General features: G+C 35.7%; 1 pseudogene; it reads left to right on the top strand.

The window, feature by feature from the left end:
* Nucleotides 1-58,971: 58,971 nt before the first annotated feature.
* Nucleotides 58,972-132,383, top strand: LOC113928530 (annotated as a pseudogene).
* The last annotated feature ends 11,796 nt before the right edge of the window (nucleotides 132,384-144,179 follow it).

Genomic DNA, 144,179 nt, shown 5'->3' with positions numbered 1-144,179 from the left:
TAAGAACTTTATCAGAAAATAACTACAAAAATGAATGCTTTTCAGAGAAACTGGGTTGTGTTTCTTCTTTGGAGCCAAGCCAGGATTTGTTAACACTAAGGAAATGAGACAATATTTCTGTTGTTCACACATAACCACATTTGCCACAAGCAGTAAAGTAAAGCTTCACATTGGCAACAACGGAATTTGGCCTGGCATTTTCAGCCCTGATGCTTTCAGCTGCATGGTACAGCCCCAAAAGAAATGAGCAGCTATTGTTGTCTCTTGCCAAGACCAGAATTTTGAACTGTAACCAGGAAGAGGTATTTTCCCCATTTATATGCACACTGATAATTAGGCTCAAGGAAATGAAGTTCATAGAATGGAAATTGAGATTATGATTTTTAATGTGATTTTGTTTGATACCAGCTTCCACTCTTCTGACAGATGGATTCTTTTTAGCAGATGATTATGCAAACTGTTCGTTTCGTGCCTGTCTACATGAAGTGTATTCTATAAACACATTGAAGCATCGTGTTCCTCAGAGTCCTCAGTGCTTGGGAATGTATTAGCACCATGATGATTTGGATGACAGGACTCAAAAGTGTCTGAGAGTAGAAGCTGGAGGAATACTAGTGTGATTGCTTTGGTTCTATCAAGAGCCCTAGTAGATAATAATGTGGTTCCCTTGAAATTTTACATCAAGGATTTTCATGTCAAAAGAAAAGAAATGAACTCACAGGTCATAGAGGAGAAAGAGGAAAATCCAAACAAGCAAATTGTAAATAGTTTTTAGTAAGTGTTGTAACAGCAGAAAACTAACACTTTGGAAAGCAGTGCTCAGACATATTTAAAATACATATCAAGTACTCATAAGAATTATCCTGCCTATCATGATCTAATTATCAGGGTCATATTTCCTCATGATTTAACAGTTTTGTAATGATTGCTCTAATATTTCAGTAACAAAGAGACCTTCTTCTTTGTATTTTTGCAATCAAGGATGTAAGACCCAAATCAGGAGTATTTTTACAACCCAAATTTTAGTGGGAGTTTTCTACAGTAGCTAACAACAGACACACACACACACACACACACACACACACACACACACACACACACACACATCCATATTTTAGGAGAAAAAAACAGATAGCCAGAAAATCAATAGATAACATGGGCCGTATAGGGATGCTTTATCATATATTCAGCAGGTCAGTGGGATACTAACTCGAGGTCTGGTCTGCTGCTGTACTTAAAATCCTGAATGTTAGTCTACTTAAGGACATTATAAGAACTTTAATATTTCATTGTTATTAACTGAAGTTTTACTGGGTTTTGTAGAGGACAAAAGGGAAGGGTGTGAAGATGAAAGACTTCCTGATGTCCATTCAGTAAAGGTTTGGTAAAGACACATAGGACACTAAGGGAAAGTAAAGCGAGTAAAGGACTATGTCCTCTGGATTCCACCTGCATGATTTACTGTCTAAAAGTTAGATTTTTTCTTTGAAATAGAATATAACCTTTTATCTTCCACTAATGAAAACCATACATCACAAAAGGAGGACACATGGTTATAGATGTTTCTGAGCGAGTGTGATGGTGACAGCAACAGTGCTTTAAATTATGTGGAAAAGAGTAGAAGAAAGTGTGTGTGTGTGTGTGTGTGTGTGTGTGTGTGTGTGTGTAAAACTATTATCTAACTCAAAATGTGTGAGACCAACTTTCATGTAAAGCACACAGAGAGGCAGCCGATCCATGAGAGATGTTCAAAACACAACTGTGGCCACATATTGGACACTTTCTTGTGATTGAATTAGGGATTTTGATGTTGTTTCTAATTAACCACTACATATTTAAGCAGGCCAATTCAAACTGCATTGGTTTCTAATGAGCTAAGCTGACATTACAGCCATCTGGACATTTGAATTTTAAGTAAAAATGTCACTGTGATTGACCATTTATTGAAATCTGATTCAGTTAGAATCTAGTTTCTTAATTTGGTGGCTCAGTATTTGAGAAACAATGAGAATAGCATTTGGGGATGTAGAGCATGCACCTACAAGCTTCTAGTATTCTCTGTCTCCATTACCACGTAATCATATCCTCTTAGATAGTGATGAAGCTAGTGGAACAGAATTAATAATTAATTTATTCAAAAAATGTTGAATGTTAAGAACATGTATGTTGAGCTATTGCTTTAGGTAAAAGAGATATAGCAAAGAACAAGGCAAACATTTCCTTATTTTATGTAACTTGTATTCTAATTTAGGATGGAGTGGATATAAACAGATAATAAACACTTAAACAAACAATGAAAGAGCAATGTGTTGGGTTTGAGAGTGTAAAGATAAACTTAAGACTGGGTATGCATTTAAGTGAGTGAGTACTTAATGCTGAACAGAAACTAATCCTGCAAAGATTTGTATGAAGAGGATTCCACGTGGAGAGAACAGAAACATGTTACTGAGAATACTCTGCAGTTCCAGTCGTCTATTCCTATGTAACAAATAATGCCAAAACTTAGTGGCTTGAAATGTGAACTTCATTTTGCTCATGACTTTTTGGATGAAGAATGTACGATGGGTTCTGTAGTGTGTACATCTCTGCTTTATGTATTTTCAGCTATGGTGACTCTATAGGGCTGGGAGATCTACTCACATCTCTGATAAATGTGTGCTGGCTGATAGATAGGAGCTTAACTGGGATTATTGGCTTGGGGCCTCACTCTTCCTCATGTGGATCTCTCCAAGGATTTGCTTCAGCTTCCTTCCAGCATGGTGGCTGTCATCTAAGAGTTAGTGTTCCAAGAGACAGGAAGTGGAAATTTCTAGTCTTTTAATGTGTCTCTTCTGCCATACTTCAAAGTGGTCACAGAAAATCACAGATGCAAGGAAAGTGGGTACAGACTACAAATGTTAATAGGTAGAGTGTAAAGAACTTACGACCATCTTTAACCTGTCAGTTAGCCTTCTGTCCAAAAATTATTTATGTTTCTCCCACATGCAATGTATACTCACCCCCCTGAAACCCAAATTTTCATCCCAGTACAGCATCAGTTTCAAGATCGGGATACAAGATTTCATAATCTAAATCAGGTTTAGGTGTTGAGGAGTCTCCTCACATGGAATAGAAAGTTGGCGCTGTCTGCTTGTTGGGAGCTCAGCCAGGCCAGTCCCCTCCATGAGGCAGCTTTGGCTTTCTCAAAGCATGGTCGCTGACTTCCAAGAGCAAGCATTCCAAGAAAAATGAAGTGGAGGCTGCCAGTCTCTACAGGCCTGGAGCCAGAAACAGGCATAGCAAAACTTCTAGTATATTCTATTAGTCAAAACAGTCACAAAGCCCACCTACTTGATGAAAGGGGCATCAAGGAATTTGTGGCTTTCTTTAATTTGCACATCTGGTGTTTTCAAAGGGCAGAAAGATGATTACTTAGGCAATATCCCATACTGTTTTTTGTGTGCTTCTAATTTAAAATCAAATCCTTTCAAGAACTCAGAAAATACGGATAGTGCTCTAAATGGTATCTTTGAATACATACTAAATAGATACCTCTGGAAGCTATAAAATCACTTTACTACTACGATAAATCCATCTGAGTGTCAGCCAAACTAACGGGCACAGAGGTCTTACTTTTAGAGTAAAAAAAGGAGAGGCAAGTGCATAAACCCCAAGTAGTCAGGAGCAGAAGGTGCAACAGAGCAAACAGGAACTCAGTACTGAACTGAGAGTGAAATCAGAGGGAGTCAGCTTAAAAGTCCATTGGATGGACAGTGAAGAATAGGTCACAAATTGAGCAGGTTAGGTTCAACTGGGACATAACAGAAAGTGAGAACAAGGGGAGGAGAAAAGAGAACTATTATTCATTGTCATAAACAGGTACCAGCTTCCTTATATTGCTGCCTAGTTACACTATGAATGATTAATAAGACCTATTTTAAAATTTTAGTCAGGGCAGAATGAAACAAGGAATGATTTTCTAACTTTGGACATAAAAGTAGATAATTATATATTGCTTACAATAAAACATTCAAATATCACACAGAAAAGGTAGATTACCAAACTCCAGAATATGTACCTGTGCTCTCTGGTATCTAATGGGGACCCGATTTGTTATTTTGGCAGATACTCTAAACTGCTTGTAGGATCTCCTGATAATTGTTTTCTTGTGCACAGGAGTCTAAGGCTGGAAGGAAGAAACACAAACACCAACCACAGCGAATAGAACAATTTATTTTTGTAAATGGGTGTGGCCACAATCATTATAATTTGTTTCCTTGGCAAGTGCAGGAAAGGATCTACTTGCCTCTAAAGCCTATTCATCCTTCGAGACAACTGCTTTTATCTTTTCTCTTAAAAACTTCCCTTGATGGTTCCCCATTTCTTCTAATATGAGTTTCTGTGTTCCTTTAGTCACCCTATGTCTGATATTATACCTTTCATACTATACTTATTATACTTAATTGTTTTCTCCTAACATTGTGAAAATGGGAATACAGTATAACTATTTCTTACTGCCATAGATCTGCTTTGTCCAATATGATAGCCTTAAGACACAAGTGGCTATTACTTAGATTTAAATATAAAGTGTTTAAAAATATATTAAATTAAAATTCGATCACCCAGCCGTACCAGCCAAATCTCTGGTGCACAATGGCCAGGTGTAGCTAGTGGCTACCACATTGGAAGGCATAAAGAAATGCCAATTTTTTCTTAACAATTCTATCGGACAGTGTTGCTCAAAATTTTTAATAATTTTTATGGAACAAAGGAAAAATATCTAGGACTTGACATTATTATAGTCATTTGACTTCATTTAGGAAATTGTGAAAATAAACGTATTATACATCTATATTAAACTTCAGTTTTCTTGGCATGGTATAGGTAGCTATTCATGAAATATGTATTGAAACTTGGTCATGCCAAATAGAAGCATTTTAATTCCCAGAGATAGGTAATGATCAAATATAGCTATAAATTCTACTTATTCTGAAAAATATTTGGACAACCTGGCTTGGTTAGTCACTGAGATAAAATCTTGAACTCTTTAATGGCCCATATTGAGGATCTATACTGAGGACATTGAAGTAAGAAGGTGGATCTGTATAAATCATCATACCAAACCTGAATTTAAGTCACACTGAACGGTGCCTGGCTGTTTATTTAAATCTATTATAACCATTAACTTAAGATATAAAATGCTTTACAGAAAGAGACAGTGATACAATGAAAGCTGTGCTTAGAGTTAGAAAAGTTCTTTTCAGACACAGAGAAATCTAAGTCATATTAAACAGATAAAAATCAGTAAGTGAGGTAAGAGAATTTTCTAATGGTCTCATTTTTAACTCTTTGGAAATTACAGAAATGATCTCATAAGTCACTGTTCTCTTCATTGACCCACATAAATAAGATAGTAATGATAAAACAGTTGAAAGAATGTGTTCATTAGTCCTCATTGGGACCTGTGCTCCTGCTTAGTGACTGTCCAGATTTATATATTTTGCTTATTCAACCGGAAAACAACATACCAAAACCTCAATTCTAAATGAAGACTGGAGAGAAAATCCCTAGGTTTTGGAAAATATGAGAGAAAGAAAATTAAATATTGACTAAAGAGGAAAATTTCTAATTGAATGGGAAAAGTTAATTCACGTGGAATAAAAAATGAGACCATATCTCAAAACGGCCACAGATACATGAGCATTTACTAGTTGTATTTTTCCACTGTGGATTGCCACGGATGGCGTGATAAAATTTCATTGCTGTTCCAATGTTGCATGCTTTCTTATCTCCACTATTTTTCTAAAAAGAGACTAAAGAGCATATTCCTGGTTAAATACATACAAATTAACTGTCTGTAATTGTAATAATTATGCAAGAGAGTCTATTGCTTTTGCTTTCACTTGACTGAAATTCATATATCCAAATCTTTGTTTTACATTATATATGCTTAATCCTTATTGTCTTTTAATTTCACATTTTATTCCACCTGCTTCCTTACCCAGTTATCTTTCATATATATCACTATGGACTTTAGGCCCTCCCTCCTGAGCTAAAGTAGTCTTTAGTCATATTGAAGTTTTTTACTTCTTACTAAACTGATTTTATTTGGGTGCCGGAATAAAAATCTGAAGGACTTCCAGTATATATATAAAATCCCTGCATGTAGCTTATCCTAACATAAAATCCAAGTCCTATCCTTTGGGAAAAACAATATGCAGAATGTGAATAAAGACAGGAGCTTTTTTCTGTTCTTTGTAGCAAGATTATAGTATATTAAAACTTTTTATGTTAAAAATTTTAATCTATCTCAGCTTATTAAGATATTTACTTTGTCATTACTTTTACTCAATTTGCATGATTGCTTGTATAATTTACTCCATTATTAGGTCCAGAATTCTGGAATTCAACCTGATTTGGTTCCTTCCTACTTAGTGCTATAAGCACAATCAGAGTATGCATTCATCCTAGATGTCATAAAAATTTTAATTGGTTTTAGCCACCAAATCTGATTTTGAAAGTAGATGGAATGGCTCTATCATAAACCCTTCTTGGCTATAACAGTAGATTTCCTCTACATGCTGGCCTCATCAAAAATTTTTCAAGGTCATTTTCTATTACAGCAAATTTGGAAGCAGAGGTAATTGGACATTTGGATGGTGAACAGTTATTTTCAGAAATGCAGGACAGCTTTTTACTGGAGAAGGATCCTATGAAGTTGTCGACATTGAGGAGAGAAGAGTAGCTGTTTGAATCTGTTTTCAAACTACAGTTTCAGTGGATCTTTCTGAAACACAAAACGTGAGCATACTCTAATTAAAAATGTCCTTGGACTCCTAGCATAAGTTTGAATTCTACAGCATGGCTTACAAGTTTAAAAGGTGTTCTCAAATTATTTCTCCAGTCGTATCTCACACTATTCCCTGCCTTTCCTATGCAGCTCATTCTATAATATACAGCTGGTAATTCTCCAAGACACCATATTCTTTCATTTTTAGGCCTCTGCATGTGTGCCTTTTCCACTGCCTTAACAACTCACCCACTCACTCACTCTCCCATTGTGAGCTATGTACCTAGCTTTTGATCTTCTGTTTGGATTTTCAAATATCTGCTCAGTCATTTTTCCCCCTCAGTTAGGAACTCTGTGATCACCCTCTCCTATATACACAACTAAATAACTGCAGTGGCCCCATCTTGAACCTGGAATGGGTAGAGAGGGGAGAAAAAGGTAATTTTTCATCAAAATATAGAATAAAATCTATCATTATTGCATCTACATAATCTGTGATTCCTGCCAAATAATTTGATCATGGGAAATCTATGAGGTGTGTTTAAAAATCTCCTCAAATATTTCAGGTTTTCTGCTAGGGAAGCTGCTGTCACATTATATTTGTAGTAGATACAGAGTTGTACTGCCCACATCCTTGAATGAAGAGCTTGTTGTCAGGCCTCAGGGAGTGTGGTCAGCACGTGGCCTCCATTTATGAGCTTCTTCAAGATATGCCTTAGCGCAGAAAGTCATCTTGCCTGAGGTCACACCTTTTCCTGGGGCAGCCTATCTGGTGACTGGCTGAGGTATGCTATAAAGTCCCACCCATTTATTCAGATAACTGCACCAAGGAAAGGAAGATAACCAACTTAGGAGACTGAGGACAAGATATGGAGTAGAGGCATGTGAATGGACCTATGAGAATGGACACAATGTGAGATCTTTGTATTACATGTTCATGACCACCAGGAAGCATCTTCCACAGAAGAGACTCTGAACATTCAAGTGGACAAAATAGACCAGTCAGATGACATCAGTTTGTGTCTATCAGTTGCTCTCCCAGCACAATGAACGTGTGAACGATTGCTACAGTGGTGTGAAACAAACTGCACACACTCCATTAAGTTTGGTCTACCAAGTGTCAGCATCAGATACCAATGCTGAGTTCTTGATAGGGACCATTTCCTGAGGAGACAAATGGCATGAGGTGTCAACAACATTGTTCCCCTTACAACCTGGAAGGGCCAGTGTTTCACCAGAAAAAAAGACACATATTCTAAGTACAGGTTTGCCTTTCTTGCCCACAAGATCTCAGGCAGCAGTATTACACAAGAGACTTACAAAGTGTTTTAATGACTGGCACTGGAACCCATATAATGTTATGTCAGATCAGGTAACTCATTATACAAAGGAGAGCAGACACGGGTCTTTCATTTCCACATCACCCAAGCTTCCAGCATGATAGAGTATTAAAAAGATTTACTTAAAACACAGCTGGAGGGGCAGCCCAGGGGCAATGTACTTCAGTGACAAGATTTCATATATCAGGATGCAGTATATGCATTGAATTAAAGAATTTTATCTGGCTCTGCCCTGCAATAGGAAGAATACACAGCCTCAGGAACTGGGGATGAAAATAAGAATGGTCCCTTAACCTTCAAGCCCAGTAATTCACCGAATGGTTTTATGATGGAGTATGGTACATATGGAGATGTGTCGCCCACATCCCCCTTTAATTAAAGACTTGCGGTCCAGATATTGGGAGTACCTTCAGAGACAGTTTCTGTCAGACCCTCAAGGGCTGCCTGGCTACAGAAAGCACCCCCTGTTCAAGGTTATATGCTTTCTTATGCAGCCTGCATCTGGTGACTAACTGATGCTGAGGTACAAAGGCCTGGTTCTATCACTTCTAGGACACTTTGATGTCAATACTTGCTTCGAAGCTCTCTACTGAGTTGACCATGGCTTTGATAGTCCTTATTATATAGTTCAGCTTTCTCCACTGACAATTCTGTTATCCATCCACTCTTCATTTCACATATGTTGATCCCTAATAAACATCTTGCACCTCAAACTCTGTCTTAGCATCTATATCTGGAGAACCCAACTTATGACAATATCATAATAGCTTTTTACCATTTGTAGAAAGGGTACAGTTGTGAAGTAGGAGTTGTGTCTTTACTGTTTTATTTACAGAAACTGTCACATTGTTGGGTACATCACATGTCTAATTACCTGAAAAAATGAAACAAAATAAAATATGCATTGAAGTTAGGAAACATGCATTCTACAGAATAATGCTTAAATTAGAATTCTAAGAAAATTACATCATATTGGTTAAAATAGCAAATAACTTTTAAAATGACAAGATAACATATTACATAATTTATTTTGTATGTAGATGTGGCTTACTCCATAATTTTCTTGAATCCATAATAGAATTGGAAAAACAATAGATCTCTCTAAAATTTCATGATGCTTTAGGGATAACTGCTATTTTCTTTAAGATCATTTATATCTCTAAGTAATTAGGGGAAGGGAATGTTTAACATGAATCTACAATTGGAAGAGTATATGAGATCATTTTAAGGTTCTGCTTTAAGTTCTTGTTAACTTTCCTTGTTTTGAAAAAATTTAACTTTTGGGTGCATTATATAGCAAAGAAAACAGCATCTTCTGTCACTGTCAACAAACATGAATTTTTGTATTGGATTTGAATTTGTTTTTAATGTGATTCTGGATAATATAGCTTAGTATAGCAAAATCTCTCCATGGTAAAGAGAGGCAGGTACTGTGACACTTTGATAATTTATGATAAATTTCCAATAAGACTAGGGGTTCATACATATATTTCCCCAACACAATCTGTTGAAAAAAAATTTTTATGAACAGATGCAAGAAATATTCATTATTGAAATATCCTGCTATGTTTAAAAAATAAAAGAGGTGGGATGCCTGGGTGTCTCAGTCAGTTAAGCATCTGACTCTTGGTTTTGGCTCAGGTCATGATCTCAGGGTCCTGAGATCAGGTCCCAAGTCAGGCTCCCTGCTCAGAAGGGAGTCTGCTTCCCTTCTCTCTCTCCCTCTGCCCCTCCCCCCTGGTAGTGCACTCTCTCTCTCTCTCTCTCTAAAATAAAGAAATACATTTTAAAAAAATAGAAGAGGGCCCATTTGATTTCATGAGTGGACAGTTAAATTATTCATATATTATAATTTTGTAATAAAAGTTTTGTTTTGGGCGCCTGGGTGGCTCAGTTGGTTAAGCGACTGCTTTCAGCTCAGGTCATGATCCTGGAGTCTCTGGATCGAGTCCCGCATCAGGCTCCCTGCTCGGCAGGAGTCTATTTCTCCCTCTGACCCTCCCGCCATCTCATGTGCTTTCTCTCTCTTTCATTCTCTCTCTCTCTCAAATAAATAAATAAAATCTTAAAAAAAAAAGTTTTGTTTTGGAATAAAGAAACTTATTATTAATTAATATGATAAATAATAATACCCCAATGTATTATATAATGTATATATTAGATATACTATATAAATATAATTAGATTTGTATTTGATCACTTAATTAAATTTGCTTGTATAATACATAGATTTTTTTTAAACTATACTATCAATATCAAAATGCTAATATGAAAAAAATTACCAAAAATAGCAACATAACTAACAGATACCTCTGGTTAACATTATAGGAAAGGACAATTATCTTAATTCATTATAGCTTTTATTTAGAATGAAGTGTTTCTTTAAAGCATGTATTATTTGTTCACATTATAGGGATATTTTGGAAGTAGAAGACATTTTTACTATAATAACATTATAGTTTGGCATGGTAATTTCCTAATAGAGTAGAAAGAACACATTTTTGGAGTCAAAAATACTAGAGATCGAATCTTGGCTCAGACAAAACAAGATTTGGGGCAAGTTGCATTTTTCTGAGGCTCAGAGTTTTTACTTGAAAAAAATCAGGATAAAATTACTTTTCAGGATGGTTGCTGTATTTTTTCTCAGCCTCTTTTATACGTTTTCCTGTGTTGACCTATAATCCAAACAAAAGAGTTTATTCCTTAGATGTCTATTTGTGGTCAGTCTTTTTCTTTATCTTTACATTTGTGCTGGATGATACCATCCACTTGATATTTAACCTGGCCCTTGGACTCTTTGAGTGGTAGAAATTGACAAGAGGCCAAACAGGAGTTTCAGGCAAGGCTTTATTGGGACTTAATACTAGAGCACAAGGGAAGCCTCACAAAGGAAACAATCTCAGGATGACTTCCCAAGGAGAGGTCAGGGAGAGTTTTTTAAAGGAAGTGAGGTGGGAAAAAGGTAGTATCTAAGCATGTAGAAGAGGGGACTTATTACCACCTGCACACTTCAAGGTCATGCTTCTTCATGTGTCACCTAATTAGAATGTTAAATCTACAGACCCGAGCATGCATTTTAGTATTATAATGAGGGGAAAAGTCATGAAAAGTTCAGCACTGAGGTTCACCTTGGTGCAGACTGGTTCAGTCTGGTCTCTGCCAGTGTTTGTAGTAAGCATCCTCTTTTCTGTAAGCATCCTCCTTCCACATTCCTGCAGGATATGCTGCTCAGGAAGCATAGAGTTTTAGTTTTTTTTTTTTCTTTTCTTTATTTTTAGGGAGGCAGCCAAAGAGCTCTGGGTTTTGCAGTCAGGGTAGGGAGGACTTGAATTCAGTCCCTGCTCTCTCTGATACTTACAAAGTGTTTACTTTTCTTCGTATTTACTGATAAATCCCAAGGTTAATTTATTAGGCTGGAAGTCTCCTCCGAGTTGGAACCTTCTTTCCCACTGGACATGTTCACTTGGTTGATCCCACACCCACCTGACAGTGAATCTGCAGAGTTCAGTTTCTTGTCTCTGCTACAATTCACTTCCCCAATTTTTCTCCATATTATCAACACCTTCATCGTCCCTTTACCAGGAAAATCTCTCCAAATCAAATTTTATCTCTGACAGTTTCAATACCCCAAATTCCTCCTTTACTCTTCTCATCTAGCTTGCTTTCATGAAATGATCAAATACCATCCATCAGTATAGTCACCCGCGTGAGCTAGGACTCAGACCATCACATGCCAGGTGAAGACTTCCACAATGTCTTGCTTCCTGGAATATCCTTATTATCACTTACTTTGGCATGTAAGACCTATGAGCTTGTCCCTACGTATATCAATAGCTCTAGACATTTTTTTTTCCTTTCTCTTCTGTAATCTAGTAACATCAAATTTATAGAATTACTTGGTTTCTTATCACAAGCCGTACTGTTTTGGACTTGTGCCTGTGCTTTTTCTCTTACTTGGGATATCTTCTTGAGGATTCTTTGACTAATCCTTTGGGATTCAATTAAAGCATCCTCTCATTCAGAAGGCTTTCTCCCAATCACCATGTTGAACTTAGCTCTCCTCTTCTTACCACCTATTACATTTTTAATGAAATTATTCACTTACATACCTACTCTCACTAACACCCTCCATACATGGTTATGGTGTTTGAAAATCAATTATCTGTCTCTTTTATTTTATGTTCACTCAGCATCTAGCAAACGGCCCAATGGTAATTGGTAGCACTAGGGTGCTCAGTAATTGGTAGCACGGGGACTCTAGAAATAAGAGAATGAGAAGTGGCTGGGTTGTGGGGATTTATTTAACCCTATCTCCATTAATTTCTCTCAGAAGTCACCCCAATGAATATATAAACCAGGTAAAAAACAGTTGTTTAGTATACAGTAATAGATTATAGATAAATGCCTAAGTCTTCAACTTCCAACCAGAATGTTACCCACTCCCTTTGGATATAGGAATTGTGGAGATATCATTGAATATTGATACAGTTAATTAAAATAATGCTTTAGTAACTTTTAAAAAAAAAGTTAGCCACCTTTACTGCAGTTAATATTGTAATGAGATTTACCATTATTTACAATCACAAGATATTTCTAGTCACAAATTTTTGAAGGCAAAGGAACAAACACTATAAAAATTGTAAGAATTTCTCCACTCACAACACTACTGTATTTCAGAACAACTTATTTCTAAAGATAGTTTCTCTTTGTTATTTAAATAATGCTCCACCACCAACAAAATGCTCTATCATTTATATATAAGTTAATAAGATCAAAATGGAAGAAAAATGAGTTTAACAGCCTTATAACTCTGAACTTATTTTCTGCTAATCTTGCTATTTATTTATTTATTTATATTTTTGTGCAATTAAACTTTATTCTAGAAAAATATTAATAAACATCTGTTGCTATTATTTAAATAAAATGTTTAAATTAATAATGTTTGAATCAAAATCTATTTTCAATATAGTGGGGTATAAATAAGAATAAAAATAGCTTCTAGGTTTTTTTTTTTTTTTTTGGTTAGTTTTTCATGTCTCATTAAAGAAAACTTTTCAAAGCCTCAGTACTTTAGGGACGCCTGGGTGGCTTAGTCGGTTAAGCGGCTGCCTTGGGCTCAGGTCATGATCCCAGGGTCTTGGGATCGAGCCCCACATCAGGCTCCCTGCTCAGTGGATAGCATGCTTCTTCCTCTCCCTCTCCCTGCTGTTCTGCCTACTTGTGCTCTCTCCCTCTCTGTGAAATAAATAAATAAAATCTTTAAAAAAAAAAAACCTCAGTATTTCTAATAGGTTATTTACTCTGCTAAGTAAGAGTGTCGTTATGCCTGCTGCAATTTTTAAAATAGCCCAAAATGGACTCACAACTTCCACTGAACCTATCTTCGTTATTGTTAGGGGAGATACCTATTTGCAAAAGGACAGGGCTCAACCAAGGATGTGATTTCATGCACCTCAAGACTCCAATTATAAGATGTCAAATACAATTGCCAAACCAATTACTCAGAAATAAGGAACAGAATAATTTTAACAGCAGGAAAGAACAAAGGGGGCAGTAATTATTATGGTCCTATAGTACTTATCTTGATTGTAAAGAACAATTTGTTAGCTGCTATGAGACAATGTGACTTGTTTATCTCACTCTTAATGGGAACATATTAATATATCTGAATTGTTGCCAAAAAATCCAGTCCTCATAAGGCCATCTATTGACATTAAAGATTCTATTGAAGGTATAATTATTTGATTTCAACAAACAAATCATTAGAGTTGATCAGAAAAATCATAAAGTGCTTACTCATGTAAGTAATTTTGATCATTTCTTATTGAAAATATTAGTTCCTAAAAACTTTTTGACATAACATTCAATAGTTATGCTTTTGAAATGTAGGATTATTCTTTAAGATTTATTTATTTATTTTAGAGAGAGAATGTGTATGATCAGAGGGAGAGGCAGAGGGAGGAAATCTTCAAACAGACTCCCTGCTGAGCATGGAGCCTGATGTGATGCAGTACTGGATTCCAAGACCCATGAGATAATGAGACCCATGAGATTGTGAACTGAGCAGAAACCAGGAGTTGGGTGCTTAACCGACTGAGCCACCCAGGCACTCCAAAAATGTAGGCTTATATTAAAAATGAGGATGAGACCATTTGTTAAAAAAAAAGACTTTATATTATGTATCACAGTAAGATTTCTAACCTTACTTCATTTCTGAAAGATGAAAACGTGTGATTTAACATGTCATTCTTTAGATGTATGAACAAGCTTTCCATAATCCATCCTCCAAAATAAATACATTATTTAGGAACTTTGTAAAGACAGACAAGCTAAAATCATGTTTCATAAATGAAAGGGTTTATACTAAAGTGTTAATCTGTCGTGAACTCAAAATGATTTTTAAAGACGCCTATGTGGGCTGTTGCTTCTTGTTTAGTGCTACCAAAGTGGCTTCATATTTTCCAAATTTCCTCCCAAAGCTTGCTTCGGTTTTAGGTAAAATCACATGGCCAGTTAAATAAATTGATGGGAATCTGTATAAACCATATTGAAGTAGGAGGAAAGTTACTGAGCAGTATATACAGGGTTAGCCTACGTGGAGGGATGTGGTAAACACTATACATACAAAACCTGAATTTAAGGAGACTCTCAGTTTTATGTTACACATGTCCACAGTGTTTGAATTTTTTTTTAGAGAATCAACCTACGTTACTTCTGAAATTAGGAGGAAAACATTTTTTAGAAAAAGAAAGGCTCCATGTAAATGCTAGAATTCACCATTTCTCTGTGAGCTTTTCTTGATACCATTTCTAAAATTCACTTTCTACATATCCCTACTTCCTTACTTCATATTCTTCTCCTTAGCACTGTACACTACCTGAAATGACTTTTTATCCTGTTTGTTTTCTAGCTTCTCATTAAGAATAACTACAGGAGGGGGCGGAGCAAGATGGCGGAGTAGGAGACCTGGATTTCGTCTGGTCTCAGGAACTCAGCTGAATAGGGATCAAACCATTCTGAACACCTACGAACTCAACAGAAGATCGACGATAAGAAGAGTAACACCACTCTGAACAGAAAAGCAACCACTTTCTGGAAGGTAGGACGTGCAGAGAAGTGAATCCGAGGCGATATTCGGGAGGATAGATGGCGGGGGAGGGGCCTCCGTCGGCCGCTTCTGGCAAGTGATAGAGCCGCGGAGCACAAAATCGGAAATTTTAGAAGTCGGCTCCGCTGAGGGACGTCGGTCCAGTGGCTAAGAGGGGGTGGAACCCTCGCAGGACAGTGTGTTCTCAGGACCCTCGGGGTCACAGAAAGACCGGGGGTGCCTGAGTGCGGCAGAGCTCCCAGGTATCGGAGCGGGGAAGCTGGCTGCAGAGACGGAGCCGAGGCATGGGCTCTCAGCTCAGGGTGGCCATAAACTGTGATCCGCGGCCCAGTCGGGCCACTGCTCCTCCAGCAGGGACCTAACATGCGGCAGAGCCGGGGAGACTCCCCTTCTTCCCCCAGGAGGAGCAGCACGGGAGCACACTGCAGGGATCTGCTGGGTTTGGAGACTCCACACGGGGTCGGGTGGCAGACAAAGAAACGCTCGGTCACAGGCCGGGTGAGCATGGAGTGCGGCCGGAGACCAGGGAGACGGGAGTGACTGCTTTTCTCTGGGGGCGCACTGAGGAGCGGGGCCCTGAGTTCTCAGGTCCTCCGGGTGGAGACTGGGAGGCCACCATTTTCACCCTGGTCCTCCAAAGCTGTACCGAGAGCTTGCAGGGAACAAAAGCTCCTGAGAGCAAACCGGAGCAGGTTGCTTAGCCCGGACTCACAAGGGCGGGGCAATTCCGCCTCCAGCAAAGACATTTGGGAACCACGGCAACAGGCCCCTCCCCCAGAAGATCAGCACGAACAGCCAGCAAGCCAAGACCAAGTTTACTGATCAAGGAGAACGGGAGAACTCCAGCGCTAGGGGAATACTGCACATAGAATTCATGGCTTTTTTACCATAATTCATTAGTTTTTCAAAGTTAATTTTTTTAACTGTTTTTTTTTGAATTTTTCTTTTTCCCTTCTTCAAACATCTTATCAATCTCTTTTTTTAAAAAAAAACTATTTTTCATTTTTAGAGTCATATTTTTATTCCTTCATAGTAGTTACCCTTATTTTTGGCATATATATATAAGTTGTTCTCGCTTTAAAATTTTGAGATACAGTTTCTTCTAACAGATCAAAATATACCCTAAATCACTAGTGTATGGCTTTATTCTATACTCCTGCCTGATCACATTCTCTCCCTATTTTTTTCTTTTTTTTCTTTTTTCTTTTTCTTTTTAAAAATTCTTCTTTCTTTTAAAAACAACTTCTTATCAATTCCTTTTATAAAATCTTTTATAATTTTCTTCTTTACAGTCATCTGCCATCCCTTCATTGTATCAAACCTTATTTTGTACGTATATGTCTTTCTTCCTTTAAAATTTTAGCAGGCACTTTCTTCTAACAGACCAAAATATGCCCCAAAACTAGTGAGTGGCACTGATCTATGCACTAGCCTGATTATATTTGATCATATTCTGTTTTTTTTTGTTTTGTTCTGTTTTTGTTTGTTTTTATCTTTTTTTTTTCCTTTTTTTTATTCTCTTCTTTCTTTCCCTTTCTTGTCCCCTGGTTTCAGGTCTTTTCTGATTTGTATAGAGTATATTTGCTGGAGACGTTGTTAACCTGTTAGCATTCTGTTCTCTCATTCATCTGTTCTCCTCTGGACAAAATGACAAGACGAAAAAAATCACCTCAGCAAAAAGAACAAGAGATAGTACCGTCTGCCAGGGACCTACTCAATACTGACATTAGTATTCTGTCGGACCTAGAGTTCAGAATCATGACTATAAAGATACTAGCTGGGCTTGAAAAAAGTGTGGAAGTTATTAAGAAACCCTTTCTGGAGAAATAAAAGAACTAAAATCTAACCAAGTCGAAATCAAAAAGGCTATTCATGAGGTGCAATAAAAAATGGGGGCACTAACTGGTAGGATAAATGAGGCAGAAGAGAGAATCAGCGATATAGAAGACCAAATGATGGAAAATAAAGAGGCTGAGAAAAAGAGAGAGAAACAACTACAGGATCACGAGGGCAGAATACGAGAGGTAAGCGATACAATAAGATGAAACAACATTAGAATACTTGGGATCCCAGAAGAAGAAGAAAGAGAGAGAGGGGCATAATGTATATTGGAGCAAATAATAGCAGAGAACTTCCCTAATGTGGGGAATGAAACAGGCATCAAAATCCAGGAGGCACAGAGAACCCCTCACAAAATCAATAAAAATAGGTCAACACCCCGACATCTAATAGTAAAACTTATGAGTCTCAGAGACAAAGAGAAAATCTTGAAAGCAGCTCAGGAGAAGAGATATGTAACCTACAATGGTAGAAACATTAGATTGGCAACAGACCTATCCACAGAGACCTGGCAGGCCAGAAAGGACTGGCATGATATCTTCAGAGCAATAAACGGGAAAAATATGCAGCCAAGAATACTATATCCAGTGAGGCTCTCATTGAAAATAGAAGGAGAGTTAAAACCTTCCAGGACAAACAAAAACTAAAGGAATTTGCAAACACAAAACCAGCCCTACAAGAAATATTGAGAGAGGTCCTCTAAGCAAAAAGAGAGCCTGAAAGAAGCGTAGATCATAAAGGAACACAGACAATATACAGTCACAGTCACCTTACAGGCAATACAATGGCACTAAATTCATACCTTTCAATAGTTACCCTGAATGTAAATGGGCTCATGCCCCAATCAAAAGACATGGGCTATCAGATTGGATTAAATAACAAGACCCATCAATATGCTGTCTGCAAGAGACTCATTTTAGACCCAAAGACACCCCCAGATTGAAAGTGAGGGGGTGGAAAACGATTTACTATGCTAATGGATACCAAAAGAAAGCTGGGGTGGCCATCCTTATATCAGACAAATTAGATTTTAAAACAAAGACTTTAATAAGAGATGAAGAAGGACACTATATCCTACTTAAAGGGTCTACCCAACAAGAAGAACTAACAATTTAAATATCTATGCCCCTAACGTGGGAGCAGCCAATTACATAAGGCAATTAATAACAAATCGAAGAAACACATCGACAACAATACAATAATAGTGGGGGACTTTAACACCCCCCTGACTGAAATGGACAGATCATCTAAGGAAAAGACCAACAAGGAAATAAAGACTTTAATGAAACACTGGACCAAATGGACTTTACAGACATATTCAGAACATTCCATCCGAAAGCAACAGAATACACATTCTTCTCTAGTGCCCATGGAACATTCTCCAGAATTGATCACATCCTAGGTCACAAATCAGGTCTCAACCGGTACCAAAAGATTGGGATCATTCCCTGCATATTTTCAGAGCACAAGGCTTTGAAACTAGAACTCAATCACAAGAGGAAAGTTGGAAAGAACTCAAATACATGGAGGCTAAAGAGCATCCTACTAAAGAATGAATGGGTCAACCAGGAAATTAAAGAATTAAAAAAATTCATGGAAACCAATGAAAATGAAAACACAACTGTTCAAAATCTTTGGGATACAGCAAAGGCAGTCCTGAGAGGAAAGTATATAGCAATACAAACCTTTCTCATGAAACAAGAAAGGTCTCAAATACACAACCTAACCCTACACCTAAAGGAGCTAGAGAAAGAACAGCAAATAAATAAAGCCTAAACCCAGCAGGAGAAGAGAAATAATAAAGATCAGAGCAGAAATCAATGAAATAGAAACCAAATAACAGTAGAACAGATCAACGAAACTAGGAGCTGGTTCTTTGAAAGAATTAACAAGATTGATAAACCCCTGGCCAGACTTATCAAAAAGAAAAGAGAAATGACCCAAATCAACAAAATCATGAATGAAAGAGGAGAGATCACAACCAACACCAAAGAAATACAAACAATTATAAGAACATATTATGAGCAACTCTATGCCAGCAAATTAGATAACCTGGAAGAAATGGGTGCATTCCTAGAGATGTATCCACTACCAAAATTGAACCAGGAGGAAATAGAAAACCTGAACAGACCTATAACCACTAAGGAAATTGAAGCAGTCATCACAAATCTCCCAACAAACTAAAGCCCAGGGCCAGATGGCTTCCCAGGGGAATTCTATCAGACATTTAAAGAAGAATTAATACCTAGTCTCCTGAAACTGTCCCAAAAAATAGAAATGGAAGGAAAACTTCCAAACTCCTTTTATGAGGCCACCATTACCTTGATCCCAAAACCAGACAAAGTCCCCATCAAAAAGGAGAATTACAGACCAATATTTTTGATGAACATCGATGCCAAAATTCTCACCCAAATACTAGCCAATAGGATCCAACAGTACATTAAAAGGATTATTCACCATGACCAAGTGGGATTTATCCCTGGGCTGCAAGGCTGGTTCAACATCCGCAAATCAATCAACGTGATACGATACATTAACAAAAGAAAAACAAGAATCATATGATCCTTTCAATAGATGCAGAAAAAGCATTTGACAAACTACAGCATTCTTTCTTGATCAAAACTCTTCAGAGTATAGGGATAGAGGGTACATACCTCAATATCATAAAAGCCATCTATGAAAAACCTACAGCGAATACTATTCTCAGTGGGGAAAAGCTGAGAGCTTTTCCCCTAAGGTCAGGAACGCAGCAGGGATGTCCACTCTCACCACTGCTATTCAACATAGTATTAGAAGTCCTAGCCACAGCAATCAGACACCAAAAAGAAATCAAGGCATCCAAATCGGCAAAGAGGAAGTCAAACTCTCACTCTTTGCAGATGATATGCTACTGTATGTGGAAAACCCAAAAGACTCCACCACAAAACTGCTAGAACTCATACAGGAATTCATTAAAGTAGCAGGATATAAAATCAATGCACAGAAATCAGTGGCATTCCTATACACCAACAAGACAGAAGAGAGACAAATCAAGGAGTTGATCCCATTTACAATGGCACGCCAAACCATAAGATACCTAGGAATAAATTTAACCAAAGAGGCAAAGGATCTGTACTCAGAAAACTATAAAATACTCATGAAAGAAATTGAGGAAGACATAAAGAAATGGAAAAACTTTCCATGCTCATGGATTGGAAGAACAAACATTGTGAAGATGTCAGTGCTACCTAGAGCAAACTACACATTCAGTGCAATCCCCATCAAAATACCATCCACCTTTTTCAAAGAAATGGAACAAATAATCCTAAAATTTGTATGGAACCAGAAGAGACCCCGAATAGCCAGAGGAATGTTGATCAAGAAAAGCAAAGCTGGCAGCATCACAATTCTGGACTTCCAGCTCTATTACAAAGCTGTAATCATCAAGACAGTATGGTACTGGCACAAAAACAGACACATAGATCCATGGAACAGAATAGAGAGCCCAGAAATGGACCCTCAACTCTATGGTCAACTCATCTTTGACAAAGCAGGAAAGAATGTCCAATGGAAAAGTGACAGTCTCTTCAACAAATGGTGTTGGGAAAATTGGACAGCCACATGCAGAAGAATGAAACTGGACCATTTCCTTACACCACACACAAAAATAGACTCCAAGTGGTTGAATGACCTAAACGTGAGACAGGAGTCCATCAAAATCCTAAAGGAGAACACAGGCAGCAACCTCTTCCACCTCAGCCACAGCAACTTCTTCCTAGAAACATCGCCAAAGGCTAGGGAACCCAGGGCAAAAATGAACTATTGGGATTACATCAAGATAAAAAGCTTTTGCACAGCTAAAGAAACAGTCCACAAAACCAAAAGACAACCGACAGAATGGGAGAAAATATTTGCAAATGACATATCAGATAAAGGGCTAGTATCCAAAATCTATAAAGAACTTATCAAACTCAACACTCAAAGAACAAATAATCCAATCAAGAAATGGGCAGAAGACGTGAACAGACATTTTTCCAAAGAAGACATCCAAATGGCCAACAGACACATGAAAAAGTGCTCAACATCGCTCGGCATCAGGGAAATCCGAATCAAAACCTCAATGAGACACCACCTCACACCAGTCAGAATTGCTAAAATGAACAAGTCAGGAAACGACAGATGTTGGCGGGGATGTGGAGAAAGGGGAACGCTCCTACACTTTTGGTGGGAATGCAAGCTAGTGCAACCCCTCTGGAAAACAGTATGGAGGTTCCTCAAACAGTTGAAAATAGAGCTACCATACAATCCAGCAATTGCACTACTGGGTATTAACCCCAAAGATACAAATGTAGAGATCCGAAGGGGTACGTGCACCCCAATGTTTATAGCAGCAATGTCCATAATAGCGAAACTGTGGAAAGAGCCAAGATGTCTATCGACAGATGAATAGATAAAGAAGAAGTGGTATATATACACAATAGAATATTATGCAGCCATCAAAAGGAATGAGATGTTGCCATTTGCAACGACGTGGATGGAACTGGAGGGTGTTATGCTGAGTGAAATAAGTCATTTAGAGAAAGACATGTATCATATGACCTCACTGATATGAGGAATTCTTAATCTCAGGAAACAAACTGAATTTTGCTGGAGTGGTGGCGGGTGAGAGGGATTGGGTGGCTGGCTGATAGACATTGCGGAGGGTATGTGCTATGGTGAGCACTGTGAATTGTACAAGACTGATGAATCATGGATCTGTACTTCTGAAACAAATAATGCAATATATGTTAAGAAAAAAAAGAAGAAAAAGATAGCATGAGGGGAAGAATGAAGTGGAGTAAGTCGGAGGGGGAGACGAACCATTAGAGACGATGGACTCTGAAAAACAAACTGAGGGTTCTAGAGGGGTGGGGGGGTAGGTTGATGGGTTAGTCTGGTGATGGGTATTAAAGAGGGCACATTCTGCGTGGAGCACTGGGTGTTATGCACAAACAATGAATCATGGAACACTACATCAAAAACTAATGATGTAATGTATGGTGATTAACTTAACAATAAAAATTATTTAAAAAAATAAAATTAAATTAAAAAAAAAGAATAACTCCAGGAATGTAGAGATTTTTACCTACTTGTTTACTACTAAATCTCTATTGCCAAAATACTGACATATAATGGTGGGTGTTAATGAATTAGTACATATAGTTTTATTCATTAATTTATTCAAAATGCGTGTATATGCATATCAGTATATATATTAAATATAATCTCCATATAGTAACATATAACTTTATAGTAATATATAGTTTTATGTATATGTGTGTATATATGTGTATGTATATTACATAGAAAGAGTCATGGTCTCATACTTTTGTCCAAGCCCCTGCCTTTTAAAGAAAGAGAAAAAGATATAGAAAACCCAGAAACTTTCACACCTCATGAAGAATGCTTCTATTTATGTAAATATCTGCTATTTTTAGAACATAAGACAAAGTTGAAAGAATGCTCTATGAGAACATTTGAAAAGTAATCATTGAAACAACACAAGAACAAATGAGGCATTTGATATATTTATGATTGTAGGCATAATTGTTGCTGCCAAGTATGCATATATCTGAGTTTTCAAAATTCATTTTATTTCTATTACAGTCTTTGAAAATAAAGCAATTTTCCATGATGCACTGTTTGCATCCTGCTGAGAATGAGTGTGTATTGAGAATGAAAAATACGCTAAACATCAGGAAAGTTGCCCTTTGTCAGAATCTTGAGCCTTTTGAAATTAAACTATGAAATTAATTGATTTGCAAATACTTCTTATGTGCCAACCGAATTAAAAGGTTGTGATGAATTTCTTGAAGTCAGAATCACATATTGACTTATATATATATATATATATATATATATATATATATATGAAGAAGATGCTACCTGCTTATCCTTCTTTTCTAGAGCATATAATTTGAACAGTTTAATGAAAAGTAATTGAGAACCAACCATATACACCCCTGTTTACTGCATATTATTTACAGTAGCCAAGATATAGAAGCAACCTAAGTGTCCATCAGTAGACTAATGGATAAGAAAACTGTAGTGTAAACAAGCACGTACACACACACACACACACGAAATTTATACAGCCATAAAAGGGGATGGGATTTTTCCATTTGCTACATTATGGGTGGACCTAAAGGGTATTATGGTAAGTAAAGTAATTAAGACTGAGAAAGACAAGTACCATATGATTTCACTCATATGTGGAATCTAGAAAACAAAACAGGTAAATAAGCAAATGAGCAAAAAGCAGAATCAGACCTATAAATACAGAGAATAAACTGAAAATTGCTGGAGGGGAAGAGGGTGGGGGATGGGCAAAATGGATGAAGTGGAGTGGGAAAGACAAGATTCCAGTAATGGAATAAAGGTCATGGCATAGGGATAAGGCCAATGATACTGTATAGCATTGTATGGTGACAGATGGTAGCTACACTTCTGGTGGTCATAACATAAATGTGCATAGAAGTTGAATCATTATGTTGTACACCTGAAGCTAGCTTTTGTCATTAGTTGTATGTCAACTATACTCAAAAAAGTTTTTTTTTTTAAATACCCCAGTGAAAGGGTCTATTAGGTGATTGTTAAATAATGCCAATTAAACAACTAAATAATACATAGGAGAAAAAAAAGAAGAACCAACTCTACATAGAGATAGCATGGTGAATCCTAGAGAGGAATACACAGATGTGCACCATATGATCTCTTCCCAAAATACCACCACCACTATCCAAACAGCTGCCATTTACTGAGCACCTCGCATATACCAGGCACTATATGAGGAATGTTATTTTTACCTATGATAACTGTTTTTTGAAATACTCTTTTTGAACAGTGTTCTATAATCATCATTTCACAGAAGAAATTGAGATTCAAAGGAGTTAAGTAATTTGTTTTAAAATTACGTGATATTAGTCACCACTAGGATGATGTGCCTATTTTATGAGAACTACGTTATCACCCATAACAGATATGAGTTATGCTTGACAAGTTATAGTCCTTTCTCAGGTACAGTTTGTTAGATCAGGAATCGACACTGGAATCCTTCTAGGCTATTCATACTGTTTTAGGAATTTGAAACTGGGATGGAGAGATTGCAGTTCATTTGCCCAGAATAAATTAAGCTCACCTGAAATAAAGTCGGGATCTGTTGGATGACACTGCATCTGCAAGCAGAAGCAGAAAGAGCTAATCTGTAAGAAGAATGAAGCAAGCATGTAAAACAAAGGAGATGTGCACTTCCTTTTGAGAGTATTTTAATTTCCTTGTTCAGGGTAAGGTACATTTGATTACTTGGTTACTTTCTTGTTTTGAGAAAGATACAAGAAAACTATTGTGCAATTCAAAAAACATCTGCAACCATGTGTTGGTAATTTCCTAGAATACAAACCAAGCATCCAGTCTAGTGTGCTAGTGCTTTCATATCTAATTACTGATCATTTTAATAAGGAATTAATTCATTTAGCAGGCTCACTCATTTTTCTCTATGTGGATACATATTCGTCATGATTGATAGTTTTTGTTTGTTTTTAAGTAGGCTCCACCCAGTGTGGAGCCCAGTGTGGGGCCTGAAGTCATGACCCTGAGATCAAGACCTGAGCTGAGATCAAGAGTCAGATGCTCAACTGACTGAGCCCCCAGGTGCCTCACTAGTTTTCCTTTTTTTAATTTACCACATAAAGGCATTCATTGGCACTGACCAGATCATTGTATTTCAAATTTGGATCCTTTTTATGGCATATAATTTTAATATTATGTCATCTTTAATTGAACAGTGTCATATGGGTAACTTACCTGTTTTCTTATGAAATAGATATATTTTTTATAATGCTGAACCTAAGCATCTATTAGAAATTAGTGGCTAAAAGATATATTAAGAATGGTAGACTTGGAAAGAAATAAGTAGCCGTGTATTTCTGTTGAATGGAAAATTTAACATGTAACAAAAATGCTTCTAAATTACACTTCTATTGCAGATATATTCTCACAATAGATATGGGGAAAGTGGTACAGTTGAAACACAACCACCAGGACCTAATGTTTACCATTACTATTAATACTACTACTGCTGCTGAAACTATTACCACCACCACCACTACTACTACTATTACTGCCACAACCATTACGACCACTACCGAAAATACTACTACAACTATGGCGAACACTTATTTACCAAAAAAATATTCACCATGTATCAGCACTGTTAAAAAAACTAACACAGAGCTCTGGATGCAAAACCAGATTGTTAGTTCATGTAGCTCATATTTATACCTGGTACTTTATTATCTTTGATTCGGACAAGTCATTGATATTTGAGAGAAATTTCCTTATCAGTATATTTGGAAGTTTTATAACAATAAAATGAAATAAAGCTCATGAAAGTGCTTTCTGATGTATACAACATTATGCACATTTAGTTATTTATACTAAGCTATAAAGAAACGCCTGCCATTGGGATTTTTTTTTTAAGATTTTATTTATTTATTTGACAGAAAAAGAGAGAGACAGCGAGAGAGGGAACACAAGCAGGGGGAGTGGGAGAGGGAGAAGCAGGCTGCCCACTGAGCAGGGAGCCCGATGCAGGGCTTGATTCCAGGACCCTGGGATCATGACCTGAGCCGAAGGCGGACGCTTAATGACTGAGCCACCCAGGTGCCCTGCCATTGGGATTATTAACTATAATTAATAGTATAGATATTTACACTCATGATAAGTATGAAATCAAACCCTAACCATATAAATTACCCTCCAGTAATCAATTATGAATATCTCTACTATTTCTATCTTCTGGTATATTTATTTTCCATTCACAAAAGACATCAGACAATTATGCTGGCCATATTTTGAATAATTATTGTTATTTTAATGTCTATTTTATATGTGTTAGTACATTTGAATCCCTGTCTCTACCAATATACTCAAAGTTGACATTTGGTGTAACAGATCCCCAAGTTTCTTCAATATGTTTCACATCTATCCACATGAATTGAGAAGCTCTGTTCCATAATTAATGATGCAATATACTCTTTTTAAATAAGGATTTTATCAGCCTATATAACTAATGATAGAGTTACCCCAATGACCAGTTGGCATCATTAAATTTACCAACTACTGTGCTATCATCAATTCCAATTAAATCCTAAGTATGTCTCTCACCAACATGTAAACACATTTTCTAATTGGGAAGTACCATCATGAGTAAATTTAATGGTGCCAAGTTGGCCATTTAAGTGATTTAATAGTTTAGTGGGAAATCATTTGGCTTTGAAGGTATTCCTTTTCCTATCCCTCCCATTTATTGCAGTTGGGAATATCCATGTGACAAACATTGCTAGAGAACTGATGCTAGCCTTGTATAAGCAAGTTTATTACAGTTAGCAGTGATCATAGGTATTTTCTGGGAGGGTTTATTAGCCCAGCAGCTGAACTGAAGTTATGAAACCCCAAAGGGAGATACTGGATAGCCAATAGGAGTATGTGGTACAAGTAAAATTATCAGGAGTTTGACTGGCAGCTGATGCTGAAGAAATTATTTTTCCCCATGAAGTATCAAAAAAAGTTTGGGCAGCCATCTGGTTTCTCTTATTTCCTTGTATATCCTCAGCACTTAGGATACTGTCAAATGCATGAACTGCAGAAATAGCTCAGTGACAGTGTCGTTTTCTGTGTTTGAGCATCTAAAGTAAAGGGCTGTCAATAAAAATAATAGCCTCTAATATTTATTGAGCTAATTACATTCTGAGGACCGGAAGAAGAATGTTCCACACATTCTATACTTCGATGTTCACAAAAACCAAAAACAGAATCAGCCAGGATTTGGGGGCAGAAACCAGAACCATTCTAGATATTTGCAGTAAAAAAGAGGTAAATGTAAGGAAATATGTTTTCAAAACATTGTGGATGTTGAGATGTGGACTCCAGGGTGGCCTCCAGGAATGAGGCCAGGCCCATAGCAGAACAGGGCTACCAAAGCAGTTACTGCTCTGCCGTAGCCGCCTTCAACATCCCCGAAGCTCAGACTTAATGCAGACATCTCCACATCTTTACTTGCCAACAGAAAACAGCCAAAGCTGCTGGATGATAGCCTCTGCTACATTTATGCTTTCCAAAACTCAGAGAAGTGTACTTAATTTACAGTGAGTCATTTTTTTTTCCATTCAGAACTTCAACTGCAAGGAAGAAAAATTGTTTTTAACTTTTTAGCCTTTTCTGTATAGGAAGGAATGAGGGGTAGGTAGAAAAAGATTAATAGTGCCACCAAATACATTTATCACATACTTTCCTATTCTCATATCCAGATATGGAAATTATAAGTCAAGTAGTTTAAGTAACTTGCTCATGATCCCAGAACTAGCTATGCAGTGAAGCAAGGATTCAAATTCAGATGTATTCGTTAGCACGTGCTAAGCTGGAGAAAGAACAACATGAACATTTCACAGGTTCAAAGGCTTATATTAACAGTGTACATTGTCTTCCTTACTCTGGAATGACCACAGCTGTAGTATTTGGGTCATAGGGTCAGAAGAAAAGAAAATGTGATGAACACAATATTGTCTCTTAAGCTTCTGCCCAGAAGTGACACACATTATTTCCTCTTATATTTCATTGACCAAAGCAAATCCCAAGGCCATGTCTCAGTTCACTAGCATAGGGTTAGGGGTATATAACTTTCTGTCAGCGAGGGAAACCAAACATTTGTGAGTAAAATAATCTATCATGGCCGATCTGTTTTACTATAAACTCTATGCTCGTATCTGCTGGAAGTCTTTTCTTATTCCCTAAGACATTATGAAAAAAGATCCAGATAAGTGGAAGTCCTGGCTTCATAGAGGGAGATCCAGGTTGCTATTTGGAACTCCATTCTGGGCTTAAACTCTGCAGTGAGGTGCTGTGAGCAGCTAAATTCCTTCTTCCTGCGGCCAGCTCTTTTTTCATGAGACTCCCTTGGGACAATCAGGGCAAGAGATGTTTTTAGAAAAGACTGTGTTGGGTTCAGAGAAATGAAGGTTCTCATCTTCTGAGGACTTACATATCCTATCCATTTGGACCATTACCTTTGATCACCTGAGGGTTGACTAGCACAGCCATTCTAAAGCTCTTTCACATATTTAATTATCATAATTTATGAGGTAGGTACTACTGTCAATCTCAAGTTTAGAGATAAGAAAACTGAGGCACAGAAAAATTAGGCAACTTGCCTAAAGTCACCCAAAGCAGAGACAGAACTTGTATTTTTTTTTAAAGAATTTGGGTTTTATTTTTATTTTTTTTAAAGATTTTATTTATTTGAGAGAGAGAGAATGAGAGACAGCACAAGAGGGAAGAGGTTCAGAGGGAGAAGCAGACTCCCCACTGAGCAGGGAGTCCAATGCGGGACTCGATCCCTGGACTCCAGGATCATGACCTGAGCCGAAGGCAGTCGCTTAACCAACTGAGCCACCCAGGCACCCAGAGACAGAACTTGTATTTGAACGCTATAGATCTTACTCCTAAACTCACAATCTTAACAACTATGTTATTGCTCCCCCCCCTCTTTTTTTTGCCAGGCCTATTCTAGGTCTAGGTTCTGGGATACAATGATGGTCAAATAAACATAACCTATGCCCTCATAGAACTAGTCTAGAAAGGAAAATGTGTGTGTGTGTGCGTGTGTGCTGTGCATATATGTATGTATGTATGTGTATATGTTGCAGAATCGCAAAATCATATAATTATCAACTTGTGCTTTGAAGGAAAATATAGAGTATCTGAGAATATAAAACAGAATACATAGGACTTAAAACTTTGTGTGAGTCATTGAAGTCTTCTCTATGAAGATAAGTTTGAGCTGAGTGTTAAATGATAAGTTTACTAAGTAAACAATGTCTGGAGAATAATGTTTCACCAGTGGAAACAGCAATTGCAAAGGCTCAGAAACTGGGAAAGATGATAAATTTTAGATAGTGAATAAAGGCCAACATCAATGGGATGGACAGGAGATGAAGCTAGAAATAGGACATGGTTCATATTATCTTGCGGGTGCCTGTAGGGCAAAGCAATGATTTTGGTCTATTTTAGTAGTAACGGAAATCTGCTGAAGGACTTTGAACTGGGAATGTCATCATTTTAGATTGCATTTCAGGTTCATTATGTTTTTTAAAATACTGATTTATTTACCTGCCTCGTTTCATGTGTGTCAGAACTGACAAATCATTTTTACCCAGAATATTGAGCTATATAAGTAGAAATCACTGCATGGCTGTGAGTGGTGGGGAAGAGTATGATGTATTCAAAATACAATATCACAACATGGAAGCCTGCTGAAAAATTATGCAGACACTTGCAGATCAAGAAGCAATGAACATGTGTGAGGTCCACCATGTCACAGAGATAATTACCCAGAAGAATTTCACATTAAACCTGGTGTAGCTCTCCTGGAATTGTAAATAGGGCAGCAAGGGAAATAGAAAAGTGAAATTGTGATTAGATTTAACCAATAGGAATTGACCAAAGCAAGCATTAATTTTTCTTGAGTAACACAAATAAGAAAGAAACTATTTGGTGGGGAGGAATCAAAGTCAAAACTTCTTAGCTAAAAATGGAGACGTATGTCTTCTTCACAGAAAGAAGTATTGAGTGATTGTTAGAAGGCCTCAAATGTTAAATTAGGATTAGAGATTACCTTATTTTGATATTTGTGAACCCACCAAGCCCATCTTTGCCTACAGTTCTTGGCAGAAACTCTGAATTTTGGTTGCCAATAAAATAAAATAACTTGTTTTATGTTTTTAGCTGAGGGAAAATGATGAAGTTTTTAGAAAAGAGAATTTAAGGAATAATTATGAAGCTAAGACACAAAAAAGTCATGAAAAGACTTAAGTCTTAGGAACACATGTAAGCTAGGAATCAAACACCACCAGGATTTAGCTGTTTCTTCTTTTTTTTTTTTAGATTTTATTTATTTATTTGAGAGAGAGAATGAGAGAGAGAGAGCACAAGAGGGAAGAGGGTCAGAGGGAGAGGCAGACTCCCCGCTGAGCAGGGAGCCCGATGCGGGACTTGATCCCCGGACTCCAGGATCATGACCTGAGCCGAAGGCAGTTGCTTAACCAACTGAGCTACACAGGCGCCCATGTTTCTTCTTTTTTTTAACCACCTGTCTCTGCTCTACTGACTGGATTTCTTAACCTGGCAGGAAATATGGCCAACAGTCATGTTATGTTATGTACGTTATATTATATTATATCATATTAATTATATTATACTCTATTATATTTCCATACTGTTCCAACCACTGGAGAGATACTATCTTTCACTGCTTATTGATGGCAAATCTCAAAATTTGGGGGAAAAATTCATAAAAGTTTGGGTCACATGCTACCAAGTGTGACCACAGGATCGCACTCACAGAAATTATGATGTGGGTCATAAATGCCCGTGTAAATGATACTTTTGGTGAGGGATACTTCGTTAAAGGAAAAGGAGGTGTTCCTGGTCAGAAAAATACATGATTTTCCATTTGACCAAGATGACTATTTTTCATCCTTCATATATTTGCTAAGACATAATTTCTTGACCATCAAGATGAGAATTACACATTTCTTCTATTGTTCCTGTAGTTATCCCCAACATGGTGAACACAAAAATATATTTGATTTGCTTATTTCTTCTTCTGTTCCCCCTTCAGAATGATAAGTTCTTCGAGGACAGAGACTTCACTTGGATAATATAATAACACAAAAACTGGCACATAATGTAATGATGATAGAAATTGATCTTTATTCTGACTTGGTACATTTTTGTAGGCCCTGTCCTGATAAATTTTATGTGGATCATCACATTTATTCCTGACAATAACCCTATTAATCAGTTAACATTATTATCTCCATTTTACATAATGGGAAATTTAGACTTTGAAAGGGCATGAAGCTCAAGGTCATGACTAAAGTGTGTTAGAGCTGGCATTTAAATCCAAGCAGTATGACATGAGAGTGCTTATTTTTAATCATGAGGCTAAAACTGCATTCTTTCTGCTTTAAGAAACATGAAAATCATATGACATAAACCAGAATCATTTCATTTTGTTTCATGAAGTTTTAATCATGAAAATTTATTATTTATTTAAAGAAAACTTGGTTAGCTCTAAAAATCGATGGATAATTACATCTGTGTAGACAGAGTGAAGAAAGAAAACGATTGTTTGCATAATATAGGAAAAGAAAACAAAGTAATATTGAAAGCAGTTTTTTTTTCAAAGTTTAACTATGTCAATCACTATGCTAGAAATTTAATCATAGCATTTCCCCTGATCTTTTCAATAAAACTGTTGACCAAATAATTGTTAAATTGATGCTGAGACAGACACTATATGAGTCTGAAAGAACAAAGCTTTTAAAAGATGGCATTGGGATTATATCCACATTTTGCCATATGATGATAATTTATAATTAGTTGAGTATACCATACTAACTATGGAAGTATAAGATACATTTACATGAAGAGCTCAAATGGACTAGATAATTTCATTTGGTAACCAGAATGTTACATAACAAATGCATATCATAAGTCTTACTGTGTTTTGGCCAAAAGGTTTTATAGATAATATCTATATTTCCAGGTTCATGTATTTAAAAGCTGTATTAATTACAGAAGTTAGAGTAGATATATTTGCAGTACCAATGATCATTCATCTTAAGGAATAGGCATAGCAAAAGTCTTAACATTTTTAAATCACTTTTTTTTTAAGATTTTATTTATTTATTTGACAGAGAGAGACAAAGAAAGCACACAAGCTGGGGGAGAGGCAGAGGGAGAGGGAGAAGCAGGCTCCCTGCTGAGCAGAGAGCCAGATGCAGGGGCTCGATCCCAGGACCCTGGGATCATGACCTGAGCTGACGGCAGATGCTTAACCAACTGAGCCACCCAGGTGTCCCTTTAAATAACCTTAATTGTAAACATATAAGATAGTTATCTTAGTATAGTATTGATACAAGTAACCCTTATGTTATAATAATGCAATCTAAAAGGTATATACATTTTTGAAGCATAAAAGTAGTAAGTTCCCCAAAAGATAATAATCTCTGTGGTTGGAGGACAAAATAATTTGGATTAATAACGTGTACATCATGAAATATACCAACACTGTTTGATTCATAAATAAATTTCTCTCTTGAATGTTCCATAGCATTGCCATAAATTTATAACTTCTTCTGAACTCATAGTTTATCAGGTAATTAAATCAAACTAACTGGATCTTTGGGTTATTCTGGTAGCATTTTACCAAAATGATGTCAAACATTTATAGAAGCTTTTTAAATTGAATTAATTGGAGATATTAAAATTAGAATTCTGGTTATGATAAGGTATATATGGAAATAGAAATACAGAAAGATTTGTGGGTTTTTTTTAAGATTTTATTTATTTATTTAATTGACAGAGAGAGACAGCAAGAGAGGGAACACAAGCAGGGGGAGTGGGAGAAGAGAAGCAAGCTTCCCGCTGAGCAGGAAGCCCGATGTGGGGCTTGATCCCAGAACCCTGGGATCATGACCTGAGCTGAAGGCAGTCACTTAACCAACTGAGCCACCCAGGCACCCCAAGATTTGTGTTGTTTTTAAAAAACATACGTCTAGCCCACAATTTTAGAATTAAAAAGGGAGATAAGTCATATTTCTACTAGAAATATTATGAAAAAATATATTGGTCATATTTAGATGCAGGGACATAAATTGATCATTCACATAAAATATGTCTAATCAGATGTTTTGTGGCTCATTTGAAAATTGTACAAGTATTCATTTTCTTAGTCTTTAAAAAAATTCAGAATGTTTTAAAACTATCAGTGGTAGAATCATCAGAAGCTTTCTATAACTTTTCAAAATAAAATGTCATGAATTTTATACTTTTATACATGCCCTATTTACATCTACAAACTGTCTGATTATTGGCATAACACAAAATATATTATTAGCTACTTCTTGGCAAATGCTAAGCCTGAGAAATATTTTTCTACCCATTGTTGATATCACAAGGCCATATACACTCAAAGTTTCATTCAGACCAAATATTGTCACTGTTCTAATTTATAAAAATAAAACATAGTGCCAAGTACGAACAACTATTTTTAGGGTTAAGTCTTTCTCATAACAATATAACACTGTGATGTTTCTTTTTAAAAATGACTGTCATGCAGTATGGTACTGGCACAAAAACAGACACACTGATCAATGGAACAGAATCGAGAGCCCAGAAATGGACCCTCAACTCTATGGTCAACTAATCTTCGACAAAGCAGGAAAGAATGTCCAATGGAAAAAAGACAGTCTCTTCAACAAATGGTGTTGGGAAAATTGGACAACCACATGCAGAAGAATGAAACTGGACCATTTCCTTACACCACACACAAAAATAGACTCCAAATGGTTGAAAGACCTAAATGTGAGATAGGAATCCATCAAAATCCTAAAGGAGAACACAGGCAGAAACCTCTTCAACCTCAGCCACAGCAACTTCTTCCTAGAAACATCACCAAAGGCAAGGGAAGTAAGGGCAAAAATGAACTATTGAAACTTCATCAAGATAAAAAGCTTTTGCACAGCAAAGGAAATAGTCAACAAAACCAAAAGACAACCGACAGAATGGGAGAAGATATTTGTAAATGACATATCAGATAAAGGGCTAGTATCCAAAATCTATAAAGAACTTATCAAACTCAACACTCAAAGAACAAATAATCCAATCAAGAAATGGGCAGAAGACATGAACAGACATTTCTGCAAAGAAGACATCCAAATGGCCGACAGACACATGAAAAAGTGCTCAATATCTCCCAGCATCAGGGAAATCCAAATCAAAACCTCAATGAGATACCACCTCACACCAGTCAGAATGGCTAAAATGAACAAGTCAGGAAATGACAGATGTTGGCGGGGATGCGGAGAAAGGGGAACCCTCCTACACTGTTGGTGGGAATGCAAGCTGGTGCAACCACTCTGGAAAACAGTATGGAGGTTCCTCAAAAAGTTGAAAATAGAGCTACCATATTGGGTATTTATCCCAAAGATACAAATATAGTGATCTGAAGGGGTACTTGCACCCCAAAGTTTATAACAGCAATGTCCACAATAGCCATACTATGGAAAGAGCCAAGATGCCCATCAACAGATGAATGGATAAAGATGTGGTGTGTGTGTGGGGGAATATTATGCAGCCATCAAAAAAACCCACAAAATCTTGCCATTTGCGATGATGTGGATAGAACTAGAGGGTATTATGCTAAGTGAAATAAGTCAATCAGAGAAAGACAAATATCATATGATCTCACTAATAGGAGGAATTCTTAATCTTAGGAAACAAACTGAGGGTTGTTGGAGTGGGGGTGGGGTGAGAGGGATGGGGTGGCTGGGTGATGGACATTGGGAAGGAAATGTGCTATGGTGAGCGCTGTGAATTGTGTAAGACTGTTGAATCACAGACCTGTGCCTCTGAAACAAATAATACATTATATGTTAAAAAAAAAGTAGTAGAAAGGGAAAAATGAAGGGGGGGAATCGGAGGGGGAGACAAACCTTGAGAAACTATGGACTCTGAGAAACAGACTGAGGGTTTTAGAGGGGAGGGGGTGGGGGGATGGGTTAGCCCAGTGATGGGTATTAAGGAGGTCACGTATTGATGGAGCACTGGGTGTTATACGCAAACAATGAATCATGGAACATTACATCAAACCTAATGATGTAATATATGGTGACTAACAACATAATAAAATAAAATTAAAAAAAATGGCTGTCATGGATATAGAAAACTCTGTGCCTCCCTTTCTAAACAGACTCTGGGTGATTAATGGGCTAACCTGGTTTATATAGACTTTCACTTTCAAATGCTTCCATAATATTGGCAAGTAATGATAATGCAAATATGTGAAATAGCCAGGTGTTAGAGAACCTGGGGAAAGGGAAGTACATGTGGGTGGGTGACCATAGCAATAAAGAGTTAATTGTTTATTGAAAGGAGGGTGCCAACTTATTCCAGTCAGTTTTGTTACTGAGATAATTTGGAAATCCCCATTATATGTGGACTTTTTTGACTTTTCTAATACTGAGTGGAACTCATAAACCTACCTTTGGGCCACTAGTTTGTAAACCTTGGCTTATATGTCATCTGTTATAAAAAGAATAAAAACAGTGAGATGCTCAGAGTTTTCCTCAAATTGAATCCACAGTTTGGAAACTAGGGACAAAGGAGAAGGTGGAAGGGGCAGAAGGAGACAATTTCTTGTTTCACCACCTAGCATTGTGTGGTATTTTATTGAACTCTCTGCAATAAATTAAAATCTCAAAGAATGTGCTTTAAAAAAATAATGTTTGGGCATCTTCCAATGATTAGTCATTTTAATTCTTTCAAAGGGATTTTGGTTCACATCATTGAATTCCATTGTCCATTTCCTCAAGCAGTGAGTCACCAGTTTAGGGGCAATTAAGAAAATAGCCTCTGGGAGGACTCCTAACATAGAGTTGGGTTTAGGATGGTCCTTTTATAAATAGAAACCAAATAGAATATAACCTCCCTGCAGACTTTTGTCTAATTAAAATGCAGCCTCAGTTTACCATTTGCAGCCTTAGTGACAAACAAGAGTTATCCAGATATAGGGTGAATATATTTATTTATCCAGTGTGATAAAGGGATGTAACTTCTAGGTTGTATGGTTTCTCTGCACATAAAGTTGATTGTAACACATTTGACCAATTCTGCAAAACCATAAAAAACTATGAAGTATTAAATATCCTCAAATGTACTCATAGCAACATAGACAATAAAAGATTTAAAGTAATGCTCCAGAGACAACCATGCTTCTTCAACCATTTTAATGGCAATTTTCCTAATACTGACACTTAGATTGCAACATTTAGTTAGGCTTTTCAGATTTGCTTTTTCTTAATACATGATATATTGAGTCAAAAAAACGACAAAAAGAAAGAAAGAGGGAACTAAAGAGAGGGAAAGAAAGAGATAAAGGAAAGAATACAAGAGAAAGAAGGAAAGGATTGGTAGGTAGAAGGAATGCGAACTGAATAATCCATCACATCATTTTATTGAGCTGATATTTATTAAGAACCTATTCTTTATAAAGCACTTTGTTAGGCATGATTAAATGTTATCCTGTAGGATTCCCGGTTATGAAATGACTATAGCCTAAGTTACAGGATAAACTTTTAGCGATAAATATTTTAATTTGGGTTAAGCTCTTAGATTATGTGGGGACTCCTCTTCTGAAAGTAATGCATATATATGTAGAACCTGTCATAGGTATGTATTTCTATGGAAAGGAAAGCATATATAATCCTGTATTAATAGGGGTGGAAATTTATTATACTGCCACAAAGAAAAACTTACTAGTAGTGAAGACTACTAAATAAAAATATTAGACATAATTCCACGGACCCAAAATATTCTTTCCATAAATGCCTTATCATGGAAATTGATTCTATACTCATTTTTCCAGACCTATAAAAACAAGCACAAAAATCCCTAAAATATATATACACTGAATTTTTTTCTTCACACATTTAGATGTGATAAGTATACATGGTGTCAAAAATAATGTGCAGTATCAATGTTTAATACCAGAGTCTCCTTTGCTGATAATGCATTGAAGATATGTGAATGGTATATACCTTGTGATTGCTATAAGGTAATCTGGTTTTGGCCTAATACTTAGCTGCCATGGTGATGTGTTAAAACAGTTTGGGGATAAAGCAACAAACAGACTTGAAATCTTCAAAACACAGTTGAAATTTTATATTTATGAAAGCTTCATTTTATAAGTTTAGCAGTAATTGCATGCTGTTAGGACTAGAATGTTAATGCAGCATTTATTAGAATTAGATTTGAGTGCATTACCCTTTAATGTTATTAAAAGATGAAACATAATTCAGAAATTGCTGGTCAAATAATAAAATTCCTTTTTTTTTTCAGTTTCTTTCCAAGTCTTGACACATGATCAAATGCTTTATGTAGCTATCTGAAAAACAATATAACATTATCAACTTCTAAACACATCTTACCTCTGGGATCATAAAACAAGCACACATACATATTTCAAGGTGCATTGGCTATGAAGTTGAACATATTTTTTTACTACTCCGATATAAACTGATATCAAGCATCCCTGCTAGAGCATATATGTTTATCAGGCTGTATACTGCTGTTTCAAAACATGAGCTATGGAGCTTGGGACAACAATTAGCATGTGTAGAACCTAAAACAGAGTGGTCTGAAAATTTTTTACTTATGTATTACTATTATTAAATTGTTTGAGCACACTCACACACACAAACATGCATATCACTTTCATATACTGACCACTATATCACTATATAAATTACATGTATCTACCACTATATAAAATGGGCATTGTAAACCATATATAAAGTTAGGAATAAAAATTAAGCCAAAAATGAAATAAAATTTTCTTGAATTAATTTAATTATGGTAAAAAAATTATTTCTACATCTGAATTTAGTGGCTGTCATAACTAGTAAGAACACTTCACAAAAATTAAAAATCCAAATGGAAGAAATGTATCCTAAATTGTGCATAATCAAACACAGTACTAATTTTTTAATTTCATACTTCAGTTTTGCAAAATTTTTTGTGAAAATTCAGTTAGTACTTTTTTGAAACTCAATTATAGGCCTTATAATTTAATTTCAAGGTAATGAATTTAACATTTAATAAGTTTAATACTTACCTTCATCCTTTTAAGGCATGAGTAATTTGACATATTTTGTTTCTATTTTTCTGTCTGAAGGTTGTAGAGCTTTTACAATTAATACAAAGTATTTTCAAGAATTAAATGATTGTGTAATGATCAAAATAAGTCCAAATAATTTTTTTCCTGAAATTTCCCTTATATCTCTTACTAAGTACAATTTAAACCCATGGGCATTACATATAAAATAAATTTAAGACTTGTTTGGTCTGGCTGGGTACCTCAATACTGAGAAACAAAACAGTAGAGCAGAGGTAGCAATGTAATTAGCAGACAAGAAAATAACGAGAGCCAGAGTGGGACATGATAATGAGCCAAGAAGACGTAGCAATCTATATGTGTGAGTTCCAAACAACAGAGATGCAAAATATGTGAAGCAGAAATGATAGAATTGAAAAAAAAATAAACAAATCCACAAGTACAGTTGGAGGCTTCAACACCCCTTTCACAACAAGTCATAGAATAATTAGAAAACTGTCTAGGTTATAAAACTCATTAACACCATCAAGCCAATAAGATCTAACGGATGTTTGTAGAACACTGCAACCAACAACACAAGAATAAGTTCTTTACTTTTTTGTTTGTTTCTGGTTTTTATTTAAATTCCAGTTAGCTAGCATATAGTATAATATTAGTTTCAGGAGTAGAATTTAGTGATTCATCACTTACATGTAACACCCAGTGCTCATCACAACAGGTGTCCTCCTTAATACACATCACCTCTTTAACCCATCGCCCCACCCACCTCCCTCCACCAACCCTCAGTTTGTTCTCTGTTGTTCAGATTCTGTTTATTGGTTTGCCTCTCTCTTTTCCCCCCTATGATCATCTGTTTCATTTCTTAAATTCCACATATGAGTGAAATCATATGGTATTTGTCTTTCTCTGATTTATTTTCACTTAGCATAATACACTCTAGCTCCATCCACATTGTTGCAAATGGCAAGATTTCATTCTTTTGGATGGCTGAGTAATATCCAATTGTATAGATAGATCGATCGATAGATATATATGATTAATTAAATATTATTAAAATAATAATAAAGTAGATATTATATACATATATAATATATACTTATCCATTCATCAGTTGATGAAAATTTAGGCTCTTCCCATAATTTGGCTATTTTTGATAATGCTGCTATAAACATCAGGGTGCATGTGCCCCCCTTCTTCAAAGCTGTATTTTTGTAACCTCTGGGTAACTACCTAGTAGTGCAATTGCTGGATCATAGGGTAGTTCTATTTTTAACTTTTGGAGGAACCTCCATACTGTTTTCCAGAGTAGCTAAACCAGTTTGCAGTCCCACCAACAGTGTAAGAGGGTTCCCTTTTCTCTGCCTCCTTGCCAACATCTGTTGTTTCCTGAGTTGTTAATTTTAGCCATTCTGAGAGGTGTGAGGTGGTATCTCATCGTGGTTTGATTTGTATTTCCCTGATGATGAGTGATGTTGAGCATCTTTTCATGTGTCTGTTGGTCTAGATGTCCTTTTTGGAAAAATGTCTGTTCATGTCTTCTGCCCATATCTTAACTGGATTATTTGATTTTTTGGGTGTTGAGTTTGAGAAGTTCTTTATAGATGTTGGATACTAACCCTTTATCAGGTATGTCATATGCAAATATCTTTCCCATTCCATAGGCTGCCTTTTAGTTTTGTTGATTTTTTCCTTCGCTGTGCAGAAGCTTTTTATCTTGATGAGGTCCCAATAGTTCATTTTTGCTGTTGTTTCCCTTGCCTCCAGTGATGTATCTAATAAGAATTCACTGCAGCCAAGGTCAAAGATGATGCTGCCTGTGGTTTCCTCTAGAATTTTGATTTTTTTTCCTTTCTCACATTTAGGTCTTTCATCTATTTTGAGTTTATTTTTGTGTATGGTGTAAGAAAGTGGTCCAGTTTCATTCTTCTGCATGTGGCTGTCCAGTTTTCCCAACACCATTTATTGAAGAGACTTTTTTCCATTGGATATTCATTCCTACTTTATGGAAGATTAGTTGACCTTACAGTCATGAGTCCATTTCTGGGTTTTCTATTCTGTTTCATTGATCTATCTTATTGTTTCCATAAATTTTTATGTAACTAAAGATTATTCTCTTACCATTTTCAATTCATTTCTTTTCTGTCATTTCTCTGTATGTATATTTAAGTGTATTTTTTAAAGCAAAACTGCCTCAGAGGACCAATTATGTATTTTTTAAAGGAGAGCATTTAAAACCATCTTTTTTTTAATTTTTATTATTCGCATATTTATAAGATAATTATATGTTTACCCTGAATTATTTTTATCTTAAATCAAAATATTAAATTAAAGTATCAGTTAAATATTCATGTTGAAGAATTAGGTTGCACACATTATCCTTACTATCATTACAAATCTTTATTAATAAAGCCAATTAAGTTATCGCAATGAAACCCAGATAAAGAGCAATTTATTTTATCTCAGTTATATAAAGTATTTAATGGTCTGTTTATTATGCTGAGCAATAAGCTAAATCATTTCTGGTATAAAGGAATCATTACAAAAAGTCAGTCATCATCATTTAAGCCAGTGTCTTTCATTTGAGCAAAAATGTTTATACTGTACATAAATTTTATGTTAATATACTCATTTGAGCTAAAGGATAGGTGAATTATATGATTGTCATATCTATTGATATTGAACACAAAATGAAAGAATGGTGGGCTGGTAGTCCAGAAAGTTCATTTCAACCATGACCCCAGAAGTAAATCAATGTTTGATTTTGGAAAAGGCTGACTGTTGACTCAGTTTTTTCATATATAAAGTAGGTATCTCCTTTACCTACCTTACAGATTGGTTGTTGTAAAATAACAATGAATAGCTTCAGTCAGGATCCTTGACTGCAACGTGAAATATTTAGTGCTTACAAGATCTTTCTTCAGCATTAGGGGCTAGGCAGTTCTCCTCTGAAACAATATGCACCGGGTTTTCTCAGAACTCGGGTACAAGTATTTACACTTTGCATTAAATACTTTCAGGTTAGATACTTGCTTAGCTTCTACTCTGCCTGCTAGCTCTCACTTAGCTCAAAACTTAACATTAACATAGTGGTAAATCCAATCACATGGGTGACAAAACAACTAATCAATCTAATTGTTGGACTTAACTTTATCCTCATATTTAAACATTAGCGTTCACTTTTTTTTAATCTTACAGAAGTAGGGGAAAATCATTGTAGAATCTAGAATATCTTTACCTACCAGCTCCAGTTTAGATACTAAGAGCATCTCCAAAAACTTAAAATGTAGTAGAATAAGTTATGAAAAATTAGTTTTATTTTACAGTTATGATAATGGCATTGAAAAAGACTTTAATGGTTAAGCAGAGTAATTATTATATAAAAAGTATCTTTTGGGTTTCTTAAATCCTTTCTGAAATATGTGTATTCCTTTTAGAATTATCTTGATATGCTGTTTGTGTATGTTTGGTTATTCTTATTTTGATATTTTATTTGCTTTCTATCATTCCCATTACAATATAAAATATGTAATGGTACAAATTTATTCTAACAAATTGTTTTTCATATGATAAAACAAAATAGAATATATTAAGAAGACTTGAGCATTAATTTAAGGAAATCTTTTGATGATCCTGTTTATACTTTTTCATTTAAACTAGCCAATTTTGTGTGAAAATATTTCTACTTAAGAAATTATCTATTCTCAATTATCTATTCCCAACTATTAGAAGAAACCATTAAGATTTATATAATCTTGTAGTTTAGTATGTCATCATTTTGTGAACTACTCTTTATTGATGCTGTTAGATTTAGAATATTATTTTCCTCAACTTTTGTTGACAAGTTTCTTTATCCATTTTAAGCCCCTTTTGTATCAGTAATTTGTAAGTAAAGAGAAACTAGAAAATATCACAATATTTATTATGCTTTTATTCTTATACATATTAGTAGAATACTTAAGATACTTTGTGAGAAACCACCAGGTTTTCTTAAGCTTTTTTTTTAAGATTTATTTATTTTAGAGAAAGAGAGAGAGAGCACGGTGTGAGAGGCAGGGGCAGAGGGAGAGAGAGTCTCAAGCAGACTCTGTGCTGAGCGCAGAACCCAATGTGGGGCGGGGGTGAAGTGGGGTAGGGGTGCTCAATCCCAGGACCTTGAGATCATGACCTGAGCAGAAACCCAGAGTCCGACTCTTAACTGACTGTGCCACCCAGATGCCCCACTGAAGCTGGTTTTTATGGAAAGAAATGACAGATTACTAAACTTGGATGAGAAAAATATTACAATATTATTTTCCCTAACCTTTAATTGAAATTTAGCATTTCCTTTCATTATAAACATAGACAAAAAACCACGGTAATGCTAGTATATCTGTTTTTCATATCACATATTTGTGACAGATACCTTGAAGTATTATTTATGATCACCATATATTCATTACTGTTTACCTAATTGCAGTCTTCTACCTTCAGACTCATGAAAGGTCCAGTGCAGCCGGGAAGCTACTGAACAATTCTGCATCAAGATCATCTTCCAGTATTTCAGGTTCTCACATTAAAGATCCAGACATCTTTCCTGTATTCTATATCTTCCTCTATTGATATGTGGAAAGAGGCAGGTCCTTGTCTTTGCATTCAATTTTTTTCAAGCCTGGATAATGAGAATTACTCCTATTGTTTGTAGGAAATTTTGTAACATGGAAAGGTGTGGCTGCTACAAATATAACTTATAGACTGGGAAAATTCAAATATGTCCACCTGTTGAGAAAACTCTTTTTTTATTTTTTATTTTTTTTTCATTTATTTATTTGAGAGAGTGAGAATGAGAGACAGAGAGAAAGCACATGATGGGGGAGGGTCAGAGGGAGAAGCAGACTCCCTGCTGAGCAGGGAGCCCGTTGTGGGACTCGATCCTGCGACTCCAGGATCATGACCTGAGCTGAAGGCAGTCGCTTAACCAACTGAGCCACCCAGGCGCCCCGAAAACTCTTTTTTTAAATCAATATTCAATTCATTTGTTTATTTTTGCTGCTTTATTGACACATTATTGACAAATAATCATTGTATTTATGTAAGATGTACAACATGATGTTTTGATATACATATACATTGTGAAGTGGTGCCCCCAATCAAGCTAATTTACCTATCTATCACCACACATATTTACCTTCTGCGTGCGTGTGTATGTGTGTGTGTGTGTCTCTGTTGGGAATTAGAGTTAGCAATGATGTATTGTATCTTGAAATTTTCTAAGAGTATATCTTGAGAAAACTATGAGTTTTATTTAAAGTAACTTTAAAAATTGCTAATACATTGTACCATTATATGAATTATTTGCCATGCTGGAAATTCTAAGGGTTCTTTCTGTTTTTTAGTTCTTGGCTCCCTGTTTTGTTCACCATCTGTGTTATGAAATAAAGGATTTCCTATTCAGCATAATATGCTAATAGTGCGTTTGTATTATAATTTTTTGAAAATATTACACATTTAAAAATAACTTTGCAAAATAATCTACAAAGGATATCAGATATTAAAATTATTGTTTATAGAAAAGCTCAGACACATGTTTCCCTGCCCAGTCCTTCCATCCCAACAATTTAATTTCATCTATACTGAGCCATATGTGTCCTTTTGTTAGTGTTACATAGTTTTGGAAAGAATAATGTAACTGAATTAAGATTATTTGATCTAAATATCACCTACCTGTATGCTTAACAACTTAAATTTTAAGGAAACAAGAATAATGACAAATGCATTAGAATGATAAAAACTAACTTGATGTATAACATTATTAAAAGATGGATTGATGATTTGAATGAGTTAATCATTTTGAAGTCTTAATGTAATGTGGCTGATACAATAAAAACAAAAGAAAGAACATGATACAGTGAAAAATGATAATATGTTGGGAATTCTAAAAGACACAAGGAAGTAACAAGATTTTTCCAAAGTTTGAATTTTAGCAGTGTATAGGCTTTATTGGGTATGTTTAAAATATATTGAACTATTATTCTGATATAATGGTCTGCTATTTACTTTAAGACAGCTTTTTTTTTTAAGACAGCTTTTTAAGAGTAAGAAGCATAAGGTTGATATCTAATAACCATTCATCAAATTCTAATGTGACTATCATTAAAACAGACTTACTTTTTGGTATATGTAGGCTAATGATTCAATTAGTTTCAATTACCAAAGCCTGTCAGGCAACTAATCAAACATGTGGAAAGGACAGTTTTATTTTATCCCTAACAATTTTGCCTAGGAGTCAGAGTTGAAAGGAAGATATTTATTTTTTTCAGATCCTAAGTAAACAAAATGCTACAACACATATTTAAATACTAAAGACAGTATAATTTCCTATCATTATTTGGTATATCTGATAATGCCCTAGTAGAGTACTTACCATAATGCAAAATTGATGCTTTCAAAATATTGAAAAGAGATGAAAGACCATTGATTTAATGGAAATGAGAGTTGGACTGGAAAACAGAAGAATGCAGTTTTAGTCCCAGCTCTGTTTAATCATGTAACAAGGACAAGCCTGTTTAGGACAAGTCCACTTACCTCTCTGGACTTTTGTTTAACTCAAAGAGAGAAATAGATTGAAAGAGAGAAAGAAAGAGAGAGAGGGAGGGAGGAAGACAGAGAATATGTGGACGTTATGTAATAAATGTGTTGGGTTTTGTTGTTGTTTGGATCAAGATCTTCTTGAAGGGTCTGATGAAAATCTATAGGCTATCTACCTGGTAAATGCACCTATGTACATCTTTGCCTAGAATTTTAGTAGTTCAAGGACACCCAGAAGACAACTGTCATGGTTTCCAAATTAAAAAGAAAAAAATCCCTGAACCAATCACTTCCAATTGGAGATTCATAGTTCTTCTTTGTCAAGTTCTAATGAAAATTTATTAATGACAACTCACAGATAATTTCAGTCAGATATGTCAGATCCAGGATTGACCTGAGTCTATTCTATATACAGCAGACTTTAATTACTGACTTGATCTATAATTATAATTCCACTACAGAGCTAATAATACTGAGATTCTTCTCTCAGGACCCAAGAATGACATTTGAAAAACTAAGTTATAGAAAGTATGTAGACTGGCTTCCATTAAAAAAAAAATCAACATTTTTAAAAGTACTTGGTGGAATCTATATCTATTGAGAATTACTAAAAGCTCAGTGTATTTCTTCAAGTGTTAGACTTCTTATTTTTTTATTTTTTATTTTTTAAAGATTTTATTTATTTGACAGAGATAGGCACAGCAAGAGAGGGAACACAAGCAGGGGGAGTGGGAGAGGGAGAAGCAGGCTTCCTGCTGAGCAGGGAGCCCGATGTGGGACTCGATCCCAGGACCCTGGGATCATGACCTGAGCCGAAGGCAGATGCTTAACGACTGAGCCACCCAGGCGCCTAAGTGTTAGACTTTTTAAACACATCAATTTATAATTATAATACTCAGTTTACACAAGGTCATCAGTTAGAATCCAATACAATAATCTTTAATCCCTGTGATGTATCAGCTATTTTGAACATGATAGTGATTAAGATGATGTAGAATGTTTCTTGAATTATAATAGTCAACACTTCTATTCCTTATATGTGTCTCTACTTATGTACAAGAAAATCAGCTTTATTTCCCCCGTCATATCCCATAAATTATATTAGAATTGAGTGTTGCCATAATTTGTTGAATAATAAATTCCAAAGGAAGGTGTTTTCTTTTTAAGAAAAGGAGAATATGCATGCACAAAATCAAAACCTAACAATATTAGACAGTGATGAATTATTCTTCCACATTGTCTCATCTCTCACTTACAGTCTTAATAACCAACACTTCTCTTACTCATTTCTTTGATGGAGAACATTAATTTTCTGAATCTGATCTGGAGAGTTATAAAACACTTTCAAATCTTTCCTTTACCAGTGATTTGGTCTCTTCTCTAGAATTTCTGTAGCTCTATTTGTAAAATTATTAAAATTTTATCAAAGTTTTCTGCATCCAAATTTTATCAATAGCTTTCAAAATATAAACATTTAAATATACTATTATTCTGAAAATTTTATTGCAGACACGTTGGTGAAATTCTTCAAGTAGCAGCCAAATAGCAAAATGTTGTCTAGAGACAATGTGTCAGTGAATAGTGCTGGAGAAAGTATGCAAAGAACTTATGTTTCCGCATGTAAAAATAGCAGCTGTAGCATTCAAAATCCTCTTTATGCCTCTTACCCAATAATATATCAAGAAGACCAGTTAAGGGTGTTATAAACAAATGATGAGTAACTGAACTCTGCATCTGAAACTAATGAGGTACTATATGTTGGCTAATTGAATTTAAATGAAAAAAAGAAATCGTAAACAATCATATAAAAAAATAAAAAAGAAGAAAAGAAGACCAGTTAATATATACTTATAGTAATCTAGAAAGTTTCTAAAGGAGGGATTACTAAAGCAGGGAGCAGGTAGAAAAAATAGAAAGAAAATATAATTCAGCAAATCATTAATAATTGCCTTTTTTATATGTGTATACTCCCAAAATAAGTTGGACTAGGATGGAAAGCCCTGCATCATATTAAACACTGTTTTTAGATATACTTTCATCCATTAAACAGGAAAGGAAAAAGAAATGAGCTCCAGGTTAGGGAGTAAAAATTTTCATTAAGCAACCACTATGTTGTTGTTATTTTGTTTTTGTTGTTATTTTTGACAGTCATGAAATTCATGTAGAAAATTCCTCAGTTCATATTCATTTTCAGCACTGGCCCATGCACAATTTTTATTGCTTTATTTTATATCTCTCCTCTTTCTACCACACTCAATTTGATTTTTATATCCCATTCTTCTTGACTCCAAATAAACAATTAATTAGAAACTGATAGTATTATTTTCATGCCTATTTTACATTGATGGTATTGGCTGTAAGTTTCTTTCTTTGTTTTTTGTCCTAAATATGTTTTTGCAAATTATTCATATTGCTCTATGTAGGTAGATTCATTTCTTTTTACCACTGCAGAGTAACCCATCATTGCATATGTCACATTTCAGCTAAGCCTTCTTCTAACAGATACAATAGTTTCTTATCTCAAGCTTCCAAAAAGCAGAATTTGGGATAAAAATTTGTGTGTAAAACATTTCTTGAGGGACTGCTCCAAGGAGAAACTTGCAAGAGAGTGAGGAAAGCAGTAAAGAAGTGGTCTCAGGACTTATCTAGCCTCAGCCTGATCCAAGAGGCTCTTGATTGTGAATTACACTTCAGAGACTGCCCCATCCAGAGGCCAAGAGTCTGGGTGATTTATTTCTACATCAATCAGCCATCTGTAGGCTAATGGATGGCTTTTTATTTTTATTATGTTATATTAATCACCATACATTACACCATTAGTTTTTGATGTAGTGTTTCTTGATTCATTGTTTGCGTATAACACCCAGTGCTCCATTCAGTATGTGCCCTCTTCAATACCCATCACCGGGCTAACCCATTCCCCCACCCCCTCCCTTCTAGAACCCTCAGATAGTTTGTTTCTCAGAGTCCATAGTCTCTCATGGTTCATTTCCCCCTCCGATCTCCCCCCCTTCACTGTGAATTGTGTAAGACTGTTGAATCACAGACCTGTACCTCTGAAACAAATAATGCATTATATGTTAAAAAATGAAGAAGAAGAAGAAGATAGCAGGAAGGGGAAAAATGGATGGCTTTGGGACAGAACTAGGTAGAGGAAAATGAGTGGAAAGGTGGGTTTGGAAAAGTTGTGGGCATCTTCTGAGTTGGAAGCTTCTGTCAACCAAGGTTGGTCTCTGGAGAAAGGTGCAGGTGTGAAGATTTTAGTGACCAATACCCATGATAGTTGTGGGACAGGTACACAAAAAGCCTTATAAAGGGGAGATGGTCAGGGCATCAGCATCAGCTGCTGCGATTAAGGTTGCTTATAGCTCTTTATTATCAAAACAATAATAGGATGGGTATTCTTGTTCATGTTCCATTTTGCACTGTTGCAAGTGTTCCTGGATTGCAAAACTACAAAACAAACTACAACACTACTAGAAGTGGAATTGCAACACTCCATTTCACTGAAATCTGCTAAATAACACATTGTTGAATCATTTACACTACATTTTGACCATTTTTTTAATTTTCTTCCTCATTTGTAGGAATTCTTTGCACAAATTTCAGATATTGAAGACAAGATAGGAAGTATCTAATTATTATGTCTTCACTCAAAGTGTGTCTTCATTCAAATATTCAAATATTTGAATATTTACATAGCCATCAGTCAGCATACAATATTTAAATAACAATATCAGCACCATTGTTGATTTCCTTTAACTTCCTTTTTGTGGTATTTGTATTGCTATTTTTCAAAGGAGAAACTGTATCTTAGTATCCCAAACTGACTGAACTTGGATTGTATCTTTTCATTTCAAAGGACTATATCCATTTTGTTGATAGAAATTTAAAAAAGATTAATGACCTATTTTTCTTTGATGACAACAGCAGCTTGCATTAATATAGAGATCTTCAATCAGTCTAAAAATGACAGTCTTTGGTCAAAAAATATTTGAGATCTCTGTAAGTGTATGGACCAAGCATTTAAAATATATTTGTTGACAATGTAGCAAAATTCAGTTCTTTTAAGAATTACCTGATGGATAACTTTTACATCAACTATTAGGTGGAGACATAGTATTCTTGGATTTTTTAAAAAACATAGCAAAAGGGGGCACCTTGGACTAGGTTGGGTGACTGCCTTCGGCTCAGGTCAGTATCCTGGAGTCCCAGGATTTGGTCCCACATTGGGCTCCTGCTCAGTGGGGAGTCTGCCTCTCCTTCTGACCCTCCTCCTTCTCATACTTTCTCTCTCAAAAAAATAAATAAAATCTTAAAAAAAAATAACAAAAGAGCAAAATGTTTTCTCTCCAAAACTCTCACTCATCTTTGATGTAAGGTACTATTTGAATATAAATTGAATATAAATGTATACTACAAAGTATTTTTATTCTATTTCACATAGAGAGAACTGAGGTTTAGAAAGGTAAAACCAGGTTTTTAAGATCAAACCTGGTATTCAAACCTAAATGTATCTGGTTCCAAAGACGGTCCTTAACCACTACGCTGCCTTGCTGTTCCTTTTCTTTCAGAGGACGGAAATGTGTGGATCTGGCCTGGGTGGAAGCATGGTTGAAGAATGTGATTCAAGGGAAAAAATATCCAGTTCATCACTGTATGCCCTTTGGGTTTCATACTACTGAATCTTTATTGCTTGAGCAAAGATTCTTTGCCCAGAGAACCTAAGAGGTGAGTTTTTATTTTATAACTTTTAAGGCACCACTTTTTCTTGTCATGAATTCTCTGCTAAAACAGAAAAAATATGAACACTTTTAGTTCTTTCCATGATGCTTGCATAACTCTGAACCAAAATCTGAAAAAGAAAACATGGGAAATAAAAATATTGATCTATCTTATTACTTCATATTAAAAAAATAATCACCCCCAATTCACAGAAATTTTGAGTCTAATACACTGTGGTGGAATAGAATGAAAGAATGGGCGAATATAAAGAAATCTGTTATAAATTTCATCTCATCTTTGTAAATGTTTCAAAAACTATTTCCAAAATCTAAAAATATCAGAATAGAAGCTCAACATAAGCTAAAAATAAAAAAAGTTACATGAGAAATAATATGTGTATAGAATAATAATAAAGATATTACTTATTTTTGAAAACTGAAGGCAAAACTAAAGGCATCTCCATTAAACTGCACAAAAAAGAGCCCCTCACTAACAGTATTCTAAATATTCTGAAATTTATAAACAATAAAATATGAGGAGATCTAGAAATACTGACATGAATTTAACTAAAATATTAATAGTATACAAGATAAATTTCAGTTCATTTCATATTAATAGCCTTTAAAGAAAGGGTACATTGTTCTGTACACGGAGAAGCAGTGATTGTTTTTCCAAAGTGATAAAATTTGCCATTTGCAATGATGTGGATGGTGCTAGAGAGTATTATGCTAAGGGAAATAAGTCAGTCAGAGAAAAACAAATACCATGTGATTTTACTCAAATGTGGAGTATAAGAAAAAAAACAAATGAGCAAATGGAAAAAAAGAGAGAGGCAAACCAAGAAACAGGCTCTTAACTGTAGAGAACGAACCGATGGTTATCATCAGGGAGGGGTTGGAGGGATGGGTAAAACAGGCAATGAGGTTTAAGGAGTACACTTGTGATGAGCACCAGGTGTTGTATGGAAGTGTTGAATCACTATATTGTACACCTGGAACTAATATTACACTGTGTGAACTAACTAGGATTTAAATAAAAACTTAAAAAAAAAAAAAACTCCAAGATCTCATAGCAAAATTTGAAGAATGATAAAATTCTAAATTTATACAAAATATATTTTAGATATATTTAATGTTAAAACAGAAAAGAATAAAATAATTGCAAAACAGTTTAATGATTCTTATCTTTGAATGGAACTATCATCTCTAAGCATAAATATTATAAACAAAATTACAATGCAAGTGATAGCCTTGCCTCTAAGTTACCCAAGAGCTCCCTTTGACTTGAGTACTCTGGCTAGCAAACCAGGCCTGAGAGGCATCCACAAAGCAACACAGGCAAGGTGAAGGGGCCTGATTTATTATGAGATGATTGCTTTTGACACTGCTAATGCAGTTGCTCTCAAAATTTATGTTTACCATTCCCATAGTGAGTACGTTCCTTCTGTTACCCAACAGCCAAAATTCTTGGAAGGAGAAAAGTCAATGGCCAGATATTTATCCTGCTAATTGGAGAATCAGATCAATTAACAACAGCTACAATTCCCTAATCCAGCTTTCAAATTCCCATCGAAATGGCTGTGCCTAGAAATGCAATGTGGACAGTTAAATTTACTTCTTTACTAGATGTACTGAATTCTACTCTCTAATTTCAATAATAAAAATTGAATCCAAAACATGTTAAAAATTGCCAAATTGTCGAGCCTGAAAAACATCAGAAGGATCTGACTTGGCAGCGGGAACAAATGTTAAATCTCTACAAAGTCAAGTGAAAAACAAAGTGAGACAGACATCCAAAATTATGTAATCAAAATCTTTTTTTTTAAAGATTTTATTTATTTATTTGAAAGAAAGAGAAAGAAAGAGAGAGCACAAGCAGGGTCGGGGCAGAGGGAGAGGAAGAGAGAGAAGACTGACGTGGGGTTCCATCCCAGGACCCTGAGATCAGGACCTGAGTTAAAGGCAGATGCTTAACCAATGAGCCATCCAGGCGTCCCTCTAATCAAAACATTGATACATTAAATGTGGCTTAGGATATATGAAGACCTAAAGCTTTATCTTGGAAATAAAAATTATAAAACTTGTCTTTAGAATTAAAAATGGAAAGGCATATAGAATGAGAATTAAGTTTCCATTTCGGTTCATTAAAATTTAAAAGGTCATAACTGATTAGATGATGTGAAAAATTCTATATTTCTTTGCTATCTATATTTTGAAAGGAAGCTCCAGATTCTAATGTAAGTTTTGTAAGAATTGTTTCAGCATTGCTAATTTAATGCTGATATACTCTAGACAAGTTTTAGTATCTCAAGGGTTCTCTGTTCTTCTGGGACCTGAAATCTAGAGGTTTTGAATTTGACACTTCAGTTGACTTGCTGTATAATAATTGACCTGTGCTAGAACAGTGATTGATTGGAATCTTCTACAGATTCAAGTATGATTAATAAATCTGTCTTAAACACTATAATGTCAAAAGGGAAACAGTTTCCATCTAATGAAAACATGTCAGACTCATTGAGCTACCATGTTTTAATGTAACTCCAAGAATTAATCTAACTCAAATTAACTCCAAATGCTGCTTTTTAAAATTTCAGCATATGTAGCATAATTGTAGCAATTTAAAGATGGTGCATTTGAAAGTATATTTGAGTCTCTTAGAAGGAGACAATATCGGGGGAAGCTAAAATAAGGCAAAACTTTTACTAATTAGAATGTCTGCAATTTGAAGATTTACTCTATTAGTCAATATTTATTGGATATTTGAAACTAAAAATGTAGATTAAAATCAAGTGGATTCTGGAAAGTAAACCTTGCTTATGCTTCTATGCACAGGACACTTAAAAACTACATGCTCCATGAAGACATTGGTTCATGGAGTTTCAAATGGATGTTCACATGTTCCAATGGACAATGTATCCAGACTGATTTTAAATTCCCAAAGAAAGGAAATATTTTCCATCCATAAATCCAGTCCCGAAGTAAGTCAGTCATATGAATTTCAAGTTCTTGTTTATAAGGAACATTCCTTTATGCTTCATAATTTGTGTACTTTGTATGTTGTGGATTATACATTGTATTTGTCTACTGTAAGTATGATTCTTTGAAATTTTCACATTATATAGTTTACTTGCATTAATCACAAAATATTATTTATTTTTATTATGTTGTGTTAATCACCATACATTACATCATTAGTTTTTTTTTTTGCCAGTTTGAATGCCTTTTATTTCTTTTTTTTTAATTTTATTGTTATGTTAATCACCATATATTACATCATTTGTTTTGGTGTAGTGTTCCATGATTCATTGTTTGTTCATAACACCCAGTGCTCCACGCAGAATGTGCCCTTTTTAATACCCATCACCAGGCTAACCATCCCCCCCCCGAACCCTCAGTTTGTTTCTGAGTCCATAGGTTCTCATGGTTCGTCTCCCCCACCGATCTGCCCCCCTTCATTTTTCCCTTCCTGCTATCTTCTTCTTCTTCTTTTTTTTACATATAATGTATTATTTGTTTCAGAGGTACAGGTCTGTGATTCAACAGTCTTACACAATTCACAGCGCTCACCATAGCACATACCCTCCCCAGTGTCTATCACCCAGCCACCCCACCCCTCCCACCTCCCACCCACACCAGCAACCCTCAGTTTGTTTCCTGAGATTAAGAATTCCTCATATTAGTGAGGTCATATGATACATGTCTTTCTCTGACTGACTTATTTCACTCAGCATAATGCCCTCCAGTCCCATCCACATCGTTGCAAATGGCAAGATCTCACCTTTTGTTGGCTGCATAATATTCCATTGTGTATATATACCACTTCTTCTTTATCCATTCATCTGTCGATGGACATCTTGGCTCTTTCCACAGTTTGGCTATTGTGGACACTGCTGCTATAAACATCGGGGTGCACATACCCCTTCGGACCTCTACATTTGTATCTTTGTGGTAAATACCCAGTAGTACAAATGCTGGGTTGTAGGGTAGCTCTATTTTCAACTTTTTGAGGAAACTCCATACTGTTTTCCAGAATGGCTGCACCAGCTTGCATTCCCACCAACAGTGTAGGAGGGTTCCCCTTTCTCCGCATCCCCACCAACATCTGTCGTTTCCTGACTTGTTAATTTTAGCCATTCTGACTGGTGTGAGGTGGTATCTCATTGAGGTTTTGATTTGGATATCCCTGATGCCAAGCGATGATGAGCACTTTTTCATGTGTCTGTTGGCCATTTGGATGTCTTCTTTGGAAAAATGTCTGTTCACGTCTTCTGCCCATTTCTTGATTGGATCATTTGTACTTTGGGTGTTGAGTTTGATAAGCTCTTTATAGATTTTAGATACTAGCCCTTTATCGATAAGTCATTTGCAAATATTTTCTCCCATTCTGTTGGTTGTCTTTCGGTTTTGTTGACTCTTTTGCTGTGCAAAAGCTTTTTATCTTGATGAAGTCCCAATAGTTCATTTTTGCCCTTGCTTCCCTTGCCTTTGGCAATGTTTCTAGGATGAAGTTGCTGTGGCTGAGGTTGAAGAGGTTGCTGCCTGTGTTCTCTTTTACGATTTTGGACTCCAGTCTCACATCTAGGTCTTTCAACCATTTTGAGTCTGTTTTTGTGGGTGGTGTAAGGAAATGGTCCAGTTTCATTCTTCTGAATATGGCTGTCCAATTTTCCCAACACCATTCACTGAAGAGACTTTTTTCCATTGAACATTCTTTCCTGCTTTGTTGAAGCTTAGTTGACCATAGAGTTGAGGGTTCATTTCTGGGCTCTCGATTCTGTTCCATTGATCTATGTGTCTGTTTTTGTGCCAGTACCGTACTGTCTTGGTGATTACAGCTTTGTAATAGCGCTTGAAGTCCAGAATTGTGATGCCACCAGCTCTGCTTTTCTTTTTCAACATTCCTCTGGCTATTCGGGGTCTCTTCTGGTTCCATACAAATTTTAGGATTATTTGCTCCATTTCTTTGAAAAAAGTGAATGGTATTTTGATAGGGATTGCACTGAATGTGTAGGTTGCTCTAGGTAGCATTGACATCTTCACAATATTTGTTCTTCCAATCCATGAGCATGGAACCTTGTTCCATTTCTTTGTGTCTTTTGCATGTGTCTTTATTTCTTTCATGAGTATTTTATAGTTTTCTGAGTACAGATCCTTTGCCTCTTTGGTTAGATTTATTCCTAGCTATCTTATGGTTTTGGGTGCAATTTGAAATGTGATTGACTCCTTAAATTCTCTGTCTTCTGTCTTGTTATTGCATTGACTTTATATCCTGCCACTTTACTGAATTCCTGTATGAGTTCTAGCAGTTTTGGGGTAGAATCTTTTGGGTTTTCCACATAATGTATCACATCATCTGCAAACAGTGAGAGTTTGACTTCTTCTTTGCTAATTTGGATGCCTTTGATTTCTTTTTGTTGTCTGATTGCTGTGGTTAGGACTTCTAATACTATGTTGAATAACAGTGGTGATAGTGGACATCCCTGCCATTTCCTGACCTTAGGGTGAAAGCTCTCAGTTTTTCCCCATTGAGAATGATATTCACTGTAGGATTTTCATAGATGGCTTTTATGATGTTGAGGTATGTACCCTCTATCCCTATACTCTGAAGAGTTTTGATCAAGAAAGGATGCTGTACTTTGTCAAATGCTTTTTCTGCATCTATTGAGAGGATCATATGGTTCTTGTTCTTTCTTTTATTAATGTATTGTATCACATTGTTTGATTTGCGTATGTTGAACCAGCCTTGCAGCCCAGGGATAAATCCCACTTGGTCATGGTGAATAATCCTTTTAATGTACTGTTGGATCCTATTGGCTAGTATTTTGGTGAGAATTTTGGCATCCATGTACATCAAGGATATTGGTTTGTAATTCTCCTTTTTGATGGGGTCTTTGTCTGGTTTTGGGATCAAGGTAATGGTGGCCTCATAAAATGAGTTTGGAAGTTTTCCTTCCATTTCTATTTCTTGGAACAGTTTCAGGAGAATAGGTATTAATTCTTCTTTAAATGTTTGGTAGAATTCCCCTGGGAAGCCATCTGGCCCTGGGCTTTTGTTTGTTGGGAGATTTTTGATGACTGCTTCAGTTTCCTTAGTGGTTGTAGGTTTGCTCAGGTTTTCTATTTCTTCCTGGTTCAGTTTTGGTAGTTGATATATCTCTAGGAATGCGTCCATTTAATCCAGGTTATCTAATTTGCTGGCATAGAGTTGATTATAATATGTTCTTATAATTGTTTATATTTCTTTGGTGTTGGTTGTGATCTCTCCTCTTTCATTCATGATTTTGTTGATTTGGGTCCTTTCTCTTTTCTTTTTGATAAGTCTGGCCAGGGGTTTATCAATCTTGTTAATTCTTTCAAAGAACCAGCTCCTAGTTTTGTTGATCTGTTCTACTGTTCCTTTGGTTTCTATTTCATTGATTTCTCTTCTGATCTTTATATTTCTCTTCTCCTGCTGGGTTTAGGCTTTATTTGCTGTTCTTTCTCCAACTCCTTTAGGTGTAGGGTTAGGTTGTGTATTTGAGACCTTTCTTGCTCCTTGGGAAAGGCTTGTATTGCTATATACTTTCCTTTTAGGACTGCCTTTGCTGCATCCCAAAGATTTTGAACAGTTGTGTTTTCATTTTCATTTGTTCCCATGAATTTTTTTAATTCTTCTTTAATTTCCTGGTTGGCCCCTTCATTCTTTAGTAGGATGCTCTTTAGCCTCCATGTAATTGAGTTCTTTCCAACTTTCCTCTTGTGATTGAGTTCTAGTTTCAAAGCACTGTAGTCTGAAAATATGTAGGGAATTATCCCAGTCTTTTGGTACCAGTTGAGACCTGATTTGTGACCTAGGATGTGATCTATTCTGGAGAATGTTCCATGGGCACTAGAGAAGAATATGTATTCTGTTGCTTTGGAATGGAATGTTCTGAATATATCTGTGAAGTCCATTTGGTCCAGTGTGTCATTTAAAGATTTATTTCTTTGTTGATCTTTTGCTTAAATGATCTGTCCATTTCAGTTAGGGGGGTGTTAAAGTCCCCCACTATTATTGTATTGTTTTGATGTGTTTCTTTTCCTTTGTTATTAATTGGCTTATATAATTGGCTGCTCCCATGTTAGGGGCATAGATTTTAATTGTTAGCTATTTTTGTTGGATAGACCCTTTAAATATTATATAGTGTCCTTCCTCATCTCTTATTATAGTCTTTGGTTTAAAATCTAATTCATCTGATATAAGGATTGCCACCCCAGCTTTCTTTTTGTGTCCATTAGCATGGTAAATTGTCTTCCACCCTCTCACTTTCAATCTGGGGGTGTCTTGGGGTCCAAAATCAGTCTCTTGCAGACAGCATATCGATAGGGCTTGTTTTTTATCCAATCTGATACTCTGTGTCTTTTGATTGGGGCATTTAGCCCATTCACATTCATGGTAACTATTGAAAGGTATGAATTTAGTGCCATTGTATTGCCTGTAAGGTGACAGTTACTATATATTGTCTCTGTTCCTTTCTGGCCTATGTTAGTTTTAGGCTCTCTCTTTGCTTACTGGACCTCTTTGACTATTTCTTGCAGGGCTGGTTTCATGTTTGCAAATTCCTTTAGTTTTTGTTTGTCCTGGAAGCTTTTTATCTCTCCTTCTATTTTCAATGACAGCCTAGCTGGGTATAGTATTCTTGGCTGCATATTTTTCTCATTTAATGTTCTGAATATATCATGCCAGTCCTTTCTGGCTGCCAGGTCCTGTGGATAGGTATGTTGCTAATCTAATGTTTCTACCATTGTAGGTTACAGATCTCTTGTCCCGAGCTGCTTTCAGGATTTTCTTTGTCTCTGAGACTTGTAAGTTTTATATTAGATGTCGGGGTGTTGACCTATTTTTATTGATTTTGAGGGGGTTTCTCTGTGCCTCCTGGATTTTGATGCCTGTTTCCTTCCCCACATTAGGGAAGTTCTCTGCTATTTTGCTCCAACATACTTTCTGCCTCTCTCTCTCTTTCTTCTTCTTCTGGGATCTCAATTATTCTAATATTGTTTCATCTTATGGTATCACTTATCTCTTGAATTCTGCCCTTGTGATCCAGTAGTTGTTTATCTCTCTTTTTCTCAGCTTCTTTATTTTCCATCATTTGGTCTTCTATATCACTAATTCTTCTGCCTCATTTATCTTAGCAGTTCGAGCCTCCATTTTAGATTGCACCTCATTAATAGCCTTTTTGATTTCAACTTGGTTAGATTTTAGTTCTTTTATTTCTCCAGAAAGGGTTTTTCTAATAATCCATGTTTTTCTCAAGCCCAGCTAATATCTTTAAAATTTTCATTCTTAACTCTAGTTCTGACATCTTACTAATGTCTGTATTGATTAGGTCCCTGGCAGTCAGTACTGCCTCTTGTTCTTTTTTATGAGGTGATTTTTTCCATCTTGTCATTTTGTCCAGAGAATAGATGAATGAGAGAACAAAATGCTAAAAGGGTAACAACGACCCCAGAAAAATATACATTGAACAAATCAGAAGAGACCTGAAACCAGGGGAAAAGAATGGGAAAGAAAGAAAAAAGAAAAATATAAACAAAAGAAAAAGATTAAAAAAAAAAAAAACACCTAACAAACAAACAAAAAAACACCTAACAAACAAACAAAAAAACAGAATATGATCAAATATGATCAGGCTGGTGCATAGATCAGTGCCACACACTAGATTGTGGGCGTATTTTGGTCTGTTAGAAGAAAGTGCCTCCCAAAATTTTAAAGAAAGAAAAACTTATATATGTACAAAAATAAGGGTAAATACAATGAAGGGATGGAATATGACTGTAAAGATGAAAATTATAAAAGATTTTATAAAAGGAATTGATAAGAAGTTGGTTTAAAAAAAAAGAAGAGGTTTAAAAAAAAAAAAAGGGGAGAGAATGTGATCAGGCAGGAGACTAGAAAAAAGCCATACACTAGAGATTTAGGGTATATTTTAGTATGTTAGAAGAAACTATATCCCAAAATTTTAAAGAGAGAACAACTTATGTATATATATACCAAAAATAAGGTTAACTACTATGAAGGGATAGAATGACTCTAAAAATGACAAATAAAAAAGATTTTTTAGGAAAAGGATTGATAAGATATTTGTTGAGAAGGGAAAAAGAAAAATTCAAAAAAAGAAAAAGAAAATTAAAAAAATTAAAAAAAATTAACTTTGAAAGACTAAAGAATCATGGGAAGAAAGCCATGAATTCTATGTGCAGTATTCCCCTAGCGCTGGAGTTCTCCCTAACTATGACTCATAACTCAGAAGAAATAAAAAAATGATTGGAAGTTAGGTCCAGAGAAATGAAAAAAAAAATAAGAAAAGAAACCTTTGGGTAGGCAAAGCAAATGACAAAATGAGAAAAATATTTGTAACTCTCCTCAGAGACAAAATGTTGCATCAAATAATGCAACATATGTTAAGAAAGAAGAAAGAGAAGAAGATAGCAGGAGGGGAAGAATGAAGGGGAGTAAATCAGAGGGGAGACGAACCATGAGAGAAGATGGACTCTGAAAAACAAACTGAGGTTTCTAGAGGGGAGGAGGGTGGGGGAATGGTTAGCCTGGTGATGGGTATTAAAGAGGGCACATTCTGCATGGAGCACTGGGTGTTATGCACAAACAATGAATCATGGAACACATCAAAAACTAATGATGTAATGTATGATGATTAACATAACAATAAAAATTATAAAAAAAAAAGAGGCAGTGGGATCGTGTCTGATTTACAGTGAAGAAATGAAAGGCCAGAGGCTGTGTCTAGAGCCACAGGCTCTGATGGCAAAACAAGAGGTAGTTCTGCTTGCACTTAGAATATGTTGGAACGCATAGTGAGACCTCAGCAAAAAGAGTCTGGATGGGGTTGTATCAAATGCCCAACAGAGGAGGGAAGAAATATAAATTATTTTCTACTGATGATGATTACCCGGGATCAAAAGAATTTCTGGAATGTTTCCCAGTGTTGAGGGTAAGTGGAGGAGACTTCAAAATTACTATGAAAGCCCAAAACTTGATAGAGCATCAGCTTAAAACTTTAACTCAATGTTAATATATATAATATTTATACATATATATACATATGTATATGTATGTATATATAGTCATGTAGCCACCACTATAATTAAGATATGGAAACTTTCCATCTTCCCCAAATTTCCTTCACTTCCGTTTACAATCAATCCTTCCCGCACTCTGGCCTTGATCTGCTAAAGATCTGGCTTCTGTAACCATAGATTGTTTCTGCCTATTCTAAAGTTTCATGTACTAAAAGTCAGCTAGACACTTAGCCAAATAAAATAAAATGTATAGCAAATCATTGTCTCAAAGACTTGAGAGTTATATGGGAAAAACGAAAGAACAAAGATTCTATGAGTCTAGGCTTTGTCAGAGAATGAACTATAAATGTGTGCAAATCCTTTATACATAATAACTTGCCAGGAATATTGAGTCACAACAGCCCCAAATTACTGAGCAGAAGATATGTTTCAACATTGTAGTTAAACACATGTTTGTTGTTGTTGTTGTTGTTGTTTTTACCTACTTGTAAGTCACAGAAGATTAAAAATATCCATTTTCTGGACTTCTTCCTGAAGTTCACCTCCCAGTGCACTCATATAAAAATAGTACTTTTGTATCAACCATGATCTAATTAGCTGATTAAATTCAACAAAGATTATAATACACTATAAAAAGATAAAAATACAAGGGGCTAAATTTATGCATATATTTTGAGATATGAGTCCTTGGTTAGATACAAGGTTCGCAAGTATTTTCACCAAGGCTACTTTACCTTTTCATCTCTTGTTTTTTCTTAAAGAAAAAAAGTTTTTAAGTTTGATGATGTCCAATTATTGATTTTTTTTTCTTTTATGGATCATTTCTTTGGTGTTCTGTTTAGGAACTCTTCATCGAGTACCAGATCCAGGAAATATTCTAGTACTTTTACAGTTCAATGTTACATATTTGAATCTATGATTATTTTGAGGTACATTTATTTATTTTGTCTGTGGTTCTCTCATTGCTCTATCATCATTTGTTGAAAGGACTTATTTTTTCCCATTAAATGGCTTGTATATCTTTATAAAAAATTAACTGACTATACTTATGTGGGACTATTTCTAGGTTCTTTATTCTGTTCTACTGATCCATGTGTCTATCCCTTCTCTGTGAGTATAATGGTCTTGATTATTGTGGTTCTATAGTAAGTCTTGAATTCAGGTAGAATTATCTTCCTAATTCATACTTTTTTTTTCAAAATTGTTTTGATATTCTAGTTCCCTTACCTTTCCATATGAATTTTAGAATCATCTTGTCTTTATCTATAAAAGAACTTGATGAAATTTTGAGAATTTCATTAAAATTGTATATAAATTGAGAATTGATTATTTTTACTATGGTGAGTCCTTCAATCCATTTATAGTGTTTCAATTTATTTAGATCTCATTTCATTACTATTTTATAATTTTCAAAATGCAAGTCCTGTGTCCATGTTTTATTGAATTTACACAAAAGTACTCATATTTTTTGTTACTGTACTCTCTTTGTTTCCTGGGGGGGAGCTGTGATATTAGCATGGTCAAGAGTACTCAGCTCCACTTTGGCCCACACAGCTCCTCCATGAAGGGTCTCCACCTGGCTGTCCAGGTGAGGCCTCTTCCAGACACCGGCCGGTGGGGTCTCGCGATCAGGTGCGGGATCTGCGGCTTACATGTACTGGAAAACCTCATGGTCAGGCGCAGGCGCTTTCAGAGGGTCCACAAGGTGCCGCGATCACGCTTGGGGTGAAGTCTCCGGGAAGCAGCCTTCTGGAACGTTTGGTGTGCGGACAATCGACTTTCTATGTTGATGATGCCTCAGTTTGCTCCTTTTCAACCCCCTTGCACTTAGCAACAGTGGTATTTTTTAATTTTAGTTTTCAAGTATTTGTTTCTAAGATATAGAAGTTCAATAGCTTCTTGTATGTTAGTCTTGTATCCTGTGACTTTGCTGAATTTATTTGTTCTGCAAGTTTGTTTAGATTTTATGTGGAATTTTCTACACGGATGATATATGCAAAAAGAGATGTTTATTTCAACTTCTCTAATTTGTGTGTGTTTGATTTCCTTTTCTTCCCTTATTGTACTGATTAGAACATGAAGAACATCTTGAAGAGCAGTGGGCACCCTTGCCTTGTTCCTGACCTGTGGTGGAAAAATTACTTTCACAAGTAAGTGTGATTATTTGTTTTATGCTTTTTGTAGATGTTCCTTATCAACTCGTGAACCTCTCTCTATATCTCTATTTTTTCAGTGAGTTTTTTTGTTTGTTTTATCATGAGTAGTTGTTGATTTTTTTAAATGTTTTGTCTGCCTCAATTGATATTGTTTTCTTTTTTAGCCTGTTGATATAATGGATTGCATTAATTATCTTTCCATTTTTGAGTTAGCTTTGTATTCCTGGAAATAACACCACTTGATCATAATTCATATTTTTTTATTTATTGCTGAATTATATTTACTAATAATTTAAGATTTTTTACATCCAGAGTCATGAGGGATATGGTCTGTACTTTTCTCTTTATGTATTGTCTCTCTCTGGTTTTGATAAATGATATGGACTTCATAAAATCAGTAGGAAAATGTTCCTTCTAATTTTTGGAAGAGATTGTGCAGAATTGATGTTAATTTTTCTTTAAGTATTTGGTGGAATTTGTGAGTGAAACCATCTGGGCCTGGAGATTGCCTTTTTTTAAATTAAAATTTCAATTTCCTGAATAGTCACGGTGCTTTTCAAATGATCTGTTTCATATTTGGTGCATTGTGGCAGTTTGTCCTTTTCCAGGACTTGGTCCATGGCTTGTAGTTATTACCTTATCATGCTTTGGTTGTGTTTGTGTAGGGTCTGTAGTGGTATCCTTGGTTTTATTGATTTTTCTTTATTGCCTTTTTCTTTTCAGTTCTATTGCTCTTTGCCCTTATTGTTATTATTTCCTTCCTTCTGATTGCTTTGTATTTTTAATTTGTTATTCTTTTTCTAGTTCATTAAGTGGTTTGAATTTTTTGAGACTTTCCTCTTTTCTACTATAAACATTTAATGCTCTACGTTTCCCTCTGGGATTACTTTAGCTGCCTCCAACAGTTACTGATATGTTTGTTTTCTTTTTTATTAAGTTCAATGTATTTTTGAAAAAAATTCTTTAGACTTCATCTTTGATCCCTGGTTTATTTAGGGGTATGTTGTTTAGTTTCCAAGCAATTGGAGATTTTCCTGTTATCTTTGTGTTATTGATTTCTAGTTTGATTCCATTGTGATCAGAGAACACACTCTATATGATTTTAATTCTTTAACATTTGTTGAAGTTTGTTTTCTGGCCCAGCATATCTTGGTATTTGTTTATTGCAAAAAATAGACTGTTCATATGAGTGTTCTATAAATGTGATTAGATCCTGTTTGTAGCTGGTCTTGTTGGTTTATTCTATATCCTTGCTGATTATCTGTCTAAATGTTCTATCAATTGTGGAGATAAAGGTTTTTAAATCTCTAAATATAACTGTGGAATTGTTTATTTCTCCTTTCATTTCTGTCATATTTTGCTTCATATATTTTTCAGTACTGTCACTTGGTGCATACACATTTAGGTTTGCTAGATATGGACTAGTTCTTTTACCTTTATGTAATGTCCCTCTCTGTCCCAGTAAATTTCTGTGTCTGGAAATCTACTTTATTTGATAAAAATATGCTCATTCCTGCTTTATTTGATTAATGTTTTTTTTCTACCCTGTGTTCAGCCAACCCCTATCATTATATCTGAAGAGAACTTCTTGTAGACATCATATTGTCAGATCCTTTTTTAAAAATCAGTGTTGTCATTCTCTTTTACATGGTTTATTTAAATGTCATTTTTGATGGGTTAGGGCTTAAATCTGCCACTTCTTTTCTCTTAGTTCTTTCTCTTTTAGGGTAGGGCATTTTTTTTGTTTGTTTGTTTATATTTTACTACATACATGCTGGTTAGTGGAACATTTGTAAGGATTTCATTTTATTTTTTTCATTTTAATCTATAGGGATTTATGTGTGTCTCTCTCTTCCTTTCTGTACATAAGTTTCCCTCCCCCCACCCCATGGTTTCTCTTGGTATTATACTTTATGTTCAAAATATATCACATTTTAATGGAGTCAACATTTTGAATATTCAGTTAAGTATAGAACCTTACCTTCCTTTTGTCCTTTTGTCTTCCTCCACCTATAATTTAATTGTCTTAAAATTTTCTTTGAAATATATGTTAGAGACCATTGTAATCTTTACAGAAAACTCAAAAGAAAGAGAAATATCTTTTGTATTTTCCCATATTTTGCTCTTTTCCTTATCTTTCTTGTTTTTTTATTGCTCCACACCTCCTATTTTTTTTCCTGTCTGTTCACTAAATTTCTTTCAGGCATTCTTTTATTTTTATTTTTTTTTTGAAGATTTTATTTATTTATTTGAGAGAGAGAGAATGAGAGACAGACAGCACAAGAGGGAAGAGGGTCAGAGGGAGAAGCAGACTCCCCGCTGAGCGGGGAGCCCGATGCGGGACTCGATCCTGGGAATCCAGGATCATGACCCGAGCCGAAGGCAGTCGCTCAACCGACTGAGCCACCCAGGCGCCCTCAGGCATTCTTTTAGGATAGATCTACTGGAGGACATTTCTCTTAGGTTTCCTACACCTGAGAATGTTTTAATTTACCCTTTTTTGTTTGTTTGTCTGTGTGAAGCCTTTGACCAACCTCTCCCTATTTCCTCCAGTCCCCAGCCCCTGATAATCACCATTCTAGTCTCTGTTTCCATGAGTTTGGCTTTGTAGATTCCATATATAAATGATATACAGTATTTGTCTTTGTCTGACTTATTTCACTTAATCAGCATAGTGCCCTCAAGGTCCATCCATGTTGTGAATGATAGGATTTCCTCCTTTCTCACGGCTGAATAATGTTCCATTATATATATATATGTGTACACACACACACACACACCACATACACACACATGCACGCACCACATTTTCTTCATCTGTTGATGGGTTCTTAGGTTGTTTCCATATCTTGGCTATTGTGAATAATGCTGCAATGAACATGGAAGTTCTAGTATCTCTTTCGGATCCTGTTTTCATTTCCTTTGACTGTATACCCAGAGTGGCACTACTGCATCATATCATAGCCCTATTTTTAAATTTTTTGAGAATCCTCCATTCTGTTTCCCCCTTTACTTCTGAAGTATATTTTCACTTGATAGAGAATTCCTGTTTGACAGTTTCTTTTCTCAGCACTTTTTTTTCCCCTCAGCACTTTATTTCTGAAGTATATTGTCACTTGATACAGAATTCTTGTTTGACAGGGTTTTTTTCTTTTCCTTTTTTTTCCTCAGCACTTGAAAAATATGCCACTTCTTTCTGGCTTCAGTGGATTCTCATGAGAAACCCTCTGTTATTCAAATCCTTTATTCAAATTCTTTTTCCCCTCTAGGTAGTAAGGTGTTTTTTTTTTTTTTCTTTTTCTTTTCCTCATTTTATTTTTCTGACCACTTTCAAGAATTTTTCCTGATCTTTACTTTTTAGAAGTATGACTGATATGAAATGGCTTGCATTTATTTTGTATTATCCTGTTCAGGGTTCTTGCAACTGTTGAATCTGAGCTTTATGTCATTTGCCAAATATGGGAAATATTTAGCCATTATTTCTTCAAATGCCTTTTCAGGCCCAGTATCTTTCTTCTACCCTCTGAGACTCTAATAACACAAATGTTAGATCTTTTGTTATATTCCCACATGTTTCAGAGTATCTATTCATCTTTTTTTTTTTTTTCCTTCAGTCTGGTTTCTCTCTTATTCAGATTGGGTATTTTTTTTTTTTTTTTGTATCATCTCAAGGTCACTGTTTCTTTTGTCTTCTCCATTCTGCTGCTGAGCCTTATTCCTTGAGTTTTTAAAACTGACATCCAGGGTTGAATAGGGAAGAATGCTCCTCACAGCTGGGCAGGTGGCTGGTAGGCTGCTGAAACAGCTTTACTAGTTCATGCTCCCTACTAGACCTCTGTTGCTAGTGTCCTATGTGAGAGGAGGAAGTCATCATATCACTGCTAGCAGTGGTGGAAATCCTGATTTTCCCGAGGCCTCCTCTGAAACTATCCCTTTGGAGAGAGGAGGGACATATCACTGACACGTGGGGAAAAAAGTATAGGCCTCCCATGTGATCTCTACTGACCTCACACTAGGGGCTCACTGGCACTCATTTTGCATGAAAGTCTTAGTTGCATACTCTGACAACACCCTTATGGAAATTTGGTGAGCCATCGCATTCTGATGAATATGGACATCTAGGCTTTGCCCTTGGACTTAGGGAGAGGGCTGGTGGTGGAACCCTTTCCCCACCCCTGTTTTTTTCTTTGGCACTTGCCTGAAGAAGAGTGGTAATCATTGAAAGTTTTCTGTCTTGCTAGCCTGCACTTTTACTGGTCATTTTATTAGAGAGAAAAGCTTTTCTTTTCTATTATTTTCTTTACTTTTCTTTCTTTTTTTTTTTTTTTGGACCCATTGACATTTCTAGGTGGGTGCCTTCACCAGCACTCATCCATTCAGTCTGATATATATGAGGCCAAAAAACAAGTCTAGAGAAATCACCCCTGTTTGGGTCCTTGGGACCCGATCCATGCTTTTCTCTATTAAGGACCAAACAAACAAAACACACACACACACACACAAAAATAAAAAATACCAAAAACCCAAGTCAATTCAATTAGCTAATGGGCAAAGAACATAAAGAGACATGTTAATGAAGATGATACACAGATGGGAAGTAAGCACATGGAAGGGTGTTCAACCTCACTAGCCATTAGGGAATTGCATCTATTACATCAATAAGATGAAACATATATAAAATGGTATAGTCACTTTGAAAAATAATCTATCAGTTTCTTTTAAAAAATAGGTAAACAGACACTTACTGTATGACCCAACAATCAGACTCCTGGACACTAAACTTTTGAGAAATTAAAGCACATTAAAATCTGTCTATGAATGTTCATAGCAGCTCTATTTATAGTAGCCAAAACCTGGGAGCATTCAAAATGTTCCCGGAGAGAGGAATGATTAAACAGTCTCTGCTACAGCTACCCTGTGGAATACTACTCCGTGATAAAAGGGATGAACTATTGATACATGCCGTAACTTGGGTGGATCTCAAGGATGTTATTCTGAGTGAAGAAGCCATTTCAAAAGGTCACATACTGTTTGATTCCATTTATATAACATTCTCTAAATGATAAAATTATAAAGATGGAGAACATATTATGTGTAGTCAGGATTTAAGAATGGTCTATTTAGTTTCCTAGGACTCCTATAACAAAGTGTAGGTTTCCCAGCTATCCAAAAGTAGAGTGTTCCTATGAAACCTTTCATAAGCCCAAATGGTGGAAAGTGAAGAAACAGTTACCATTAATATACATGGGGAAACTTTTTGAGCATTTCCAGACCCCTCTCCAAAAACCTCTCTTAGGCTTTTCTGATACCTTAGGACACATCTTACTAATTGATGTATAAAATCAATCTAGATAAAGCACAGATGCTCACAGACACAGTTCACAGCTGTGGTAGCTTGATGCTGAGTGTAGTGACAAGGAAGGAGGTTAGTAACACTCTTGCTGCTCAAGGGTGTGCTGCCTCTATAAGGACTCACTCCAAAACAAATGCTGAATACTATCTTCCTTTTTTTTTTTTTAAGAGAAAACTCTCTTTGGATTTCTTTCAGTTAGCAAAAATAGGTACTAATGTATATCGTTTAGGAAAGTGTAGTGGTGTACAGAGAGGAGGTGGGTGGGTGGATGGGTGAAATGGGTGAAGTGGATTAAGAGTACACTTATGATGAGAACAGTATCATATAGAATTGCTGAATCATTATATTGTACACATGAAACTAATGAACACTCTTAGGTTAACTATACTGGAATTGAAAAAAATGAATGAATGAATAAATAAGTAAATAAATAAATAAAATAAAGACAAAGTGGCATAAATTGAACTTTCAGAAAGCAGGGAGGGCGCCTGGGTTGCTCAGTTGGTTAAGCGACTGCCTTCGGCTCAGGTCATGATCCTGGAGTCCCGGGATCGAGTCCCGCGTCGGGCTCCCCGCTCAGCAGGGAGTCTGCTTCTCCCTCTGACCTTCCTCCCTCTCATGCTCTCTCTCTACCATTCTTTCTTTCTCTCAATAAATAAATAAAAATCTTAAAAAAAAAAAAAAGCAGGGATATCTGTACCACAAACTAGGCAGCTTAAAACAACAGAAATTTATCCACACGGTTCTGGAGGGTAGCAGCCTGAAATCCAGGTGTCATCACCATTCCCTCTGGAGTCACTGAGAAAGAAATTTTTCCATGCCTTTCCTAGCTTCTGGTGGCTGCTGACAATTCTTGGCATTCCTTGGCTTGTTGTATTAACTCCAGTGTCAGTCTGTCTTCGTGTGACTTTTTCCCTGTGTTTTTGTGTATCCTTTTCCTCTTCGCATAAGGGCACAAGTCATTGGACTTAGGTTCCACCCTAAATATAGCATTTTTTCATCTAAAAATCCTTAACTAATTCTTTCTGCAAAAACCTATATCAAATAAGGACACATTCTTTAGGTTCTGGGAGGAAATGAATTTTTGAGGTATGTTAGTCAACGCATTACAGATGGTGAGGGAGGAACAGAGTCAATGAGCTATAAAAGGGTAGAATGTGGAAGATCTTTGTGGTGATAAAGTAGAGCTGTATCTTGATTATATTAAGGGTTACATGAGTCTACACATAAGATAAATGACATAAAACTTTTAAACATTTATTGGACGAATACCAATTTTCTGGTTTTGATATTCTCTTATAATTGTGGAAGACCTAACCTTGGGGAAAAAAAATGGTATAGGATGCATGGGACCTCTATGTATTCTCTTTGTAACTTTTTGTTATTTCAAAAATGAAAGTTACAAAAGAGGGCCTGGTAGTTTTCTTATGGATGACAACTTTTCCCATAATTATATGTAAATATTCTTTGCTTTTTTTTCTGTTTAATATAAGAAAGAGATGATCTCTGCCTCTTGAGGTAGGAAAAAAAACACATTAATAATTGCTAAAGTGTATCATGAGTCATATGTTTAATCCTATAATAGATTGCTTATGTTATCATAGAGTTTATACATTTGCTCAGAGTACTTAGGGATGAGATCCAATAATTACCTTACTGGCTGCTCCTGAATTGAATATCAGGTCTAGAGTGTCATTGTCTATATAATGAAGCTAAATTAAAACCCAAATTAACTGTAGAATGTCATAATGCATCTTATGTAGTCAAAACTCTTTTCTACCCTCATACTGATTTATTTAAATTTAATGGGTTTAGTTGAAAAGAGGATGATAGAACAATTACAGAGTTTTAAAAGCACAGAAGCTTCTCCCTAAAGGTAAAAGGGGAACATATGCAATCTCTGTATTTGCATAAGCCTTTTACAAAATAGATGAAATAGAATGTTGTCTAGGGAAAATTATTAGCACTGGAAATTTACAAAAAAAAAGAAAGAAGGAAGGAAAAACCTTTAATGGTAAGTGTGTCATTTAAAGTGATTTAAATGTTATTACTGAAATAATTATTTGAAAGCCATTTTTCTTACTAATTTTTTTTGAATTTCTAAAATACACAGGACTTTCTATGGCTTAAAACCATGTGATAGCTATATTTAGGTAACTGACTGCCAGGTGTCTGTTCTGTTAAAATGAGATTCCTCTTCCTCTGTCCACCTCAGATTTAACACAAAATATGTTACCAAAGGGAATTTAGACCTGATTAAGATTGACACTTCTTTTCACAGAAAACTTCTGTAGGTAGAATCAAAATGTCATATGGGAAATAGAGTTGTAAGAGAACAGAACTGGGGGAGGGGAAAAATGAGTCACAACTCAGGTTATGGATCATTTGTGAGAATGATGATGCCATTTTCTAATTAGATTTAACTTTCAAATTTTGTATTGACAGACAGAAATGATCCATGAATTATTATTTTGAACTATCATTCTTTTTCTCAATGATAGCAGGCTTACATTGAATTTTTTAAGTGATACTTTTTCCCACTTAGTATGATAGCATAAATATTAATATCAAGAATAGTATCCTACAGTTATCTCGTGTTCTCAATGTCAAAACATCAAAAGATATTTTACAGATTAACCGCTTTTTAAAAGCAGTTACAGTACATTGCAAACTGAGATGAATTATATATTTTTCAAAATTAAATTGAGTTAAAATGGCCAAGATAAAATAATTAAATAAGGAAAAGTTTTAAATATATCTTATGGATGAATATTGAACCATATATTATAACCATTGCATTAGATAAGCCGTTTCAAATTTTTAGAACGTTATTTAGGATCCAAATGTTTCAGCACCTTTATTATGCCAGTTTATTGACTGTGTTATTCAACTCAGGTTGCTATAACAAAATACCATAGACTGCTCTGTGGCTTGAACAACAGACATTTGTTTCTCACAGTTCTGTAAGAACAAAGTGCTGACAAATTCAGTTCTTGGTAAGGACCCTTTTCCTAGCATGTAGAGAGCTACCTTCTTGCTGTGTGCTCATACAGCCTTTCCTCAGTGTTTGGTTGTGGAGAGAGAAATATCTATGCTTTCCTTTTCTTATATGGGCACTAATCCTTTCATGACGTTCCCATTCTCATGAGCTAATCTAAACCTAATCCCATCTCCAAATACCATCCCATGGGTGTTAGGTCTTCAACATATATATTTAGGAGAGACACAAACATTTCGTCTATAATATTGCTTACTACACAGTACAATGCAGCAACAGTGTTTGGTGGTGAATTAGAAATGAGATCTTGCAGTGTCCAAGATTTTGTATGCAGTGTTTTCCTTTGTGAATTACATTGTGATACAATAAACTAGCAGGGCAAATTCATTTTTTAAAAAAAGTGTTCTTAAAATGCTGGTGCATGTTCACTTAAAATTCAGGCTGCTCTGAGCCCTAGAGCTAATGACCGAATCCAGACTATATTAAAACCAAGTTCTTTGCATTGTGTCATCTCGGTCCCCTTGTTTCTTATTAGTTACTTCTACTTTATTCCTAACCCTCAGCCCAAAGTGTTCCCTGTCTCAAATCTTCTCTGACTTTCCATGTCAAGATAAATCTCTTAATTCATAATACTCTGTTTAACACTTATTTTATAGTAAAATTATTTAGGTATTGGTCTCCATCACTAGTCAGCTCCTTAAAACTAAAGACTGAATTATTCATATCCATTCTCTCAACTGTCTAGCGCAATGTCTGGTACATCTGACAGCCTTTTGTTCCAGACTGCCTCCTCACAGATATTTTTATAGCAAACAACTTTGGAAAATAAAGATTGTGTCTTCTTCCAGAGCAAGGGCATATTTTTTGTACTGTCCAGGCTAATAAAGATAATGTCTGCCTCCCAGGCAAAGGACAGATTTGCTTGCAGTCCACTATAAAAGATTTAACTCCCCTAAATGCAGGGTTCCTCAGCTATGATTCAAACTCATTGCATGCTCGGTGTCTATCTGGACCACTTCATGTCTCCCCATGGGATTTGGGTTGAAATAAGGTATGTAAGTTTGTAATTCATGGATTTCTCTGTGCCCATGTGTAATTAAGATTTTTGGCTCCATCCTCGGAATCCCAAGTCATTCAGCATCCATAAAACTATGGCAGGCTAACTTACCAACATTCAAGTAAAGTAAAATCTTAGACCCTACACATTTATTGATGTTAGTTACTCAACAGATGTATATTAAATGTGTTTTATTGAATTATGGATGGTAAAAAGAAAAATAATAAAAGCCTACTCAATCATGAAGTCCACACTTCCTTTCATACACTTAACACATGAGGAATCTGATGTTCAGAAAAGTTAAGTGACTCATTATCTGAGTGATGACTAAAGCATATTTTTGTGATTACTTAATTCATGGGTAATTCTTAAATTTTGTCATTTTTGTTTTATTCAAAATATTCAATGAATTTTATGATCACATAGAAAACAACTATAAATGCATTTTGACACACGATGTCAGTTCTGATGTTTGTTATTTGCATTTACAATTACACTGGCACCATGATGTGCATCTTTGATTGTTCAGGATAATACAAAATGAAAAAAGAAGATTCAATATACACATAATGAATTCATGGTAAGACAAGGCCAAGTTTTTTAGTAGTTTAATGAGAAAAAAAGGTGAAATAATGAATTTTTCAAATGGTCCATGATAGGATAGGATAAGCATATACTTTGGGTGAATCTGTATTAACCAATACACTAATGTTATTGATTTAAATTTTATTGATTTTTAAATTATGACTATATTCAATTGGTAATTTTTTAAAGTTTGTATGAGGTATGGACTTGAGATATCTATACTTATTTTTTTAAATGTAGGTAATATTACATTCTAAGAATCTAAATTAACCGGGAACATTCACAAGAAAATAATTGTCTCAAGAAGTCTATATATATGTACATTAACTTAAATTTCACAAACTCTGCTCTAAGCCATAAAGCTAAACACATAACAAAGATTTTTTAAATCAAGGTTTTTCCAAGATCTTTCTTTTGTGTCATTTGGATCCTTTTATTGTTTACTATTTCTAGAATAATAGAAAAATAATAGAAGAATGATAGAAAAATATCCTCATTGTCTATTAAATATTGATGTAGTGAAACTTAATTTCAGAATCTAAAGCTATTTTGGTTCTGAAAACTAGTAAATGGTCTGGTAACTGTGATTCACATGTTTAAAGTTCCACTGACAAAAGGATATGGCAATAATATAAGTCACTGCCTTATTATCATTGATTCTACATTGCAGTGTTCTTGAATGCAGATCTGTGAAAATCAACATATAGATACATTTTATACAATCCCTGTATTTTCTCATAAGATCATAAATTAATCACATAATTAATATTCTCCCCTCAAACATTCAAAATATTTAAAGTTAAAAGTGGTGGTTTTGGATATAATCCCACCTTTTAGTAAAGTTAGTACATTTTTTCTTTGATTTATTCATTGAAATTATTGTTTATCCATGCGCCTTCTTAGTGTTAAAGTTTTTATCCCCAGACTTCTTCCCACCTATCTCTTTGTGTTCTTCTTACTTTTTGTTGTTACTATAATTATGAAATGGCAAAAGAAATTAAAACATCCTTAGGGCTGAGTGTAAATTTATATAAAAATGGATACAAGTATATTTTCAAGTTCTGGTATTTTAAATTGATTTTACATTTTGAGATTTAATCCACGACTTCAGTTAATATGACTTACCCCACAACAGTGATGACTCTTTCCGGTGGCAGAGCCAGAAAGAATTGATCTTTTTAGGTCAAATGTTAAACTTTAAGATTTATTTTCTTTAAAAAGGACATTTCATCACTAGTAATTGAAATGCTGTTGCCTTTTAAATAGTATACATCTTAACAACAGAACCCTGTCAAGGAAGCCTGCATTGGCTTAAAAATGTGTGGAGAATTTCTAATACTTCTTATATTGGACTAAAGCTTGCTTTTTAAGCCAAATTCTTATGTATTGAAAAGAATCAGAAGTCATTTAAGAGGAAACAAAAACCTAACTACACCTTTGTTTGAACAACAACAACAACAATAATAATAATATAATAAATTAGCAGCAATGGATTCTGATTTTTGGCATTCAGAATCAATTGATTGCTTATTGATTGTAGAAATCCCTGCAACTTAATGTTAACAAAAGTGATGGAAATAATATTTAACTATCCTTAAGTCCTGGAAGGTGGCCGAGGAATGGTCTGAATGGCCTTGGTGCTTCATTTACTTACTCATTTTGAGAGTTTAGAAGAGAACCTGCTTAGCAGATCTGTTTAGTTCAAGAGAATAGGCTGGTGCTAGCAGCTGTGTTCTAGAGGCTGATGCATTCTAAGGTGGCTGACTTCCTTGACAGGAAGACTTCCATTGTCACGATTCACATAGATTTCCTCCTCTGCCTTGTTCCTATAGATATGTAAAGCAGTGTGGAGACAGTATTCTTCTCCATTGGGGCATTGGCCATGATGTAAGTGGATTATTTTTGCTTAGCTTAAGGAGATAATTGGGTTCCCTAAATATATACAATACACTTCTCTACTGTTTATTTTAATCTCATAAAACTCTTTCACACATGTACCATACACACATACTACCACCAACAACAAAAACAATGACAAATGCTAATTGATGTCAGAATAGGAAAAAGCTATAAATGTAATCTTAATACACGTGAATAAAATTATGTATCGGTTTTATCTAACTATTTAAGAAAAGCATAGCAATTGATATATAACTCATGATGTTCAGGGAGAAATCATGAGGTTAAATCCTGTAAACATACTAATCAGACCTTCAGATAGTATTAATTAGTGGAAATATTACTTTATCCTTGGAATTCTTTTTGTGGAGTATGTGTAGGTTGCTCAGGGTAAATAAATTTTGAGTTAATTTATGAAGCGTGGCCTACTGGAAAATGTCAGTGTCTATTCCATAATTTTTTAGGTAAAAAGTATTAATCTTCAATAATTAAAATAGTTCTCTTAGTATAATTGATGCCCTGCTATGCATTACTTAGAGTCCCCAAATATTGTGTCTTGGCCAGAGCTTATCCTTATCCTGCAAGGAAGAATCTGACAGTTCTAGGTTTCTGCATGCTTTTCTGTACCTCATGATATTCTATATTCTTAATTTTAGTCAAGTTTGATACCAGAAAGGATATGATTCTTATGAGTATGGTTTGACAATCAGACCCTTTGCATTATTTTAGTTACATTTTGAAAGAGGCTGTCTCAAAGAAGAATTGTTCTTTGTTCAGAGAAATGATTAATGTTGGTATTCTAGCTACCTATGGCAGCCTAAGGGGAAGACTTCCTAAGGGGAAATGTGTTTAATGTAGAGGGATCACAGTTTCTTACTGGTGTGATCCTAGGTGTCTTAAAAATCTTCCAACTTGCTGAAAGAATGTATGTACAGTTTATTGGATACATGGTATAGGCCACATCTTTTGCAAATGTAATGCCATTCATTCATAATAACAAACACAAGAGTTTAATATCCCCTTTTGAGATTTAAGAAAACAGATGCTCAGAGAGGCAAACAAAATTTTATTTGGGAATATTGGTTATTGTCAATGAATGGGAGATCCTCCTATTCAGTGATATTTAATATTATATATGGTGATTTACATAACATAATAAAATAAAAAAATTATGTGTCAACTTGACTGAGTCGTGGTATGCTCAGATATTTGGTTAGATGTTATTTTGGGATGTGTCTATGATGGTGTTTCTGGATGAGAATAGCATTTGAATCAGCAGACTGAGTAGAGCAGGTTGCCCTCCCTAATGTGAGTGGGCATCATCCAATCTATTGAGGGCCTGAATACAACAAAGATGTGGAGGAAGAGAGAATTTGCGTGGTTTAAACCATTTTAGCACTAGCTAAATTACAACACAAGTTAAACTCACAGTCTCACCGTGTGTCTACTGGTAAGGTGATGGCATTGATTAGGAAAGAATGGGACCTGGTAAGCAGTGATAGGGTTGTGTAGGAGGACCTTGATGAAGTTATAGATGTTGAGCCTCTAAATTCTAATGAGTTTTCTTTACCATTGGAAGAGGCCTCCCAATCACCAGTGACACCAGCCTCTTCATGCCTGTCATCTGAGCCTGAGAGAATTAACATTACATTTTCTGAGGAAACTATAATGGCCTCCCCTGAGTTGCCAAGCAAGACTCCCACCACCCTTCTTTACTTCTAGACCTATTACTAGACTCAAGTCCTAGCAAGCGCTTAAGTGTGAAGTACAAAGTATGACCCATGAGAAGGTTCATTGCACTCCAAAATAACTACTTGTGTTTTCGAATTTATACAGACAGAAAGTAAGGAAACATGTATGGGAATGGATACTAAAGGTGTGGGATAATGGTAGAAGAATATAAAGTTGAATCAGTCCAAATTTATTGATATGGGCTCAGTAAGCAGTGATTCTGCATTTTATATTGCAACTTGGGGAATTAGGAACGGCTTTGAAGTTTGTTTGGTTAGTTGGCTGAAAGGTGGCCCATGTCAGTAATTGGAAGTATGGGATCTGTTTTTTCGCTTAATGTAAAGGAAAGGATTCAAAAGTTTAGGATTATTGAATATTAGAGTAGATTTGTCATTTAAGACCTGTTCACCCATACTGAATGTCCAGAAGACATAGCTTTTACTAATGCTGGAGAAATAAATTTATGAGGGGATTCCTGGCATCCTTGAATAGCTCTGTGATTGTTTTTCTCTGTATGCCAGACCTCACAGTGAGAACTGTAGTCATGAGTTAGGAAACCTAAATGTAATGGAAATAATTGGATCCCAGGATGGTGGGGGCCAAATGGGGGCACCCAGTTACCCAAGGCAAGGTAAGTGTTGTTACCATAATAGACAGCAGAGTCAAAGCAGCAATCAGCATAGACTGGCTCACGCAGACCTGTTGTGTTGGCTAGTTGATTATGGTGTTCCTAGAAGTGAAATAGAGAGGAGATCTGCTAAATTCTTACTTGATCTTTATAAGCAGAAAAATTCTAGGATAAGTGAACAAAAGTCTAACCTGAACCATAAAAACAGAGAGTCGTAGCCCCTTAATCAATTCCCAGACTTGATGCAGGTTGCAGACCCAGAATCCCTTGAATGAAGGGGAGGTTGGGGTCTCCTTGAGGATGGACTTTTGTAAACTACCAAGCACTTATACTGTTAATTTTTCTCCTAGTTCCCTTTGGGGACTACTAGACACTAGCTCTAAACTGACACTAATTCTAGAAGACCTAAAACGTTAACTGTGCCCCATAGTCAGGGTAGGAGCTTATGCAAGTCAAGCAACCAATGGAGTTTTAGCTCACGTTCTTCTCACATTGGCATACTACTCATCTTATAGTTATTTCTCCAGTCCCAGAATGCATAATTGTTAACAGATACATCTCCACAATTGGCTCCCTGATCTGTGCAGCAAAGAACTATTATGGTGGGAGAGGCCAAGAGGAAGCCACTATAAATGCCTCTACTTTGAAAAATAGACAAAAAGCAGTACTCCGTTTGTGGGGGGATTACAGAGATTCGTGGCACTATCAAGTACTTGAAGGATGCATGGGTGGTGATTCCCATCACATCCCATTCAATTCAGCCTGTACAGAAGACAGAGAGATCTTGAAGAATAACAGTAGATTATCATAAGTTTTATCAGGTGGTGATTCCAATTGCAGCTGCTGTACCAAATGTGATTTCATTATTGAAGAAATATGCTCATACCCTGGTACCTGGTATGCAACTATTGATTTTCTCTCTGTCTCCTTTACCTTTACAAAGAGCACTTCATTTCTGACACTCTAGTCACCAAATGCATGGAGATTTTTGCCTCACAGAAAGCAATCTCTGTGACACCAGATGGGTGTCGTAGAATTTATCTCCGTTCTGACACTATGTACCTGGAAATAGCATCAGTTCCCCACTTCAGATGCCAGTTGCAACTAGTAGGCTTCCAGGTAACCCATAACTTCTGTCTGATTTGGCTACACATCTGAGGCTTCCAGAAACCCCTCCTCAAGATCAGTTAATTTGCTAGAGCTGCTTACAGAATCAGGGAAACACTTACCTTTCCCAATTTAGTAAAGAATATGATAAAAGATATAGATAAGCTTCCAATGAAGACATACAGTGTAGTGAGGTCTGGGAGGGTCCCAAGCACAGGACCTCTGTCCCCATGGAGTTTGGGTGTGTCACTCTCCTGGTGTGGATGTGTTTATCAACATGGAAGCTCTCTGAACCCAGTACTTTGGGGATTTTATGGAGGCTTCATCATGTAGGCATGATAGATCATTGACTCTATTTCTAGACCTTCCACTTTTGAAGAGAGTGGGAAGCAGGGCTGAAAATTCCAAGCTTCTAATTATGGCTTGGTCTTTCCAGTAACCTACCCTCATCCAGGAGCCATTCAGGAGCCCATTCAGGCTTGCTTTATTAGCACAAAAGACACTCTTGTCACCAGTAAATTGAGGGGTTTCAGGAGCCCTGTCTCAGAACAAGGGTCAAAAACCAAGTATTAGGGGGCGCCTGGGTGGCTCAGTCGTTAAGCGTCTGCCTTCGGCTCAGGTCGTGATCCCAGGGTCCTGGGATCGAGCCCCGCATCGGGCTCCCTGCTCGACGGGAGGCCTGCTTCTCCCTCTCCCACTCCCCCTGCTTGTGTTCCTGCTCTCGCTATCTCTCTCTCTCTGTCAAATAAACAAATAAAATCTTTAAAAAAAAAACAAGTATTAGAACAAAAGATCCTGCTACTGCTCTTATCACTTAGGGAATTTCAAGAGTTTTAGGAGCTCTGTGCCTGAATCTGGGGGCAGAGACCTATATATATATTTTTTTCTATTATTTCACACTTCTTGATATATCTACAAGGATAAAACTGGTCCCACTAGCCTTGGAGTATGCCCAAAAATTTATTCCTACTGACTTGGGGGTCTGCCTTCTTTTCTAGTCATTGAGGCCCCACCCTTGGCAGCTGCTTGGCCAGATCATTGGCACATGAGTTTCTTGGACTTTCAACTCTTTTTTCCTCCCTGAAAAACATTTCCCTTTCATGTATCTTCTTTATTTCTTGGGGCAGTATTCCTTGGTCAACTTTAAATAGTGGGGTGGGGGGAGAAAGCAAGTTCATTGATTAAAAGCAAGGCAAACACACACACACATTCACTGGGAGGTATTTAGAAATATTATTACCTTTACATATAAAAGATAGTTTCATAAAATGTGAACTTGATTTATAACATAAATTTAAGCCCAAGAAGTTGTTACTATAATTTCCCATTAGTACCTCTCTTCTCCACAATTATTTCTAGCTTGGATTAAGGTAGCAGCTTATAGTTATTGTTCGTACAATTCCAATCAATACCAAAATCCTACAATGAAAGGGAGAAAACAGTACATTTTTTTTAAAGGATAAGATGCAGTCATGACACTTTTAACATTACTAGGAAACCAATAAAGAATTCCCACCATAAATTATACTGAAACATTTTATTTATAACTACTACAAGCAGGATGGTCATAAATTTTCACAGAACTAGAAAACTATGAATGATTCATCTGGCCAAGAAGAATGTCAAATGCTTTAACAATTCTTTCTAAAATTAAAAAAAAAACACAGAGTTTCAAATTGTTTCTTTTTAAGTTCCACTAAAAATGAAATATTTGCATTTTAGCTATTGTTTTTTCCTTTGTCTAATAAAGAAGTTTAAATTCAGTCATTAATTTCAACCTCTCACTTCTAAGGGTAGAGCAAACACTGTTGAATTAGGGAAGAATTACTAATACTCTGAAGAAACCATGAGAAATACATGTTTTCTTCTCCCTGAAAATGCAAAATCTCAGTAGCTTTTGTAGCTGTTACTTTAAAACAAACTATATGTGTTCAGGGAAAACAGGGAACTGCATTATTAGACATGCATGAATAGTAGTCTGCTTGTTATATTGTATGCAAGGTAAACCTTAAAAACAACTGAAAAAATGGGTGTACCATCAAGCAATACTTATGAAACTCAAACATATTTTGAAATCACCTGAGGGGGGGAAATAAAAGCCCCTGGGAGTTCATTTAATTGGTCTTGGGTGTGATCTAAGCATAGGATATATAAAAGCCTTCCAGGTTATTCTACTTTACATCCAAGGTTATGAGAACGAATGAAGCTATGTGTAATTTTGATGATTTCAATTTCAATTGAAACATTTTAGAGGAAAGATAAGTAGTTATAATTGTAAGTAGAACATATCTCATTTTCACATGTGATTCAGCTTCAACTTGGATCTAAAAAATGATTAAAAATGAAGCCCAAAATGAACATACAGTGGCGTGCCTGTTTAAATAGAATGCATTACGCAAACAATGAATCATGGAACAGTACATCAAAAACTAATGATGTAATGTATGGTGATTAACATAACATAATAAAATAAGAAAAAAAAGAAAGTCAACTGGAATAAATAAATAAACAAATAAATAAAATGCATTTAATATAACTTCACAGATCCTCAAATTTTTCAAATATAAATTTCTACATGAAAATACATATCCTGTTTGAGATTGTTTCCTAAGTATTGAAAAATGAGAGTTATTAATTCATAATTCTTTAGGTTGAAAGATATTTGTGGAGCACAGTAGAAAAAAGAGAATGTAAAACAAAAGAAAAAAATGTTAAATTGGTATTGGTAAGCATGTTCACAGGAGAAATTCTTTGTAGTTTTGTTTAAGCAGTGAAACTTAAACCTTCTGTCAGAGGTTGGTAAATTGCAATACATTTTAATTTTGACTTTATTAAAATAAATTGGTATATTTTCTTATTTTTTTCTCTCTATGCGTAGACTATTTTACATGATTTCAATTATACTCCATATACAATTTGCAGCCTGATAAAATAATATATATTATACAGTGCAATTAACAATAATTCTTCAGAGAAATACAGCAACTTTTTGAATTAATTGAAAAGGTTGTATATGTAATCAATTTAGCTATAATTTACTTTTGGTTAGACTTGTAGATAATTTTAAATATAAAATAATTTTAAGGATTTTTTTAAAAGTTCTTTTTCTATTGCTTTTCATGTATTTGCTATTATTTTCTGTATCTTTGGAGCAGAAGTAAGAGGTCAACAGAAAGGAAATAAAGAGAAGTTAAGGAAATAATAAATATATTTAGTCATTAATGATCCATGAGCCATGCCAAGTGACTTGGGTGTCTATATTAGGAATATGTTTTCCATGAAGATTTGCTTTCCACCACCTTTCCTCTGGTAGAAATGCAAAAGATAAATGTGTGAGTAAATGAGTATATATTTTGATTTTTGTATCTTGTCTTAAAAAATATGAGTAACATAATATAGAGATGATACATTGATGGAAGTTACACTTACAATTTTTTAAATAGGGTGTGAAGGAAAAGGAAACTTTATGTACTATTGGTGGGGATGCAAACTGGTACAGCCACTGTGGAAGACAGTATGGAGGTTCCTCAAAAATTTAAAAATAGAACTACTCTACAATCCAGTAATCACACTACTAGGTATTTACCCCAAGAATACAAAAACACCATTTTGAAGGGATACATGCACCCCTGTGTTTATTGCAGCATTATTTACTGTAGACAAACTATGGAAGCAGCCTATGTCCATTGATAGGTGAATGGATAAAGAAAAAGTGCCATACACACACACACACACACACACACACACACATATACACACAATGGAATATTATTCAGTTATAAAAAAGAATGGAATCTTGCCATTTGCAACAACATGGATGGAGCTAGAGAGTATATTGCTAAGCAAAATAAGCCAGTCAGAGAGAGACACATACCATATGATTTCACTCATATGTGGAATTTAAGAAACAAAACAAATGAACAAAGGAAAAAAGACAAACCAAAAAACAGACTCAACTATAGAGGGCAAACAGATGGTTACCAGTGGGGAGGTAGGTCGGGGCATGGAAAAAAATAAATAGGTAACTGGCATTTAAATAAGCATGGTTTATAGGATGTAACAATAAAGTATCTGGTACAATTACTGATCATCCTTTGGAAATATAAAGTGTTGCATTTATTGCAAAACATGATGATTAAGAAATTAAATTATTAACTCTATATAATAAAACTTTAAATATAATTAAAAGATTTGTTACCCTCACCTCCTGCAGTTCAAAGGTGTTTGAATTAAGAAACCTTCATTTGGGAAAGAAATGACATCAGTTTTTTTTATTTCATATTTTTCTTGTCTTGGGGATCCTAGCATTATTTTGCATTTGGCATGTAGAATGTTTTAAAATAAACTTAGTAGACTTCTGTTGTACACAGATAAAGGATACCAACTGAGTCTCAGGTATCCATCTCTCAACCTATCTGTTCATCTATTTGTCATTTTATCTATTTATATGCCTATATGTATTTATGTAATAGAGAGGGAAGGGGGGCACAGAGTGGGGGAGAGAGAGAATCTTAAGCAGGCTCCAACTCCAGTGTGGAGCCCAAGGCTGGGCTCGATTTCATAGTCCCGAGATCCTGACCTGAGCCAAGATCAAGAGTTAGACGCTTAACCAACTAAGCCACCCAGGTGCCCCAAGACTTTGAAATTTTATTTTTAAATGTTTTTTTCCTGCTTAACCTTTTCATTAGTGTTCTATTATTTTTCTTTATTTTGCTATTGCTGATATAGATTTCAGCATAATTCTTCCATTTTCTTGTTATTCTTTGTGTTTCCAGGGGTATCTTCATTCTCCTTTAGTGCTCTTTTGAGCCTTAAAGGTTTATTAAGAAATTACTGGATGTATTTTCAGTGCAATACTGGCCTTGACATTTCTCTCTCTTGGGTTATTTTGCATCTCTTCAGCCTATGACTAACTTGTAGAATTTGTCTGGTAGAGATGCAAATACTTTCTTTCCAGGGGAAGAAGCAACCCTATGATTACACTGTGTGGCCTTGTTGGTTATTAACTTGTTTTTTTAATCTAACACAACAATCTTATCCAGCATTACCTATAGATACCTAGCTTTGGAGCTATCATAATATCTTACTGGTTCTTTATTAATAAATTAATGGAATAAAGTATTTGACACTTTATTTATTTATTTATTTTAAAGATTTTATTTGTTTATTTGAGAGAGAGAGAATGAGAGAGAGAGAGCACGAGAGGGAAGAGGGTCAGAGGGAGAAGCAGACTCCCTGCCGAGCAGGGAGCCCGATGCGGGACTCAATCCTGGGACTCCAGGATCATGACCTGAGCTGAAGGCAGTTGCCCAACCAACTGAACCACCCAGGCGCCCAGTATTTGACACTTTAATGTTATGTTTGCATGAGAGTCATGATTTTTCACAATGAATATTGTGTTTTAAAACTGAAAACTTTTTTTAAAAGATTTTATTTATTTATTAGAATGAGAGAGAGAGAGAGAGAGAGAGAGAGAGAGAGCACAAGAGGGGGGAGGGGCTGAGGGAGAAGCAGAGTCCCTGCCAATCAAGGAGCCCGATGTGGGACTCAATCCCAGGACTCCAGGATCATGACCTGAGCCGAAGGCAGTTGCTTAACCAACAGCCATGCAGGCGCCCCAAAACTGAAAACTTTTTTTAAAAATATTAATGTCCATTTATGAGGCCTTAGAGGATAAAATTCTCTCAAGCATTTGTTTGCTTCTCCTAATCAAATAATCTGTTTCCATTTCATGGCCACTGAATTAAATATTCCACTGATATCTCTGCTTTATTAAATCAAAAACCCAGCAAAATATTTAGCAGCTTATCCTTAGACATGTGAAAATTGTTAGTGCATTTACTTAGTGGTACTAAAATTTCTTCTGTATTCATGTATTTATTCATTCATTCATAGTCGGATGATCTCTTTGCTGAACTACTACCTTAATTTTATGTTGCCAATTGGTTATTTATCCTAATTAACAGGAATTCTGGTAGTAGATTTCAGCTCAGGTCATGATCTCAGGGTTGTGAGATCAAGCCCCACATTGGGTTTCATGCTGGATGTGGATCCTGCTTAAGATTCTCTCTCTCCCTCTCCCTTTGCCCCTCCCCTTCCCTCTCTCTCTCTCTCCCTCTCTTCCTCATTCCCTCTTTCTAAAAGAAAAAAAAAATCAAAGTCTCTTTCTGTTAGTTGAAAATTGCTTTATATGTAAACTTCCCTGTATTTATTGTAGTTCACTGAAATAAACTATGCCCGTGAATCTTATAGAGGAATTTATTTAATTATAAGCACTTGAGTGATGCCTGGGGGGCTGAGTCACTAAGTGTCTGCCTTAGGCTCAGGTCATGACCCCAGGGTCCTGGGATAGAGACGCACATCCGGCTCCCTGCTCAGCGGGAAACCTGCTTCTCCCTCTCCCACTCCCCCTGCTTGTGGTCCCTCTCTCACTGTCTCTCTTTCTCTCTCTCTGTCAAATAAATAAATAAAATCTTTAAAAAAATTATAAGTACGTGAAATAAAATTTTTCTCATGCATAAAATAATTTTCCTTAAGAAATGAGGAAATGCATATTTATTTATTTATTTATTTATTTATAGATTTTATTTATTTATTCATGAGAGACAGAGAGAAGCAGAGCGAGAAGCAGGCTCCCCACCAAGCTGGGAGCCCGATGCGGGACTCGATCCCAGGACCCTGGGATCATGACCTGAGCCGAAGGCAGATGCTTTATCTGAGCCACCCAGGTGCCCAGGAAATGCATATTTAAAAATTCAGTTTTTTTAGTTAACAATTTAAAATACCTAAGTGATTTTGAAAGCTCTAATCCCTAATTATGTTTAGCTTTTTATTCTCAGAATTCTGTATCTGTAGTTGATATTCAGGTAAATGTACTTACATGTGTATCACAGGAAACTAATAAACTCATCAACAATTGTAAATGAAGTTCATAAAGAAAGAGATGAAGTGGGAATTATCAAAATACTATTTGTGTCAAAGCCCAAGATCATGTTTCATGGTGTCAATTATAACATACATGACAAAATTCTAGCATTGGAAAGATCCTTGGAAATTATCTGGTTGGACATTATAAATAGTAGTGAAACATTAGAAAAAGTTACCTTTAAATGTCTTCTTAAATACATCCAGTCTTTGGAACTTTGCTACCATATGAGATATCATTGAAACAATTTTCTCAAATTTAGATGAAATCTTTTATTTCTACCATTTCCATTTACAGGTTTTACTTATTCTCTAAGCCAAAATAAGTAATTTGTCTTCAATATGACAGGCATTCAAATTTTGAGTTTGGTTATCATCAAACTTAATCTTTTGCTTTTTTGCTTTTTGTGCAAAACGCAACATTTTCAATTGTTCTTCACATGAATTAGTTCTCAGTGTATACTCCTGTTTATTTCCCATAGCTTTGGTCTGGGTTACATATATATCTAAAATGTTGGCAAGAGTCTTTCCATTGCTGGTAGAATGGAGTAATTGATTGTAAGTCAACATTTCAACTCAGGAGAACTAGAAAAGCTAGGTGAATTTTTTAAATTGTCAGAAACCCGAGAAGGCAACAGGATTATAGTGACTGAAGTCTGAAACATGAGGTGTTCTTCAGATGCATTTACCCTGGGGGGGGGGATTGATTAATTCAGGGAATGGGCCAATCTCTGAAAATTTGGGCTTCATAAGGAAAAGGACTGGACAAAGAATCCATTTGAATTTTTAAGTGTTGTAAGAGGCTGACATGACAAAATTAGAAACCTGAAAGGCCTTAAATACACAGCCAGTTTCCTCCTTAATGCCTCCAGGTACTAAATGTATGTTACACTTTATGGATACGTATTGGTATTGATTGATTGCTCTATCAATAAGAGGCATATGATTATTTATATACACATTGGTATGTATTTTGTGTAGCTTAGCACCAGGAAAATAGACATAGATACTGTATTAAGGGACCACAAGGAGGTTTAAAGAAACAAGTCTGGAGAGAACCATGAGAGACGATGGACACTGAGAAACAAACTGAGGGTTCTAGAGGGGAGGGGGTGGGGGGATGGGTTAGCCTGGTGATGGGTATTAAAGAGGGCACATTCTGCGTGGAGCACTGGGTGTTATGCACAAACAAGGAATCATGGAACACTACATCAAAAACAAATGATGTAATGTATGGTGATTAACATAACAATAAAAAAGAAACAAGTCTGGAGAAATAGAATATTTTAAAGAAATAGAGTAGAAGAAAAGAACACATGAAAGAATGACATTGGTTCACTGACAAGCTGCAGGTCATCTGCAGCTGCAAGCCATATCCTAATCTGAGGGATTTGCTTGTGTATAAATAAATCTTTCAGAGGTCATAATATTTTGTCACCAACTTTGGGTCTTAAAACAGCACCAGCCGCTTAGATACCCATGACCAAGATCAGGCACTTCCCAGATCTTTCTGCCATTGTCCAAACATTTATCTTGTCTACAGACACACTATAATATTTGCATAATGCTTGTGAAATATAATTGTTATGGTAAAATATTTCATATCATTTTTCTGGTGTGAAGGATAGTACATAAGAGGGTATGATAAATTTATTAATTTATTTTAAACTTGGCTAAACTACATGTGAAAATGTGAGTTGATAATGATGATGAAAAAAATAGCAACAGAAAGCACAAAGTATAATCCTATAAAATATAAGGCAGAACAAGCTTTATCTGTGTTTTGTACAGCTTGTCATTTAATTTTATTCAAATCTTCCAGCTGAATAGTATAACAAAACATTTCCATAATTAGTAGATCCTGTATGCTATTCAAATATATTTAATAGTAGGTACAATATGTGCAAAGCAGTTATTCATATTACTCATACTGTTCTCAGACACTAAGGAAGCAAAGGTATAATTTTTTATGGAATAATTTTCATTCTTTTACTTAAGCTTGATTTCTGTCATAATATTCTGTATTTCAGACACATTTTAAATAAAATACATTTATGCACACAAAAGATTCAAACATAATTTAACTACAAAGTATATTTTATGCCTACTATGTGCCAAGCCCTGTGGCCTTTATATGGATTTTTAATTTTCTTTGAAAGAGCATTATAGCAGCTTCCCTTAACATCTATTTAAAAATCACTAAAATATAGGGGCATTAAGTAATTAAAAAAATAATAGAAATCATCTGATGTTTGTTAACTATGAGAAGAAAATGATTGTATATGTGTTTTTATCTGGATATAAATGCTTTTTCCCCTAAGAGTTCATCATTAGTATGAGATGCTGCTTTATCCACATAATAGTGGGAGTCTTTATAAATGCCTCTGTATTTATAAAGATATATTGGATTATACTCCAGAACTCTACATCACAGCCCACACAAAATGTGTGAAAAAGGTTCCATGCTGTTGGAAGGGTATAACTTGAACCTTATAAACATTATGGGAATTAAAAACAAGTAGGAGGCATAATTTTTTTTAATTTTAAAAAAATAGGAAAATGCTTTTGGATTAAATAAAATTCAAGTAAGGAAATCATTAGAGAATTTTCCACTCAGCTTTTATTTTTTTCACTTGTATCTTTTTAAGTAAACACCTTTTTATTTTTATTTATCATTTTGCCAAAATCAAAAAGTGTTAACAAGTATAAAGTGTAACAGGCATTCTTGTGTACTGCTAACGGATATGTGTGTGTGTCCTATACACACACACATGTATATTTATATAGTAAATTTGACATCTTAATTAAAATTAAATATGTACAGATTATTTTATCCAGCAATTTAATCTCTATTTATCCTATAGATGCTGTTGGCCATTACATGTAAGATTTTTTTGAAAGTCCATAAAAGACTAATCAAATTAATTAAGGTACATCCATGCAATTTTTATGCCATTCAAAAGATTGAGTTTTTTGTGTTTTTTTTAAGATTTATTTATCCATTTTAGAGACGGAGAGTGCAAGCAGGGGTAGGGGCTGAGGAAGAGGGAGAGAGAATTCTTCAAGCAGATTTCCTCACAGAGCAGGAAGCCTGACTCAGGGCTTGATCCAAGGACCCTGGGATCATGACCTGAGCTGAAGCTAAGAGCCAGCTGCTCAACCGAGCCACCCAAGGGTCCTGTGATTGTCTCTTTTTATTGAAGTATAGTTGATACACAATATTACATTACTTTCAATGCATAGCATAGTGATTGAAGAAGTCTCATAAGACGTGGATTCTAAACCTGAAATTTCAGCTACTGACCACTAATGGGCATCACTATGAGCAAAGCACTATGAGCAAAATAACTCTTCTAGTTATTTTAGTTATGTTCCAATTATTTCATGTCTGTTACCAATATACTAATCGTTTTTTTTTTTCTTTTAAGATTTTATTTATTTATTTGACAGAGAGAGACAGCGAGAGAGGAAACACAAGCTGGGGGAGTGGGAGAGGGAGAAGCAGGCTTCCAGCAGAGCAAGGAGCCCGATGCGGGGCTCAATCCCAGGACCCTGAGATCATGACTTGAGCCGAAGGCAGACGGTTAATGTCTGAGCCACCCAAGTGCCCCAATATACCAATCATTTAAACTATAATTTTATACTGAAATATAAGAGTAACTTCCAGTACACTATATATATGTATATATATATTTATGTTCCTTTAATTATTAAAGTACATTTAATTAATAACTGGCGATATTTAAATGTGACAACCTGTAGTTAATGAATATTTTAGAGTTTCACATGTGTATATTTGTGGTACAAATTCTTTATCCTTTATCATTTGAATAGTCATAATTATCATTTGAATAATCATAACATAAAATTCTCGTGCCCTGATTCATCCTAATTTTTAATAAAACTGCTTTTGAGAGGGGCGTGTGGGTGGCTCAGTCAGTTGGGCGTCTGCCTTCGGCTCGGGTGGTGGTCCCGGGGTCCTGGGATCGAGCCCTGTGTCGGGCTCCCTGCTCGGCGAGGAGCCTGCTTCTCCCTCTCCCACTCCTCCTGCTTGTGTTCCCTCTTTCTCTCTGTCCAATAAATAAATAAATAAAATCTTTAAAAAAAACCCTGCTTTTGAGAGAATTACTTCGTCTTATTTCCACAAATTGGTAAATATATCAAGACCGATGACTTACTTTAGATCTAAACTGGTGACCTTGAGCTAAAAGGTTTAACATCACATTATAAACTACCCTGAGTCCTTTTTCTTCCCATTTGTGTTTTGTTGTTTACCTATTATGTACATGCCTGAGTACTGTTGTTTCAAGATACATTAGTGCTCTTAAGCACATATCACTAAGTAACTCTAGTTGCTTTCTTGTTTTCAGGAGACTGTATATTAAATATTTATGATCATAATAAACAAAAACTACTGATGTTATAATCGTGATTCTTCTAAAATAAATTTTATCATATAAATGTACTAAACCGTTTGTCAGCACTCAGAAGTAGGTCTTTATCTCCAGATTAAAAACACAAGTGTTACCATTGCAGCATTATTGAATATTATTTCATTCAGGGAATAAGATTTTGTCATTCTTTAGTAAGCTGGCAAGGAAAATTCTGCATATGTTTGTTTTCCAAGGAGTAAAATCAGTGCATGTAAAATTTTCTTCTTAAAAGATCCATCCATTTGTTTATCCATTATCCACTTTTCCATCATCTGTCCATCTAACCATCTATGCAAGAAGTATTTGCTGAAATCTCCCATGTCCCAGATACAATTCTAGGTGCAGGAATAAAACAAAACCTCTGCTTATGTAAGAACATTATATCCTATAAATTTAATTTTTGTTAGATTAGACAGTATAGGTTTCTAGTCTGTCCAATATATAGAATGCTGTTTGACACACAGGGATATTGGACACCCTAGATTTGACTTATCTTTTTATCTCTGCCTTCTCTCCTTTTCTTCCTAAATAACACCTTTTTTATCTCCTCTTGCTTCTGTTTGTATTATGTAACCTACCTCCTATTACACTAATTTATTTTACTAGTCACATCCTCCACCATTTTTTTTTTACCTTGAGCAATTATGTTTCTCTTGTCAGACAAAATTTTTCTTATCTCAAATATTTTTATTGTAATTTGATTCCATTTTGTTGAAAGTGTAAATACTCTCAGTGAAGTGCATTTATTTTAATACTCATATAAAAGTATAATTAATACTTTTACAAAAACTTTCTTCTTGTATGTTTATTTGTTTTGCCTTCACTGCAGTGCATTTGCTCTATTTCCCTAGGTGTCTGTTTTTCAGTTGCTGATTCTTTTTATTTGTTGATTTTAATTTGTTCAAATTACCTGCTTTTATTTATATGTCATTAAAAAATACTTCCTGGAATTGGTAGCTAATACAGGCTCTCCAGAGCAAATATTTTTTGTCCAAATTTGATTTTCCCTGATAAGTCATGCTCACCCTCATTCCCTAAGCAGAGGCCAGAGGCATATTGTTGGGCATCTTCTTGAAGTCAGTAGAAGTTTGCTCTTCTTATGTGGGTGGAAGAAGAATGGCTTTAAAGAGAGCCTACTCTTCAGCTCAGCTGGAGGCTTCAGGGTTTAATAAGCAGGTAAAACTTTCACTAGTCTTCCTCTAATAACAGGAAGGTAGTTAATAATTTTGACATTTCTGGTGGGTATCGTTCCAAGCACATTAATTGAAGTAAAAGGCAATAAGCCTTCTTAGAATCAGGAAGTGGATACAGAAATTTCAGGCAATAGAGCGTCTTCCTTCATAACTCTCTCATAAGCACCTCTTAAATTTCTAGGTGGGGCTGATATTTCCCTTTTCCATTGGCTACACTTAGGAAAACTGGGGTAAAGAGAAAAAACTACATGCTTAGATCACCTCCTCTATTGTTTCTTACTGTCTTTGCTAATTTTCACAGTTCCTTCACACTTAAAAACAGAAAGCTGCAATGAAAATACTACTATATGTTAGCTAATTGAACTTAAATAAAACTATATTTTTAGTTTCTAAACATAAGGGGACAAAAACAGAGTGGTAAAAAGTGTCTAGAGGAGTACATTTCTTAACAATATTCTATTGCTAAGCATGGAGAGAAATCTTTCTGATTTATGTACTGATGTCAGATAGCTATGTGTTTCAGAACACTGAACTCTTGCATGTTTGCAGTTAGTCTTGAAATCAGGTCTGTTGACATAAAATTCTTTGATTGTTTTCAGTGCTATATTTTCCTGCTAAGAATGTTCCAGCCAGTGATGGCTTGATACCATGTAGTATTTGATTGTTGTGGGAGAGCAAACACAAAGATTTCTCTACTTCTTCAAAGGAAACATTTAAAACAATTTCTTTTGGACCCTCTATGGCCATTAGGTCTATAAGCTTTAATATTCCTCCTAAGTGCATATGCGCATTATTAAAAAAACATTAATAATGATTCCAAAAGTTGAGCACTAGCTATATTCAAGCATAAAGTATGAAGGCCTGATTTAATTTATTATTCAAAAAATACAAGCTATATTTTGCTTTTTGTGTGTGTGAAATTTGTGAGAGGAGACCTTAAAGGATAATACTTTGTAAGACTTTATAAATCATATAATTCTAATTTCAAAAAAATAATGCATATTTTTTAACATTATTTTATTCCAATAGAAAACATCAATATTTTTCACTGTCATTCAGCGGTCCTCTGTTGACTATCTTCTTTGGGATGCTTATTTAACCCTCCTTAATTTAGGTGTTTGGAGGTATCAGTAACCTTTAATAATTAGGCTGAAGCACAGTTACTTCCTATTTAAAACCATTAACCAATTATTGTTAGAGGAGATTTTGGTTGTCATTGAGTGTGTGTGTGTGAGTGTGTGTGTGTGTGTGTGTGTGTGTGTGAATGCATTGTCTCACATAACACATTTTACCTATCTTAACACAACATTCTATGATGCTTAATGTCATTTGATAATTTACATTGCAGATATATAGGGTCTCTACTTGTATGTGTGTCTATATTTTAGTTTAATATCAGGAAACTAAAGAAGATGTTAGTAAAAGTTTCAAATGACAGGTGGGAGAGAACTACATTCAAAACAACAGATAAAAACACTATTCAAGAGAAAAATAAAAGAGAACAGAATAAATTTGTCCAAACGTTCCCATCTGTATTTATGTGAGATATTTAATATCTTGGCAAAATAGTAATGCTACAATTTGTTCAACCTCAAGCCCTAAGCTTGGTGGTTTAGCCTAGTTTGCATGGATTAGGAAATGATCAACTCGATCTGACATCTGTACTAAATTAAGCAGATAAGCATCATAGCAAAATCTGTTTCTACTTCTTTTGGACACACGGCTAGCCAACATTTCTTAACTTTTTTTGTATTTAGGTATGAGAATTTGACTGAATTTTTTGTGAATGCGATGTTAATTCAATTGATTTATCTAAAGTATCAAGTAGGATAGATTATACTATTTAGCAAAAAAAAAATCACTTGTATTAAGGTAGGGTTACTGCCATAACAAGTTGAACTCCCAAAACTATTAAAATATAATGTCACTTCAAAATCTCCCATATGAATTTGTTTTCCCTCTTTTCCAACTTGGTGCAGATAGCAGTAAGATCCCAGGAGATGGTGGAGCTCCAGTTGAAAAGAACTTGAGTCTGTAAATTACTGATGGAAAAGAACTATTCACTTTTTATAACACTTCTTTTGGACTCTTATGTAAACAAATGATAATCTTCTATTTTGTTTGAGACATTGTATATTTTTTAGGCATTTTTTATGATAATGAAGCCTACCCAGATGAACACAGCATCTTTTTGCTTGGGAGAGGTCTCTTACAAGTTCAACTTCCTTTTTGTTTTATTCTGTTCCTCTAGTCTTAGTTCTTTACTACCTTCTGGCTTTCTAAAAGGACTTCATCTTGTGAAACATTTCTATTTTCTGATTACTTTCCAGGTTCTTATATAACTGACTTAACTTTATATCTTGCATACTCCTGATTATTTTCTGGTAACCAGTTAATGGTCTTTAATAGCTGTGCACCTCTTGATGATAGCTGTGCATCTTTAGCTAGACTCTTATTCTGAACTCCAATGTCTAGCCAGCTCCTATATCTGTTTTGTATATTTGTGCATCGCTTAGCCTTACAGTATGAATTTCCATGTTTCACTTGGATTTAGAGTTAATGTATCATTGTACAAAGTCCTGTTAGAAGACATTGTCAGCAGCTAAGGTGTGCTGAGTATCTATTAGAGTCTATCTATGGCCGTATGAAAATACAAAGAGGTACTCGATATAGCACTCTGCTAAAGAAGGTAAGCTTTCAAGTCAAGTCACATGGATTACATTCTTGGATTCATCATTTGCTAGATATAAATTGTCAAGTGATCCAGGGAAAGCTTCCAGACTTACTACATAATTTTGATAAATATCTGAGTTTTATCATCTATAAAATATTGTATTTTCCATTTTAATGGGATCTCTACCTTATCTTCTATCTAGAAACGTGCCTATTAAGCTGCTTTAGACACTCAAGAAGAATTTGTTGCGAGTTCAATGGGTGTGCAAAATCTCCTCCAGCTCATCTTTCTTAAATATATTTAATTTGAGTCATTCAAAAGATTTTTAATGTTATCTCCCTTCTTAAGAGTAGTGTTTACCAGCTCCTTTAATATCTTAATCATTAAATGTGTGAATAAAATAATAACATAGTAATGAGAAAGTAATACAAGAGGTACTGAAAATGCACATTTCTATTTGTAATTCTGAGAATATTGTTGTGTCTCCTTTGGAGTGTTCTTAAATGTTTAAATGAAGTAGTGCATCTAAAACTCCTTAGGATGTTGATTAGCATGTTATCGGTACCTATTAAAAGCAGGCTAACTTGCAGAGCAAAAAATAAAAATAAAACAAAAGCCAAACAAACACATGAATAAATTATTTGGAAGTAATAGAAATTTATTCCTAATTCATGTAAAAATGCCAGGTAGGTAACAGGTTGGCAGAATGGCCCTCCTTCGGGTAATCATAGGGTTGCCCTCAGACTTATCTCCATTCCAGTTACAGAGAAAGGCAAAAGATCATGGAAGAGCTTCCAAAGGAGGATTTTTATGGCCTGGAACAGGCACAGTTACTTTTGCTCACACTCCACTAGCTAGCAGTCACATGGCCACAAGTAAGTTCAATAGAGCCTTGCAAATAGACTCTAACTTTTTCCGGGAAGAAGAGAAGATCCTAGATTTGGGAGAGTAGCTAATAATTCTTGTCATAAAAATCTTGTCATTTCTAGTTCACTTTTTAGTGATTCCTGCTCCACAGAAAATGTGTCCAATTAATTTGCATGTTACTAACCTTAGATTTGTCACAGAGTTAACAACATGTGAATATAATAATCAAAGGTAGAATTATTCAAACAAATAAATGTGATAAACAATAATGCTCTATATCTCATTAAGAACATACTGACACATAATATTTTAATTATGGTGACCATAAATTATTAATGGGATATTATAAGAAATTCTCCCATATTTATTGTATAACTGTTTTCAATAATTGTCAATAATTTATGGTTGTATAACACTTTTAAAAACTGTTTTTAATCTCTTTATAATTTTGATGAGAGATTCTTCTACCTTTTTAGCAGTGTTACTAAAAAAATGCATGTCTATCTGGTATTTAATTTAGTGGAGAAATGAATTTAGTAAAAGTTGCTGGAATAAGTGCTTAGTCTTCTGGCAGAAAATATAGTTTGACCATTAAGTCAGACATATTAAAAAATAGTTTGATGGATTAAAGACTTAAGTTAAAAAACAAAAGAAACTCTTGGAGGGAAGTTTTATCTATGTTAAAAATTTTAAATCTGAATCTATGAAAAATATTTTTATAGAAATTATACTATTAAAGTAAAACATGGGTTCATGGAAAAAATATTGCTACCCTAGGTCACATAAATAGTTTATAATGTATAATCTTTGAAATTAATGAAATAAAAACTCAAAAGATATTTGATGAATTTTGTAGGTATTTTGGGTAGATTGAACTTGTAACCGGCAGAATAAGTAAGCATCAAAGTAAGTAAGAATAAAAAATTAAATTCTTGTCAAATCTGTTGTATTAACATTTTCTTGCTTCACAACAAATCACTGTGAACTTAATGTCCTAAAATACCACCATTTTATTATCTCACAGATTCTGTGATTCATAGTTTGAGTAAGAGTTAGGTCCTCTGTTGCAATCAAGGTTTTGCTTGCTGCTTTGCTGCCTTCTGGTGCTTGAGGTCCTTTTAGAAGGCTCTGGCATGGTTATTAACAGAATTTGGTTCCTTATGGCTGTAGGACTAAGATCCCTTCCTTTTTCTGGCTGTAAGCTGGGGGCTGTCTCAGGTCCTAGCTGTTGCCCATATTTCCTTGCCACATGTCCTGACAGACAGCTCCTAATATGGTGGCAGTTTGATTTTTCTATGGGGCCGGCAGGATAGTGTTTCTCTGGTGCTTCACTTTCCTTCAGAAAGTTCATTTTATTGGGTTAGCCCCACCCAAATTATCTCTCTTTTGCTTCACCTAAAGTCAGCAGATTTGTATTGTAATCACAGAAGGGATATCCCACCATATTTAATGGTCCTGCTCACACTCAAGGGGAGGAGGGGATTATAGAAGATGTGAATACCAGAGGGCAAGAATCATGAAGGCCATCTTATTCTGCCTACCACAACTGTCCACAAGAAAAAACAAATTTAAATTATATGAACCAACTTTGATAGTAGTGCATTTATATGCATATATAATTAAATTAAAAATACATGAAAGAGTAGGGCCATAAAATGTCATTGATAATGGATGTGAAGCAGTGAGACATTTCTTGTTTTTCACATAATTGTCACATTTTACCCTAAGCTTTTCTATATAATGTAAACTTTATTTTGCTTTATAATGAGCATATATTATTTATATAATCAGAAATAAGGTATTTTTATTTTAAAGATAGACAATAGTCCTATATATTAAGCTTACATTTAGGTTATAAACAAATGTTTTAGGAAAGTATATAATGAGTATAATTGGGATTATTTTGAGTAACGTCCTTTGGTAAGTTGTATAATCATATAGTTACAAAGCACTTTATAATTAATTCAGAAGAAATTAAAATCTTAAAAAATCAATTCTATTTAATCATAGTGGTTCTCTTCTATGTCTAAATAAAGCATATCAACTTGGAAAGACATGTTTACTTCTGAATTCTAGGGATTGGTTACATTTGTCATACTCTTAAGTGTGCTTCCAGTCCTAAATTAGGTTGTATTTTATTTCCCAAAAGCTGATACGTGTTAATTTTAGTCATTTGTTCTCTTATGATTTAGGGGGATTGCCACGTAATAGTATGCTTCCTCTACACACAAGCACTGCAGGTATAACCATGTGAAGTCTTATTTGATTATATTAGTGTTTGTTTTTGTTTTTGTTTTTTACTTTGTTTCAGGATACTTACCAATCTTCAGCAGCATGGCAATCTTAAAAAAATTTCCTAAGAATGCTTTCAAATAACTTGTGTTGTCTTTTACATCTCATATGATTCCTCAGATGTAGCACTTAGTGAAAATCATGGCACTTCATTTTATTTTAGAATACTGAGAAGAATAAGTGTGGTTTTGGAAAAAAGTTACACTTCAAATCCAAATGAAGGTATTTTCAATTTTCTCAGGCGGCATGTCAGTGGACACAATTATTTCAAGCAATCATTTACACAATTCACTTCAAGTAATTTTACAATCAAGTCACAATGGGACTAATATTATTTAAGAATTAAACCATGAAGACAAGCTCTTTGAAAATTAATTCTTCATTGACACTCTACTAAATCATTATTTTAGCCAAACTCAACTTAGAGAGGAATATGCACATTTCTGCTTATCCTCCAGCAAGATGTATCTACTAACAAGAGGGTGTTAACTTTGTATGTGATAAAATAATATTAGGACAAGAAAGTTCTGTAATACAAATTGCAGAATAATGAAATACTATATCTTTTTCTTTCATTATATGTATAATGTTTATATAGATATTTTATATCTATATAAACAGGTATATATATATATGTATATATATATATATATATATATAAACAACTTCTCAAAAGTCATGCACCAGGCAGTTAAAGAAAGGATTTGAAGCCGAGAATGCTGAGATCCAAACCAAGTTTAGACATTTATTGATATGCTTAATCTTGATTTAAGGTCCTATTCCAATATGTAGAACATTCCTGAATGCATCATTCTGAGAAAAATCTCTGAAGAATTTGTCAAATATAAACAATAAATAAGAACATTTGGGTGGAGAAAGGAAAATAAATGCATATATCAATGCACTTTAAAAAATATGTTTGATTTGGGAGGCATAATAACGCTTTTTTAAAAATTTTTATTGTTATGTTAATCACCATCATTTGTTTTTGTTGTAGTGTTCCATGATTCATTGTTTGTGCATAACACCCGGTGCTCCATGCAGAACGTGCCCTCTTTAATACCCATCACCAGGCTAATCCATCCCCCCACCCTCCTCCCCTCTAGAACCCTCAGTTTGTTTTTCAGAGTCCATCTTCTCTCATGGTTCGTCTCCCCTCCAATTTACTCCCCTTCATTCTTCCCCTCCTATCTTCTTCTTTTTCATTTTTCTAAACATATGTTGCATTATTTGATTCAGAAGTACAGATCTGTGATTCAAAAGTCTTGCACAATTCAGGGAGCTCACCATAGCACATACCCTACCCAATGTCTATCACCCAGCCACCCCGTCCCTCCCACCCCCCACCACTCCAGCAACACTCAGTTTGTTTCCTGAGATTAAGAATTCCTCATATCAGTGAGGTCATATGATACATGTCTTTCTCTGATTGACTTATTTCACTCAGCATAACACCCTCCAGTTCCATCCACGTCGATGCAAATGGCAAGATCTCATTCCTTTTTATGGCTGCATAATATTCCATTGGGTATATATACCACTTCTTCTTTATCCATTCATCTGTCGATGGACATCTTGACTCTTTCCACAGTTTGGCTATTGTGGACATTGATACTATAAACATTGGGGTGCACGTACCCCTTCGGATCTCTACATTTGTATCTTTGGGGTTAATACCCAGTAGTGCAATTGCTGGATCGTATGGTAGCTCTATTTTAAACTGTTTGAGGAACCTCCATAATGTTTTCCAGAGGGGTTGCACCAGCTTGCATTCCCACCAACAGTGTAGGAGGGTTCCCCTTTCTCCACATCCCCGCCAACATCTGTCGTTTCCTGACTTGTTGATTTTAGCCATTCTGACTGGTGTGAGGTGGTATCTCATTGAGGTTTTGATTTGGATTTCCCTGATGCCGAATGATGTTGAGCACTTTTTCATGTGTCTGTTGGCCATTTGGATGTCTTCTTTGGAAAAATGCCTGTTCATGTCTTCTGCCCATTTCTTGATTGGATTATTTGTTCTTTGGGTGTTGAGTTTGATAAGTTCTTTATAGATTTTGGATACTAGCCCTTTATCTGATATGTCATTTGCAAATATTTTCTCCCATTCTGTCGGTTGTCTTTTGATTTTGTGGACTGTTTCTTTTGCTGTGCAAAAGCTTTTTATCTTGATGAAATCCCAATAGTTCATTTTTGCCCTGGCTTCCCTTGCCTTTGGCGATGTTTCTAGGCATAATTTGCTGCAGCTGAGGGCGAAGAGGTTGCTACCTGTGTTCTCCTTTAGGATTTTGATGGACTCCTGTCTCACATTTAGGTCTTTCAACCGTTTGAAGTCTATTTTTGTGTGTGGTGTAAGGAAATGGTCCAGTTTCATTCTTCTGCATGTGACTGTCCAATTTTCCCAACACCATTATTTGAAGAGACTGTCTTTTTTCCATTGGACATTCTTTCCTGCTTTGTCAAAGATGAGTTGACCATAGAGTTGAGGGTCCATTTCTGGGCTCTCTATTCTGTTCCATTGATCTATGTGTCTGTTTTTGTGCCAGTACCATACTGTCTTGATGACAACTTTGTAATAGAGCGGGAAGTCCGGAATTGTGATGCCGCCAGCTTTGCTTTTCTTTTTCAATATTCCTCTGGCTATTCGGGGTCTCTTCTGGTTCCATACAAATTTTAGGATTATTTGTTCCATTTCTTTGAAAAAAGTGGATGGTATTTTGATGGGGATTGCAGTGAATGTGTAGATTGCTCTAGGTAGCATTGACATCTTCACAATGTTTGTTCTTCCAATCTATGAGCATGGAATGTTTTTCCATTTCTTTGTGTCTTCCTGAATTTCTTTCATGAGTATTTTATAGTTTTCTGAGTACAGATCCTTCGCCTTTTGGTTAGATTTATTCCTAGGTATCTTATGGTTTTGGGTGCAATTGTAAATGGGTTCAACTCCTTGATTTGTCTCTCTTCTGTCTTGTTGGTGTATAGGAACGCCACTGATTTCTGTACATTGATTTTATATCCTGCCACTTGACTGAATTCCTGTATGAGTTCTAGCAGTTTTGGGGTGGAGTCTTTTGGGTTTTCCACAAACAGTATTATATCATCTGCAAAGAGTGAGAGTTTGACTTCCTCTTTGCCGATTTGGATGCCTTTGATTTCTTTTTGTTGTCTGATTGCTGTGGCTAGGACTTCTAATACTATGTTGAATAGCAGTGGTGAGAGTGGACATCCCTGCTGCGTTCCTGACCTTAGGGGAAAAGCTCTCAGGTTTTCCAAATGAGAATGATATTCGCTGTAGGTTTTTTGTAGATGGCTTTTATGATATTAAAGTATGTACCATCTATCCCTATACTCTGAAGAGTTTTGATCAAGAAAGGATGCTGTACTTTGTCAAATGCTTTTTCTGCATCTATTGAGAGGATCATATGATTCTTGTTCTTTCTTTTGTTAATGTATTGTATCACGTTGATTGATTTGCGTATGTTGAACAGGCCTTGCAGCCCAGGGATAAATTCCACTTGGTCATGGTGAATAATCCTTTTAATGTACTGTTGGATCCTATTGCCTAGTGTTTTGGTGAAAATTTTTGCATCCATGTTCATCAAGGATATTGGTCTGTAATTCTCCTTTTTGATGGGGGCTTTGTCTGGTTTTGGGATCAAGGTAATGGTGGCCTCATAAAAGGAGTTTGGAAGTTTTCCTTCCTTTTCTATTTTTTGGAACAGTTTCAAGAGAATAGGTATTAATTCTTCTTTAAATGTCTGATAGAATTCCCCTGGGAAGCCACCTGGCCCTGGGGTTTTGTTTGTTGGGAGATTTGTGATGACTGCTTCAATTTCCTTAGTGGTTATAAGTCTATTCATGTTTCCTATTTCTTCCTGGTTCAATTTTGGTAGTTGATACATCTCTACATCTTAAATGGGTGCATTCAATCCAGGGTATCTAATTTGCTGGCATAGAGTTGCTCATAATATGTTCTTATAATTGTTTGTATTTCTTTGTTGTAGGTTGTGATCTCTCCTCTTTCATTCATGATTTTGTTGATTTGGGTCATTTCTCTTTTCTTCTTGATAAGTCTGGCCGGGGGTTTATCAATCTTCTTAATTCTTTCAAAGAACCAGCTCCTAGTTTCGTTGATCTGTTCTACTGTTCTTTTGGTTTCTATTTCATTGATTTCTGCTCTGATCTTTATTATTTCTCTTCTCCTGCTGGGTTTAGGCTTTATTTGCTGTTCTTTCTCCAGCTCCTTTGGGTGTAGGGTTAGGTTGTGTATTTGAGACCTTTCTTGTTTCTTGAGAAAGGCTTGAATTGCTATATACTTTCCTCTCAGGACTGCCTTTGCTCTATCCCAATGATTTTGAACAGTTGTGTTTTCATTTTCATTGGTTTTCTTGAATTTTTTAAATTCTTCTTTAATTTCCTGGTTGACTCCTTCATTCTTATTAGGATGCTCTTTAGCCTCCATGTATTTGAGTTCTTTCCGACTTTCCTCTGTTTTTTTTTTAAAGATTTTATTTATTTATTTATGAGAGACAGAGAGCGAGAGAGAGAGAGAGAGGCAGAGGGAGAAGCAGGCTCCCAAGGAGCAGGGAGCCCGATGCGGGACTCGATCCCAGGACCCTGGGATCATGATCTGAGCCGAAGGCAGACGCTTAACCATCTGAGCCACGCAGGCACCCCCAACTTTCCTCTTGTGATTGAGTTCTAGTTTCAAAGCACTGTGGTCTGAAAATATTCCGGGAATGATCCCAACCTTTTGGTACCAATTGAGACCTGATTTGTGACCTAGGATGTGATCAATTCTGGAGAATGTTCCCTGGGGCATAGAGAAGAATGTGTATTCCGTTGCTTTGGGATGGAATGTTCTGAATATGTCTCTGAAGTCCTTTAGGTCCAGTGTGTCATTTAAAGTCTTTATTTCCTTGTTGATCTTTTCTTAGACGATATGTCGATTTCAGTTAGGGGGGTGTTAAAGTTGCCCACGATTATTGTATTGTTTTGATGTGTTTCTTTGCTTTTGTTATTAATAGCCTTATATAATTGGCTGCTCCCATGTTAGGGGCATAGATATTTACAATTGTTAGATCTTCTTGTTGGATAGACCTTTTAAGTAGGATATAGTGTCCTTCTTCATCTCTTATTACAGTCTTTGTTTTAAAATCTAATTTGTCTGATAGAAGGATTGCCACCCCAGCTTTCTTTTGGTGTCCATTAGCATGGTAAATGGTTTTCCACCCCCTCACTTTCAATCTGGGGGTTTCTTTGGTCTAAAATGAGTCTCTTGCAGACAGCATATCGATGGGTCTTGTTATTTAATCCAATCTGACAGCCTGTGTCTTTTGATTGGTGCATTTATCCCATTTACATTCAGGGTAACTATTGAAAGATATGAATTTAGTGCCATTGTATTGCCTGTAAGGTGACTGTTACTGTATATTGTTGTGTTCCTTTCTGATCTATGCTGCTTTTAGGCTCTCTCTTTGCTTAGAGGACCCCTTTCAATATTTCTTGTAGGGTTGGTTCGTGTTTGCAGATTCCTTTAATTTTTGTTTGTTTTGGAAGCTTTTTATCTCTCCTTCTATTTTCAATGACAGTGTAGCTGGATATATTATTCTTGGCTGCATATTTTTCCCGTTTATTGCTCTGAAGATATGCCAGTCCTTTCTGGCCTGCCAGGTCGCTGTGGCTAGGTCTGTTGCCAATCTAATGTTTCTACCATTGTAGGTTACATATCTCTTCTCCTGAGCTGCTTTCAGATTTTCTCTTTGTCTCTGAGACTCGTAAGTTTTACTATTAGATGTCGGGGTGTTGACCTATTTTTATTGATTTTGAGAGGGGTTCTCTGTGCCTCCTGGATTTTGATGCCTGTTTCGTTCCCCACATTAGGGAAGTTCTCTGCTATTATTTGCTCCAATATACCTTCTGCCCCTCTCTTTCTTTCTTCTTCTTCTGGGATCCCAGTTATTCTACTGTTGTTTCATCTTATCATATTGCTTATCTCTCGAATTCTGCCCTCGTGATCCTGTAGTTGTTTCTCTCTTTTTCTCAGCCTCTTTATTTTCCATCATTTGGTCTTCTATATCGCTAATTCTCTCTTCTGCCTCATTTATCCTAGCAATTAGTGCCCCAATTTTTGATTGCACCTCATTAATAGCCTTTTTGATTTCGACTTGGTTAAATTTTAGTTATTTTATTTCTCCAGAAACGGTTTCTCTAATAACTTCCATGCTTTTTTCAAACCCACCTAGTATATTTAAAGTCATGTTTCTGGACTCTATGTCCGACATTGTACTAATGTCCTTATTGAGGAAGTTCCTGGCAGACGGTACTACCTCTTGTTCTTTTTGCTGAGGTGATTTTTTTCATGTTGTCATTTTGTCCAGAGGAGAATAAATGATTGAGAGAAGACAATGCTAAAAGGTTACCAACGTCCCCAGCAAATATACTCTATACAAATCAGAAAAGACCTGAAACCTGGGGAAAAGAAAGGGAAAGAAAGAAAAAAGAAAGGGAAAAGAAAAAAAAAGAAAAAGAAAAAGATAAAAACAAAAACAGAACAATACAAAAAAAACAGAATATGATCAGATATGATCAGACTAGTGCATAGATCAGTGCCACACACTAGATTTTGTGTATATTTTCGCCTGTTAGAAAAATGTGCCTCCTAAAATTTTAAAGGAAGAAAGACTTATATATATACAAAATAGGGGTTGATACAATGAAGGGATGAAAGATTGGTGTAAAGATAAAAATTATAAAATATATAAGGAATTGATAAGAAGTTGTTTGAAAAAAGAAAGAAGATTTTTAAAAAAAAGGGGAAAGAATGTGATCAAGCAGGAGACTAGAACAAAGCCATACACTAGTGATTTAGGGTATATTTTGATCTGTTAGGAGAAACTGTATCTGAAAATTTTAAAGAGAGAACAACTTATATATATATGCCAAAAATAAGGGTAACTACTATGAAGAGATAAAATATGACTCTAAAATGAAAAATAAAAATTTTTTTTAAAAAAAGGATTGATAAGATGTTGGTTGAAAAAGGGAAAAAGAAAAATTAAAAAAAAAAGTTAAGAAAAAATAACTTTGAAAAACTAATGAATCGTGGTTAAAAAAAAAGCCATGAATTCTATGTGCAATATTCCCCTTGGAGCGCTGGAGTTCTCCTGTTCCCCTTGATCGGTAAACTTGGTCTTGGCTTCCTGGCTGTTCATGCTTATATTCTAGGGGAGGGGCCTGTTGCTGTGGTTCCCAAATGTCTTTGCCGAGGTGGAATTGCCCCGCCTTTGTCGGTCCGGGCTAAGAAAGCTGCTCGGGTTTGCTCTCAGGAGCTTTTGTTCCCTGCAAGCTCTGGTACAGCTTTGGAGGACCAGGGTGAAAATGGTGGCCTCCCAATCTCCACCCGGAGCAGCTGAGAACTCGGGGCCCTGCTCCTCAGTGTGCCCCCAGAGAAAAGCAGTCAATCACTCCCGTCTCCCTGGTCCCCGGCCACACTCTGTGCTCACCTGGCCTGTGACCAAGCATTTCTATCTCTGGCACCCGTCCCCGTGTGGAGTCTCCAAACCCAGCAGATCCCTGCGGTGCGCTCCCACGCTGCTCCTCCCCAGGGAGGAAGGGGAGTCTCCCCAGCTCTGCCGCTTGTTGGGTCCCTGCTGGAGGAGCAGTGGCCCAACTGGGCCGTTGATTCCAGTTTATGGGAACCCTGAGCTGAGAGTCCACGCCTCGGCTCCGTCTCTGCAGCCGGCTTCCCCGCTCCGATACCTGGGAGCTCTGCTGCACTCAGGCAACCCCGGTTTTTCTGTGACCCCGAGGGTCCTGAGACCACACTGTCCCACGAGGGTTCCACCCCCTGCTTAGCCACTGGAGCGCCATCCCTCAGCGGATCCGACTTCTAAAAGTTCCGATTTTGTGCTTTTCAGATACTATCCCTTGCCAGAAGCGGCTGACGGAGTCCCCCTCCCATGCCGTCTATCCTCCCGAATATCGCCTTGGATTTACTTCTCCGCACGTCCTACCTTCCAGTAAGTGGTCGCTTCTCTGTTCAGAGAGTTGTTGCTACTCTCTTCTTCCATCTCCTGTTGAGTTCGTAGGTGTTCAGAATGGTTTGATCCCCTATTCAGCTGAATTCCTGAGACCAGATGAAATCCAGGTCTCCTACTCCTCCACCATCTTGCTCTGCCCCCCCATAATAACTCTATCTTATACTCTCCATTTTATCCATCATCTACTTATATCTTACCTCAGAGGATAATTAGGAAGCAAGAATTTAAGGGAAAATCAGAGGAACAATAGCAAAAATAGTTTAATATATTTAAAAAATAAATTTACATCCTTAGTCTTCAGTGTAAAAGGAGAAAGTAGGAATAGCCTGTATACGTAAATCAACAGCTAACATGACCACATTTTTTTAAACAAGAATGTATCATATTAAGAAAAGTTACTCACATAATCATTTTCCATAAACCTCGCCTGGAAGCTCCTAGAATGTCAATATTTTTAGAAAACCAGGGCCTAAAACAAGAGATAAAGAATAAATACTAAGTAAACACAGGTGGTAGAAGTGTGCAGACATCGAGGACTCATTGTAATCATGTGTCCTTATACTGGGTAACCAACTATTTTCTTGTGGGCTTAATATTTAGAAATATATAGTCAATTATATGAAATTCCAAGATAATAAATAGTAACAGTGTGACATATTAACTCTATCTACCTTCTAGTTATTCATAATATGAATAGTCCAGTCTAGTAATTAGTGTGTAAACTCAATATTTATGTCTCATTTAGGGAATACAGCCTTCCATTTTCTATATGCTATTCAGAAATGGGATGAAGTTTCAGGTGTGTTTAAAGCACTTTCGGTGGTTAAAGAAGATGTGATACACACACACACACACACACACACACACACACAAGCACAATAAAATACTAGTCAGCCATCAAAAAGAATGAAATCTTGCCCTTTGCAACCACGTGGATGGAGCTGGAGGGTATTATTTTAAGCGAAATAAGTCAGACAAAGACAAATATGAATTCACTCATATTTAAGAAACAACACAGATGAACATAGGGGAAAGGAAGGAAAAATAAGATGAAAACAAAGAAGGAAACAAACCATAAGAGATTTACCTCTAGAAAACAAACTGAGGGTTGCTGGAGGGGAACGTGGTGGGGGGATGTGGTAACTGGATGATGGACATTAAGGAGGGCACTTGAAGGAATGAGCACTGGGTGTTATATACAACTGAAGAATCACTAAATTCTACCTCTATTGAATTTAAATTAAAAATAAAGCACTTTCAAATTCATACTTTACTATTTCTCCATCCAAACTTAAAGCCAAGCCAGAAATATTTAGGTAGATTTTTAAAATTATGAGACTATTGAGCATGAGTTCCAGTTTTCAAGCTATATCTTATTTATGTCAGTAAAAACTTTTAGTGACAAAATTCAGAATGATCTTTTTGAAGGGATGCTGCTCTTAACAAGCCAGAAGTGGCCACTGTTAGAAAGGTGAGAAGATTTTATGTAGCTTCATGGCTCTTTAATGATACAACAGAGGATCTTTTTTGCCAACCAGAACTTGTAGCAGGTGGTGATTAGACCTGCCATCAGAGAAGTCTTTCAGTCCTAAAACTGACATGGACAATTCTCTTTTAATGCCCTGTGATGCTTTCTGCAGAGCACAGGTTATTACACTCAGCATACGTTGGAAGCCACCATTACAAGGTATGTAAATACTGCTTGGAACCAGGAACGAAAAACTAGTTCTCATTATGAGAATAATGATAGAAAACCTGACAAAGGAGTTACTCATACTTCCTGGATCATCTCTCACTGTGGCTGTAAAAGGTCCTTCCTTACAATATTTTAGTCTCCATCACTGTGCAATGTGTTACAAAGAGCTAGGTTGATGAGCTAGATGATTCTCATATTAAGCTGCGAAAATATGTGTTAAAAGTAATTAAAATACACAAAGCTTTGAGAAACCTTTAATCTTTCCTACAATTTAGAGTGAATTCTTGAAAACTTTGGCTGTCTGTCTCCAAGTACTTACATAGTAGTAAGTACAAAGTAGTATGCATTTCTTGTGGCTTCAGGAGCAAGTATCTAGAATAATCTATGCTTGATAATTATTTGTGAATTTGCATTAATTTTCACATAGTTAATACTAAGTGGTAACAAGCTTTTAGCATACTATTATAGTAACACCTGAAATGTGTAATAGCTATTATTTTTATGTAATTTTTGCTCTTAAAGATTAACTGTTCCTTGTAATCCTCATAAAGGTACAGTTATCAATCTTTAAAGAGTTAGATAGAATGTGGCAGTGATTCACTATTTATATGCCTTTCCAGTAGTTTTTATTTGTGGGTATGTTTCATGGAGAATGCCAGAAAGAGTAATTCTCATTACTATCTTTGTAATTGTGTTTCTAATCTTGCTTCCTGTATCAGAGAGATCTTAGGAAGATTCGGGAAGCAAGATTAAAATGTGATTTATGAAGTTGAAAACAAAATGAAAAAATAAAAGGAAGTAAGCTGTGATAACCACATTGCTATTTCCCTTTGAGAGGTGGTTTTGGAATCTGTGTCTCTGATAATAGGTTTTAATATTTGTTTGTGATGCTTTGTAATCATTGTAATTGTCAAGAGACAAGAAATGATCTCCAGCAGAGTCTTCTCTTTTTATGAGCACTGCCTCAATGCCAATGACTCTTTCCCCACTTGCTTTATTTTATATTAGTGAAGATTCTCCTGGCTGCTGTCACCATATGAAATGGAAGCAGGATCTGTTCGCTTTGCCACATAAGCCATCCTTGAAATTTGGTCAGAGTTCATTATGCTACTTGTACCTCATTTAGGCTGAGGCGTGGAGGAACATAAAACTAAAAATTTAGCTTGAGGCAGAGATGGAATAGATTTCGGTTTGGTAGGGAACTAGAAATGGCTTTAGGATAGATGGATTTTATAGATAGGAAATAAATGTCCTCAAAGAAAAACTAGCCAATAAAGGGAAGGAGTGTGGAGTACAAGGAGAATGCTCGGACAAGCGACAAGCACACAAGAGAATGAAAATGACTGAAGAGGTGTATATGAAAATCTATTAAGAAGGAATAATCTGGAATAATCTGAAAGTGTGCATACCAAGACAAAAAGCAAAGACAGCTCTAGCTGACTGAAGAAAAATAATGCTCATATATCTGGCCAGAACTGCAGGAAGAGGATAAATTTGAGAAAACAGTGGTAATTGAACATGTACACAAAACAATAAAAAGCCATAAAATATATAAGACTTAGAATCACATGTGCTTTGTTACAAGTGTGGAATTGTGACAGTAACAGAAACTTGACAGAAAAATAACTAACTGTAGTATCATCTGTATAACAAAATGTAAGGGGCTTTGAAAATTCTCAGAGGGGTAGTGAGAAAATAGAACTCAAAGAAACATACACTCTTCCTGTAGCTACTCCTTTCATGTATGAAAGTATTTTATACATAAGTTTTATACTCTACCAATTGCCTACTGAATAAAAACTGAAGTTAAATCAGTTGGTATCTTAGTCAAGTTTAGATGGTAAAAGGAATCAACACCCAAAGCATGCTTTTAATAGTGCCGCATTTTTAGTGCTTCCTAAATGCATACTGTGATTTTTTTTCCCCTCTGACTTATAGGTCTTTTCCTCCCTCCCTCCTTCCCTCCCTCCGTCCCTCCCTCCTTCCCTCCCTCCCTCCCTCCCTCCCTCCATTCCTTCCTCTTTCCCTCCCTCCCTCCCTCCTTTCTTCCTTCCTTCCTTCTTTCCTTCCTTCCTCCCTCTCTCCCTCCCTTCTCCCTCCCTCCCTTTCTCCCTTCCTTCTTTTCCCGTTTTCCTGAGATCGATTTTGCCACACTGTGTGATGTCATAATCACTGCCAATTTTTAGTAGCAATCAGTTATTTTTCTAACTGTCTGCGTATCTGCTTATCAACCTATTGTTTTTCTAGTTCAAATTCTACTCATAATTTTTTCTAATTCTGTACACACACAAAATGTGTATACAGGCATAGATACTTATTTGTTTATTATTTTAAAAGTCTGTTTATTCCAGGGCAAGCGGAGAGGCTTTTAAGCTCTTTCTGTGAGGAGTTTAAGGACACTATTTGGGAAGATTCTGGGTTCCCTGAAGTTAGTTTGTGAACTAGATCTTCCTCTAATTACCACTTTCTTTGTAGTGTTTGTCCAAAAAATGGATAAACTTTTGCTTAAAAGACTGGCAAGTAGGTAGACTGGTATTCTAGTCCTGCTGCACTTTCTAATTTTTAGATAGTGGATCTTTAAAAATCATCCAAAGAAACCTGTATGGAATGTTTTCTTTGAGTAAGAAAGTGAAAAACTATGTATATTTAGTCTCACATAGTAAAATCTTATTTTACAGCTTCTAATTTACCATTTGTAGTATTCTTTTTTAAGGGTTTTTTTTCTTTCTTCTTTTTCTTTCTTTTTTTTTTTTAGAGAGAGAGACAGAGAGGGAAGGAGGGGTAAAGTGGGAGGGAGAGATAGAAACTTAAGCAGGCTCCACACCCAGCACAGAGCCCAATCTAGGGCTCCATCTCATGACCCTGCGATCATGACCTGAGCCAAAATCAAGAGTTGGATGCTTAAGTGCCAGAGCCACCCAGGTGCCCCACCATTTTTAGTTTGCTGAATGAGGCAAGTAACTATTTATCTGAGCCTCTGGTCTTCTCATATGTAAAATAGAACATATAGTAAAAACTGCCTTGAAGTGTTCTTTTTTTTAAAGATTTTATTTATTCATTTGAGAGAGGGCACGAGGTGGGGGAGAGGCAGAGGGAGAGGAAGAAGCAGATTCCTTGCTTAGCCAGAACCCTGATGTGGTTAGCCAGAACCTGGAGATCATGATGTGAGCCGAAGGCAGACACTTAACCATCTGAGCCACCTAGGCGCCCATGAAGGGTTCTTTTTAATAAAATAATAAATGTAAGTGTTTAGCACAGTGCCTGATATTTAAAAAGTACTCAATAAAAGGTAGTTATTATTATTGTTATTATTATAAGCTGATGATATACATATGTATAATTGTATACATGTATAATGTATAAGAGTAATGGTAAATTATAAAGTGGTCATACTAAAATTTCAGAACATGTCATTTAGCACAGGAGTGAGGGAAATATCAAGATGGTTAGCAGACATTGGAGGAAGGCTGGCTAGACAGAAGGGTAGTTGGAGCCAGTATAGTAGGAGCAGAATGAGGAAAGCACTGTTAGCTGAAGTACAAGGTAGGTAGTGCCGCAGAGATTGAATTTAGAATTAGTATTTGGAGTGCTTTGGTTTTGTAGCTTACTTGATTGCTTTAGATAAGTTTTGTATACAGCGATGGAATTTTGACAATCTTGAATTTTTATTTGGGCCCAGTCGGAATGCTTTATAGTATGTTTGGTAATGTGGTTTTCCCTGAAAGACAGATGGAACAATCCTCCGAGTGTTGCTGCAGTAAGATTTTTCCTTTCTTTAATAATTTTCAGTCTGGTGATATCTCCAAAAACCAGATTAATTATCTTTGTGCTATTGCCTGTCTCCAAAATTTTAGAAAAGGTCTCATTTAAGCTTTTTGCTTATCATCACTTTTTCCCCTTTCATTGACATGTCCTGGGGTTTTATTGAAATTCACTATATTGTGAAAGGTGATCTTTGTCAGAAGTGAGAATCAAGACTGTAATGCTGAGTATTGGCAAATACTTGAATATTTATAATCGCATTAGAGATGATGTTGAGGAAAGATGTAAGTAACATTTCTGCAACCGTGGTGGAATTTCCTGCTTCTTTTGTAATCTGAAAAAAAGCTTTTTTGTGTCTTCGGAATGATGTCTATAGCATGTACTCCTTCTCTAAACACTCCAAATTTTAAAATTTCAGAAGTTTGTTTCTTTGTGGTTTGCACTCTTGTGTTGCATTAGTTGCAAAAGCCTTAAAGTTGAAAACAAATTGAGCAATATTGACTCAGCCTAGGCTTAGAGACAGTAGGTTAGAAAAATAAAATCACCTGACTGTATCATACATCTTTGTTATAAAGCAGTAATTACTTTCTTTGAGCCAACGCACTTCTTAAAAACAGGTTTGAAGGTTTACATAGATGTCATAAACTGTTTTTCTCAAAATGTACATAACTGTAATATACTGAATAGATGACTAGTGTTTAAATAGAGTCTTTAAAATATTTGTTAGCCATTTGTATTTTTTTTTTCTATAAAAGTGCTCTGTAGAATGTGTGGTGATCAGGGGCCACAGTTTGCCTAAAACTGAGAGATTTCCTGGATCAGGCTTTTAGTGCTCAAACCCCAGTCCTCAGACAACCTGGATGATTGGCTACCCTAAAGGTATCACACAGCAAAACAAGAAGTGTATGCAAAATAGATGAACAACTACTATCCTGCCTGCATCTGCCATATAATTACGTTTTAAATTCAACCAATAGTAATTAGTTCGGGTTCTTAGATAGGATTCAGTATATTCTGTTTTTCTTTGTGAATATATTTCTTTATAGAGCAACTACTTTTGGAGTATCTGTGGTCATTTTCAAATGAAATATGTATGCACCAAGAAAAATCACCATTTAGCATTAATGATAATGTTCATAAAGTTCTTGCTATTTTAATTAAGGTGAGATCATAATTGAATTTTGAGTCAGATTAAAAGGGAAAACAGATAAATGTAATATGAAGCTGAGCAGATGGTGGTCACAGATACTAAAGGAAGAGAGAAGTAATAAGGAAAAACATACAGTTAAAATCTACCTATTTCTTTTATTTCTAAACTATTTCATTTCCAGAGTCCATTAAAATTTAAGGTAGCAGTTTAGAAAAACCAAGACAATCAGATGCTAATCTAGGATAATTTGTTTCAGCTGGAGTATTGATTGATCCATACAATATTTGTAGTCAAATACTTTTACATTATTTATGAGCATTTGCTAATAAGCATTTTATGCATTGCTTCAACTATATTAACAAAGAAAAACAACACTGACTACAGTAAACAGATGCTTGGGAAATTCTCTGAAAGTCATTTGGGAGACTTTTTTTATATGCAAAAACTTTAAATCTCCCCTTGACAGCAATTAAATATCCAGACATCATTCCATTTCTTTGCTTTCCATAACAGCAAAACTTTGTATATGTATGGTTCATGTTTTCAGACTCTCCCTTCACACATATCATATTCCTATGCATACACTTATTTATATTTCTAACAGAGATTTTTCCAGTGTGCTCAAATACGTAACAAAATGTCCATTAACATCTTAACTTCTTTACTTTGTTGTCAAGTAGGTAACTCAAGCATCATAATAAGGCAATATATAATCTTTGATCTCAATCTGTGCCTTTCTTCCTCATCTCAGTAGCATGAATCATCAACCACCTACCAACTGAACTCAGAATCCAAGGGGTCATAATTGAGCCCTCTTGTCCTCTTCCTAGAATATTATATGGTACTTAGTTTGAGTTCAACAAATATTTGTTAAATCTGTTAATAAATATTTAATTATACTTAGAAAACCATAAAATTGAAGCTGGAAACTAATCTGTATCAAGCACCTTCTCTGGGTAAGAAACTTTATACATTCGACTCACATGTTTCCTTAATGACAAGAAACATTTAATTATCACTTTACAACTTATGGAGCACATTTACAAAATTTATTTGTGCACTTGCTCATAACCATCTCGGGAGGATACTGAAGATTGTAAGCCCCTTGAAAGCAAAAACCATACCGTCTTCATTCCTTTATCCACAGCTTAGGACATAGTAGATTATTTTTTAAAGCTTTTATTTATTTATTTATTAGAGAGAGAGAGAGAGAGAGAGAGAGAGTGTGTGTGTGTGTATGTGTGCAATGCAACAATACACTTTCAGAATCTGAGACCAATCATAATGTGGCTTTCAGTTCTGATTATATTCTTATGTCCCATCATTCAACTTTTATTTTTCCAAGTTGAGAATTTTTTTATATCACAGTGGCTTTTGTCTGAAATACTTTATACTCCAAATTATGCAAAGTCCTTAATTGGCCAATCAACATAATGACATTATTTATAATGTACTCCCTCATTAAAGTAATCACATCTGATGGAAACTATCTCAACATAAATAATAAGAAAAATATAAATTATGCCAAGGTTCGAATGTACCCCCGCAAAATTCACATGTTGAAACCTAACCCCCAAGATAGTTGGGCCCTTGGGAGAGGATTAGGTGGCTCTGCCCTTGTGAATGCAATTATTGCCCTTATAAAAGATGCCGAAGAAATCTCCATTTCCCTCTCTACCATTTGAGGACACAAGAAGTGTGAAAACTGAAAGAGGACCCTCACTGGACCATGGTGGTGCTCTGACCTCAAACTTTCAGCCTCCAAAACTTTGAGAAATAAGCCAACACTTATATGGTCAATTAATCTGTGACAAAGGAGGCAAGGAAATACGATGGGGGAAAGACAGTGTCTTCAATAAATAACGGGAAAACTGGACAGCAACATGCAAAAGAATGAAACTGGACCACTTTCTTTCACTGTACACAAAAATAAACTCAAAATGGATTAAGGATCTAAATGTGAGACCTGAAACCATAAAAATCCTAAAAGAGAATACAGGCAGTAATTTCTCTGACATTGGACATAGCAACATTTTTCTAGATCTGTCTCCTAAGGCAAGGGAAACAAAAGCAAAAGTACACTATTGGGACTTCATCAAAATAAAAACCTTTTGGAGAGTGAAGAAAACTGTTAACAAAACAAAAAGGCAACCTACTGAATGGGAGAAGTTTGCTAATGATAGATGCATTAAGGGATTAATATCCAAAATGTATAAAATACCCAACTCAACACCAAAAAAAGCAATCAATCCTATATAAAAAATGGGCGGAGAACCTGAATAAACATTTTTCCTAGGAAAACATACAGATTCCCAACAAACGCATGACAAGGGATTATTTTCTAATATCAGGCCATTGCAAGTGTATTTTCAGAATGAATGACTTTTTTTTTTTTTTTAATGTGAGATAGGAAGGATGCGGAATGGAAGGGATGGAGGGAGAAAGAACAATAAAAAGCATGTACATGACAACCAAAGACTATTCTTGAAAATTTTATGTCCAGTTCTGCAGTATTCTATTGTGGCTCTTTTAAGGTGACATGGCCCTGAGCTCTGCCTCTTTCCCCTTTTGTGTGTGTGTGTGTGTGTGTGTGTGTCCATCTGCTGTCTCTAGCTCTTGTTTCTTTAATCTTCTGTTTTTTCAAGTTAAGTTCTTAAAGATGGAGGAGCAGAATGTGTAAGTAATCACACATTCAAAAACTTTTGCTTCACATATTTATTTAAATTAAAAATAAACTATTAGGAGTCATTAATTTTGAAAGCATAATCGAAATATTTTGTAACTGAGTACTAATTCATTCTGTCAGTGGTTTGACTAAGTATTAGTCTTACTCCATATTAATCTTATTAAATTTTATTAAAAAATCACAACTGATAGCAATTATTTATTTGCATATTTAAATTATTCCAAAAATGTTATGCTTTTTTCATCTAGTGAAGATTCCATTTTTCTCTTCTTTTGACTACAATGCACTTCCATGTAGAATTTCACTGTAGTAAATTACAAAGGGCATGACAAACACCCTTTTCAATCACCACCAACCAACAGGAAACCTTAAACTTAGATCCTTTTACTCATTTGATTAAATTGTTCAGTTTTCTTTTTTTTTTTAAGATTTTATTTATTTGAGGGAGAGAGAGAGAGCACATGAGAAGGGGAAGGGTCAGAGGGGGAAGCAGACTCCCCGCTAACAGGGAGCCCGATGTGGGACTCAATCCCGGGACTCCAGGATCATGACCTGAGCTGAAGGCAGTCGCTTAACCAACTGAGCCACCCAGGTGCCCCTAAATTGTTCAGTTTTCTTTTAGTTATAAAATATCACTCCTTCCTTAATACTTGAGTCTCTCTGACTACTGCTTTCCCTTCCCACAAATGCTAAGTTTCTTTAAAAGGCAGACAATCAGTGTCTCCACTATCTCACCTTATAATTTCCTCAGTAGTCATCATTCAACTTTTAGATCCCCAGTAGTACAGGTTTTTCACCATTTCAACTTAAATATTTTGTAATATATCATAAAGTCCAGTGGAACTTTTTGTCTTTCATTTGTTCATTATTTCTGACCATTACTGTGGAACTTGTTTGGAAATCATTCTTTCCCTCTATCCGTGTCATTTCCTGGAGCCCTTTACTCCTTAAATCTTAAACATCAGTGTCTGCTTCTCAGACCTCTTTTCTAGGCTTTCTTTTATTTTCTTTTTATTTTATGCCACCTCTTTGAAAAACCATACACAACCTTCTTTTCAACTAAATATTGAACTAATGGACAAAACTAGACTCATTACCATTTACCCCCAGACTAATTAACCTTGTAAGCTACACTGATTGTTCTTAGAGCACCCAGGTTGTTATCCAAGGATTACTTCAGATTTCTTCTCCCACCCAATCTGCAAACAAGGTTTCTTTTATTTTTTTCGTAAGAGCTGCTAGAATATATTACCTACAAATACTCATTCTATTTCACTTGGAAGCTGTAATCTCCTAATTGTTCCCTCTGCCTACAAACTTTAATTCCTCTTTTTAATTCTCTAAAAAGAAATTCTTATTTTACTGCCTTTGTTAAAAATCCTATGATGCTTCCTCTAATTTTAAACATAAAAATAATAAATTTCTCAGTATAAGGGAGAGGCATACAACACATTTTACCTCAGCAGCCTCAGAAGGAGCCAACCCTGAAGAAACCTTGATCTTGGGCTTCTAGTCCAGAACTCTGAGACAATTATTTTGTTTAAGCCATTCAGTTTTTGTTCCTTTTTTTTTTAACATTTATTTGAAAAGTGTAGGAAAACATAAAAAAATAAAACGTCTTATAATTCCAATTCTGAGATGGTACCTATGATTACATAAAGTTAGACCGAAGAGTTCTCCTGCCCTTCTCTGGGCCACCCAGTGTGAACACAGCTTGGGCAGGTCCTTCTTGTCTTTCTCCAGGTAATGCAGATGTATCTGTGTCTCTGCCTGTGCAGGCGTGTCTTTACAAGTGGAATCAGTTGGTATGTTTGGTTTGCAACTGTTTTTGTTTTGTTTGTAGTACATATAGGCAAGATCATTGGATATTGATCTTCTTTTTTCTTTTCGTTTATTATGTTCAGTTAGCCAATATATAGTGCATCATTAGTTTTTGATGTGTGTTCAACGATTCATTAGTTGCATATAACACCCAGTGCTCATCACCACACATGCCCTCCTTAATACCCATCACCCAGTTACGCCACCCCCCCCACCCCCTTCTGCAACCCTCAGTTTGTTTCTTGGAGTCTAGAGTCTCTCATGGTTTGTCTCCCTCTCTGCTTTCTTCCCATTCAGTTTTCCCTCCCTTACTCTGTGGTCCTCTGTGCTATTGCTTATATTCTACATATGACTGAAACCATATGATAATTGTCTTTCTCTGCTTGACTTATTTCACTTAGCATAATCCCCTCCAGTTCCATCCATGTCGATGTAAATGGGGGGTATTCATCCTTTCTGATGGCTGAGTCATATTCTATTGTATATATGGACCACATCTTCTTTATCCATTCATCTGTTGAAGGGCATCTTGGCTCCTTCCACAGTTTGGTTATTGTGGACATTGCTGCTATGAACACTGGGGTGCAGGTGCTTCTTCATTTCACTACATCTGTATCTTTGGGGTAAACACCTAGGAGTGCAATGGCTGGGTCATAGGGTAGCTCTATTTTTAATATCTAGAGGAACCTCCATACTGTTTTCCAGAGTGGCTGTACCAGCTTGCATTCCCACCAACAGTGTAAAAGGGTTCTCCTTTCTCCGCATCCTCACCTACATTTGTTGTTTCCTGTTTTGTTAATTTTTGCCATTCTAACTGGTGTAAAGTGTTATCTCATTTTGGTTTTGATTTGTATTTCCCTGATGGCTAGTGATGTTGAACATTTTTTCATGTGTCTGTTAGCCATTTGTATGTTTTATTTGGAGATGTGTCTGTTCATGTCTTCTGCCCATTTTTGAACTGGGTTATTTGTTTTTTGAGTGTTGAGTTTGAGAAGTTCTTTATAGATCTTGGATATCAGCTCTTTTTCTGTTTGTGTACTACAAAGCAGCTCTAGCAAACTAATGTAATAATCAATAGCTTTCATATACAAAACTAATAAGAAGCTACATTATACGGAAGCGATCTCCATTAACAATAGCAATGAAGATGATTAAACATGTAGGAATAAACTTAAGAGGAAATGTTCAAACATTTATGAAGGAATTTATAAAATACTCCCAAAAGACATAAAAATAGACTGAGAAAATGGAAAGACATTCCTGTTTCATAGGTAGGATAAGTCAACATTGTGAAGGTATCAGTTCTCTCCATATTAACTTATAAATTAAACTTAATCCTCAGAAATATACCTCATTTTTTATGGGGTTGAACAAGTTGACACTAAATTTCATATAAGAAAACAAGCATGAAAGAATAGATAGGAAAGCACTCAGAAAAACTACGTAGAGGAACTAGACCTACGAGATATTAAAACATGCTTACAAAGTCTCTACAATTGAAAATTAAGTAGTGATATAAAGGAAATTTATTAGATTTAAGTAAAAAGCCCAGAAATAGACCAAAATACATGGAGATTTTGGATATCATATAGGTGAAATCTCATATTGTTGGAGCAAAAAATCTATTCTTCAGTGAATTATATGTGATCCATATCTCATACCACACAAAGGAGAAACTGCAAATGGATTAGGGATCTAAGGTAAAAACATTAAATCATGCAGGTACCACTTAGCATGAGTGGTGAGTTTCTCTTTAACATTGGTGTAGGTAAAGGATTTTGAGCTCTTACTCAATATTCAAGGACAATAAAAGATTGATATAATTTACTTCTTTAAGTAAATTGCATTGCAGATAATACCAAAAACAAAATCAAAAGCTGAAAAATGGAAGAAAATAATTAGAATATTAACTGGAAGTCTTCAAACCTCTAATATATAAGAAAATCTTAAAAACTGATAGGCATAGGAACAAAATCCAAAAAAAGGAAAATGGAAAAAAAAAAGACAAGAAACAGGAAATTCACATACACACACAAAAAGATATAGAAATGGTACTTAAAAGGAAAAATCTCAAACTCTCTCACCTATCAGATTGGTAAAAATTTGAAACTGTGGCATTTATGAGGTGGTAAGGAAACAAGCATACTCATACATTTCTGGTAGGAATGCAATTTGATACACCTCTTCTGGAGGGAAATTTGGTAATATTAAACAAACTATGTATACCATTACCTAAAGAATCTATAATGCAACTTACATATATCCCACTTGCATAGCAGTTATTTATTGTTAGAACCATACTCATGTTTTCCATATCCTCCTACCCTACATGTGTAAATAATTAGAACCAAGAAGGATGAGGAAATGGATCTATTCAGGATTGAACACACACAGTAACAAAGGAACTTAATTGTATTATAAGTGAATGACAAAACATAGTGAAGAGGGTTGGGAAGAACTAACCTATATAATTTTGGAAAACAGTCCTTTATATATTTTAAGGTTTAAGATTAAACAAATATACACAGATATTTTACTCTAGTTAATACATTTGTTTCTTATGGGGGGATTTACTTGTGATTCTGAAACACCTTCATGTGTGTACATGTTTGTTTATGTGTATTACTAAAGTAAGTAAATATATTGTGCATAATAATAACCAGGTTTTACAATATCAGAGGAGAATTACAAATAAGGAAAGGAAGAAGGATAAAATGATCACTGGGGTGATTGATAGATTGGAATTAGAGCTATTGGTCTACACACACACACACACACACACACACACACACACACAGAAATGGATAGATAATACATAGATGTATGTATGTTAGTATACAGGACTTAGTATCTATCGCTAGTGAGCACACATACTGTCTAAACCTTGGTTTCTAAGTATTATTTGCCAGTTAAAAAAATATCAGGGCTCCTTGGAAAAATCTTTCATTTCAGGGTGAGGTTAGGGAAAGTACAAGATGAGCCTAGAACAGCTGATGATGCTAATTAATGAAGTGGTCAAAAATATATAGTTATTGAAAAAAAGAGAGAAGCACCAACATGAAGCAGCGGCCAAACCTGAGACAATGTGAGCAAAAAATAAATAACAATGTTAATTTATGGATAGTTTATGATAAATTATGGATATGCAAATTATGAATAAGCTGGGGGCTAATCTAAATATTCACAACCTTTCTTTTAAAAATGAGTAATTAAACATTAAATAAACGGAGGAGGAGTAGCATGTGGTAGGGACAGGAGAAAAAGAAAATTACCATTAGGCAAGCGTCTAAAGAGAAATCAATATTGCAGCCAAGATTTATCAATGATGCTAAAATTAGTGTGTGAAAGAAAGTATGATAAGAAATAGATTTTTAAATCTTATTATTTTCAGGGCATTGAAAAATTTGTTGAGGGAAGAATCAACAAGGCTTACATTTAAGGTGATGTTGTTAACATGATTATGGGGGAAAATTTTTGATCAATGATAAGATACTAGTGTCATTAGGGATGTATATTTGGAATTCTTGAAGTAGAAAAATGGAAACTCTCTGCTAAAAATATTACCTAAAGATATATACCTTTTATGTGCATGGCGCTGGACAAAAAAGATCAGTCACACTCAGATGTCAGAGAGTGAAAAAATGTATTAACTATTGGATGCCTGACTGTAGGTTTTCTTAAGTTAACATGGTCTTGGTGTATTTGTGAAGTGATAAATATAAGAAAATTGTGAAATCAATTTTTTTAACCTCTGTTTTACTATCCTTTGTTGGACAGTTTTTGGGTATTTGGTTTTAGTTTTCTGTGTAATATATTTTTGTATGACACTAGCTTTCTCTTTAATTTTTTAAACATTTTAATGAAAAAATCAATGCATATAGGCAGCTGTGCTCCCTTCCATCAAAACTATCTGAAAGATAAATGCATTGGAATAAAATTAAGTATATCTGAGAGTTAAAACACATAGTAAACCTTTCTAAAATATAGACAAATAACTTTATTTTCAAGAAAGAAAAAAAGTTGAAAATGGAGGTGATATTAATGAATTTATCTCATTATCTCCAGGCAAGTAAAATGAAAATGATTATGGGGAATTTGTTAAAATGGATATGTTTTATTTGTCTTTATAAAAAGATACTAATCAATGAGTTAAGCCCAAAATAAACTCTGTTTTAATCTAGGACTGGTGAAGTATACTGTAAGAGTAGTATGTCAGAAGACTTGAAGGAGTAAGACCCTGGGTATTAAAATATTTAACCCAATTTCCAGAAGGGAAGTCCAATGCCTGGAAATCCTACTGAGTGTATAAAGAGGTAAAAAAACTATTGTGGAATGAAAATAAACTACAAGTCCTACTAGAAGAGAGTAAAAATGAGAAGAAATGTAAACACATAAATATAATGTTAAAAATTTAAGTCTCAAATAGATTTTAGAAAAATAGAAAATAGAAAATAGACTTGGGTATTAAAGAGGGCACATTCTGTGTGGAGCACTGGGTATTACGCACAAACAATGAATCATGGAACACTACCTCAAAAACTGATGATGTAATTTACGGTGATTAACATAACAATAAAAAATTAAAGATAAAAATAATTTAAGTCTAAAATAAAATGCCAAATGGATACATGAATCAAGTTACAAAATAAGGCTGAATACGGCATTTTTCCTTAATATAGGATATTCATATCTCATATGAACTATTACATTCAGTATCTGCATTCAGTATCTTTTGTCAACCTTCTACAATAAAAATACGCGAAACCACAGATTTGATGTTATTACTTCCCTAGTGAGAAATTTGTAAAGCTTCATCTTATCCTGAACAGGCATGGAAAAAAGGTTTCAGTTGTTGGGTTCTATCCATTGTTTGTTTAGAGACCATCCTGGCTCCTTGTGAAAGTATGTTCTGATCAGTGATAAAGTGGTTAAGGCTCTTTGGTTTATTTGAGAAGGTTGTGATAGTATGTGTACAAACGTATATGCCATCTTATTCTTTCCAGCATGGATTTTAGTGCCTGACCAAGGGACCCATAGCCTATCATGTTTCAGTGTGGTCCTGTGCAGCTTCCCAGCTTCATGTCCAGGAATGCCCTGTTCTGAACGCTCTTAGTTGTAGCACTCCTCGCCAGTCCTGCTTCACACCTTGGCTTGTGATCTGCACTCAGTCTAACATAGCCTCGTCACTAACATCCTACCGTACCCTCTTTCCTTCACTTAAACCTTGCCCTTCCCAGCAAACATTTCTGCTCAGTCTCACTTATCTTTTGATCACAACTTAGAACACATATGATTTGCTATTTATTTAACAGAGTTCCTACTGTGTGCTAAATACTATGCTGGACTTTAGTGGTAAAGCTGTTAAAACAGAGTTTTTTTCTGTCCTCGTGGATCTTCCAATCTAGAAATAGTAAGCTTATATAAGTAATTACATATTTATACTTGAGATAGGTCTTATTGATGAGACAAGGTCATATAAACATCATCCTGAAACCTTCTAGGTATGCTAAGAGTCCCTCTTCAGTGCTGACATGTTTCTCTGTTTTCTCACTAGACTATAATCTTTTCGGGGGCAGGTGTAATGTACTGAGTCAGATACTTCATCCCTTGTGGTGTTTAATGAATGCCTGTTTAAGTTAAATATATGCAATTATTGTCCATAAAACACCAGTAAATGATTTCCTTACAATCTTGTTAATATATATATATATATATATATATATATATATATATATATATATATATATACCTCAGGAAAAAAACCTTTGTAGTTGATACCTTCATTTTCATGTAAGTGAAGTTTTACTTTTCACTGAGACCTGGGTAGAAAAAAAGTGCCACTTCTATCCTGTGCTATTTTCCCTCTAAAATGGAATTTTCTATCAAAGATTGGCTTACACAATTCTCAGGATATGAACACCTGGAACATTTTAGAAGCAAAAAAGCATGTCAAGACAGAGCAATATCTGGAATGGCTTTTAAAAAAAATTTTATTTAAATGTGATTGGGTTTTTTGCCTGAGGCATTAGAGACAGATAACTGAAAGAACGTGGATGAACTCTGAGCATTTGTTGAGTTTTTCTCACTAATTCATTAGTTAGAAGATATCACAAAATGGGCTCCACCTTAATTACGAAATCTCTTCAGGGTTGTCGCTGGCTATCATCCGTTTACTTACACAGAAAATAAAGATCATTATATACATTTCTCAAAAAAAATCAGCCCTAACCTCTACTATGCCCAAGTTTACAAAAGCATGCAGGCAGCTCAACAAGAGAATGGGATGAAATCAATTTAAGTTATTAACATGGTTCAGAATATGATCAAATATTTGCCTGATATTTGATTCTTGCTTCCATCTCCAAATTTGAAAGAGGTCCTAGACAAGGGGTAAATGTTGTCGCTTAGATTATAGTATTAGGCAGAAACTACACATACAGTCATTGGCACATTTTCCACAATTATAGGACTGATTTTCTGTGGTGTTTCCATTTCAATGTAAAGCTGAATTCTTAGGGCATACCAAAATTTGGTACTGCAAACAATACAGACCCTAATATTGCTGTAAAATGTAAGCTATCCAATTTAGCTATAATTTCAGAAATTTTAAGTGTATTGGGTATTAGGTGAAAATATTGTATGATAAGTATATTCTGGTTATAGGTGGCAAGTCATGGATTTAGTTACTATATGGAAATTTATGCAATAATTTGATTAAAAAAGGCAAACAAACAGGATATGTCTGAACAATATACTGGGAGAAAATCTGTTAATATGAAACTAATTTTTTTTTAAAGATTTTATTTATTTGAGAGAGAGAATGAGAGATAGCACCAGAGGGAAGAGGGTCAGAGGGAGAAGGAGACTCCCCGCTGAGCAGGGAGCCCGACGCGGGACTCAATCCCGGGACTCCAGGATCATGACCTGAGCCGAAGGCAGTGGCTTAACCAACTGAGCCACCCAGGCGCCCAATATGAAACTAATTTTTATAGAGTTGGCTAAGACATGTTTTTACTCTGACATATGCTGGAATCTTCTAAAATGATTAATATAACTTTCATAAGAGTTTGAGACAAATCTTGAGTTTCTAATGCATTAGCAAAGGCTAATTTTAGGTTAATTTTTAATAATGGTTCCAAAAAGATCTCTTAAAATAATATACATGCATATGTGGAAAATATTTATATATCTTTTTTGGCCCTACCTCAAGTCTCCTTGTTGTAGATTTCACTTAACCTCAGTATATCCCATGCAATAAACCTGAGCCTTACATTTTTGTTCTTGCATTTCATGAATTTTTTTTAATCTTCTGTAAGCAACAATATTTGATCAATTTTCTGACCCATGTTCTACTCAGCAGGCCCATTAAAATTTAACTTCACTTTCAATGGTTCAATAAATAAAAAGTTAATTCATAAAAATTAAAAAGCTAATTAATCAAATATCAGTTGAGTGTTTGATAGGTACTAGTCACTTATGTAATTTTAGAGGACCAGCTGGGGAACTTCTGGAGACATAAATTGACATCCTATCTATCCAGGACATAATTTTTGCATACATATTACGTTCTGTATTGTACATATGCAGCTCACATCATAGTCGTTTTCTCATCACTCAACAAGGAGTGTGTATCAAAATTGCCTCTAGAGTTTTTTAAAAGCATAAATTCTTGAGGATCTAGCTCAGAGTTACATAATCACAGTCTCTGAGGATGAAATCTCATTATATTTTAGTTAAAGAGTACTGATTTTTTTGCGGATCCATTCTCATATATATTATCTATCTATTTAGTTAAGTTTTAATTGTGGAATGTAATACAACATTTATATTTTGGAACTACAGTAGGTGGTGTTCCATTGCTGTGGAATTGTTTCATCTGTTAGAGTCCATTACTCAACCAGACTGCTGGTGGCACAGGAGAAAAAATGGTTAATGCCACTGAAATACCTAATTAAAGTTTTAGTTCTATTTTTTCTTAATAATGCTTCTTGATTTATTAATGCACTCTTCTTAGTAATGAAGGATATTCACACTCCCACTCCCCTATCCAGTTTCTCTCCCACTTGACACTCTTATATGTAGAGATTAGAGCTCTAGAGAGCAAAAGTGTACTACTGAGGTAATTAGTGTGATTCTAGACAAGCAGTCGGGGGGAAGAGAGCTATTGATCATCACTCTTAGAATATCTGCATTGTAGATATACAGAGTATTTGGAGGTCTTGCACTGAGAAGACAAAACTATCATTCTGTCACTGTGGTTTAAGTATAATTAATAAAAGGCTGTTTTTGATACCAGTTGAGTACAGAAGAAATATATCCAAGCTCCAAAGTGTTTTTAAGATTTTGAGGAGTTCTCTTTCCATGAATGATCAGGAAGGCAAGTCTGCCCCCGGGAGGTTTGCAGATCCTCAGGCCTCTGTGGCTGCTATTACAAAATCACTTTCAATAATAAACAAAAACATAAATATTAAGTTCAAATATTTAATAGTATATCACAGGCCAGGGCTTGTGCTAAGGGCTCCATATGCACTCTCACATTTTCTTCTGATGATAAGAGGTAGGTACTGTTACAGGTTTTGTGTTATGAGTATCTACTTACATGTAACAGTGACATGAATTGAGAGTAATTGTTCATAAAATATAGAATCTCTGAACTCATTCAACAAACATTTATTGAGCCCTTTCATAAGTAATATATGGAAATAATGATTATAAGGACAAGGAAACCTAAAATAACTTTATCTCAGCAATCAGCTACTGTAATAGCCACAAAACTATGCTCATGCATGAAAAGCAGAATGTTGATATATGTTGGTAGATGTGGCTCATTTCCTTTGCTCAGTCATTTGAGAAGTCTCATTGAAAACAATGAGGGGAACTCAGAATTGACATGATAGCAGCATAAAATGAATCAATATAAAAATTACAGTTTAAATGATAGGATGTGCAAATATTTATTAAAAATCTGGGTGGGGTGATTGGAGAAATTGTGTAGACATTTAGGTAAAACAGTATTAGCCATGACTTATTAATTACTGAAGCTTGATGCTTGGTATATTTATATATTTTTTTATAATAATACATTATAAATTAGATAAAAGATCAATATGAAATTTAAAACTCTGATGAGTTCACAAGCAACCAAATAGTTGTTTCATTTTAATATTATAGTTCTGAGTTCAGCGAGTGCATGAATTTCTCTTCCTCAACCAAAATGCAATTAACATCCATGAAATTATACAATTTTCTATTTGCCTTTGCCCACCTATAATAATTGTGGCTAACGGCCATCTAAATTATTCATTTTATATGGTGAACAAGTGATTATTTTTAAAACAGATCCTGTGCTCTTTTAAATTGCTTTTCTTCATTCTCCAGTTGGCCCAGACCATTACTGAGTTAAATGTTTCTTAATGAAGAATACTGCCTCACTGAACTTTGCTTTGTCTGCAAATCACAGGAATAATTTGAAATTCCTAATGTCCAGAACTGCATCTCAAAATGAGATGGCAAATGCTAAAATTCTGCATCTCTACACTATGACCTTTATCTGAATGCTTTTTTTTTTCTTTAGAAACACCAGACTCTCAGAGGATATATTTTAAATCTATAAACCCGGATACAAATAGTGTGTGTGCTGATTATTCTAGGAAGTTGATTTTATCAATGAAGACATAAACAGAACTTATAAAATGAATAGGAACATGCTGTATGAGGGGAGAGGGGCAAAAGAGGGGCGTTGCATAGTGTTTCTGCTTCTTTCCCCCCTCTCCCTACTAGCGCTTCCTGCAGAGAAGAGAAGCTGCTGATCAAATTGCCTCAGTCCAAGACATTGATAGGGTTACACTTTTTAAAAGGTGAGATCAAACTGTACTCCAGCCATTGGGCTTTTTTCATTCCTCTTTATTCTCCACTTCCTTTGTGTACCATCCACTTCCATGTGATGTAGTTATACTGAAGTTGACTATACATATCTCATGATGTCACTTGCCCTTTTACTTTGATTTTGGTTAGGAGGCAGAGAAAATAAAGCCAACATTTAAGAAACAGGAAGTAAGTGTTTTCATTACACTGTGAACTATATCACAGCCTTTACCAGACCTTATGTCATAGTGCGGGTTTAGCCTATATGCTAATAACCTGGAATTTTCATTTGGATACCATTTCTTTCATATGTTCCTCTCTTCATGGTGTGTGTGTGCATGCGTGTGTGTCCTTGCATGCGCATGTGCGTGCGTTCAAATAAGGGCCATCAGAGTTGATCCGTGAAATATTCCTGGTAGGTAGCCTGGGTCAAAATGACATAAAGCTACCACCAGAAAACCATAGTTCTACACACTACATGTACACTTAGCAGCAGCATTATTTTAACGCTATATAATTTTTTTTTGTTTAATGTGGTTTATTTGTTGAAATTATTTTGGTGAGCAAACAATTAATCTTCAGTTTGTGGGCCTGACTCAGTGGCTTTGTAAACAAGTGGTGCAAACATAGCAAATTGGAACTTGAAAGTTACAAAATCTAGAAACATTTACTTTTATTTTCCCCGTGTTTGCTTGAGCTTCTGGTTGACACAGCACATCCCTAAGATACGGAAATCCCTTATCCTTCTTTCTTCTTTCAGGTGCCAGGAATTGATTTTGCAGTCAGCAGGAGCATCATGCCCAGCTGTGTCCTTTTTCTTTTCTGCCTTTCCCTTGATTTACCTTCTAGTTAGTCAGAAAGCAATCACAAAACCCCGACAGTGTCAAAATTGTAGTATTCTAAATGTCTCAGCTAGGCATCTCCAAACTTCCCAAAACCTCCTGACTTTTCTTGTGATCAAGGACCCATGTAAGCCTAATCAAGTGCCTTCATATGGAGACAATCATTTAGCTAAATTATGTGCTGTAATAAAAAAGTAATCATTTTAATGCAAAACTTTTCACTATAGTGATAAAATAAATATTCATTCAATATTTAAATATGAAAGAGCAAAATTAAACACGTAGACACATTTTATTATAACTGATGAGTGTAATAAGTTAGCATTCGGTAAGTATGTGATTTTTAAATTAGAGTTTTTTCCCTCCACTTTGGTTACACAGGGAACAAATGTAAACTTTCTTTCAAGTAATAAATATGAAAGCATAATCAAATGTAAAGTTTGGCTTCTATACTTATATCTCTTTTATCCACATTTGTTCCCACTTATTGTTAACCAGAGCAATTGCCCAGGAAAATAGACCTGAAATAGTCTATTAACTTGTATGGATAATAGTACTGAAAATCCTATGGTGGCCAAACATATTGGGCTGTTTAAGGTATCTCGCAGATTTATATGGGGTGGTATATATTTTAGGAAGGGGGATATAGGAAGTTCCATAAATCAGATTTCTTATCTCTCAGATATAACGAGGCCATGGTTAAGTAAAATGTTCCAGTGGAAAGTATAAAAAAGGGCAAAGGGAGCCACAGTGGTAATGCCATTGCCTCAAAATATGAAATCAAGTAAGGCTTCTTCTCTAAACCTACTGCAGTTGCCGAGTAGGAATTCATGCTGTTTACATATGTTTTGATTTAAAAAATTAAAAAGCCAGACGTCTGAGCTTGATAATTGTGATATATCCAACTTCGCAAATGTTGGCAAAATTTTTTTTGTAAAACCTTTATATTATAGGCCAACCCTGCACAGGCAAAATGAACTTGTCTTTCTGAGGAATTCCATCTGGAAATGACATGTAGACACCAGAGGGTTTTTGTAAATTATTTATTAATTTTCCACTTAAAATTCTTTAAAGTTTTTCTACAGTCCATCAATTAACTACTGATTTCTCAGCAGGCCATTTCTTCTTCTCCACAATATAGACTCAACCTCACTTAAATTCTTATACCCTTCTTTTCCCATACTGGTTATTACCTTTCTTCATACTATTTCCATACATTCCACTCTTCCATTTTTGTTTCACTGCTGATCTTGAGCGCTCTATTCCTCAGAAAGTTTTCTTCCCTCTCTGGCCCCATAATTGAATTTGTACTTTACTTTTCCTGGAGCACCAGGGGATATTTATCTTCTCAAATGGTGCTTAGGCAGTCCCTTCAATGGTTATACAGTTGCCTGGGTATTTCACAGACAAAATATCTAAACCTAGGGGCGCCTTCTAGCCTCAGAACATGCCTAGCTTTGTCTTGGAATATCAGGGAGTTTTCAGTGTTGTAGATATTATGGAGAGTAAGAGAATTAACATGTACTGAGTAGGTATACAAGCTGAGCACGTGGTTTTATTACTGGGAAATATTCAAGTTGTTTTTGATTCTGCCAGTGCTCCATCAGTTTAATTAAAATCACTGGTGTATTTGAGCTTTAAGAACTGATATATTTGCCGGGAACTTTTCAGTGAGAGTAAGGATACTTGATGTATGCACCCCATATCTATTCATTTACATACTACAATGCCCATGGGTTAGCTGGGAAACCTGTTACAATGGTGTTAACAAAATGAAAGCTGTTGGCTGTAATTGAAAAAAAAATGGGTTCTTCTTGGTTATTTTTCTAATAGTACTGAAAATATTTTATGGCTATTGTTTATGAAAGGGGTATTATCTCAGAGAATTATCAATTATTCCATGCTGTAACTGGTACTAGCTCCAACTGTTTCCATCAGATCAAACCATTTGCGTCTGGTCTAGCATACTTCCATTTACTCCATGCACAGATTCCAGATTCATTTTTGTAAAATACATATTAATCATGATACTTCTCTGCTCAAAGACCCCTCTCATTGCTTGTTATGAATTTTAGAGTGAATTCCAATTTGTTACTGAGGCATTAAAGAATACCTATAATCTGAGTCTAATCTCTCAATCATTTTCTACTGAAATCCTACTGTATTGGACAAATTTATTGCCTTATCAAAAATATTTTGAAGCTGTATCAATTAAGGTTTAATCCAAGAAAAAGAAAACTCTGTAGGTATATTAACAAGAAAGAAATTCAATACAGGGAATTAAGTGACTACAAAACTGATGGAAATGCTGAAGACCAAAACCAGATTCTTACTCAGGCTACAAGAAAAATTCCCACAGCAATGACGAACTGATTCACTAGGGTAGCCACTTCCTCTGAAGCCAACACAGGAGCTAATGTCAGAATCAAAAAGCCTCTACCAGAGCTGGCTCCTTGCTATCAGAATACTGGATAATAGGCTTGGAACAGAGCTGTAGAAAAACGACCACCAAAATTGGACTGAAATTGGTCTCTGCTTCATTTCCTCCTTTCAGTTATCCTTTTAATCAATGCTTTTTGGGGAAAATCAACTTCCTCCTTTGGGAAAAGAACACAACCTCTCTGGTGGTTGTCCTAGACACCCTTATATTTTATTTAGTAAGTTTCTTTTTCTGACATATCAGCATTTGATTTGAGTGAGGTCCTCAAATGTTTATCATACTATCTCATTTAGAAGAAGAAAAAGTGTTCTTTGGTAGAGTAAATAATTTAGAAGCCAGAGAAAGATAATTTAAGAGAGTGGAAGACAGAGAAATAATTCAAATATCTGGAAATCTGAATTTATTTTAATAGATTCTATTTCTGTTTCATAATTATGGAGCACTATAAGAAAGATTATTATGTAACCTGGTCACTTTATACATGTTTTCTATTAATCTATCACCCACTTTCCATCTACCATCTTTGTCGGTATCCTTATCCTAATTTAATAGAAGAAGAAAATTAATCTTGGGAATAGATTTTCCCATGTTTAAAAGGAAAAGGTTAACATTTAAAGGTAATTATAATTGCTACCAACCTTCTTTCTTATGTAAAATAACCCTCACTTGATTATGTTTAAAATTTATGCCAGTAGAAAACATTAAAAACTTATTCTTTTGTTATTGGCTTTGCATTGTTTAAAACTGTGGAAAGAAGGTAAATGGAAATAAACATGTGTCAGTTAAACTCAATAAAAAGGTAAATTATTGTTAAAGAATAATTTACATTACTTAAATGATGTGGAGAGGATTATTTGGCAACAATTCAAGTTACTCACAGGGGAAAAGCAATAGTATTTCACAGTGTGGACAATTATTGGTACAATGTGTACTTTTTTCTCTTTAATAATTGCATGTTCCCTTTTGTCACAACTGCACAAGACAGAATAATTAAAGTATATTAGCTACATTGTGGAAGGGACATTTGGTTTTAATTAACATTGGAGCATAAGAAAGGCAATTTGCTTTATATTGCCATTCATTCTTTGATGCACACATACACACATATACACAGAGTCTGTGCACAGAAAGGCAAATATGTGAAATGCTACAAAGCTTCCCAATCTGGAGTTATACTAAGCCTAACTAAAATGTACAAAATATTTTATGCAATAGAAATCCTTTCTTCTCTTTGGTATTTTAGACAGTTGTGTGGCATCCTAGTGTAAAAATGACTTAAAACCAGAAGTCAGTTTTTTGATTATTCTAAAAGTGGACTGGACAATCAACAGAGCTACCTGCCATTCATATGGCAGGAACAGAAAGCCAGAACTCACTGGAGAGTGAAATTACAATGCATATTCATTTTCAGTTACTACTTAAAGAAGTAAGACAGACACCTCTGACTCGTTTAATACAATTTGGTGAAAAAGAAGTTTATGTTACAGTTGGATAGAGTGTCAATGAAACCTATAGGCTCAGAATGCATATAGATTCCCTGCATGATAAACTAATGTAACCATATTCCTCCATCAGGGGGACATTGACCATGTATCAGTTAGGTTTTGCTGCATAACAAGCCACTTCAAGTATTAAAGGTTTAAAATAATGACATTTATTTAACTCATGATTCTGTGATTTGGCAGTTGGTTTGGCCTTTTTTGGGCAATTCTTGTTTCACTGGCTCAGTTATATGTCTGAGCTCAACAGTAAAGTCAGCTTGGAAGTGGCAATGTGAAATGACTGCAGCTGGAAGAATGTTTCTTCTCTCCATGGTCTCTCATATTTCAGCAGGCCAGCTGAAACTTGTTTACATGACAACTGGGCAAGGTTCCAAGAGAGAATAGAAGTGACTCTGGATTCCTGAGCCCCTGAGCTTAGACTTGACATGCTATCACTTATACTACATTATATTGGCCAACCAAGTCATACAGCCAGCCCATATTCAAGAAATGGAAAAAGAAATTCCACTCTTTAATAGAAAGAGATTCCAAGCTGCATTGAAAGGATGTAAACATAAGGAGGACTGAAAGATTTTGGCCAGTTATTCAATCTACTGCACCACATTGGGAATTATATTCTGTTGGTGACATAGTTCTCTTGATAATGAAGTGCATGATAATGAAGCCTACAAACAAAAATAGGCTTCAGAGGAGGGATGTATATATATTGCTCTTTCAGTCTTCCCCTACTTTTTCCAATGCCACCTCTGGTTCAGCATAAGTAATCTATGACTCCTAAGTGAGATTCATTCCAAGCACCTTAGACTACTGTTCAGCAGTTCTACACTTACTTCAATTTAACTTGTTTTAACATCCAAATCTTCAACATACACATTTCTAAGTATGTCCTTTCTGACCCCCAAAGTCCTGTAACTTTCCTAAGTACCAGTGTGTGTATGTTATTTTTAAGCTTGCTTTGTTCATTAAAAATGGGAATTAAAAATAAATACTCCATGGTATTATACATATACATTAATTAATATGCATGCATGCACTTAGAATGATTTCTAGTAAATGGACATTTAATAAAGGTTAACTTTTTTCTAAAAAATCTTGAGACCAAATTGTAGTGGTAGAGTTTATTAGCAGGATACTTATTGAGGACAAAGCCAGGTGACTATAAAAAGTCTATGACATACATTCTAACTATCCATTGTGCCACAAGTACCATGAGAGTCACAACATAGTATGGTTGGCCAGAGCCACACATATGGATAATAACAATAGTAGTATGTGTTCTAGCATTTTAAAAACAAAATCAAAGTCTACAAAGCTTAACATGCCTAAAGGCATCCAAGTAGGTATTCCAATTTGTCTAATAGGTCTTCTGATTCCAAAACTCATGCTTTTTTCCCCACTACATTACTCTTTCATTCATTCATTCACACACACACACACACACACACACACACACACACAGTGAGTAAAACTTTTTTTGGAACAGACATATACACAGAAAACTTTTGATTTAAATTAACCTCTTCTGACTATGGATCTCTACCTCATATTACTGATTTTTTTTCACCTATCAGCATATGACAAAATAAATAATTGGAATGGTTTTAACATAAACATATTTCAAGGAGGTCTTGGGCATTTATCCTATTTTATTTTTTTTAAAGATTTATTTATTTATTTGAGAGAGAGAATGAGATAGAGAGAGAGAACATGGGAGGGGGGAGGGTCAGAGGGAGAAGCAGACTCCCTGCTGAGCAGGGAGCCCGATGCGGGACTCGATCCCGAGACTCCAGGATCATGACCTGAGCTGAAGGCAGTCGCTTAACCAACTGAGCCACCCAGGCACCCTCAAGGAGGTCTTGGGCATTTATAAATTAAAACATCTATCACAATATTTACAAACTCAAGTAAAATGGAAACTACTATCACCTCCAAATTATAGCCCATTTGCAAAGCAAAGAATCTATGGGATTTAATGCATAGTTCTACATACTCAAGTTATTATTTTAAATTACATTTTAATAGTGAGTCCTATTAAGCACTTGAGTAGAAGTCTTATCTGAAAGACCATGCTTGTTTTTTTTTAAATATTTTTTGCTTCCATTTTGTTTAATTAATATTAAAATTTGCAGGAAAGATAATGCATGTAAGAACATGTTTTGTTGAAACTTCTGGCTCTTTTAGCCAGACCAGTCTTCCATTATCCAACCTAACCCATGCACAGAGAAAAGATGTTCTACCTCTTCAACAGTGAATTCTCACATCACCATGTCCCCTTCTGCTTTCCCTGCTTCTCTCCAGCACCTTTCTGGTTCCAACCAGAGCCAAAGATTTATAGCCACCCATAACTGGTCTTCAGCCAGCTTCCTGGGCTCCATATTGCCACCACAGTCTGATTACTGCAACAGTAAATCTCCTCCACTGTGGACTCCAACTATCGTCAACCCTAAGGTGGTCAACTATAAATGCTAAGCCATCTCAAACTGCAAATTCTAGGCCCAATTCAGGAACTCCCAACGATGAGACACAAGGATCAAAAGAGAAGCTTCGAGTCAAGATTTGGAGGGAAAACTGAAATGTAAGGACAGCCTTCATCACAATGGAAATCAATGGCTAACACATGAGGAGAAAGTGGGTTGCAGATTGCTAGGATCACAGAGTGTAGCTTCTGTGTTTCAAGCTCAAAATTGTAGAGAGGCGCAAGATCTGCCACAGCACAGTTCTGAACATGCACAACTGTAAGTTCCAATTTCAAAGAGAAATGTGAATGGTCAGGATGCAATTCAGAAGAAATCTTACCCACGGTATTTCATTCACGTGCCAGAGAACATGTTGACTGAACTGGAAGATTCTGCAGCATGAGTGGACCACCAGCTCCTGATATGTCTTGCTTTATAAGTGGAAGACCAGTTTAATTAGGTGACTTTCACAAAATGATGGTGTCTGACAAGAATTTTCATTCATTCATCTTTGAAGTGGGAACAGCTTCAGATGCAGGGGTTTGCATGTGTTCCCTGAGCAGAACAGGAGAAGCCACCTGTACTGTGCTGCTGAGCATCCTTGCAAAAGAACACAGAAGAGCACCGATGCTTGTCCTCAGACAACAAAGCAAACAAATTTTTGAGGGAGACTCGGTGAAGCTAGAATACCAGATCTCAGTAGGACCTCCACCAAAGCTTTTCTGGTAACAGAAATAAGGAAATGGTGCAATTCAACAGTGACTGAATAAGCTTATAGTATGACAACTACAACTAGTTCCTTTACTGATTAAGTTGTCAATAAGAAAGACTCTGGTGTTTGTAGTTAATAAAGCCGAGTTAATGAGTCACCATGTGTAACAGATTTAGAAGTTAGAGCCTGTCCAAACCAAACTCTTCCAACTCCTAAGCTGTTATGTGTTCAACTAACTTTCAGCAGATATTTAGCATTCAACAGGAAAAGTTTGGATGTGAAACAAACCTTTAACCCAGAAAGAGAGTTGCAGCATCTGGCAGCTCAGTCTGCAGTCTGTGAAAATGAAAAACATGAATAACATTATCAATATTGGAAAATGCAGCAGCTATACTATTAATGATATATTTGATTAAATTTTTGGAATAAATGCATTTCTGTATTAACAGAATATGGCTTTAGAGGATAATATAACTGATACATATGTATTTTGTATATATATGTTATACACACACATATAATAATATATGTGTATAATATATACGTTTATTATTTATCCCCTAACACTTAAATATTCTAGCTGCTTATCTGGTTTGTGTAGACTACAGAAAGTCTGGGTTTATAATTAAGAAGACTATTTAAAATGTGGAATTTTGGGGTGCCTGGGTGGCTCAGTTGGTTAAGCGACTGCCTTTGGCCCAGGTCATGATCCTGGAGTCCCAGGATCGAGTGCCATATTGGGCTCCCTGCTCAGCGGGGAGTCAGCTTCTCCCTCTGGCCTTCCCCCTCCTCATGTGCTCTCTCTCTCTCTCTCTCATTCTTGCTCTCTCAAATAAATAAATAAATAAAATCTTTTTTTAACTTTTTATTGTTATGTTAATCACCATACATTACATCATTAGTTTTTGATGTAGTGTTCCATGATTCATTGTTTGTGCATAACACCCAGTACTCCACGCAGAATGTGCCCTCTTTAATACCCCTCACCAGGCTAACCCATCCCCCCACGCTCCTCCCCTCGAGAACCCTCAGTTTGTTTTTCAGAGTCCATCGTCTCTCATGGTTCGTCTCCCCCTCCGACTTACTCCCCTTCATTCTTCCCCTCCTGCTATCGTCTTCTTTTTCTTTTTTCTAAACATATGTTGCATTATTTGTTTCAAAAGTACAGATCTATGATTCAACAGTCTTGCACAATTCACAGCGCTCACCATAGCACATACCCTACCCAATGCCTATCACCCAGCCACCCCGACCCTCCCACCCCCCACCACTCCAGCAAAACTCAGTTTGTTTCCTAAAATTAAGAATTCCTCATATCAGTGAGGTCATATGATACATGTCTTTCTCTGATTGACATATTGCACTCAGCATAACACCCTCCAATTCCATCCATGTGGTTGCAAATGGCAAGATCTCATTCCTTTTGATGGCTGCATAATATTCCATTGTGTATATTTACCACCTCTTCTTTATCCATTCATCTGTCGATGGACATCTTGGCTCTTTCCACAGTTTGGCTATTGTGGACATTGCTGCTATAAACATTGGGGTGCACGTGCCCCTTCGGATCCCTACATTTGTATCTTTGGGGTAAATACCCAGAAGTGGAATTTCTGGATCGTATGGTAGCTCTATTTTCAACTGTTTAAGGAACCTCCCTACTGTTTTCCAGAGGGGTTGCACAAGCTTGCATTCCCACCAAGAGTATAGGAGGATTGCCCATTCTCCGCATCCCCGCCAACATCTGTCATTTCTGAGTTGTTAATTTTAGCCATTCTGACTGGTGTGAGGTGGTATCACATTGAGGTTTTGAGTTGGATTTCCCTGATGCCGAGCGATGTTGAGCACTTTTTCATGTGTCTTTTGGCCATTTGGATGTCTTCTTTGGAAAAATGTCTGTTCATGCCTTCTGCCCATTTCTTGACTGGATTGTTTGTTCTTTGGGTGTTGAGTTTGATAAGTTCTTTATAGATTTTGGATACTAGCCCTTTATCTGATATGTCATTTGCAAATATTTTCTCCCATTCTGTCGGTTGTCTTTTGGTTTTGTGGACTGTTTCTTTTGCTGTGCAAAAGCTTTTTATCTTGATGAAATCCCAATAGTTCATTTTTGCCCTTGCTTCCCTTGCCTTTGGCGATGTTTCTAGGAAGAAGTTGCTGCGGCTGAGGTCGAAGAGGTTGCTGCCTGTGTTTTCCTTTAGGATTTTGACGGACTCCTGTCTCACGTTTAGGTCTTTCAACCATTTGGAGTCTATTTGTGTGTGTGGTGTAAGGAAATAGTCCAGTTTCATTGTTCTGCATGTGGCTGTCCAATTTTCCCAACACCATTTGTTGAAGAGACTGTCTTTTTTCCATTGGACATTCCTGCTTTGTCAAAGATGAGTTGACCATAGAGTTGAGGGTCCATTTCTGGGCTCTCGATTCTGTTCCATTGATCTATGTGTCTGTTTTTGTGCCAGTACCATACTGTCTTGATGATGACAACTTTGTAATAGAGCGGGAAGTCCGGAATTGTGATGCCGCCAGCTTTGCTTTTCTTTTTCAATATTCCTCTGGCTATTCGGGGTCTCTTCTGGTTCCATACAAATTTTAGGATTATTTGTTCCATTTCTTTGAAAAAAGTGCATGGTATTTTGATGGGGATTGCATTGAATGTGTAGATTGCTCTAGGTAGCATTGACATCTTCACAATATTTGTTCTTCCAATCCATGAGCATGGAACGTTTTTCCATTTCTTTGTGTCTTCCTGAATTTCTTTCATGAGTATTTTATAGTTTTCTGAGTACAGATACTTTGCCTCTGTGGTTAAGTTTATTCCTAGGTATCTTATGGTTTTGAGTGCAATTATAAATGGGATTGACTCCGTGATTTTTCTCTCTTCTGTCTTGTTGGTGTATAGGAATGCCACTGATTTCTGTGCATTGATTTTATATCCTGCCACTTGACTGAATTCCTGTATGAGTTCTAGCAGTTATGGGGTGGAGTCTTTTGGGTTTTCCACATACAGTATTATATCATCTGCAAAGAGTGAGAGTTTGACTTCCTCTTTGCCGATTTGGATGCCTTTGATTTCTTTTTGTTGTCTGATTGCTGTGGCTAGGACTTCTAATAATATGTTGAATAGCAGTGGTGAGAATGGACATCCCTGCCGCGTTCCTGACCTTAGGGGAAAAGCTCTGAGCTTTTCCCCATTGAGAATGATATTTGCTGTAGGTTTTTCATAGATGGATTTTATGATACTGAGGTATGTACCCTCTATCTCTATACTCTGAAGAGTTTTGATCAAGAAAGGATGCTGTACTTTGTCAAATGCTTTTTCTGCATCTATTGAGAGGATCATATGATTCTTGTTCTTTCTTTTGTTAATGTATTGTATCACGTTGATTGATTTACGTATGTTGAACCAGCTTTGCAGCCCAGGGATAAATCCCACTTGGTCATGGTGAATAATCCTTTTAATGTACTGTTGGATCCTATTGCCTAGTGTTTTGGTGAGAATTTTTGCATCCATGTTCATCAAGGATATTGGTCTGTAATTCTCCTTTTTGATGGGGGCTTTGTCTGGTTTTGGGATCAAGGTAATGGTGGCCTCATAAAAGGAGTTTGGAAGTTTTCCTTCCATTTCCATATTTTGGAACATTTTCAGGAGAATAGGTATTAATTCTTCTTTAAATGTCTGATAGAATTCTCCTGGGAAGCTATCTGGCCCTGGGCTTTTGTTTGTTGGGAGATTTCTGATGACTGCTTCAATTTCCTTAGTGGTTATAGGTCTGTTCAGGTTTTCTATTTCTTCCTGGTTCAATTTTGGTAGTTGATATATCTCTAGGAATGCACCCATTTAATCCAGGTTGTCTAATTTGCTGGCATAGAGTTGCTCATGACATGTTCTTATAATTGTTTGTATTTCTTTGTTGTAGGTTGTGATCTCTCCTCTTTCATTCATGATTTTCTTGATTTGGGTCATTTCTCTTTTCTTCTTGATAAGTCTGGCCGGGGGTTTATCAATCTTCTTAATTCTTTCAAAGAACCAGCTCCTAGTTTCGTTGATTTGTTCTACTGTTCTTTTGGTTTCTATTTCATTGATTTCTGCTCTGATCTTTATTATTTCTCTTCTCCTGCTGGGTTTAGGCTTTATTTGCTGTTCTTTCTCCAGCTCCTTTAGGTGTAGGGTTTGGTTGTGTATTTGAGACTTTCTTGTTTCTTGAGAAAGGCTTGAATTGCTATATACTTTCCTCTCAGGGCTGCCTTTCCTGTATCCCAAAGATTTTGAACAGTTGTGTTTTCATTTTCATTGGTTTCCAAGAATTTTTTTAATTCTTCTTTAATTTCCTGATTGACCCCTTCATTCTTTAGTAGGATGATCTTTAGCCTCCATGTATTTGAGTTCTTTCTGACTTTCCTCTTGTGATTGAGTTCCAGTTTCAAAGCACTGTGGTCTGAAAATGTGCAGGGAATAATCCCAATCTTTTGGTACCAGTTGAGATCTGATTTGTGATTCGGATGTGATCAAATCTGGAGAATGTTCCATGGGCACTAGAGAAGAATGTGTATTCCGTTGCTTTGGGATGGAATGTTCTGAATATGTCTCTGAAGTCCATTTCGTCCAGTGTGTCATTTAAAATCTTTAGTTCCTTGTTGATCTTTTGCTTAGTAGATCTGTCCATTTCAGTCAGGGGTTGTTAAAGTCGCCCACAATTATTGTATTGTTTTGATGTGTTTCTTTGCTTTTGTTATTAATTGCCTTATATAATTGGCTGCTCCCATGTTAGGGGCATAGATATTTACAATTGTTAGATCTTCTTGTTGGATAGACCCTTTGAGTAGGATATAGTGTCCCTCTTCATCTCTTATTACAGTCTTTGTTTTAAAATCTAATTTGTCTGATAGAAGGATTGCCACCCCAGCTTTCTTTTGGTGTCCATTAGCATGGTAAATGGCTTTCCACCCCCTCACTTTCAATCTGGGGGTGTCTTTGGGTCTAAAATTGGTCTCTTGCAGACAGCATATTGATGGGTCTTGTTATTTAATCCAATCTGATAGCCTGTGTCTTTTGATTGGTGCATTTAGCCCATTTACATTCAGGGTAACTATTGAAAGGTATGAATTTAGTGCCATCATATTACCTGTAAGGTGACTATTACTGTATATTGTCTGTGTTCCTTTCTGATCTATGCTGCTTTTAGGCTCTCTCTTTGCTTAGAGGACCCCTTTCAAGATTTCTTGGAGGGCTGGTTTCGTGTTTGCAAATTCCTTTAGTTTTTGTTTGTCCTGGAAGCTTTTTATCTCTCCTTCAATTTTCAATGAGGGCTTAGCTGGATATAATATTCTTGGCTGCATATTTTTCTCGTTTTGTGCTCTAAAGATATCATGCCAGTCCTTTCTGACCTTCCAGGTCTCTATGGATAGGTCTGTTGCCAATCTAATGTTTCTACCATTGTAGGTTACATATCTCTTCTCCTGAGCTGCTTTCAGGATTTTCTCTTTGTCTCTGAGACTCGTAAGTTTTACTATTAGATGTCGGGGTGTTGACCTATTTTTATTGATTTTGAGAGGGGTTCTCTGTGCCTCCTGGATTTTGATGCCTGTTTCGTTCCCCACATTAGGAAAGTTCTCTGCTATTATTTGCTCCAATATACCTTCTGCCCCTCTCTCTCTTTCTTCTTCTTCTGGGATCCCAGTTATTCTACTCTTGTTTCATCTTATCATATTGCTTATCTCTCGAATTCTGCCCTCGTGATCCTGTAGTTGTTTCTCTCTCTTTTTCTCAGCCTCTTTATTTTCCATCATTTGGTCTTCTATATCGCTGATTCTCTCTTCTGCCTCATTTATCCTAGCAGTTATTGCCCCCATTTTTGATTGCATCTCATTAATAGCCTTTTTGATTTCGACTAGGTTAGATTTTAGTTCTTTTATTTCTCCAGAAAGGTTTGTCTAATAACTTCCACGCTTTTTCAAGCCCAGGTAGTATCTTTAATATCATGATTCTGAATTCTAGGTCCAACATAGTACTATTGTCCATATTGAGTAGGTCCCTGGCTGACGGTACGACCTCTTGTTCTTTTTGCTGAGGTGATTTTTTTCCTGTTGTCATTTTGTCCAGAGGAGAATAGATGAATGAGAGAACAAAATGCTAACAGGTTAACAATGTCCCCAGCAAATATACTCTATAGAAATCAGAAAAGACCTGAAACCAGGGGAAAAGAAAGGGAAAGAAAGAAAAAAGAAAGAGAATATAAAGAAAAAGAAAAAAAAAAACAAAAGAAAAAGATAAAAACAAAAACAGAACAATACAAAAAAACCAGAATATATCAAATATGATCAGAGTAGTGCATATATCAGTGCCACACACTAGATTGGGCATATTTTGGTCTGCTAGAAAAAAGTCCCTCCTAAAATTTTAAAGGAAGAAAGACTTATATATATACAAAATAAGGGTTGATACAATGAAAGGATAGAGGATGAATGTAAAGATGAAAATTATAAAAGATTTTATAAAAGGAATCAATAAGATAAGAAGTTGTTTGAAAAAAGAAAGAAGAAGCTTTAAAAAAAAAAGGGAGAGAATGTGATCAGGCAGGAGCCTAGAACAAAGCCATACACTAGTGATTTAGGGTATATTTTGATCTGTTAGAAGAAACTGTACCTCAAAATTTTAAAGAGAGAACAACCTATATATATATGCCAAAAATAAGGGTAACTACTATGAAGGGATAAAATATGACTCTAAAAATGAAAAATAAAAAATGTTTTTTTTAAAAAAGGATTGATAAGATGTTGTTTGAAAAAGGGAAAAAGAAAAATTAAAAAAAAAACAGTTAAAAAATTAACTTTAAAACTAATGAATCATGGTATAAAAAAACCCATGAATTCTATGTGCAGTATTCCCCTAGCGCTGGAGTTCTCCCGTTCTGCTTGTTCGGTAAACTTGGTCTTGGCTTGCTGGCTGTTCGTGCTGATCTTCTGGAGTACGGGTCTTTTGCCGTGGTTCCCCAATGTCTTTGCCGGAGGCGGAATTGCCCCACCCTTGTTGGTCTGGGCTAAGCAAGCTGCTCGGGTTTGCTCTCAGGAGCTTTTGTTCCCTGCAAGCTCTGGTATAGCTTTTTAGGACCAGGGTGAAAATGGTGGCCTCCCAATCTCCACCCGGAGGAGCTGAGAACTCGGGGCCCCGCTCCTCAGTGCGCCCCCAGAGAAAAGCAGTCAGTCACTGCTGTCTGCCTGGTCTCCGGCCACACTCCATACTCACCTGGCCTGTGACCGAGCGTTTCTATCTCTGGAACCCAACTCGGTGTGGAGTCTCCAAACCCAGCAGATCCCTGCTGTGCGTTCCTGCGCCACTCCTCCCCGGGGGAGGAAGGGGAGTTTCCCCAGCTCCTCCGCTTGTTGGGTGCCTACTTGAGGAGCAGTGGCCCGACTGTCACTGAACACAGTTTATGGCAACCCCAAGCTGAGAGCCCGTGCCTTGCTCCATCTCTGCTCCCGGCTTCCCCGCTCCCATACCTGAGAGCTCTGCTGCACTCAGGCAACCCCGGTCTTTCTGTGACCCCGAGGGTCCTGAGAGCACACTGTCCCATGAGGGTTCCACCCCCTCGCTTAGCCACTGGAGCGATGTCCCTCAGCGGAGCCGACTTCTAAAAGTTCTGAGTTTGTGCTCTGCGGCTCTATCACTTGCCAGAAGCCGCTGACGGAGGCCCCCTCCCCCGCCGTCTATCCTCCCGAGTAACGCCTTGGATTCACTTCTCCGCACGTCCTACCTTCTTGTAAGTGGTCGCTTCTCTGTTCAGAGAGTTGTTGCTACTCTCTTCTTCGATTTCCTGTTGAGTTCGTAGGTGTTCAGAATGGTTTGATCCCTATTCAGCTGAATTCCGGAGACCAGACGAAATCCAGGTCTCCTACTCCTCTGCCATTTTGCTCCCTCCTCCAATAAATAAATTCTTTAAAAAAAATAAAATAATGTGGAATTTTAACATTTAAGTCATACACATTTGACAATTTCAGGTTATGAATTAATACCAACTTTGTAAAGATATTTAATGCTTGTAATAAGGTTTATTGGTACTGCTTTCTAAATACTGTTTAAGCAGTTTTCTCATACTTTCAAGTATGGTATTGATTATCAGAGTGTTCCATTGTTTTATGTCAAAAGGGAATAAAATTTCAAATACTTAAAACAGCAGAAACCCTACACATTTGTTCTCACACCAAAATATCTATTATCTAAGTGATTTTTTTTTTAGGGAAAAGAAGCAGAAGGTAACTAATTTTTTTCCTCTCAGTCTCTTGTCTCCTTTCAACTTTATTCCTACTACTTTATTTTCCATCAGATTTATTTTTTAACAAAATATTTTTAGAGAGCTGTATTAATTGTGGTAACTTTCAAGTTAAGAAAATTAAGAGTGAGCCCCAGAACTAGACTAGGTGTAATTACAGGGTCAACAAAACATCATCTGAGTGTCAGATTTGCTGACTTTTAGAGTATTCATATCAAGACGCTAGCTTTCTCCTTTTTGCCAAAGATGATATATACTTGATTTGTTGAAATCAATACATATGCTTTTATTTAGTTTCTAATTACTGATTCAAAATGATGTATAACAAACATAGCTACTTAGATTTTAGCTGCCAGAAGAGAAGATGAATAACATTTTAATATTTAATAGGTCAGGTATTATAATGATTTACATTTATTATCTTATCTGACTCTTTCAAAAAACCTTGCAAGATAAATTTCATCCCCACTTTATAGATAAAAAAAATGAGATTTAGAAAAGTCAAGTCACTTGTTCCATAGGATAGATCTATATTTAGTCATAGTTAAAATTCAAATGGCATTAAGACAGCCAAGGAAAGATTTATGCAAACACATTGTTTTAAATCATAATTACGGGTAACTTATAAAGCTACCTATGGATCCATGAAAGGCAAGATAATCTGTTCCATTTCTTTTGGTACAAAAATAATTTTTAGGAACGCCTGGGTAGCTTTGTCAGTTAAGTGTGCGTTCCGCTCGGGTCATGATCCCAGGGTTCTGGGATCAAGTGCTGCACGGAGCTCCTTGCTCAGGAGGGAACCTGCTTCTCCTTCTGCCTGCCGCTCCCCCTGCTTGTGCTCGCTCGCTCTCTGAAAAATAAACTCTTTTTAAAAATGGTGCTTTTTATTTTAAAGTGTCTCTCTATCATTTTTTCTTGTACGTAAAATGGAAAATCCTGCTGTTCAAGCTCAAGAAGATGGAGATGAGGTTAAGTGAGCAAGGCCAGCGACAGAGAGAAGGAGCCTTATTAGATTTTCCAAAGCCTCTATAAGAATTATTAAATATGCCCAAGGTAACTGATGTGTTCAAATAAAAATAAAATGGATGAGGGTTAGTATTAAAAGAAATCTTCACAAACATAACTGTTAATTTCTCATTTTCAACTAATAATAATTCAAGCTAACTAAAAACTAATAATTCCAGCTAACTAAAAACTGAATTTCAAAGTTAGCTTAATATTTGATTTATGATAGAGTATATTACATTATGACATTTATTATAAATAAATAAAATTTGGAAAAGCTGGATTGAGTCCTGTATCAGGTTCCTTGCTCAGCGTGGGGCCTGCTTCTCCCTCTCCTTCTGCTACTCTCCCTGCTTGGGCACCATCTCTCTCTTTTCAAATAAGTAGATAAAATCTAAAAAAAAATTAATAGCTCCTATTAAGTCTTGTGCTATTCTCAAAAATATAAGAAAATGGGAGTGTATAATGCAGATGGCAATAGGATTTCTCCTCAATGCAAAATATTTGGATCATTTTTATTTTCATGTGCCCCATAGTTGTAAAAATTGTCACATTAAAGCTCTGAGTAAATCAATTTATTAAAAAGTTATTATTATTAAAGTGAAAACACATTTATCATTCTCAGAAATCTTAGTTCCTTATTTTAACCAAATGTTTTTGTTGTATATACAGTTCATCTCTGTTTGTGGTTAGCTTCATTTTTTTCAAGTCTTTCAAAGGATGTGGTAAAATAAAGCTTAACCAATGTAACTTTATTTTTTGCTCACTATAGCTATACTTCCTTAAGTAGTTGGTCTCCAGGAGTATTTTTGAAAAAAAAATCCATTACATTTGTTTAAAAATCATGTCATATTTGACTTTTATGTTACCTAGGTTATACATTGGGGAAAACATTAAACATTTATGCTAATATTATTTTTGATGCCTTTCAAAACATTTCTTTTCCTTTCTTTTATTTTCTTGTCTCCTTTTTGTCTTTGAGATGGGTATTCATATGTAAGAATAGTTTTAGAATGGTAATTGTAGGTCACTAATTTCTGTTTAATTTACTGTACAGCTGGCAAATACCTAAAAACATCTTTCAGTAATAAAACTGACAAAAGCTCTAATCGTTGAAGTTGGATCCAGTGACAGGATGCTGTGAAGAATTTTGTCCTGTTGTTTTCTGTGTATTAATTGTTAAATGAATTAATGATGAGATTTGATTTCAGGGATGTCAATTTGGGACGTAGGAAATATGAAGGTAGACTATTAAAAGGTGAAAAAGAAGCTATCAAATATGCCCATTTGATATCATTTAGTGTTATATGTTTTTCAGTATGAAAGTTGACTTATTCTATTAACCAAGTTCACAACCCTTGAATCATCTGCTAGCCTTCTGCTATAATCTTCTCCATGGGGTTGTCATTTTTAGGACTATGGTAATATATTATGCCTTTTCAGAAATATCTTCAAATTCTAATTATGACAAACTAAGTCATGGGATATGGGAGACTATGCAATTTAATGGATCAGTGAACACTGAACATATAATCTATTTTTTGAAATTACCCTCTTGAAGTTTCTTTTAAAAAGTTTATAAAACCATGTCTACATACATCTGTTAGAAAAATGGCTGGCTTCTGCCAACCACATTCTGTGAAACCTTGACCCTTTTAAAAATTCTTACACTCTTTGATTCCACATTACCTTAACTTATTTGACCTTTCCCCATTCCAGGGAGAACAAATTGTTTATTTTTTATTCCTGTAGAATATTATAGATATTCCTATTTGTACTTATATCACTATGCTTTGTGTTCTTTTGTCACTTGTTTCAGGGTGAACTTGTTAAGGGCAAAGGTATTATGTTATTATTCTTTTTTCATGTATTTATTTCCTTTACGAGCTGAACAGTACCTGAAGCAATGACATTCTTCAAGGAAATTTCCTGAAGCGTTTTTGGTTCATAATAATAGTTGAGTTAGTATTTGAACTACTGTTCAAGCATGGTATGAATTAGAGAACCATTGACCACAATGACTACAAGCATTAGATATGAGACAGCTTCTCTAAGGGTACCGCTTCTTCTAGCCTATCTCTCAAGATACTAACTCACATACTCTTGTTTTCCTTGGAATTTTTAGTCCCTTCAGTTCTATGCCAGACAATTATTTGCATTTATGACATTCATTTTCTTCTTCCTTGTTAACATTAATCCATTTATGGTGTGGGGCAGCAATGTGTCTGGATCAGTTTCCTGACCTCCCACCTTTTCTAACAACTAACAGTGGCCTGTAATGCATCATTGCCAATAGGATATAAGCAGGAATTGTTAGAGGTTAAGAAATCATTTTAAGGCAGGCACCTCACCCCTCAGCTGATCTAAATACTTCCAATTGGGTTAAAACATATTTCTATTTCATAAAAATAAACCAGAAAAATGTAGTAAACAGTGCATTTCATAGAATAAGAAATTGTAAAATCTATTTTAGTTTTCAAAAGAATCATAGTTCTAAGTGATTTCAACTTGATTTAGTAAAGATAGTGTTAATCAGAGAGAAATTTTCCAGTTATATTTTTATGATATTTGGTAATAAGAAAAGATTATCTCCTATATTCTTGAGAACACTATTCATAATATTTAATAATAGCACTTGAAAGTAGCATAGGATGTGTATTAGAAAATACTTAAAATGAATATATAGGTATTTAATTTCTTGAAATAATCCAGCATTTATAACTAATGTCAAAAGGATAAAAGTTACTGACCTTATTTAACAAAAAAGAATCAATAAAGCACTAATCACCATCATAAAATTAAATTGTGCAAAATATTATTTACCAGTGGGGAAGCTATTCCAACAGCAGGAGGAGACTGAACTATTCTAACACACAAGAGGAAAA

Source organism: Zalophus californianus, chromosome 5, assembly GCF_009762305.2.
Source record: "Zalophus californianus isolate mZalCal1 chromosome 5, mZalCal1.pri.v2, whole genome shotgun sequence".
Taxonomy (NCBI): Eukaryota; Metazoa; Chordata; class Mammalia; order Carnivora; family Otariidae; genus Zalophus; species Zalophus californianus.
This window is presented reverse-complemented; position numbering and strand designations above follow the sequence as displayed.